This window comes from Muntiacus reevesi, chromosome 1, assembly GCF_963930625.1.
Source record: "Muntiacus reevesi chromosome 1, mMunRee1.1, whole genome shotgun sequence".
Taxonomy (NCBI): domain Eukaryota; kingdom Metazoa; phylum Chordata; class Mammalia; order Artiodactyla; family Cervidae; genus Muntiacus; species Muntiacus reevesi.
The window spans coordinates 115,223,233-115,367,411 of NC_089249.1; the positions used below are offsets into that span (position 1 = coordinate 115,223,233).

Here is a 144,179-nt window from a genome sequence, read left to right on the forward strand (position 1 = left end):
CTAAGGAAACAGTTCAGAAGGAATGGGAGCTACTAAGTCAGAAACTATGAAAGAAGCAGCAACAGATGATGGCTCAAGAGTGAACCTTTGGTAGATGAACCTAGATCCTCTTGTACAGACTGAAGTAAGTCAGAAATTTAAAAAAAGTTCCATATTAACGCGTGTATCTGGAATCTAGAAAAATGGTACTGATGAACCTATTTGCAGAGCAGCAATTGAGACACCAACATGGAGAATAGACTTGTGGACACGGTAAGGGAAGGAGTGCATACTACGTTGCCTCAGTCATGTCCGATTCTGTGAAGCCCTAAGAACTGCAGCCTGCCAGGCTTCTCTGTCCATGGGATTCTCCAGGCAAGAATACTCCAGTCAAGAGTCTTCTCAAGAATACTCCAGTCGAGAGTCTTCTCAAGAATACTCCAGATATCCTCCAGGGGATCTTCCTTTCCCAGGGATCGAACCCGTGTATCTTTCGTCTACCTGCATTGGCAGGTGGGTTCTTTACTACCAGTGCCCCCTGGTAAGGCAGGGTGGGACAAATTCAGACAATAGCACTGAACCATACACAATACCATATGTATGCACAATACCCATAAAATAAATAGGCAGTGGGAATTTGCTCTATGACATAGGGAGCTCACACCCAGTGCTCTGTGACAACCTAAAGGGGCAGGATAGGGTGAGAGGAAGGTTCAGGAGGGAGGGGACATATGTATACCTATGGCTGATTCATGTTGCTGTATGGCAGAAACCAACACAACATTGTAAACAGAATGTAAACATTGTAAACATTGTAAAACAATTATCTTCCATTTAGGAAGAAATACATTCTAAAAATTAAAAAATAAAAATTGAAACGTTAAGGAAAATAGACCCTGACTCAAGGCTGAGAGACTGGGAAAGAATGCCGAAGCTAAGACTACATCAGACCTGGGCAATGCCTGATGAATAATGCCAAGGCATTTCATGAAGTACTGACCCCAAATTATAAGTGAAGTCATGGTCTCAGAGGAAAACACAAATGGCTTATGATTCACCAACTGCCTCAAATCCGTCTGGATTCTGCTGAAGCACTTAAATCTATAATAGTCCACCATTTTCTGTTATGTTAGGCTTTAAAGTGTACATGTAACATCTCCCAGGGAGCTGGGCTTCTATGTATGTTGATTATAGGATGGCCTCATTGTGTCCTAAATGAATAGAGCCTTAGCCTAATGTAGCCTTAGCCTACCCTTCCTAATTTTCTTGGTACAACTATCAGAGAGACCCGAAATAGATAGATCTAGACTTACAAGTATCAGGCTTGGTCAATATGGAATACAGGATGTGGACATTTCTAAAACCTGTTGCATTTACAAACACTGAGGAATATACTTTCTTTAATTTAACCTGGGCTTCCCTGGTGACTCAGATGGTAAAGAATCTGCCTGCAAAGCAGGAGACCCACATGGGTTTGATCCTGAGGTCAGGAAGAGTCTCTGGAGAAGGGAATGTCTACCTACTCTGTATTCTTGCCTAGAGAATTCCATGAACAGAGGAGCCTGGCAGGCTACAGCAGTCCATCATGTCACGAAGAGTGACTAACACACTTCACTTTGTTTTATACAGGGTTTTATACAGGGTTAACAGTTTCCATTATTTGTTAGATGCTACCTCAGTGAAACTGAGAATTAGGACCACTTTCCCTCCACACCAAAACCAATGCATCACCCATGGAGAGGGCACATCAGTTGACTCTTAATACAATCTTTTCTAGATTGGATCTTGGGACGATGGATAAGGGTTTTTTTGGTTTGTTTTTTAACCTCAACCCGTTTACAAATCACTGAATTTTTCTCTAGGGAGGTCAGTGAGTCTGTGAAGGGCCCCCTGACAGGAAGCATGACCAGGAGTCTCAAGCGTTAGCCAGCAGTAACCATCAGTGATGTGAGACAAGGCTCTTCTTACCTCTTGTTGGGGTAGATGTGTGTCAGGGATCACTATGGACAGAACCAGCTTGGAGAAGGGACCAGGGAACTGGCTGGAACCTCTCAGAAAGTGGCATGCAAACCAACCCTGACTTTGTAAACTTGCAAATATGTAACTCTAACATGTCAATACCTGGGTCTTACTTAAGGCTTCTTTTCTCCCTAAGTAGCTATCCTACAAGTTAAAAGCCTTTGTTACCAAGTTTTCCCTTTAAATCTTATGTTCCAGAGACACTGAAACTAAATAAAGGGTGTATGTTTTAGTAATACAACTTTCATCCCAACTGGCAAGCAACATGGCATTTATTATGCTGACTCAACCTGAAAGTTTTATTGCCTTACATTCGTGTAAATCTGAATTCTGACTTTCTTATCCTGGGTGCTTCCATGCCCAGAAATATCTAAGGTTTTTTTTTTTTTTTTTTTTTTTAATTAGTTAAAGGTTAATTACTTCACAACATTTCAGTGGGTTTTGTCATACATTGATATGAATCAGCCATAGAATTACACGTATTCCCCATCCCGATCCCCCCTCCCACCTCCCTCCCAATGTGTTTTTATTTTAGGTGTTTTTTTTCTGAATTGTTTTCATGTAAAATCTTTCTTGATTCATTTGTCATTTTAAGAATCTTTTTTTAACAGTATTACCAAAAGTGAATCTCTAACATCTTAGTAGTTGGTTTTTTTTTTTAACAGTATTGTCTGAGTCATATTTACACAAAGATATTGCTGAAAATGGAATTACCATTTTTAATGTCTTGTCATCCACTCAGAATATTCTGGGCAAAGTGGCTGATGAACCAACGTTCACAAAGATTCCATGACACAGTTCCTATCTGTATCCATCCAGAGGCCAACCGATGTCAGGTAATGGATCATGTAGTTTTAGTTCACTAATTCAGTACAGGGGAGTGCCTTATATTTGTATATTTTTAGCTTCTCCAGAATTATTACACTAATACTCAATGATTATTAGAAGCATTCTATAGAAGAAAAAATGGAAGCTGAGAGAAACTGTTTGATGATTTGACAGATATGAAAAATCTATTGGTTATGGTTGCTTTGCACACTTAAATAAATATGCACTTTTGAATTTTTTTCTTATTTTTAAAATTTTAAAAATTAAAGCATATTTGAGTTACAATGTATTAATTTCTGCTATACAGCAACTGATTGACTTTGAATTTTTATTTATGCATCATTCAAAGTGAATTCCCCAAAGATATAAAATCTGGTTCCCCCAAATCTGCATTCATTCCAGTGAAAAAAATGAACCTCCAAATGATAGTGATTGTTTTGAACTATAAAATCATATGTTTTACAAATATACACATTCAGACCTTTTAGTGGGGCACCTTTGGACAAGAGAGCTCCTCTGACATGGGCTCCAGGAGGGCCTGAATGACTGTCTAAAGTTACCCCAGCTTAGGCAGAGGACTGGAAGCAGTGTGAGAACATGTGAATGCTGCATAGCACTGCCTTTGAATAAAGGGGTAACCATGCTTTTTACTCTCTGTATCTTGAGGTCATGAAATGTCCCACTCATTGAGATGAAAAAATACAAAGGAGAGCCTCCCTCAGAGGTGGGACTCTTGTCAGACCTGGGAGATCCCCAGACACCCTCACTATTTTTTCTCTCTTCCTGTCAACCTATAAACAAGAAATGTCTTCTCCTACCAGTTAATTAAATTAAACCTTGGCATATAACTTTCTCTAGACATGATGCAGGTCTTTCCCTTCTTTGTGGGGCATCAGGAAAAATATGTAGATTTATAGAGGTTGCATTTATTCTGTAATGTTACAGAGTTTAGCTTATAAAGATGTGTAGTGAATAGGGAGCAGAGCATGTTTCCTAAGAAAGTATTTGATATGTATAAAGTTTTGATTGGCTGTCTTTGCTGAAATGGAAGCAACTTCTTTCCCTGTTGGGCCCTTAATTTCTTACTAGTTTAATTCCTTTAGCCCTGGGGCCACCTGGATGACCAGCTGTGACTTAATGTCATGTACTTCTCTTCCTTTACAGGTTTCTATCTGGGATCCACAGTGTGATCTGAATCCAAGGTCATCTAAATGTTATGTACTCCATTCCTACAAATAGTGTTTCTTATGGACACAGAGGATTTGGACAATGAGGATCATGGAAAAAAATCTTATTTTCCCTGGCCTTTTAATTTGCCCTCCTAATTCAACCTTTGTGACGTCTTCCTGCAAATTGTAACCCTAAATGCTGGGCGTGCATGTGCTCAGTCACTCAGTTGTGTCCGACTCTTTGCGACCCCATGGGGGATAGCCCACCAGGTTCCTCTGTCCATGGGACTTCCCAGGCAAGAATACTGGAGTGGGCTGCAGCTCCCTTCTCCAGGGGAACTTCCAACCCAGGGTTGAACCCCCATCTCTTGCATCTCCTGCATTGGTGGGGAGGATTCTTTACCTCTAGCACCAACTGGGAAGCCAACATTATCCATCGAACTTTAATGTTGGAAAATAAAGTAAAATTCTCTTACCTTAAACATGTTTTCTTGATCAGTAGAAACATCTGTATTTTAAGGCAAGATTTTCATCTGATTTTTAACACTGGAAAGAATAACACAATTTAATAAATGCTTTACTGAATGGTGGAATGCTGGGCTCTGTATTAAGTCTTACAGACACTGCAGTGGAGAAAGGACCAGAGTCTAGTTTGGGAGATGACAGTACAGAGTGTGATCAGTATAGGATGCCATTGGTGCAGCCCTGTTATACACGTAGAGAAAGTTTCACTGTGAGACGATCTCTAAACTGTAACATGTGAGGTCAGTAGGAGCCACCAGTTAAAATGTGTGGAGTTATGAGGTTGGGTACAGGAGCCTTGAAAATAGGCTTTCAATATATTTAAACTGTAAAGAAAGATATTTAAACTGTATCTAGTAAGGCTTTAACTGCTATAGAAACATTCATAAAGATTTTGGTGCAAATTTTGGGCTTTGAAGATTGATTCTTTATTGTCTTTTTACTGTCAAAAGCACAAGTTTAAGCAATGAAAAACATAGTAAATGTGATAATGTTCGGTACACTGACTTTATACAGTAGGTGAAATCAGTCATTTTTATGTTAGACTGAGTCTGAATCTACATTGAGTATAGTACCAAGACAATAGGCTTCCTTTATTGAAAAAAATAGAAATAATTAAAAAATTCTGAATTAAAATTATCTTTAATTTTAAAAGTTTTAAAATATTCAAGCTAATGATATTTAAAGTTTTCAAAGTAAAGTATAAAGCTAAGATGGACTCCTAGTGTTGAAATAGAGTGTACTTTAACTTCAGTTCAGTTCAGTCACTTAATCGTGTCCGACTCCTTGCAACCCCATGAACTGCAGCACGCCAGGCCCTCCCTGTCCATTACCAACTCCCGGAGTTTACTCAAACTCATGCCCATTGAGTCAGTGATGCCATCCAGCCATCTCATCCTCTGTCGTCCTCTTCTCCTCCTGCCCCCAATCCCTCCCAGCATCAGGGTCTTTTCCAATGAGTCAACTCTTTGTATGAGGTGGCCAAAGTATTGGAGTTTCAGCTTCAGCACTAGTCATTTCAATGAACGCCCAGGACTGATCTCCTTTAGGATGGACTGGTTGGATCTCCTTGCAGTCCAGGGGACTCTCAAGAGTCTTCTCCAACTCCACAGTTCAAAAGCATCAATTTTTCAGCACTCAGCTTTCTTCACAGTTCAACTCTCACATCCACACATGACCACGGGAAAAACCATAGCCTTGACCAGATGGACCTTTCTTGGCAAAGTAATGCCTCTGCTTTTTAATATGCTATCTAAGTTGGTCATAACTTTCCTTCCAAGGAGTAAGCATCTTTCAATTTCATGGCTGCAGTCAGCATCTGCAGTGATTTTGGAGCCCAAAAAAATAAAGTCTGACACTGTTTCCACTGTTTCCCCATCTATTTCCCTTGAGGTGATGGGACCAGATGCCATGATCTTGGTTTTCTGAATGTTAAGCTTTAAGCCAACTTTATCACTCTCCTCTTTCACTTTCATCAAGAGGCTTTTTAGTTCCTCTTCACCTCTACCATAAGGGTGGTGTCATCTGCATATCTGAGGTTATTGATATTTCTCCCGGCTATCTTGATTCCAGTTTGTGCTTCTTCCAGCCCAGGGTTTCTCTTGATGTACTCTGCATATAAGTTAAATAAGCAGGGTGACAATATACAGGCTTGACATACTCCTTTTCCTATTTGGAACTAGTCTGTTGTTCCACGTCCAGTTCTAACTGTTGCTTCCTGACCTGCATACAGGTTTCTCAAGAGGCAGGTCAGGGGGTCTGGTATGCCCATCTCTTTCAAAATTTTCCACAGTTTATTGTGAGCCACACAGTCGAAGGATTTGGAATAGTCAGTAACGCAGAAATAGAGGTTTTCTGGAACTCTCTTGCTTTTTGATGATCCAGCGGATTTTGGCAATTTGATCTCTGGTTCCTCTGCCTTTTCTAAAACCAGCTTGAACACCTGGAAGTTCACGGGTCATGGATTGCTGAAGCCTGGCTTGCAGAATTTTGAGCACTACTTTCCTAGCATGTGAGATGAGTGCAATTGTGCGGTAGTTTGAGCATTCTTTGGCATTGCCTTTCTTAGGGATTGGAATGAAAACTGACCTTTTCCAGTCCTGTGGCCACTGCTTAGTTTTCCAAATTTGCTGGCATATTGAGTGCAGCACTTTCACAGCATCATCTTTCAGGATTTGAAATAGCTCAATGGGAATTCCATCACATCTACTAGCTTTGTTCATAGGGATGCTTTCTAAGGCCCACTTGACTTCACATTCCCTGATGTCTGGCTCTAGGTGAGTGATCACACCATTGTGATTATTTGAGTCGTGAAGATCTTTTTTATACAGTTCTTCTGTGTATTTTGCCACCTCTTCTTAATATCTTCTGCTTCTGTTAGGTTCATACCATTTAGGTCCTTTATCGAACCCACCTTGGCCTCAAATGTTCCCTTGGTATCTCTAATTTTCTTGAAGAGATCTCTATTCTTTCCCATTCTGTTGTTTTCCTCTATTTCTTTGCATTGATCGCTGAGGAAGGTTTTCATATCTCTCCTTGCTATTCTTTGGAACTCTGCATTCAAATGGGAATATCTTTCCTTTTCTCCTTTGCTTTTTGCTTCTGTTCTTTTCACAGCTATTTGTAATGCCTCCTCAGACAGCCATTTTGCCTTTTTGCATTTCTTTAATTTAAACTTATTTAACTTAACTTAAACTTAGTTATTTTAATCTAGCTACATTTTTCAAGGCACCAAATCACATCAAATTATTCATGACAATGGAAATAAAATTGCTTGTTAACTTCAGGACCCAGAGTGTGATTTGAGTAGTGTCCAGTGCTATTTGTTCAACCTTCAGGGTCTTTCACGTCTTGCCTAAATTTCCCTGACTTCCATTCCCAAAGAGGTATCCAATGCTTCAGTCAAATATAATGACTTTATAATACCTTCATATGATGGTGCTTTTAAGAATTCTGACTTGGCTTGTGTTGGTCCTCTCACTTGCATGATCCTTTTGTCTCCACAAGTCCATATTCTACCACTTCTTTCATGCTCAACGTTTTTCTTTTTTTGCCTACTACTGTCATTTCATAATAAGATATATTCTTGTTACATATTTTTATGTTAACTGGATTTGCTCCTTTTTCTTTTTCATTATAGCTTTGGTTTCCCTCCTGGCAGAGATATTAAACTTGTTTGCAGTTGTACATTTACTTACTGGTCTGCCCATCTACAAAGTCATCTTTTTGGGTGGAGGGACTATCATAAGGAACTTTTTTAAAAACACAACTAAATATGCTGCCTGGCATTTAGTAGATGCCCAATGAATAGTCCTTGAGTTTCGTTGAATAGCTCTGTGTTTCTAATATTGCCATGATGGATTAAATTTGCTAGAGATATCATTCTTTGCTTATTAGTTCACACCTACTATATTCTAGTCTTTAATTAGTGAATTAAACAGTGAGTTAATGAATGAAAGAATGACTTCTTATCCTTTAATATAGTTTCTAAAGTGACTGTAAGAATGACTCTTAGATCCTGGCATGAGCTGTGCTTCTGAGTAATGATTTTGTCTATAGTAGTATGGGCACCATCAATAACCAAGTGAATGAACTAACCCTGTGTTGTTCAGTTAAAATATGGCAACTGAGACTATTCTTTTCTGTGCCTCAGTTGTCATGGTTGAAAAGGGGCCTGAGACAAAAGTTAATGTTTATAATTTTTTTCTGCGATCTGGACAGTGGGATGTAGAATACTTTGGCTCCCTTATCTAATTTCCCAGCTATGTGACTCAACTAACAGAGCTAATTAGAACAAAATGTTCCTTGAAACCTGGTGAAATAAAAGACTCCACAGAGGTTTTAAATGTCTTTCCAAATTTTGTTTGGCCTATCTTGTTTTTGCCTTGGAGATAAAGATAGGAGTACTTGGAAGATGCCTTGAAATTGATTTTAGGTGTCAGAGCATGGCCTGGATGGTGGAGGTTTCAGCAGTGGTTAGGATCAACTAAGTACCATCATTCTGAACTTGACTTCAACTTCTGAGCCTGAAATGAGATTCATACTAATAGCAGTGATTGTTAAGTGGCAATTGGTGATTAATATTCAATTCTTATGCTGGATAAGCTTACTGAAGAAGTAGTCAAGATTCTCCAGAAAAACTGTATATAATTATAGAAATTACAGGAATTGTTTCTTCCAATTATGGAGGCCAAGTAGTACCATGCTCTATAAGCTAAAGAAAAAGAAAGTCAGTGGTAAAATTCAGTTTGAGTCTGAAAGAATGAGACAAGGGAAACTGATGGTATATAACACTCAGTCCAAGGCTGAGGGTCTAAGAAGTAGAGGGAGGCTGATTTAATGCCAGTTCCTACATCCTCCTGATGTTGAAGGATGTAGGAGAATGAAGGAACTTTGTTTTCGCTTTTTCTTTTTGTTTTACTTGAGTTGTTAAGGGATTGAGTGAGGCCCACTGATGTTGCTGAGAGTGGACCTTCTTCACTTAGTCCATTGAATCAAATGTTAATCTCTTCCAGAAACCCCCTCACAGACCTACTCAGAAAAAATGTTTTGCAAGCTCTCTAGGCATCCTTTGGCTTTTTGACTCATAAAATGAACAATCCCAAAATTTGAGAACCAATGTTGGCACAAATAATTGTATACCAATTGATACCATGAAAATAATTTTCCAGCTTATAGTAAGTGCTATAACTTCCCACGGCTCACATATATATATTCCTTATTCTATTTTTTCCTGTTCTTTAATCCCAAAAAGAATTCATCAGAGCATTGGTTAATAAACATAGAGTCTCAAGAAATAAAATTATGTCATTTAAAAACTATTTCATAATGCATATTTTACTAGTCCCTAGACAGTTGCATGTATCAGAGAAAGGATATTTATACCTAAATGTTTCCCCCTAAATGATGTATCCTTCCAGAAGACTATCACATCTTTTATTTTACTTTCCTCAGGACTTAACTACTCATTCTACAACCTCACACACAACAGTACTCATTTTGCTATTATAATTTTAATACATTTGTTGTATTTGGCACAATGGATAACTGATGGGACCAAGAAAGAATATCCATTTTTGTTTACTCATTCATTTACTCATTCCATTCACAAATGTTTGTTAAATACCTAGTAAGGAGCACAAAATGGCTCTGTAAGGCATTGTCAAGTGCAATGTAATCTTGTAATTCTACCAGCAGGACATATTCTCTTAACTCTAGGCTTTTGCAGCACAATGAACAGATTTCTTAAAAAGGCATTCTTGCTTCCCCATCGGATACTCCTTACTTCTTATTTCTGTTCCTCCTCATGGTCCCATACTGCCTAACCTCCTGAGCCTGGCTGGGTGACCACCTCCGCGCTGACACTGTGCCTTGCATGTTGTCACTCCTACAGCAGCACGTTTTATATCATTGTGAAATGGAAACTGTTGTGAAGTTTTGTCTCCCCTGTCTCTTGATCTCAGGTATTTGGTCTCCATCATATTTCTTTATTTCCTGGTATAGAATCCACCACATAAAAAAACTGGTGTAAGTTGAATAAATAAAGAACTGCCATTCAATTTACCATGCCTCCACTCTATTCCCTGCTCTTCAGGGTTCTCAAAATACAGGTCACAATTTAGGAACTAGTGCAGATGGAACTCTCTGAGGCAGAAAGGATACGCTCTCCCATCTGAACCTGCTGTGCTGTTCTCTCCTAGGTGTGGGAACTCCATGTTCCCTGTGTTCTTAAACTTCTTAAACCCACTAGAGTGGGTTGCCATTTCCTTCTCCAGTGCATGAAAGTGAAACGTGAAAGTGAAGTTGCTCAGTCATGTCCAACTCTTAGAGACCCCATGGACTGAAGCCTACCAGGCTTCTCCATCCATGGGATTCTCCAGGCAAGAGTACTGAAGTGGGAAAATAATCTCTAGTGCCATCAATTAGTGAAAAATAAGATTAATTTTGGAGTATACAATATATGCTTCCAGCCTTTTCTATACTGATTACTGATTTATAAATTTTTCATAAGTAATTTTATACCTACCATAAATTAAATTATTCTTAAACAAAATTCCAAATTTATTATGATAAATATCTTTAGCTCATCTGGAAAGGGATTTGGAGTATAATGCAAATTCAATTGTTTCATATTTTTGGTGCATTAAAATTTTAAAATGACAATTTAGAAAAAAAAGAAGACTATCTCATTTTAGGGTAAAAAGAATTAAGTACATGCATATAGATAGACTGAAAGTGACTAGTAAGTAGGATGAGATGTTACACTTTTTATATAGCCAAACAGGTAAGATTCTTTTGCACTGTTTTACCTAACATGTGACACATTTCCCTGGGTCAACAGTATCCTGTTTTCCAGTGAGTACGGGGCAGCACCATTTGCTATGACATCCAGAACTTCCCATGCCTTCCTTTACAGAGTTCACCCTAATCTCACTGGACAATTGAGGTAGCTACCCGTTAATTTCTCTCATCTGAAAGAATAATATAAAACTTTTCTTATCTCCCTACGTAGAAATAGCTTTAGCCAAGACTGAACTTAGGTTAAACTCCCAAAGTGTTAGGGAGCCTGAAGCTTTAGCTTTCTGGGTAGTCAGTTTTCAATATGGGTGAAGCCTAGATACTTGGAGACTTCTCTGAGTGTTAAAGCTGCCAGTAATTTTAATTTGACCCTAGACTTTTATTGACATTTAGATGTTTAGAGAAAAGAAATGATCTATTAGTTTCTGAAGAAAATAGAACCTCTGAAAAGTGGATAGGGAAATGAACTTTTCCTGGTTTATAAGCACACTCTCATTACATATAATTCACAGGAAGACTAAACTGTTTCTGGAATTACTTCTTGTTGCCTGATCTAAGCAACAGATTTCATTGGTCTGGAGAAGCAACAGGTGATTTCTCAGCATTAATCCTATTTCAGATCAGCCCTGTCCTACTTTCACATTCACTTTCACTTATGTTAATAGGAAATGAAAGTTGCAGGAATACTTCTCAACCCTGGGTCATGTTTGCTGACATATCATTGTCAAGTCACACGGCAAAACATAAACTTAATGTGGAGGGGACTACACAGGGCATAAGTACTAGATGTCTTCTGGTGCCACCAATATCACTACCAAACCTACCTGAGTGGTTGTACTAAATTTACTCAGGAACTATGTCTAAGAATTCTAGTAGCTCCATGTCTTCGTCTACATTTCCATTTATCAGTATTGTTAATTCAGGCCACTGTAATAGGTGTGTGCTACAATAGCCTAGTGACGTTAACTTGATTTATCTTATGATTTATGCTGTTAGATCTTTTTCAAATGCTATGATCATTTGGATACCTTCTTTTTGAAGAACTGAATTATCATTTTCAATTTTGTATTGAGTACCTATCTTTCTAGAAGTTATTTATATGTTTGTATATGGTCATTTATCATTTATATATGTCTTCCCATATGCAGTTCACCTTTTTCTATTATTAGAGCATCTTTTATTAACAATATATCTTAATTTTCATATAGTCAAATTTGTTAATCTTTACAACTGCTTCACACATTTTATGCCCTAAAACTACCTTTCCTATCCTCAAATTTTCTGTCACCAGATGGTCAACACCGAAATCAGATTGATTATATTCTTTGCAGCCAAAAATGGAGAAACTCTATACAATCAGCAAAAACAAGACGGGTAGCTGACTGTGGCTCAGATCATGAACTCTTTATTGCCAAATTCAGACTTAAACTGAAGAAAGTAGGGAAAACCACTAGACCATTCAGGTATGAACTAAATCAAAACGCTTATGATTATACAGTGGAAGTGAGAAATAGATTTAAGGGACTAGATCTGATAGACAGAGTGCCTGATGAAGTATGGACGGAGGTTCATGACATTGTACAGGAGACAGGGATCAAGAACATCCCCATGGAAAAGAAATGCAAAAAAGCAAAATGGCTGTTTCAGGAGGCCTTATAAATAGCTGTGAAAAGAAGAGAAGCAAAAAGCAAAGGAAAAAAGGAAAGATATTCCCATTTGAATGCAGAGTTCCAAAGAATAACAGGGAGAGATAAGAAAACCTTCCTCAGCGATTAGTGCAAAGAAATAGAGGAACATAACAGAATGGGAAAGAATAGAGATCTCTTCAAGAAAATTAGAGATACCAAGGGAACATTTCTTGCAAAGATGGGCACAATAAAGGACAGAAATAGTATGGACCTAACAGAAGCAGAGATATTAAGAAGAGGTGGCAAGAATACACAGAAGAACTGTACAAGAAAGATCTTCATGACCCAAATAATCACAATGGTGTGATCACTCACCTAGAGCCAGACATCCTGGAATGTGAAGTCAAGTGGGCCTTAGAAAGCATCACTATGAACAAAGCTAGTGGAGGTGATGGAATTCCAGTGGAGCTATTTCACGTCCTGAAAGATGATGCTGTGAAAGTGCTGCACTCAATATGCCAGCAAATTTGGAAAACTGAGCAGTGGCCACAGGACTGGAAAAGATCAGTTTTCATTCCAATCCCTAAGAAAGGCAATGCCAAAGATTGCTCAAACTACCGCACAATTGCACTCATCTCACATGCTAGTAAAGTAATGCTCAAAATTCTGCAAGCCAGGCTTCAGCAATCCATGACCCGTGAACTTCCAGGTGTTCAAGCTGGTTTTAGAAAAGGCAGAGGAACCAGAGATCAAATTGCCAAAATCTGCTGGATCATTGAAAAAGCAAGAGATTTCCAGAAAACATCTATTTCTGCTTTATTGGCTCTTCCAAAGCCTTTGTGTGGATCACAACAAACTGTGGAAAATTTTGAAAGAGATGGGCATACCAGACCCCCTGACCTGCCTCTTGAGAAAAGTGTATGCAGATCAGGAAGCAACAGTTAGAACTGGACATGGAAAAAGAGACTGGTTCCAAATAGGAAAAAGAGTATGTCAAGCCTGTATATTGTCACCCTGCTTATTTAACTTCTATGCAGAGTACATCATGAGAAACGCTGGGTCGGAAGAAGCACAAGCTGAAATCGAGATTGCTGGGAGAGATATCAATAACCTCAGATATGCAGATGACACCACCTTCATGGCAGAAAGTGAAGAGGAACTAAAAAGTCCCTTGACGAAAGTGAAAGAGGAGATTGAAAAAGTTGACTTAAAGCTCAATCTTCAGAAAACTAAAATCATGACATCTGGTCTCATCAGTTCCTGGGAAATATATGGGGGAAAAGTGTCAGACTTTATTTTGGGGGGCTCCAAAATCACTGCAGATGGTGATTGTAGCCATGAAATTAAAGGATGCTTACTGCTTTGAAGGAAAGTTATGACCAACCTAGATAGAATATTAAAAAGCAGCGATATTACTTTGCCAACAAAAGTCCGTCTAGTGAAGGCTATGGTTTTTCCAATAGTCATGTATGAATGCAACAGTTGGACTGTGGAGAAAACTGAGTGCTGAAAAATTTATGCTTTTGAACTGTGGTGCTGGAGAAGACTCTTGAGAGTACCTTGGACTGCAAGCAAATCCAACCAGTCCATCCTAAAGGAGGCCAGTCCTGGGTATTAATTGGAAGGACTGATGCTGAAGCTGAAACTCCAATACTTTGGCCACCTCATATGAAGAGTTGAAACACTGGAAAAGACCCTGATGCTGGGAGGGATTGGGGGCAGGAGGTGAAGGGGATGAAAGAGGATGAGATGGCTGGATGGCATCACTGACTCGATGGACATGAATTTGTGTGAACTCCAGGAGTTGGTGATGGACAGGGAAGCCTGGCGTGCTATGATTCATGGGGTCACAAAGAGTCAGACACAACTGAGAGACTGAATTGAACTGAACTGAACTGATCCTCAAATATTTGAAATTATTCTTCCATATTATTTTCTAGAGGCTATTTTTTTCTCTTTTAAATTGAATTCTATAATCTTTCTGGAATAACTTTTTGTGTTTGGTATGGCATGGAAGTCATTTTCTCATTTTTCTTTGTGGATATTCATTGGCCTAGGACCATTCATTTAAAAATCATCATTTATGCCAGTTTTAAATGATTACTGGCGGTCCTCAAGCTGTCAGTTGAGGCATAAGCCTGAGATAATATTTTAAATGAGAATCCACCATAGCATTAGCATTACAATATGTTCTGTCCACACTTGCTCTTTTTTATTCCCACTGATTCTAATCTTTGCCATTTAGTAGTTTATTATTTAACTCTCTGTTCAACTTAATAGGAGGTAATTTTTCAGGTGAAGATTAGTTTTATTCATATTTATGTTATATAACTATTTATTTGTAAAAATTGCTAGATGGAAATTTGGAGACATAGAACGGGATGAAGAGCAAAGAAAGGAATTCCACTGAGTTCTATTAAGTTCTATTGAATATCTATTGAATATCCATAGAACACTGTAGCCAACATACAAAGGGTATATTTTAAAGTACACAAGAATATTTAGGCTGACTTAGTTCTTACCTCTGACTCTTTTTCCTCATTAACTATGGGGGTAATAAGTGTCCCATATCTGAAGTATTGTTATGAGCCTTAAACTACACATTGATACAAAGAGCATTGGCTTCAAAGTCAGACAGACCTAGATGGCTTCAAATTCAGGTCCACATTCACGTTTACTAGTCTTGGACTCTGACAATTCACAGTCTCTGAGAGCCTCAGATTTTATCATCTGTAGAATGGGGATAAACCTAGTACTTTGCTTTTATTTCTGCATTTACTCTTTCTAATACTAATACCAAATGCATGGAACAAAGGTTGGTGTATTACCAGGGTCCCGCCTCAGCAGGATCCAGGGGTACCCTCAGGATGAATGGTGTCGGCGAGAGAGAGAGAGAGAAAGAGAGAGAGAGACCAGACTGGGGTCTGCAGCAGGGTCTGGCCTTGCTTTATTTCTCACTGTAGCCTTTATACCCTAAGTTAGTACATTTTTTAAGGGGAGGTGAAAGATAAGCATATAGATTTAGTTTAACATTACGTCAGTTTGCCCTTTACGAGACCAGGATGATTTTTGCACATTTTTTTGTTTATGAGAGTCTTTGTCCATAGTAGATTTCAGTACATTATCTTCTGGCCTTGGGGCCCATTGGCATTTTATGACCTGCTAACTGCTACTGCTAAGTCACTTCAGTCCTGTCCGACTCTGTGTGACCCATCCCTGGGATTCTCCAGGCAAGAACACTGGAGTGGGTTGCCATTTCCTTCTCCAATGCGTAAAAGTGAAACGTGAAAGTGAAGTCGCTCAGCCATGTCCAATCTTCGCAATCCCATGGACTGCAGCCTACCAGGCTCCTCTGTCCATGGGATTTTCCAGGCACGAGTACTGGAGTGGGGTGCCATTGCATTCTCCTTTTTATGACCTAGGTGAATACAAAGCTGTTTTCCGTAGTCTATTTTTTTATTGTTCTCTTTTGCCTTGAGCTTAGCAGAAAACAGAAAAGTTGCAATCTCATGGTACAGCAGGTTGCAACATAGTAGAAATAAAATCCTGTTAACACAAAGGTCAGTCTTTTTGCAGAAGTTCTCAGCTAAATTTACCTAAAAAGTTTACCTCACACAAAGACTCTGTGGCCCTGGTGAGGCAGCCTCTGCTTAGCACTCTTGGTTAAAATTAGCAATTATCTTATTGTTTCCACACTAAGGCTAAACTCTTATTTTTCTATATCTTTAACTATATTAGCAATAGTTTCCACTGCACAACCTCAGCACATTAAGAGCAAAAACACAAGAAGCAAACGTTGATCCAATAACCTTGTTTAGAATAATATTTTTTGTGTTCTCTAATAGGGCTTCCTCATCCCCCAAAGGGCTCTGTGCCTATTAGGCCTTTTGTGTGATCAGGTTCTTTATGCTGTTCATGATTAAGGTGTTGTGAGCAGTCATGTGCATTAGTACGCATTTGCCAAGCAGGCTAGAATGCCAGTAAAGGAGTCTAGATCGAAACACTCCTTCCATCCTGGATAATCTTATAGGATACCACCGTCCAGGGGACATATTGATTAAAGTTCTAAGTTGATTCTGTTTGGAAAGAGATGGGGGAAGGCCTTCTACCCGTGTCACAGAAATCAGGAAGTAGTCTAATATAGCAAGCATCAGAAAGACAGAGATCATCTTTAAGGTGAGCGCCAGGGCAGTTTTTTGAAATCCCTGAAGTCCTGATCTGCCTTGCTTGTCAGGTCTTCTCCTCATGATCTTGTCATGGGTGGGATCTCTTGTGTTGGCTCCCGGCAGTTTATAGTATGGATTTGATTACATTTAGGTGCCAGTGTTTTTCAATCATCGGTTGTTATATCAAAAGTGTTTGTGCATCATCTGTGTGCTGAGAACTTTGCTAGGTACTTCCAAAGACAGAGAAGAGAAATTTCTCTTCCCAGGTGCCACAATCAGATTAATAAGTGGGACCTTGGTAGCATGAAAAGGGTAATGAAACCACTCAAAGAATTGAACTCAAACTCAGAAAATGGGTAGAACATTGAGAGAAGATTATGTGAATCAACACAGAGCAGTATACAGAAGCATCAGTTACTTGAAGGAGAAAAGGGATTATGTGAGAAGTAAGCTATAGAACCCTTCCTCCCTCCCTCCTTTCCTCCCTCTGCTCTTTTCTATTCCTGGTAAAGCTCTACCAGGGGAACAAGAGATTTCTCAAACTTACTTGGCCATGAAATATTTTTATCAAGGAGCATTCCAGAGGCTCACTCTTCAGTAGAATGACCTTTGGGGAATCCTGGCTTAGACGTCCTGATGTAGGGCACAGAGGCCTTGAAACAGCTGGAAGGCCACGAAAAGAATGTGAAAGTCCCAAGGAAGTCCTCAATCAAAAGGGCCCGAGGGAAAGAAAGTGAAAGTCACTCAGTTGTGTCTGACTCTTCATGACCCCATGGACTATACAGTCCACGGACTTCTCCAGGGCAGAATACTGGAGTGGGTAACTTTTTCTTTCTCCAGGGGATCTTCCTAACCCTGGGATCAAACCCAGGTCTCCTGCATTGTAGGCAGATTCTTTACCAGCTGAGCCACCAGGGAAGCCCCAAAGGGCCCAAGGACTACTGCAAACTCAAGCTGCCTAAATATTATATGCAGTAGGTAATAATATGTAAAGAGTTTGGCCTAGGAAGAAATTGATAAATAAGAAATATTATTATTGTTGTTGTTCACTTGGCAACAACAGAGGTATTAAGTGAGTTGGTTGATAGCATGGGTTCTGGAGAAAGACTTTTGGGGTTCAATCATACTTACTACCTTGTGATTTTAACACATTATAAATCTCTCTAATATTGTGGTAAAAGTAAATAATATTGTGGTAAAAATGTTGTGGTATAAAACTAAGAGGGGATAATATATGTAAAGAAGTTGTCACTGGGTAAGATTCAAGTGTGCAAAAAATGGAATCTAACCTCATTTTTTATTACTTATTAAGCACTCAGCACCAGTACTAGGGTTAGGTATGGATAATTAAAAATGTATGACACAGTCATTCCCCCCGGAGAACTTACAGTCCTCACTCATTAAACACGAGTAACCAGCTACAGTGTGACTGAATCTAATTGGCCCTAGAAAATTGTTATATTAGGTTTTTTCATCCTAATACTTTTCAAACTGTCTCCAAACAAGAAATAAACAGCATTATTTTAATTGGCCCAATGGATCTTTCTCTCATTTTTCTTTGCAGCATTCTCTAAGATGTTTTCTAATTATAAAATGTGAAGATTCCAGTTGAGAAATCGTGTCACGCTCTCTCACTAGCACAATTCTTGCAGTCCCTTTGTAGCCTTAGATTCTACTTTCAGTTTCAGGGCTGTCTATTTCTTTGCAGACGTTGCCCAACAGTTTTGCTTTCTTATCATCGGGTGTCTGAGGAAAATCTTGGAAGTGCCAGGAGATTGGAGGGATAAAAATAAAGCCCAAATTGCCAGTGAGAAAGAAAAGTGAAACCAGCACAGCTAAACTCAGAAGAAAAACAAAGAGAACAAGCTCTTCTAACCTTCCAGCTGAGGCAGCTTTCTGCTCACCTCTACAGAATCTCTCCACCAGGTAAGACTGAGGCTGGGTGGGAAGAGATTTACAGGAGCAGCACACTTTCTCTAAAGCAATCATACCAAGACAGGCTGGGCAGAGCCTGATCTGTCATGAGTTCAGATGAAAGTCTGATGTTGGGCGGCAGGGTGTCCTCTAAGTGCCCACTGCTGAGCTCTGTGGTGAATTAGGTTCCAGCAAAGGCAGAGTCTAAACTGAGAGCCGGGGATGCTTCAAGATTCTGTCTTGATACTTTATTAAAGTGTCTTCTCTTTGATAAAATCCACTAACTAAAGCTCAGAGTTCACTTCTGTCTTTATTGGAAACTTTCCATGTGCTAGAACTTGGGGTCTACAAAAAAAGGCTACAGGTTATTGCTATTTAGGAGCTTACAAAATCTTTGTGCAGCCGCTTTCTCTGGTCAGTAACTGATTGATTCTCATTTTATAAAAGTGCATGTCTTATGTTAAAAACCAGACAATCTTCTTGCCAGTGGTCCTGGTGGACCACTGTTGTAAGAGGAAATGAGTACAGTACTATCACAGGAAAAAAAAAAAAAGCTTTTGTTTTAGCCATCCCTAGAGAATTGGGAAGCCAGATAGGTGGCAAGACTGGCATCATATAAGATTCCAGCCTTCAGCCAGAAGTCAGAGGTAATCAACTATAATAGAAGCAATCATGCTTTCTTATAGGATAAAAATAAAAACCAGCATCCCTTTGTTTTTGTTGGTATCTCAAAAAGTTAATAAAATTTTATCATGATCACTTTCAGTTATAGGGATTGAGACATTGAAGTTCACAAGGTAAGTAGGCATTACTAAAAGAAAACTTCAACTTCTCTCAATGCTATAAAATTATCAAAGCATCAAGTCCTGGTTAAAGAGGTCATGACTAAAATCATGCAAATAAATACTTTATATAGAACAGAGTTCAGAGAAGAAACATGATCATTTATAAGATCATGTTTCATAAGAATAGTTTCATTACCTGAGGTAATCAAAAGCAATATGCCAGTTGATATGTGCGGAGATAATAAAGAATCAATCTTCAAACACAGGAGGTCAAAATCTGGTAACGTAATTGAGTGAAATGTAGAGTGTTAACAAAAATTTCAGAAACGATGACCTGATTAAAATGAAGAGGCGTTTTATTGAAGGTTTATTAGGATTGCAGCCTGGGAGACGAGTTCAAGAAGCACTTAAAAACTTGTGTTCCTCTTGACTACAAAATAGAAAAAGTTTATAAAGATCAAAACTAAGGTCAGTTATTTACAATTGTGCATTAAGGATTATAATTAAGGCAAAAAGTAAGAACATGAATTGGTTGCTGAATTGATTTTAAACTGGTTTAAATTCCTGAAATGATTTTAAAGTTCCACAGCGTGGGGGGAGGAGGGAACCCTGAACCATAAAGTTGCAGGTAGCAGATATTGTCCCAAATACAGCTGATGGTGTCCTTAGATGTGATACAGGTCAGAGAAAATTCAAGCTTTCCATGGTACTAAGACGTATCTTAGACTAAATTCTTAATGGCACTCAACTCGAATTTTGTATGTCTGAACTGTGATTTTACATTGTAATTTCAATTTGTCATAAAGAGTGAGATTCAGATTACAGGGATCAGTCTTGGGTGAAGACACATGAATTCAGATGCAGATCAACAGTTAAGAACCAGTGAGTCGCTAAACAGGGTGGGCTGTGGCAGCTCAGGAGTGCCTCTCCCTGAGAGGAGGAAGCCACTGGGGACCCTGAGTCTCAGTCTGATCCAGAGCTTGCCCAGGAATAGACTTGGGAGAAAACAGGTCCAAGACTGGGTTAGGATGGCATGTGTTTCACATTATATAAATGTTTGACATGATATTCCCCAGATGCAGGCTGCCTCTTATATATGCCTGAGGTGAGACAGCTCAGGGTGTCCTGTCCAAAGCTCAAAATTTGAAGGTTAAAAGCTTTGAAAGGAAATTTTGTAATGAAGTCAGAAGATGTGAGACACAAGGAAAAAAATCTCCATGTTATGGAAATCTGATACAAGCTGAGCCAGTGGAAATGCAGTCTGGTATACCCTTCTTCTGGAAAAGAATTTGGCAATAAGCAACAAAAGTATATACTCTTACCTTTTGACAGAGCAACCTCATTCCCAGAAATCTGTTCTGTAGAAACAGCTGCAACAAAATGAAAGCAGGGCAGTTCTATTTCCAGTTTTTTAAGAAATCTCCACACTGTTTTCCATAGTGGCTGTACTAGTTTGCATTCCCACCAACAGTGTAAGAGGGTTCCCTTTTCTCCACACCCTCTCCAGCATTTATTGCTTGTAGACTTTTGGATAGCAGCCATCCTGACTGGCGTGTAATGGTACCTCATTGTGGTTTTGATTTGCATTTCTCTGATGATGAGTGATGTTGAGCATCTTTTCATGTGTTTGTTAGCCATCTGTATGTCTTCTTTGGAGAAATGTCTGTTTAGTTCTTTGGCCCATTTTTTGATTGGGTCGTTTATTTTTCTGGAATTGAGCTTCAGGAGTTGCTTGTATATTTTTGTATGACCCAGCAATACCACTTCTGGGCATACACACTGAGGAATCCAGATCTGAAAGAGACACGTGCACCCCAATGTTCATCGCAGCACTGTTTATAATAGCCAGGACATGGAAGCAACCTAGATGCCCATCAGCAGATGAATGGATAAGGAAGCTGTGGTACATATACACCATGGAATATTACTCAGCCGTTAAAAAGAATTCATTTGAATCAGTTCTAATGAGATGGATGAAACTGGAGCCCATTATACAGAGTGAAGTAAGTCAGAAAGATAAAGAACATTACAGTATACTAACACATATATACGGAATTTAGATAGATGGTGGCGATAACCCTATATGCAAAACAGAAAAAGAGACACAGAAATACAGAACAGACTTTTGAACTCTGGGGGAGAACGTGAGGGTGGGATGTTTTGAAAGAACAGCATGTATATTATCTATGGTGAAACGGACCACCAGCCCAGGTGGGATACATGAGTCAGGTGCTCGGGCCTGGTGCACTGGGAGGACCCTGAGGAGTCGGGTGGGGAGGGAGGTGGGAGGGGGGATCGGGATGGGGAATACATGTAACTATATGGCTGATTCATGTCAATGTATGACAAAACCCACTGAAATGTTGTAAAGTGATTGGCCTCCAACTAATAAAATAATATTAAAAAAAAAAAAAAAAAAAAAAAAAAAAACCCAAAAAAAAAAAAAAAAAAAAAAAAAAAAAAAAAATGAAAGCAGGGTTATTCATTGCAGCACTATAATTGAAAAACACTAGAAGTATTCTAAGTGCTCACACATAGGAGTGGTTAAGTAAACTATGGTATATACATTTAATGGAGTAGGCTTCCCTAGTGGCGCAGAAGGTAAAGCATCTGCCGCAATGCGGGAGCCCTGCGTCCAGTTCCTGGGTCGGGAAGATCCCCTGGAGAAGGAAATGGGAACCCACTCCAGTACCCTTGCCTGGAAAATCCCATGGACGGAGAAGCTGGTAGGCTGCAGTCATGGGGTCGCAAAGAGTCAGACACGACTGAGAGACTTCACTTTCTTTCACTTTCACTTTTTCGGAAAGCTTTGACTCTTAGAACTACATAATATTTCACATACTCAAAAAATAATTACATACTAAAATAAACCAAGATGTGAAATAAGTGAAAACGTTAGTCACTCAGTCATGTCCGACTCTTTGCAACCTTATGAACTGTAGCTTGCCAGACTCCTCTGTCCATGGAATACTCCAAACAAGAATAGTGGAGTGGGTAACCATTTCTTTCTCTGGGCGATCTTCTCAACCCAGGGACTGACCCAGATCTCTCCCACCGCAGGAGGATTCTGAGCTACAACAGAAGCCCAACCAAGATGTGGGGGAGTCCTAAATGAAGCACAAATAGTAACAAATGAAACTGACTGTGTTACAAATGAATAAACTAACAGCTCAAGAGGATGAGGAAGGAAAGAACTAATCTAAGAATTTTAGAATACAGTATTTTAGCTATATATATTAGGCTAGAGACAAAAATAACTGTATCTTAATAATGCACTTTAATTAGTAAATCTATTTGTCACCGAGATATAGATTAGCAATTTTGAAATTATTTTATACATATACTAGGACTGAGCACATAAGCAAATTTATGATAATAATAGTTGTGGCTTTCATAGTCAGGGTATGGAGGTGAAAGGTAAAGCTTGAGTAATTCCTGTTGTGTTGAACTGCAATAAGAAGCATGAGCAGTATATAACACAGGGAGTCCAGCCTGGCACTCAGTGAGAACCTAGAGGGGTGGGATGGTGGGGTGAGAGAGAGGCTCAAGAGGAAGGGGAGATATATATATATACTTATGAATGATTCATGCTGTTATATGGCAGAAACCAACACAACATCTTAAAGCAATTATCCTCCAATTAAAAACATCAGCAGGAAATTAAGGTTGTATACAGAAAGAAGTAAATATAGATGTATCTACATGTGCTAGTATTCACATACGTATTTCTTTATTTGGCCCACTGAGGGGACCTGGAAGTAAGGTGCACACCTAGTGTTATATCCTGGCATCACAGTTCTGTTATCCAAAGAAAAGAATCAGGTTTCTGGGAGAAATGGTCAGATCTAGAGCTGACTCAGGCAAAGAACAAGATGGACCAGGAATACCTTGCGGTGCCACAAAGTAAAAAAGTGCTTAGAATATGACGGAAGCATGGCCAAATCACCCCGGGGCCAGGCTGAAGAAGCTCTCAAAGAACAAATCTGGGGCAAATTAAGCAATAAGTAAATAACAATTTTGTTGTTGTTGTTCAGTCACTAAGTTGTGTCTGACTTTTTGTGATCCCGTGGACTATAGCCCACCAGGTTCCTCTCTCCATGGAATTTTCCAGGCAAGAATATTGGAGGAGGTTACTCTTTCCTTCTCCCGGATCTTTCCAACCCAGGATTCGAAACTGATGTTCCTGCTTGGCAGGCGGATTCTTTACTGCTGAGACACAAGGGAATGGTAGTAAAGTACTAAACCTCACAGAGTAAAATAAAATAAATATCTATGAGTCTACACTGATACAAATAAATAATTAAATGAGGGTAAAAAATAGAGAAGAAGGGACAGCTCTTGTTTGAAGTAGAACCTCAGCTAATGTTGAAGGAATGGTGAAGTACAAAAGGCCTACAGTCAAGCAGCACAGTAATAACTGTTACAAGCAAGAATCATTATTAGTGAGTGTTAAAATCAGCACTGAAAAAAAGATATGAAACTTTGAGGAGAATATATCTGCAGTCTCAAAAATATATGCCCCAGTGTTAACCTTTTAACTTGCAAGGAAGTAATTGTGACTTTACAGTGCAGAAATCTGGCAGACAACACCTAAAGTAAGTGAGCAAAGTTAGCATCACAGCCCCAGAGTATCTTCTATAGACATCACACAACCTTTGATATGATACACTGAGACTGGCAGAACATCACAACCACGGCATACTTGCCAAAAAAAGAAAAAATATAACCTCAATCTAATTACGAGGAACCATAAGAAAAACCCAGAGGGATATTTTGCAAAATGACAGGCCAATACACTTCTAAAACGACAATGCCATGAAAGACAAAATAAAGATGAAGAACGGCCAATGATGAGAGAAGCCTAAGCAAAGGTAATGGGTGAATGCGACAAAGGATCCTGAATCGCATCCTGGGTCAGAAAAGGACACTAGGAACAAAGGGAAAGCTAGGAGGAAAACAACTGGGCAAAAGGAAAACTGATGACGTGGGGGAAAGTGTGTAGCTTAGTTAATAGTGTTGTTTCAATATGAAAGTCCTGTTTCAATCATTGTCTGTGGTTACATAAGATATTAATAATAGGGTAGCTGGGGAAATGGCATATGGAAGTTCTCTGTACCCAATGTATGATTTTGTGTAAGGGTAAGCTCCTTCAAAATAAAGTTATTTTTAAAGAGAACTAGTGGGCTAGTCTACAGGACAAGCTTAAAGAGGCCATGGGGCTTTTTATAGCACGCAAGGAACAAAGTTCAAAAAGAAAATCAAATTTTGGTACTAACTGAGTTCTCACTCAGCTCACTGACTAAATGTTGGTTTCCATGCCGTCTCTTCCCTTGAAGATCAGGAGACACCCTGGACATGGCCTCAGAGATCCACATGCCAGCCCCAGAGTGCCTCATTGAGAACATCAATGGGCGACTGGTGGTTAATCCAGTAACTGCGAAGATCCTGTCTGCCATCAGGCAGCCCGTTGTGGTGGTGGCTATCGTGGGCCTCTACCGCACGGGCAAGTCCTACCTGATGAACAAGCTGGCTGGGAAGAACAAGGGTGAGTGACATGGGCAGAGCCCAGGAAAGTCCCTTCTGTCCAACCACCCTCCCAGCACGCAGCACAGTGATGTGAGGAGAGAAAGTGAGAGGCCTGGGAGGAATGGGTTTCTAACATTCATCCTGTGCTGGAGGACAAGAGTCGACTCTTTCTTCCCACTTTGCCTTAACTTCCTCTTTAGAGAATAAACATGCCTTTCTGAAAGGAGTACGGTAGTTACAGATGAAATTAGCATAGTTAATAATAAGAAATTTACTAAAATGTATGTGGATTAACATCAAGCTTATAATGATCTCTAAGGTAATAGAAATATTTCAGTTTGTACTGAATGTTCTAAATTCTTTTTCTCATAATTAAGATCAATATTGATTATGCTTTCATTTATTTTTTTAAACCTTGATTTTATTAACTAAACTCTCAATTTCCAGATCCAACCCACCTGCTATTAAAAATCCATCCTCTCTTTTCCCCACACCCTCTTGCAGGTTTCTCTCTGGGCTCCACGGTGCAGTCACATACAAAGGGCATCTGGATGTGGTGTATGCCTCATCCCGAGAAGCCAGACCACGCTCTGGTTCTGCTTGATACCGAGGGCCTGGGGGATGTGGAGAAGGTAAAGAAACAAATCTTCTAATCCTGTTTACGTCAAATCAGTAGCCCTTCTTGCACTGTCACTTCCCACCCTTTGAATTGTACTTCACATATATATATACTATTAATGTATTATATTTTTATTTTATTTTATTTACTGGTTTGTGCTCAAGATTTGACCTCAAATACAATTTGAAGCAATCCAAAGTGAGATTTATGTGAGAGCACTAAACGCTAAGTATAAGAATAATGGGCTAATTTAAGAATTGTTGCATATCTTAGCCACACATATAAGCATTGAGAGTGGTCAGTAAGACCCACTGATATTTTTTTGTAACTCATAAAATAATGACTAATGACTTTTAAAGTCATTTTCCTTTCATATTGTAGGAAAACATTCTGATAAAGCTACTGAAGGTGTGTCTAAACCTAACTGGAAAATTTATAAATATGTCTCACTTGTCAGAGTGAGAATCCAGAAAGATGGTGGAAATAGTGTTATCCACAGCTGTACAATTAGTGAGAGAAGCAGAGTATAAGACCTGATAACAACAGCTTTGTTCATAAAGGATCATACATCACTACTCTTAGAAGTCTTAGAAAACTCTTGTTAAAGGGGTACATTTTAACTACTGTCTAAAAAGTGCTTCATCATGACATATCATGGGAACAGAAAATCATAATCACAGTTCAGGAGATAGGTTTGAATTCTATTACCTGATCAAGTGCTTATTTGATTTACACGTTCATATGCAGTTATATAAAGTCTTATTTAAATTTCACTACACCATTGATTTTATGTTTTTAAAATCATGTACATATGGATAAAACTTTGCATAGGGAAATGATTAATGTGTCTCCAAATAGAGACAGCTGGGTTCAGAGTCTGTCCATCTGAACTGGAATCATGTGCTCTTAGTAACTTGGTGTGGCTTCTCCAATGACTTCTAGGGAGACAACCAGAATGACTCCTGGATCTTTGCCCTGGCGGTTCTCCTGAGCAGCACCTTTGTATACAACAGCATAGGAACCATCAATCAGCAGGCCATGGACCAACTACAGTATCCTTTTTGTGAATAGACAACATGAAATCAGGAAAAGAACAGCTTCACTTTGTCACCAGTTACAGTGGTGGTCCACTGCAGAAGAATTCAGGAGTCCCCTTCTTAATGAACCCCATTATGTTTATGCTCACCATCCCTGTTTACCTCAGTCACCACCAGAAGCCCACGCCTTTCTGATCACACATCATCCTCAGACACTTAGCTGCACAAGGTTCTGTATGCCTCCTATCTGAGTTCATATTTTGGGGTCACAATCTCCTCAGGGTCTTCCTGTGTGTAATCTTAAGCTGACCCCAGTCCCTAGACAGCATGTGTGTGTGTGTGTGTGTGTGTGTGTGTGTGTGTGTGTGTGCGCTAAGTCGATTCAGTCACGTCTGATTGTTTGTGACCCTAAGGACTGTAAGCCCACGAGGTTCGTCTGTCGAAGGAATTCTCCAGGCCATAATTCTGCAGTGGATTGCCATGCCGTCCTCCAGAGGATCTTACTAACCCAGGGATTAAACCTATGTCTCTTAAGTCTTCTGCATTGGCAGGAGGGTTCTTTACCACTGGTACCACCTGGGAAGCTCACCCAGACAGTAAGGAGAGACAAAAGAGAATGGCAGATCACTTGAGACTGGCAGCTGGTAAGTTTAATAAGCAAGGGAATTTACTTAGGTATCCTTTCTTACGTGACCGGAAGACTAACATGTTCCCACATCCACCGGTCAAATTTTAAAAGTCTTTTTAGATGCCTAAGCTGGACCCGGTGAGTACACAGTCCAGATGGTCTTAGTACCACATTACTATCTCAAGGAGGCTCTGTCCTTGTGCAGCTTCCAGCATGGGGAAGGCAAGTGCAGTGCACATTCCAAAGATGGAGAAGAGGGTGAGCGTACTTCATTTGTCTGGGTCCATCTCAATGGACAAAACTTCAGTCATATTTGATGACTTTCCCCTACAATATCCATTGCCAAACCCTTGGTATCCTCTAAAACTCATGTTCTCTTTCAGCTTCTTCTTGGCCTTTAAGTATGGTAGTTCTTTGATTCTTGGGCTTCTGTTCTTCTTTTCTTAGTTGCTAGTCCATCTCATCCAGCCTCGGACTTTTACTAGCACCATGTCAGTTACCATAATATTTGTATGAGCAATCATGACCACACTCTCAGGTACAAAATTGTGTATCTAGTTGATTACAAGTCTCCATTTAGATGTGTAAGAAACATCTCAAACTTAACATGCAAAAACATCACAAAAGTCTTAAATATTTAAGTGACTATAATGAATTGAATAATATCATGCTTCTGACACTATTGAAGTAGAAATATATGGGGGATTCTTTTTTAAAAAAATTAATATATTTTAATTGGAGGATAATTACTTTACAATGTTGTGACGGTTTTTGCCATACATTGACATTAATCAGCCACAGTTACACACGTGTCCCTCTATTCTGAACCTCCCCTCCCTCCTCTCACCCCACCCCACCCCACCCCACTGGGTTATCCCAGAGCACCGGCTTTGGTTGTCCTGTCTCATGCATTGAATTGCACTGGCCATCTATTTTACCTATGGTAATATACATGTTTCAATGCTATTCTCTCAAATCATCCCACCCTGGCCTTCTCCCATAGACTCCAAAAGTCGGTTCTTTACATCTGTTTCTATTTTGCTGCCCTCCATATAGGATCATCATTACTGGTTTTCTAAATTCCATACATATGCATTAATATACAGTATTTGTGTTTCTCTTTCTGACTACTTCATTCTGTATAATAGGCTCCAGTTTTATTCACCTCATTAGAACTGACTTGAATATGTTCCTTTTTATAGCTGAGTAATATTCCATTGAGTATATGTACCACAACTTCCTTATCCATTCGTCTGCCAAGAACATCTAGGTTGCTTCCATGTCCTAGTTATTGTAAATAGTGCTATAATGAACATTGGAGTACATGTGTCTCTTTCAATTTGGCTTTCTTTGGGGTGTATGCCCAGCAGTGAGATTACTGGGTCATATTGCACTTCTGCTCCCAGTTTTTTAAGGAAACTCCATACTGTTCTCCATAGTGGCTGTACCAGCTTGCATTCCCACCAACAGTCTAAAAGGGTTCCCTTTTCTCCACACCCTCTCTAGCATTTGTTGTTTGTAGACATTTTGATGACGGCCATTCTGACTGGCATGAGATGATACGTCATTGTGGTTTTGATTTGCATTTGTCTAATAATGAGTGATGTAGAACATCTTTTCATGTGTTTATTAACCATCTGTATCTCTTCTTTGGATAAATCTCTGCTTAATTCTTTTGCCCACTTTTTGATTGGATTGTTTGCTTTTTTGGTATTGAGCTGCATGAGCTTCTTGAATATTTTGGAGATTAATTTTTTGTCAGTTGTTTCATTTGCTGTTATTTTATCCCATTCTGAAGGATGTCTTTTCAGCTTGCCTATAGTTTCCTTCATTGTACAAAAGCTTTTAAGTTTAATGAAATCCCATTTGTTTATTTTTGGTTTTATTTCCATTACTCTGGGAGGTGGGTCATAGAGGATCTTGCTGTGATTTATGTCATCGAGTGTTCTGCCTATGTTTTCCTCTAGAGTTTTATAGTTTCTGGTCTTACAGTTATATCTTTAATCCATTTCAAGTTTATTTTTGTGTATGGTGTTAGAAAGTGTTCTAGTTTCAGTCTTTTACATGTGGTTGACCAGTTTTCCCAGCACTTAAAGAGACTGTCTTTTCTCCATTGAATATTTTCGCCTCCTTTGTCAAAGATAAGGTGTCCATATGTGTGTGGGATTATCTCTGGAAAAGTCTTAAATTTTTGACCAGAAGCACTCTTTCAACATCACAGTAAATTTCCATGGCACTCATAGAGATTGTTGGATCAAAAGCTTAGTATTTATCCTAGGCAATTGCTTTCTTTATTTCCTACAAACTATTACTCACAGTCTGGTCAGCTCTCCTGCCATAGGTATTTGCCCAGGCTGGCTAATTCCCACCACTTCTTCAATGGTAATTTCAGTTTAAGCTTCCATCTTCTTTCCTCTGGGTTATCTTCTAAACTGCCTAACCTTCTCTTTCTCTTCTCTCTTGCCTCTCATAGGCAAAACACCTGCCAGTTTTTGTTTTAAAAACAAACATCAGGTCATATTCCCCTCTCAATTTAAAGCTTCTCAGTGCCTTCCCATTAAATTTAGATTAAAATTCAAACACTTTCTATGGCCTACGGTGCCTACATAGTCTGAACCCTAGCTATTCCAGAACTTCTGCCCTAGCCGCGCTGGCCTCCCCGCTATGTGTTAGACACACTCAACGGTTTCCCCTCTGAGGTTTTGCAGGAGCTATTTCCTCTGCCAGTGAGATTTCTCTGGTGGATTAGTACATGGCAGCTTCTCTCAGTTCACTTAGATTTCTGCACAATGATCACCTCAGAATGAACTTACCTGAGCTACCACATAAACCAGCACCATGCACAGATACACACAGTTATTCTCTAAAGTTTAGCTGAGGTTCATTTTTCTTCAAGGCAACTATTTCAAAATCTCAGGTTTATTATATTTTTGTTTACTTGTTTATCATCTGTCCCCCCTCACCAGAATGTGTGTGTGTGTGTGTGTGTGTGTGTGTGTGTGTGTGTGTGTGTTAGTCACTCAGTTGTGTCTGAGTCTTTGCGACCCCATAGACTGTAACCAGGCAGGCTCCTCTGGCCATGGAATTCTCCAGGCAAGAATACTGGAGTGGGTTGCCATTCCATTCTCCAGGGAATCTTCCTAACCTGGGGATTGTACCTGGGTCTCCTGCAATGCAGGCAGATTCTTTACCTTCTGAGTCACCAGGGAAGCCCTCACTAGAATGTAGATGGTAGCATTTTCTGTCTCATCACAATGTTGTTTGTCCCTAGGACAATTCCTGGTTTAGAGTAACTGCTCAATAAATGTTTGTGGAATGAATGAATGAGCTAATTAAGAAAAATTATTTTAGATAAGCTTTGGGGAATAGTATAGCATAAAAGGTGTTAGTCCTTTTCTGCAGTTTTCCTATGTTAGAATCCCAGCTATGTGACAGAGCTGACACGTCGAATCAGGGCAAAATCCTCACCTGATAAACATGAGGTCCAAGACTCAGCCAACTTTGTGAGCTTTTTTCCAGACTTTGTGTGGACTCTGAGAGATTTCTCCCTGGAACTGGAAGTAGATGGACAGCCCATCACTGCTGATGAGTACCTGGAAAATTCACTGAAGCTAAAGCAAGGTTACTAGGACTTATGGTTGGGAAAAAAAAAAGAGAAAACAGTATCAGAATGACCATTTCAATGTAGATGCTGAAAATTATAATTTTATAACTTTGTTATCTTGGCTGTTCTATTAGAGGAAATGAAACATTTCTTAGACAAATCAGTGTGATCTAATTTTAAGTTACTTCCTTCTTGGAGCAGGAAAGAAATTTCATTCCTCTACCCCTTTAATTATTGGGTCTGATCCATGATTAGGTAATTTTTACCTCTTTATATAGGACTTGTGCAAATTACAAAGTTGAAGGGTATATATCTGAAGTAGACTGAAGTTGTAAAACCTCTGATTTTCTTTCCTCTAGGAAATGATAAAAAAACTAAAACTTTTAATGAACCTCGGTTATGTATCCGAAAGTTCTTCCCAGAGAAGAAGTGCTTCATCTTTGATCGCCCTGCTCATAGGAAGCACCTTATTCACCTGGAGCAGCTACAAGAGGAAGATCTGAACCCTAAATTCAGAGAACAAGTTGCAGACTTCTGCTGCTACATCCTCAGCCATTCCAAGGCCAAGACTCTCTCAGGCGGTATCACAGTCAATGGGCCTCGTGAGTCCCTCTTACTCTCTTTCCTTACCCAGACTCTCCTACTGCCCATTGTAGACAACAGAAGTGGGAGGCATGAGGATTACTTCTGACAAATACAGAGTCTAATGATGCCAAGGAAAGCACACAACAAGGGTCACATTGTGAATTTTACATATGCACTAAAACTATTTCTGGTATTATCTAATATTCACATAAGTCAGATGAACAAACAGAAAGAACAAGAATCTAATCCAAGAATTCTGCACCAACTTCTCAACTCCCTTTTTATGAAATTTCCTTCCAGGAGAGGTATATTATTGACAAAGTCAGGAAAAGGCAAATATTCCATGTATGTGAGGCTTTGCCTCTCAGCTTAACACAATTCTCTTGTTAATAAATGCAAAAATGTGTAGTTAGGCACTGATTAGGAGTGCCTGCCATGTACCAAGCACTGGGCATAATCCTCATTCCAACATGATGGGAACAAAAGGTACTTAAATAATTTATGTAACCCTAATGATTAAACGCTGGTAAGTACAGGGAACCATAACTGAAAGGACGTTTGGGTGACTTCAAAGAGGTTAAAGTCTGAGCCCACGAAAAGATCTTGAGGAATGACAGGCAAAGAGGTAAAGATATGTAATTTATGTTTCATACAGTCCTTCAGAATGTTTTATAGATAATGTGCTGGAGAGATGTACATGAAGCAACAAGAAGATGAATGGTACTTGCAATATTTTTTAATAAATGGTGCCTATGTAGGCTAAGATAGTGGCAATAGTGACTGTCAAAATAAACAGAATCCTCACATATTTTGAATGTCAAATCCATGCGTTTTGCTGATGGGAGGCATGTGGGTGTGTGGAAGAAATGATATGGCAGTGTTAAGCTGACTCCAGGATTCTGAGCGTAAGCAACTACTTGAACAGATGTTATTTACTAAAAGAAATATATGGAGGAGGAATAGTTTTCCAGAATGGATGAAGTTGTTTAGATCTGAATTATTTAGTACTGATTTTCCTTCCTGCCAATGCAGGAGACATAAGAGACTTGAGTTCAACCCCTGGGTTGGGAAGATCCCCTGGTGGAGGAAATGGCAACCCAGACCAGTATTCTTGCCTAGAGAATCCCATGGACAGAGGACCTTGGCAGGCTACAGTCCATAGGGTCACAAAGAGTTGGACATGACTGAAGTGACTTAGCACACATGCCTATAAGTGCTATCATGTGATATTTGTCTTTCACTGTCTGATTATTTCATTTAGTATGATGATCTCTAGGTCCATTTATGTTGGTGCAAATCACATTGTTTCATTTTTATGGCTGAGTAACATTCCATTGTATATATGTACCATATTGTCTTTATCCATTCATTGTTGATGGACATTTGGTTGCTTCTGTGTCCTGATGGGCTTCCCTGGTGGCTCAGTGGTAAAGAATCCACCTGCAATGAGGGAGACCTAGGTTTGATCCCTGGGTCAGGAAGATTCCCCTGGAGGTGGGTACGGCAACCCACTCCAGTATTCATGTCTGGAGAATCCCATGGACAGAGGGGTCTTGTGGGCTACAACCCATAGGGTTGCAGAGTCAGACATGACTAAAGTGACTGGGCAAGTCCTTACTATTTTAGTGCTACTATTAATATTGGTGTGCATGCATCTTTTCATATAATAGTTTTCTCTGTATATATGCCCAAGATTAGGATTGCAGGATCATAAGAGGACTCTATTTTTCATTTTTTAGGGAACCTCCATATTGTTCTCTATAGTGACTGCATCAATTCACATTCCCATCAACAGTGTACAAGGGTCCCCTTTTCTTCACACGCTCTCCAGCATTTGGTATCTGTAGACCTTTGAACAATGGCATTCTGACCAGTATGAGGTGATATCTTATTGTAGTCAAGAACTAGTAGTTATAGGGCCACAAACCACTCCAGTTCCCCAAGGCTGGGATTTCCTGGTATGTAAGACTTCCAGTGTTAAAACCAGAACTCCCTGGCAAACTTGGATGAATTGCTCACACTGCATGGAGCTCTGCTGAAAGAATATCTAGGAAGACCCTCTTATTTAGGCCAGACCCAGAACTAGTGAGATGCATCACATGTACACTTACATTTACACACACACGTGCTTGTGTAAATTAAAATGTCTCCTTGACCTTTATATTACTTCGAATTGAGAAAGGAGGGGGAACTCATTAAAAAAAGAAAGGGAGATTCAGGAAGGCTAAGAAAAAATTAAGACTTACCATATTGTCTGCAAAATACCCTTTCTCCAACCCATTCATTCCAATAGCTTCCATTTGGGCGAAGGAAGGAGGAGGAAAGGGAAGCTTCAAACTCTACTGAACTTAGAGTATAACAAAATATCCCATCACAGTTCTTCTTTAAAATTCTTAAAACTACTGCTTGTAACACTTGAAAAGCACAAAAAGTGCACTATCAGTTGACTCAGAATGATTAAATTTGCATGCTCAGGACCGAACTAACACAGCTTGTTCCTCTGTCTCACTAACTCTTAGTCACTGTTTTTTAAATTTCCTTCATAGGTCTACAGAGCCTGGTGCAGACATATGTCAATGCCATCAGCAGTGGGGATCTGCCCTGCATGGAGAATGCAGTCCTGGCCTTGGCCGAGACCGAGAACTTGGCTGCAGTGCAAAAGGCCATTGCCCACTATGACCAGCAGATGGGCCAGAAGCTGAAGTTGCTCACGGAAACCCTCCAGGAGCTGTTGGACCTGCACAGGGCCAGTGAGAAAGAGGCCATTGAAGTCTTCATGAAGAACTCTTTCAAGGATGTGGACCAAGTGTTTCAGAAAAAATTAGCGGTATGTTTGCTATTCTGGTTAATGAGAGGATGAAAAATCTGGGCATTTCTCTTTTTTGTTTTCAATTGGAAGATAATTGCTTTACAATATTGTATTGGTGTCTTCCACACAACAATGTGAACAAGCCTTTCTTGCTACAAGTAGTCCTCCCAGACCCAGGGATAGCAGCCCTCAGTTATATGTACTCATTTGCACTCTTTACTAAAAGAATAGACTGTTCTTACCCTTAGTCCTGGAGACTATGGTACCATGACCAACTATGGTTATTAAGAATATCCTCATCTGTTAATCTCTACCCTATAGGTGCCATATTTTAATCAAACAAGTAAACTGTAAGACTGTATTTACATAAGATTGTTTTACTTTATTTTTTTATTTAAAGTTAGTCAAAGACACAGTGCTTTCATATTCCCTGCTAATAATATAGAAGGATTCGCTTCTTTGTGAAAACCCTAAAAACATATTGTGCTTAATGTAAAGCGACAATAAATATTCAGAAAGACAAGAAAGAGAAATCAATCATTAGAATGCTATTTGAGGACTCAAGTCTGAGTTCTTTAAAATTAAGGAAGGATTGTTGTATGACAAATTATCACTTGACAGATGACAATCCCTTCCCGGACTTGTAGGGTAGAATTTTACAAATCGTACCTTCCTGCTTTCAAGGGTTCTGATGAAAGTAAATAGTGAAGGTCAGCAGACTATGAATGTTTTTTAGACCAAAGATACTTGCAAGTTCTCTTCTATAATTGAATGCAGGTAAAAATGCTGTTCTGTAGGCTTTCTCCATACAGACATTAACTGCATTACAATCTCCATTACCTTCATTAGCCTTATATTGAGAAAATATGCCAAAATACTATTATTTTAAACAACGTACCACCAATCATTGACCCTTTTGAGCACTTACAGAGAAGTCACTGGGCTTAACACTTTATACCACTGCATATAATCCTGACAGGGAATCTATGAGATGGATACAATTTCCTGTGTTTTAACAAAGAAATCTCATTTCATGAAGGTTGAGTGACACTAAGTCACAAATTGCTGGAACCAGAAACGTTCTGCAGGCCTGCCATACTGGACAATTGTGTGGTGAACTATTAGGGACTTAAAAAGAGAAGTTTCAAATGGAGCAGTGTTTATGCTTTGAGACTCATTCTCTGAAGCTAAAAAAAAATCAGGAAAAAGGCTTCAGATAAGCACAAAGAGAAGTAGATGTATTTTTTAAACCAACACCCTATCTAACAGTTTTCTAGAATCTCCCAACATGATGAGAGGTGTGTTATATTTATGTGCCACCTTCTCTGCAGGAGAAGCATTTCCCAGTAATCCACCTTGGTTCACAACCTCATCATGGCTCATGGTACCATTTGTGCTATTTTTCACCTCACAGGACGAGTTAGAAGCAAAGCGACATGACTTTTGTAGACAGAACATGAAAGCATCTTCAGATTACTGCATGGCTTTAATTGATGATATATTTCATCCTCTATATGAAGATGTGAAGCAGGGAACATTTTCTAAACCAGGAGGTTATTATCTATTTATTAAGAAGATGAATGAGCCGAAGGATAAATACCACCAGGTCCCCAGAAAGGGGGTACAGGTAAATTACCTACTGATCACCATTTCTGGGGCCTCGCTGATATGACTCTTTCAAACTACAGTGGGAACAACAAAAATGCAATGGGTAAATGGTGCCTGTGGCTTTCATTGACTACTATGGGTTTATTCAATAGGACAGACTACCATGAGATGAATAGCAGATTCATCCCATGGTAGTGCTTCTTGGAAGCACAGATGGGAGCCCTCAAAAACGTTTGCAGAATTTATTCAATAATTTAGTCATTCTATCATCCAAAAATTCTCTACTCAGGCCTAACTCTATGTCTATAACTGGGATTAGTGCAGTTTTTTTTTTTTTTTTTTAAAAGCAAGTTCTTTCAAAGTATTCAGCAATCAACAAATTATAGCTTACAGCAAATCTAATAATAATAGCAGTTCACTTATAGACCTATTTTGTGTTAGGAAAGAAATGAGCTTAACTCATTCAGTCCTCATAAGAGCAATATGAAGTACATGACATCAGTGTCCTCATTTTATAAATTAAAAAACTGAGAGAAGTAAAATAACTCACCTAAGATGTACAGGTAATAAGTGGTACAGCTGAAATGGAAACTCTAACAGGAAAGTCTGGGCTCATAACTTTGCTTCTGTGCCAGTATACTCAGGTTATATCAGTTAGAATTAGGTTTGGGCACATATGTTTTCCCCCAATTATTTTAATTAGTTGGAGGCTAATTACTTTACAATATTGTAGTGGGTTTTCTCATACATTGACATGAATCAGGCATGGATTTACATGTGTTCCCCATCCTGAACTCCCCTGCCACCTCCTTCCCCATCCCATCCCTCTGGGTCATGCCAGGGTACCAGCCCCGAACATATGTCTCATGCATCCAACCTAGGCTGGCGATCTGTTTCACACTTGATAATATACATGTTTTAATGCTGTTCTCTTAGATCATCCCACCGTCACCTTCTCCCACAGAGTCCAAAAGTCTGTTCTATATATCTGTGTCTCTTTTTCAGTCTTGCATATAGGGTTATCATTACCATCTTTCTAAATTTCTAAATATATGCATTAGTAAACTGTATTGGTGTTTATCTTTCTGACTTACTTCACTCTGTACAATGGAGCCCATTTTATCCATCTCATTAGAACTGATTCAAATGTATTCTTTTTAATGCCTGAGTAATATTCCATTGTGTATATGTACCACAGCTTTCTTATCCATTCGTCTGCTGATGGGCATCTAGGTTGCTTCCATGTCCTGGCTATTATAAACAGTGCTACATTGAGCATTGGGGTACACATGACTCTACATTGGGGTACACATGTCTCTTTCAGAACTAGTTTCCTCAGTGTATATGCCCAGGAGTGGGATTGCTGGGTCATATGGCAGTTCTATTTCCAGTTTTTTAAGGACTCTCCACACTGTTCTCCATAGCGGCTGTACTACTTTGCATTCCCACCAACAGTATAAGAGAGTTCTCTATTCTCCACACCCTCTCCAGCATTTATAGCTTGTAGACTTTTGGATAGCAGCCATCATGACTGGTGTGTAATGGTACCTCATTGAGGTTTTGATTTGCATTTCTCTGATAATGAGTGATATTGAGCATATTTTCATGTGTTTGTTAGCCATCTGTATGTCTTCGTGGAGAAATGTCTGTTTAGATCTTTGTGGGCACATGTTATTTAAAAACAAAACAAATGTGCCTTAAGAACACAGAAGTTTCTTTCTCTTATATACAAGAAGTAAGGCAGAGGGGTCCAGGCTGCTATGACAATTCCACAATCACGCTGTTCCCAGACTCTCCTGTTCTGCTCCAGCACCTTAGCACCCAGCCTCCATCTTCAAGGTCAATTCATGGTATAAGATGGCTGTTGGAGTTTCACCCATTCTTTCCATATTACAGATGGGAAGAAAAGGGGAAAACAGAAAATGTCTCTGGATCAAGTCTCTTTAAGGTGATCTGTAAAAAGCCCAATATAATACCATTGCATAAGTGGTATTAACCAAATTTTAATCTTATGGCCACCGCCAGCTACCAGGGAGGTTGGCTAAAAAAAATGCAGTATTTTATCATGGCCAATGACGTGCCCTGAGTGGGAAAAAAATGAGGTTCTATTATTATGAACAAAGGGGAGTAAAATATTAGGGTGACTCTAGAAGCTGCTATCAAAGAGACAAAAATTGCACAGAGGAAAAATAAAGTAGGGTACAGGTTTAGGAGAGGAAGGGAACATGGTCCTATTTTATATGCAAGATTTTAGATAGGACCTCTCTGGTGAGGTGCTGTTTCAACAGTCTTCAAGGAAGTCAGGATGTAAGCCAAGCGAGCATCTAGAAGAAGATAACTTCAAACAACAGAAAATCCCAGAAGGATGAATTGGTTTATGTCCAACAAACGTGGCAAGAGGGCAATGAGCAAAGAAAGTGGTGGCAGGAGGTAAGGTCAAGAGATGCTCAAGGCCAGAGGATAACCAGGTAGTATCCTGGAGGGCCCTGAGAGTAGTTTCAGTTTTACTTGAAAAGAGTTGGAAAATCAGCAGAGGGTTTGGTGCATCAGAGTGAAGTGATCTTTTTTAAAGTGATACGACACTAGCTGCTCTCAGGAAATCAGACAGTAGGGGAGCAAGAGGAGAAGGAAGTAGGACACGAATTATGAATCTTTAATACCATGGTCCAGGCAAGAAGAGATACTATCCTGGACCAGTGTGTTTGGGAGGAATATGTTACAACTGATGGGCTCTTGCTGGCTTTATTTTGAAGCCAAAGCAAATTGCATTAGCTGATGTAAAGAACAGCCACAAGGTTTGCAATCCGTACAATTAGAAGATAAGCTTTACTGATTACATTTCTAACATCGGGGTGACTGAGAATGAGGCAAATTTGAGGGTGGATCTAGAGTTGGGTTTTAAGCCAGTTTGAGATAGTATTCATTAATAAATTCTAAAACGGGTAAAATGAAATTGAATTGAAACATGTACTGCTAAGTTTTCCTTTAACCCATAACCTCTATTTCCTAATTCTAACTTGATCTGCATCAATAGACAGAAGAGACACTGAGGAAATATTTGGGTTCCAAAGAGGGTGTGGCTGATGCACTTCGACAGACTGATCAGTCGCTGACAGAAAAGGAAGAAGAGACTGAAGGTGAGAACACCTGAAAACACTCTGCTGCTGCTAAGTCGCTTCAGTCGTGTCTGACTCTTATGTGTGACCCCTTAGTCGGAAGCCCACCAGGCTCCCCTGTCCCTGGGATTCTCCAGGCAAGAACACTGGAGTGGGTTGCCATTTCCTCCTCCAATGAAAGTGAAATGTGAAAGATGAAAGTGCAGTCGCTCAGTCGTGTCCGACTCTTAGCGACCCCATGGACTGCAGCCTACCAGGCTCCTCCGTCCTTGGTATTCTCCAGGCAAGAACAATGGAGTGGGTTGTCATGCCCTCCTCCAGGGAATCTCCACCAAGGGATCCAACTCACATCTCCTGCACTGGCAGTCAGATTCTGATTGCTCAGTGCAAATATAAACACAAGAGTCTTTCTTCATGAGACAAGCAAACAAGGAAAAAGGGAGAAAGTAGAAATAAAGCTATAAAAATAACTTAAGATTCTCATATTTCTCTGCTTATTTTTCTTCTTAAGTGGAACGTATAAAGTCTGAAGCTGTGGAAGCTGCAAAGAAAATGTTAGAGAAAATGCAAAAGAAGTATCAACAGATGATGCAAGAAAAAGAAGCGAGTTATCAGGAACATATGAAGCAACTGACTGAGAAGAGGGAAAAGGAGAGGGCCCAGTTAATAGCAGACCAAGAGAGGGTTCTAGCCCTTAAACTTCAGGTATTCAACTGTAGCATCTCCATTCTACTTCCACTGTGCTGAATCAAAGCTCTTAAAAGTTAGGGCATTATATCAGTTTAAGGACTGTTCTAGCCCAAACACTGGTAGACATTTCATTCCCTTACTGCTTCTACCCCTAACCATCTCTGGTTATTGAAGTCTATCCTGACAGGGAATATATGAGATGGATACAATTTCCTGCATTTTACCAACAAAGAAATCTCATTTCATGAAGGTTGAGTGTCACTAAGTCACAAACCGTGGAATCAGGAACTTCCTGCAGGCCTGCCATACTCAACCATTGTGTGGTGAATTATTAGGGACTTAAAAAGAGAAGTTTCAAATGGAGCAGTGTTTATGCTTTGAGACTCATTCTCTGAAGCTAAAAAAAAAAAAAAAGGAAAAAAAAAACCATGGGGAAAATAGCTTCAGATAAAAACAAAGAGAAGTAGATGTATTTTTTAAACCAACACTCTATCTAACAGTTTTCTAGAATCTCCCAACATGATGAGGGGTGTGTTATATTTATGTGCCACCTTCTCTGCAGGAGAAGCATTTCCCAGTAATCCACCTTGGTTCACAACCTCATCATGGCTCACGGTACCACTTGTGCTATTTTACACCTCACAGGACGAGTTAGAAGCAAAGCGACATGACTTTTGTAGACAGAACGTGAACGAATCCTCAGATTGCTGCATGGCTTTAATTGATGATATATTTCATCCTCTATATGAAGATGTGAAGCAGGGAACATTTTCTAAACCAGGAGGTTATTATCTATTTATTAAGAAGATGAATGAGCCGAAGGAAAAGTACCACCAGGTCCCCAGAAAGAGGGTACAGGTAAATTACCTACTGATCAGCATTTCTGGGGCCTCGCTGATATGACTCTTTCAAACTACAGTGGGAACAACAAAAATGCAATGGGTAAATGGTGCCTGTGGCTTTCATTGACTACTATGGGTTTATTCAATAGGACAGACTACCATGGGATGAATCTGCTATTCATCCCATGGTAGTGCTTCTTGGAAGCACAGTGGGTAGCCCTCAAAAACGTTTGCAGAATTTATTCAATAATTTAGTCATTCTATCATCCAAAAATTCTCTACTCAGGCCTAACTATATGTCTATAACTGGGATTAGTGCAGTTTAAAAAAAAAAGCAAGTTCTTTCAAAGTATTCACCAGCAATCAACAAAGTATAGCTTACAGCAAATCTAATAATAACAGCAGCTCACATATAGACCTATTTTGTGTTAGGAAAGAAATGGGCTTAACTCATTCAGTCCTCATAAGAGCACTATGAAGTACATGATATCAATGTCCTCATTTTATAAATAAGAAAACTGAGGGAAGTAAAATAACTCACCTAAGATGTATAGGTATTAAGTGGTACAGCTGAAATGGAAACTCTAACAGGAAACTCTGGGCTCATAACTAAGCTTCTGTGCCAGTATACTCAGGTTATATCAGTTAGAATTAGGTTTGGGCACATATTATTTAAAAACAAAACAAGAGTGTCTTAAAAACAGAGAAGTTTCTTTCCCTCTTATATACAAGAAGTAAGGCAGAGGGGTCCAGGCTGCTATGACAATTCCACAATCATGCTGTTCCCAGACTCTCCTGTCCTGCTCCAGCACCTTAGCACCCAGCCTCCATCTTCAAGGTCAATTCATGGTATAAGATGGCTGTTGGAGTTTCACCCATTCTTTCCATATTACAGATGGGAAGAAAAGGGGAAAACAGAAAATGTCTCTGGATCAAGTCTCTTTAAGGTGATCTGTAAAAAGCCCAATATAATACCATTGCATAAGTGGTATTTGCCAAATTTTAATCTTATGGCCACCTCCAGCTACCAGGGAGGTTGGCTAAAAAAAATGCAGTGTTTTATCATGGCCTATAATGTGCCCCGACTGGGAAAAAATAAAATAGGTTCTATTACTAAGAATGAAGGGAAGAAAAATATTAGGGTGACTGCTATCACAGGTCTAGGAGAGGAAGGGAACATGGTCCTATTTTATATGTAGGATTTTAGAGAGGACCTCTCTAGTGAGGTGCTGTTTCAACAGTCTTCAAGGAAGTCAGGAAGTAAGCCAAGCGAGCATCTAGAAGAAGATAATTTCAAACAACAGAAAATCCCAGAAGGATGAATTGGTTTATGTCCAACAAACGTGGCAAGAGGGCAATGAGCAAAGAAAGTGGTGGCAGGAGGTAAGGTCAAGAGATGCTCAAGGCCAGAGGATAACCAGGTAGTATCCTGGAGGGCCCTGAGAGTAGTTTCAGTTTTACTTGAAAAGAGTTGGAAAATCAGCAGAGGGTTTGGTGCATCAGAGTGAAGTGATCTTTTTTAAAGTGATACGACACTAGCTGCTCTCAGGAAATCAGACAGTAGGGGAGCAAGAGGAGAAGGAAGTAGGACACGAATGATGAATCTTTAATACCATGGTCCAGGCAAGAAGAGATACTATCCTGGACCAGTGTGTTTGGGAGGAATATGTTACAACTGATGGGCTCTTGCTGGCTTTATTTTGAAGCCAAAGCAAATTCCATTAGCTGATGTAAAGAACAGCCACAAGGTTTGCAATCCATACAATTAGAAGATAAGCTTTACTGATTACATTTCTAACATCGGGGTGACTGAGAATGAGGCAAATTTGAGGGTGGATCTAGAGTTGGGTTTTAAGCCAGTTTGAGATAGTATTCATTAATAAATTCTAAAACGGGTAAAATGAAATTGAATTGAAACATGTACTGCTAAGTTTTCCTTTAACCCATAATCTCTATTTCCTAATTCTAACTTGATCTGCATCAATAGACAGAAGAGACACTGAGGAAATATTTGGGTTCCAAAGAGGGTGTGGCTGATGCACTTCGACAGACTGATCAGTCGCTGACAGAAAAGGAAGAAGAGACTGAAGGTGAGAACAGCTGAAAACACTCTGCTGCTGCTAAGTCACTTCAGTCGTGTCTGACTCTTATGTGTGACCCCTTAGTCGGAAGCCCACCAGGCTCCCCTGTCCCTGGGATTCTCCAGGCAAGAACACTGGAGTGGGTTGCCATTTCCTCCTCCAATGAAAGTGAAATGTGAAAGATGAAAGTGCAGTCGATCAGTCGTGTCCGACTCTTAGCGACCCCATGGACTGCAGCCTACCAGGCTCCTCCGTCCTTGGTATTCTCCAGGCAAGAACACTGGAGTGGGTTGTCATGCCCTCCTCCAGGGAATCTCCACCAAGGGATCCAACTCACATCTCCTGCACTGGCAGTCAGATTCTGATTGCTCAGTGCAAAAATAAACACAAGAGTCTTTCTTCATGAGACAAGCAAACAAGTAAAAGGAGAAAGTAGAAATAAAGCTATAAAAATAACTTAAGATTCTCATATTTCTCTGCTTATTTTTCTTCTTAAGTGGAACGTATGAAGTCTGAAGCTGCGGAAGCTGCAAAGAAAATGTTAGAGGAAATGCAAAAGAAGAATCAACAGATGATGCAAGAAAAAGAAGCGAGTTATCAGGAACATATGAAGCAACTGACTGAGAAGAGGGAAAAGGAGAGGGCCCACTTAATAGCAGACCAAGAGAGGGTTCTAGCCCTTAAACTTCAGGTATTCAACTGTAGCATCTCCATTCTACCTTCCACTGTGCTGAATCAAAGCTCTTAAAAGTTAGGGCATTATATCGTTTAAGGACTGTTCTAGCCCAAACACTGGTAGACATTTCATTCCCTTACTGCTTCTACCCCTAACCATCTCTGGTTGTTCAAGTCTATCCTGACAGGGAATCTATGAGATGGATACAATTTCCTGCATTTTACCAACAAAGAAATCTCATTTCATGAAGGTTGAGTGTCACTAAGTCACAAACCGTGGAATCAGGAACTTCCTGCAGGCCTGCCATACTCGACCATTGTGTGGTGAACTATTAGGGACTTAAAAAGAGAAGTTTCAAATGGAGCAGTGTTTATGCTTTGAGACTCATTCTCTGAAGCTAAAAAAAAAAAAAGGAAAATAAAACCATGCGGAAAACAGTTTCAGATAAACACAAAGAGAAGTAGATGTATTTTTTAAACCAACACTCTATCTAACAGTTTTCTAGAATCTCCCAACATGATGAGGGGTGTGTTATATTTATGTGCCACCTTCTCTGCAGGAGAAGCATTTCCCAGTAATCCACCTTGGTTCACAACCTCATCATGGCTCACGGTACCACTTGTGCTATTTTTCACCTCACAGGACGAGTTAGAAGCAAAGCGACATGACTTTTGTAGACAGAACATGAACGCATCCTCAGATTGCTGCATGGCTTTAATTGATGATATATTTCATCCTCTATATGAAGATGTGAAGCAGGGAACATTTTCTAAACCAGGAGGTTATTATCTATTTATTAAGAAGATGAATGAGCCGAAGGATAAGTACCACCAGGTGCCCAGAAAGAGGGTACTGGTAAATTACCTACTGATCACCATTTCTGGGGCCTCGCTGATATGACTCTTTCAAACTACAGTGGGAACAACAAAAATGCAATGGGTAAATGGTGCCTGTGGCTTTCATTGACTACTATGGGTTTATTCAATAGGACAGACTACCATGGGATGAATCTGCTATTCATCCCATGGTAGTGCTTCTTGGAAGCACAGTGGGTAGCCCTCAAAACGTTTTGCAGAATTTATTCAATAATTTAGTCATTCTATCATCCAAAAATTCTCTTCTCAGGCCTAACAAAATGTCTATAACTGGGATTAGTGCAGTTTAAAAAAAAAAGCAAGTTCTTTCAAAGTATTCACCAGCAATCAACAAAGTATAGCTTACAGCAAATCTAATAATAACAGCAGTTCACATATAGACCTATTTTGTGTTAGGAAAGAAATGGGCTTAACTCATTCAGTCCTCATAAGAGCACTATGAAGTACATGATATCAATGTCCTCATTTTATAAATAAGAAAACTGAGGGAAGTAAAATAACTCACCTAAGATGTACAGGTATTAAGTGGTACAGCTGAAATGGAAACTCTAATAGGAAACTCTGGGCTCATAACTAAGCTTCTGTGCCAGTATACTCAGGTTATATCAGTTAGAATTAGGTTTGGGCACATATTATTTAAAAACAAAACAAGAGTGTCTTAAAAACAGAGAAGTTTCTTTCCCTCTTATATACAAGAAGTAAGGCAGAGGGGTCCAGGCTGCTATGACAATTCCACAATCATGCTGTTCCCAGACTCTCCTGTCCTGCTCCAGCACCTTAGCACCCAGCCTCCATCTTCAAGGTCAATTCATGGTATAAGATGGCTGTTGGAGTTTCACCCATTCTTTCCATATTACAGATGGGAAGAAAAGGGGAAAACAGAAAATGTCTCTGGATCAAGTCTCTTTAAGGTGATCTGTAAAAAGCCCAATATAATACCATTGCATAAGTGGTATTAGCCAAATTTTAATCTTATGGCCACCTCCAGCTACCAGGGAGGTTGGTTAAAAAAAATGCAGTGTTTTATCATGGCCTATAATGTGCCCCGACTGGGAAAAAATAAAATAGGTTCTATTACTAAGAACAAAGGGAAGAAAAATATTAGGGTGACTGCTATCACAGGTCTAGGAGAGGAAGGGAACATGGTCCTATTTTATATGTAGGATTTTAGAGAGGACCTCTCTAGTGAGGTGCTGTTTCAACAGTCTTCAAGGAAGTCAGGAAGTAAGCCAAGCGAGCATCTAGAAGAAGATAATTTCAAACAACAGAAAATCCCAGAAGGATGAATTGGTTTATGTCCAACAAACGTGGCAAGAGGGCAATGAGCAAAGAAAGTGGTGGCAGGAGGTAAGGTCGAGAGTTGCTTAAGGCCAGAGGATAACCAGGTAGTATCCTGGAGGGCCCTGAGAGTAGTTTCAGTTTTACTTGAAAAGAGTTGGAAAATCAGCAGAGGGTTTGGTGCATCAGAGTGAAGTGATCTTTTTTAAAGTGATACGACACTAGCTGCTCTCAGGAAATCAGACAGTAGGGGAGCAAGAGGAGAAGGAAGTAGGTAGACGAATTATGAATCTAATACCATGGTCCAGGCAAGAAGAGATACTATCCTGGACCAGTGTGTTTGGGAGGAATATGTTACAACTGATGGGCTCTTGCTGGCTTTATTTTGAAGCCAAAGCAAATACCATTAGCTGATGCAAAGAACAGGCATAAGTTTTGCAATCCATACAATTAGAAGATAAGCTTTACTGATTACTTTTCTAACATCGGGGTGACTGAGAATGAGGCAAATTTGAGGGTGGATCTAGAGTTGGGTTTTAAGCCAGTTTGAGATAGTATTCATTAATAAATTCTAAAACGGGTAAAATGAAATTGAATTGAAACATATAGTGCTAAGTTTTCCTTTAACCCATAATCTCTATTTCCTAATTCTAACTTGATCTGCATCAATAGACAGAAGAGACACTGAGGAAATATTTGGGTTCCAAAGAGGGTGTGGCTGATGCACTTCGACAGACTGATCAGTCGCTGACAGAAAAGGAAGAAGAGACTGAAGATGAGAACAGCTGAAAACACTCTGCTGCTGCTAAGTCACTTCAGTCGTGTCTGATTCTTATGTGTGACCCCATAGTCGGAAGCCCACCAGGTTCCCCCGTCTCTGGGATTCTCCAGGCAAGAACACTGGAGTGGGTTGCCATTTCCTCCTCCAATGAAAGTGAAATGTGAAAGATGAAAGTGCAGTCGCTCAGTCGTGTCCGACTCTTAGCGACCCCATGGACTGCAGCCTACCAGGCTCCTCCGTCCTTGGTATTCTCCAGGCAAGAACACTGGAGTGGGTTGCCATGCCCTCCTCCAGGGAATCTCCACCAAGGGATCCAACTCACATCTCCTGCACTGGCAGTCAGATTCTGATTGCTCAGTGCAAAAATAAACACAAGAGTCTTTCTTCATGAGACAAGCAAACAAGTAAAAAAGGAGAAAGTAGAAATAAAGCTATAAAAATAACTTAAGATTCTCATATTTCTCTGCTTATTTTTCTTCTTAAGTGGAACGTATAAAGTCTGAAGCTGTGGAAGCTGCAAAGAAAATGTTAGAGGAAATGCAAAAGAAGAATCAACAGATGATGCAAGAAAAAGAAGCGAGTTATCAGGAACATATGAAGCAACTGACTGAGAAGATGGAAAATGAGAGGGCCCAGTTAATAGCAGATCAAGAGAGGGTTCTGGCTCTTAAACTTCCGGTATTCAACTGTAGCATCTCCATTCTACCTTCCACTGTTCTGAATCAAAGCTCTTAAAAGTTAGGGCATTATTTCAGTTTAAGGACTGTTCTAGCCCAAACACTGGTAGACATTTCATTCCCTTACTGCTTCTACCCCTAACCATCTCTGGTTATTGAAGTCTATCTTGTTGTTTAATTGCTAAGTTGTCCCTGACTTCTTTGCGGCCCCATGGACTGTAGCCTACCAGACTCCTCTGTGTATGAGATTTTCCAGACAAAAATACTGGAATGAGTTGCTGTTTCTTTCTCCAGGGGATTTTCCTGACTCCGGGATCAAACACAGGTCTCCTTCATTTCCGGGAGATTCTCTACCATCTGAAACACCAGGAAATTCCATATCGTACAATTAGCTGCATACCCAGGCTGCTACTTTCTTCCTGCTCACCAGGCTACTCTCCAAATCTGTGCCGAGTCGGGATTTCTACCCTGTAATATAGAATGGAGCAGTGTAGGCTTTCCCTCCTCGACTTATTTCTGTTATCTCTGCTACCAAAATTTGGATACTTGTACTAAATTGCCTGATCAAACACCTGCTGTGATTCTGAATTTTGTAGTATCCTTCCTATGGTGTTCCTTCATCTTCCTTGCCTTCTTAGATATACATTTGGCAGTTCATGGAATATAGAGCTGAGATAGAAAAAGACAGTTTTTTTAAAAAAGACTGTCGTTTCAGGTTGAAGGAAGAAAAAATTAATTCTAGGGTTCACTAATATTTTAGAAACTGTAAGAGAAGAATATTTCTGAAGCTAAATAAATCCCAGAAAAATTTTATAGTAGACTTAAGAAAGAGGGATATAATGAATATTAAAGGAGGAAAATGCTTCGAAAAGAAGTTTCACAACCCATGAGGGATTAATATAGGTATAATTTAGCAACTGTGGGAAATGTTTTAAGTTGTGTGTTCAGTCTCCACTTTCCCTTTTAGGAACAGGGACGACTTCTCCAGGAGGAATTCCAAAAGGAGAGCATGAAACTTCATGAAGAGATTATAGCCCTCCAGAAGAATCAGGGAGAATCACAATCATGTAATATTCTCTAAAAACCTAAGGACCATAATTTCCTAACCAGCTTCCATCTGTTAAGAACAAGTTGAATGAGCACCTTCAAGATGTCAAACAATTGCCACTAAACTTGAAGTCATAAGGTGCATTTTCATTGAGGCTTAAAGTTTGCAAAGATGAAATGAAATGTGAAGGCAGTGTTTAACCTATAGAAGAATTCAATTCATGATTAAATATAGTATAATTGACTAGTATGATACCTCAGTAGAACCTATGTTTGAAATCATGCATATTGATTCTAGAGAGACTTTTAATTGTGTAATCGGGATACATTTACATCCAATTTGGGGATATCAGAGGTGGTCTATTCAGTGTAGACGGTTTCCTCACACATAAACCACCCCTCTAGGTATCCTCAGCTCCATGGTCTTACTCAAGGATTTACTTTGGTACACGGATGGAGTTGGAGTGTTGTGTACACCGGAAAAGTCTGATGGGAGCATACAAAGTCATGGAGCACAGTCAAGCATCACTCCTGCCAAGCAGTCACTAGGTCACATGATGGCTTCCAATAAGGGAGACCTGGAACAATTAACTTCAGGGTGCAGAGAATGGACAGTTCTCCATTGGGTGGAGGCTGCATTGCTGGGGTCACTGAAGGGATTCCTAAACACTGGTAGGGGAATTACTTGCACCTGTGTGAAATAGATATATGAGTGGGTGTTCAACCTTCTTTGTCTAGAGAATCCCTCTAGATAATTACTGCCCCATTTCTAGGCCACAGAATGTCTCTCTATTTCACTCTTCTTTTCTCATTTCCCCTCATGCACAGTTCCAAGAATAACTTCTGCAATCACAAAAAGGAAGCTTTAGCGCATAATTCCTTTCTATTCCTCTGAGAATTATAGCTATAATGCTTCAAAACCTTACCTAACTCCATTTTTCAGTGATCAAGACCATACCCATGCAAAAGAAATGCAAAAAGGCAAAATGATTGTCAGAGGAGGCCTTACATGTAGCTGAGAAAAGAAGGGAAGTGAAAGACAAAGGAGAAAAGGAAAGATATACCCATTTGAATGCAGAGTTCCAAAGAATAGCAAGGAGAAATAAGAAAGACTTCCTTGGTGATCAGTGAAAAGAAGTAGTGGAAAAGAAAAGAATGGGAAGGCCTAGCGATCTCTTCAAGAAAATTAGAGCTACCAAGGGAATATTTCATGCAAAGATAGGCAGAATAAAGGACAGAAATTGTATGGACCTAACAGAAGCTGAAGATATTTTAAAAAGGTGATAAGAATACACAGAAGAACAATAAAAAACAAGATCTTCATGATGCTGATAATCATGATATTGTGATCACTCACCTATAGCCAGACATCCTGAAGTCTGCAGTCAAGTGGTCCTTGGAAGCATCACCATGAACCAAGCTAGTGGAGGCGATGGAACTCCAGTTGAGGTATTTCAAATCCTAAAAGATGATGCTGTGAAAGTGCTGCACTCAATATGCCAGCATATTTGGATAACTCAGCAAGGTCAAATTTGGATAAAATGCGACTGGAAAAGTCAGTTTTCACTTCAATCCCAAAGAAAGGCAATGTCAAAGAATGTTCTAGCTACCATACAGTTGAACTCATCTCACACGCTAGCAAAGTAATGCTCAAAATTTTCCAAGCCAGGCTTCAACAATACATGAACCGTGAACTTCCAGATGTTTAAGGTGGTTTTAGAAAAGGCAGAGGAACCAGAGATCAAAATGCCAATGTCCACTGGATCAACAAAAAAGCAACAGTTTTCCAGAAAAATATCCACTTCTGCTTTATTGACTATGCTAAAGCCTTGGACTGTATGGATCACCACAAACTGTGGAATTTTCTTCAAGAGATGGGAATACCAGGCCACCTGACCTGCGTCTTGAGAAATCTGTATGCAGTTCAGGAAGCAACAGTTAGAACTGGACATGGAAGAACACACTGGTTCCAAATCGAGAAAGGATTTTGTCAAGGCTGTATATTGTCACCCTGCTTATTTAGCTTATATGCAGAGCACATCATGTGAAATGCAGACTGGAAGAAGCACAAGCTGGAATCAAGATTGCTGGGAGAAATATCAATAACCTCAGATATGTAGATGACAGCACCCTTATGACAGAAAGCAAAGAGGAATTAAAGAGCCTCTTGATGAAAGTGAAAGAAGACAGTGAAAAAGTTGGCTTAAAACTCAACATTCAGAAAACTAAGATCATAGCATCCAGTGCAATCACTTCTGGCAAATAGATGGGGAAACAATGGACACAGTGACAGACTTTATTTTTGGAGGGGCTCCAAAATTACCGCAGATGGTTACTGCAGCCATGAGTTTAAAAGATACTTGCTCTTTGGAAGAAAAGCTGTGATCAATCTAGACAGCACATTAAAAAGTAGAGATATTACTTTGCCAATAAAAGCATGTCTAGTCAAAGCTATGGCTTTTCCGTTAGTCGTGTATGGATGTGAGAGTTGGACTGTAAAGATAGCTGAATGCCAAAGAATTGATGTTTTTGAACTGTGGTGTTAGAGAAGACTCTTGAGAGTCCCTTGGACTGCAAGAGATCAAACCAGTCAATCCGAAAGGAAATCAGTCCTGAATATTCATTGGAAGGACTGATGTTGAACCTGAAACGCCTATACTTTGGCCACCTGATGTCAAGAACTGACTCATTGGGAAAGACCCTGATGCTGTGAAAGATTGAAGGCAGGAGAAGGATAAGATGGTTGGATGCCATCACCCACTTGATGGACATGAGTTTGAGCAAGCTCCAGCAGTTGGTGATGGACAGGGAAGCCTGGCGTGCTGCAGTCCGTCATGTTGCAGAGTCGGACACGACTGAGAGACTGAACTGAACTGAACTGAATTGATGTTATCTACCATCATCTATATGTACCATATAAGATATATACTATAATCTATATATACCCCATATGATATACCATAGTCTCCATCCCTTTAGTCTACCTTTGTCTTCATAAAGTGGGTTCCTTGTACACAACAGATAATTGAGTCCTGTGTTTTTAATCCACTCTGGCAGTCTCTGTCTTTTAATTCGTGTATTTAGATCATTGATATTGAAATTGATTACTGATAGAGTAGGATTAATATCCACCGTACTTGATACTTTTTGCTATTCATTGCCCACATCTTTGTCAATATTTTATCTTTCAATCCCTTTCTAAATTTTGGTTTTAATTATGCATTTTATATGATTCCATTTTCTATCTTTACTTAGCATAGCAATTATATCTCTTAAAAATTTTTTTAAACTGTTTACCCTAGAAATTGCAATATACATTTCTAAACAATCCATGTTCCGTGTCAGTTAACACTATACCAATCACCGATAGCACAAACACATTAAAATAACAAAATATTCCTGACTCTTCTGTCCAGTCTTTTGTATCATTGCTATAATTCATTTCATTCCTACATACACCACAATCTTCAAATACATTGGTGCTATTATTGTTTTAATAAATTGTATGTTAGATCAACTTAGAATAAGAAAATATATTTTTATTTCCTTGCCATTTATTCCTCCTTTGGTGCTATTCTACTCTTTATGTAGATCCAAATTTCTGATATATTATTTTCCTCCTCTGAAGAACTTTAAACATTTCTTACAAATCAGGGTTCCTGGTGACAGATTCCCTCAATTTTTGCTTGTCTGAGGAAGTGCTTATTTCTTCTTCACTCAGAAGAATAATTTCAGTAGATACAGAATTCTAATTTGGTATTACTATTTCTTTTGAGATTTTAATTATTTCACTCAATTCTCTTCTTGCTTGTATGCTTTCAAAGGAGAAGTCTGATATAATTATTAACCTAGTGCCTCTGTGAGTAAAATAAAATCTCTGGCTTATTTCAAGATTTTCTCTTTGCCTTTGGTTTTCTGTAGTTGAATATGATGTGCTCTTCAATCTGAAAAGTTTCTATTGACACACCTCCAAATTCACTGAGTCCATCCCAATCATGTTCAGTCTACTGATGAACCCACCAGAGACATTCTTCATTCTGTCACCATGTTTTTAGTTTCTTGTATTTCCTTAAAACTGTGGGAGTTTCCATTTCTCTCTATATATTACTCACCTGTTCATTCACATTTTCCTCTTTCTCCATTAGATTTCTTAGCATATTAATCACAGTCATTTTAAATTTAGCTGTCTGATAATTTGTAAATTTCTGCAATTTCTGAGTCTGGTTCTGATGCTTGATTTGACTCATCAGACTGCTTTTAGGTCTTTTAGCATGTCTAGAATTTTTTTGTTGAAAGCTGGCATAGTTTAATATTTTGAAGGACCTGAGGTAAATACGTCTCTAGCGTGAGGTTTTCTGTTAACTGTCTACAGGTTAGATTGTGTTTACCCCTAGTTTTGGCTGCTGTGTCAGGAAATAAAATTTCCTTACTGTTAATGTTTTTGTCTCTGCTATCTTTTGGTTTCCCTAGAAGAGTGGCCCCAAACATTTTGGAAACAGGGACTGGTCTTATGGAAGACAGTGGAAGTGGAGGTAGAGGATAGTTCAAGTGGTATTACTAGTGATGGGACATACCACATGAAGCTTCCCTTTCTTGCCCTGCATCTCATCTCCTGGTGTGCAGCCAAGTTCCTAACAGGCCATGGACTAGTACCAGTCTGCAGCAGGGGGTGGGGGATGTTGGGGATCCCTGCCGGCCCTAGAGAACTTTTCTACTACCATCTAATTCAGTTCAGTTCAGTTCAGTTCAGTCGCTCAGTCGTGTCTGACTCTTTGTGACCCCATGAAGATGAAAGTGAAAGAGTGAAAAAGTTGGCTTAAAGCTCAACATTCAGAAAACTAAGATCATGACATCTGGTCCCATCACTTCATGGCAAATAGATGGGGAGACAGTGGAAACAGTGTCAGACTTTAATTTTTTGGGCTCCCAAATCCCTGCAGATGGTGACTGCAGCCATGAAATTAAAAGACTCTTACTCATTGGAAGGAATGTTATGACCAAACTAGATAGCATATTAAAAAGCAGAGACATTACTTTGCCAGCAAAGGTCTGTCTAGTCAAGGCTGTGGTTTTTCCAGTGGTTGTGTATAGATGTGAGAGTTGGACTGGGAAGAAAGCTGAGCACCAAAAATTTGATACTTTTGAACTGTGGTGTTGGAGAAGACTCTTGAGAGTCTATGGGCTGCAAGGAGATCCAACCAGTCCATCCTAAAGGAGATCAGTCCTGGGTATTCATTGGAATGACTGATGCTGAAGCTGAAACTCCAATACTTTGGCCACCTCATGCGAAGAGTTGACTCATTGGAAAAGACCCTGATGCTGGGAGGGATTGGGGGCAGGAGGAGAAGGGGACGACAGAGGATGAGATGGTTGGATAGCATCACGGGCTCGATGGACTCGAGTTTGAGTAAACTCCAGGAGTTGGTGTTTGACAGGGCGGCCTGGTGTGCATATGTCTCCCCAAATATCATATGTTGAAAAACTTATGCCCAATGTGCTGGGTTTTCGTGGTGGGACCTTTAGGAAGCGATTAGTTCATGAGCACAGAACAATCATGAATAAGTGTAATGCTTACATAAACTCATACTATCTACCGTGCTCATACCGTACCCTTGCTATGGTAGCTATAATTTTAGTCTTTTGAGGAACTTTCATACTGTTTTCCATAGTGGCTCCATCAATTTACATTCCCACCAATAGGGGACATACAAATGCTACATTTTAAAAGTCTTTTGCATTCACTTTAAAGGCATTGTTACTTGTAGATAATTCTGGTTGACATTTTTCATTCAACACTTTAATAGAGATGTTATTCCACTTTCTCCTAGCTTATATAATTTCTAGCAATGTTTCTTTCCAAACCTAGTTTTTGTTCTTCTGTATGTAATGTTTCATTTTTTACTGCTTTTCTTTAAGATTTTCTCTTCATAATTGGCTTTTATTACTAGTCTGTGGGGTGTAAGGCCATATTTATCTTATATTTGTTTAGTTTGGGGTTCTGTGAACCTTTGATTGGCCATTTGTCTCTTTTATTAATTTTGAGAAATTTTCTCTTCAAGTATTTTTCCTGCCTCTTTCTTTACTTCTATTTTTATTTTTCCAATTATGTGCACAAGAAACCTTTTGTCATTGTACTGGGGGTTATCCTAAACTACTGAAGGCTCAGAATACATTTTTCTCTTGATTTCTGTGTTCCCGTGTTGTTAATGACTATCGATCTATCTCAGATTATATGGTTCTTATAGCAATTTGTTCACGTATCATCTGTTAATTTCTTTAAAATAATTCTTAGTCACTGATACTGTGTTTTACTTTTATAGGATTTCCACTTAACTCTATTAACAGCATGCAGTCTTTAAAAATTTTTAATGTGTTCATGTGTGTTATTCACTTTCCCGTTAGATCTTTCAACATAGTAATTGTGATTTCAAAGGCCCTGATTGTTCCACATTAGGTTTATTTCTGATTTTGTTTCTGTTCTTTGTCTTATCTCATTATGATGCATTGTTTTAACTTGGGTTTTTTTGTTTGTTTGTTTTTGTTTGTTTCTTCTTCTTGCTTGACTCCATTTTTATTGTGTGCTTAGCCCTGTTTAAAAAAAAATAAGTGGATATTGAGATAATAAGATTTATATTCTACAAATAGCACAATCTCTATTTTGGTTAGGATGATTGTGGGGGGCATTTATTCAGTGTAGTAATTCATCTGTGCTGAGTTTTGTTGTTGCTACACTACATCAAGTCCACCACAAGCTTCACATTCCTCCAGTGAAATTCTACTATTTGTAGTGGAAGACCTGAAGCACCAGAAGATTCTTTTAGTTTCCCTGTTCCATCCTCAACCTTTAGCAGGCCCTGCATACTTTTCATGTGGGCAGTCTTGGTGCTCTTGACCTATTCCAGTGGTAGACTGCTGTTTTTGGTTTTTGTTTTTGTCTATCTACTCATTGCAAGGCTTTGTTGAATGCCTGCATACACGTAGGTTTTCTAGCTAAATCTGTTGCACCTCAAACCTTGAAAAGTTCAGCCAGTCTACTCAACAAGTGTTATTGCATATCTCCTGCCCTGCACCTACTATTTCTTATGATACCTGATAGAGGCCAAAGGAAGATTTTTTGAGTATGTGTGAATTTCTCTTATGTCAAAGTTTATTGGGGATTCTGGCCATTGTGCAATATGCAGGATGTTTATTAAAAATTTTGTTTTTCTAATATCTGTAATCAGATAAAAGATAACTTGTATATGTGGCTCATCTCCTCAAAAGGGATTGCAGCTCTTTGAGATTTTATCTTCTTGTTTTGCGACCTCATTTGGGATGGTTTCTTAAAAGCATGATTTTATAGATTATTTGGACTTTTTTCTTTTCAAGTTGGAGCAATGTTCTCTTGAGACATTTTGAATTCTTAGTAGTTTGGAACATGGATCTCATTTCTCTTGATTAGTCACTCTAGCTTTACCAATTTCATAAACTACCAATTTTACAAACAGTTTGGTTGCTTTGACTCTCTTATTATATATTGGTTTTCTACTTCATTGTTTTGTTTTTATTTTGGTTTCTTCTACTTTTTCTGCATTTGGTTCACTTGAAGAGATTGGTATTCAGCTTGTTTTCTACTTTAATTCTTTACTATGTATTTACTTTATAGCATTGAGGATATGAATGTTGCTGAAATTAGTGATTTAACTGCATCTTGAAGTCTGATACCTGGTATTATCAGTATTACTCATTTAAAAATATTTTATATTTTTCAAAATAAAAATTTCTGTGACCTATATATTAACTAGAATTATAATATAAAAATACAAGAATCTTCAGTTATCTTTTTGTCACTGTTTTATAACATTGAAAGGTGAAAGTGTTAGTTGCTCAGTCATGTCCAGCTCTTTGCAACCCCGTGAACTGTAGCCTGTCAGGCTCCTCTGTCCATAGGATTCTCCAGGCAAGAATTGTGGAATGGGTAGCCATTCCCTTCTCCAGGGGATCTTCCCATCCCAGGGATTGAACCTGGGTCTCCTGCATTTCAGGCAGATTCTTTATCATCTGAGCCACCAGGGAATATTTTTTTAACATAGCATTATGGTAAATTGGTATACTCTGCTCGACTTTAATTTGTTAACCTGAAGAAATATGTTTTCTGCAGTGTTTGATCACAATTATCAACATATAAAATATCTATTTGTTCAACTTGCTAATTAGCCTCTTCAAATCTTTCTGCTTCCCTGGTGGCTCAGACGTTAAAGAATTTGCACTTTATTTAGTTTGAAATAAAAGATCCAGAATGAAGAGAAGAGACTGATATGTTCAATTATGGTCATCTGCATCCACCAGCACATCACTCTTATCATGTAAACCCCTGAAGTGTGGCATGCTCTAAGTTTGTGGTGGGTAGACTGCTGCTGAGAAATCATACTTCTAATTAAGTAGTGGTAAGAATTTTTGTCATGTTTGGAATTTTAAGCATGACATATTAAAAAAAAATTTACATAATTTGGGGGAGTAAAGTTTAAATATTACCTTCAGGTGTTGAGATGAAGTTTTTTGTTGTTGTTTTTCCCCACTTAGGTGTAGGTCAATTTAAATAATTGGTTTAAAGATTACTAAATGCTTTAAACATATTGTAGCTTATAAACAGAAATGTTAAGGTACATACATGAGAAATTCTTTAAAGTAATTATTGTGCATGCCTGATGCTTAATGGAACACTTAATAGCATCAAATATTGTTTGCAGCAGTCTCCGTAATTATATGCAGACCCTTCCAATGCTGTATCAAAGTAAGTGAAAATATATATATTCAGATTGGCTTTAGGGGAGCTTATTTGATATGCATCAAATGGTGTTTTGCTCCTGTGTTTAATGATGATTCGTGTACAGCTGTGCATATATTTCATGACTTATTCTAGCATCACTGTTAAAAGAATGGCTATAACTATGTTCAATTTTCACAGAAGTCTTAATACAGAACATGATCTGTTTTCCCTGTGTAATTAGTTGAGGGGTGTTTAGGAGTCCTTGCAGATTTCTGTAGAATACTGAACTAGATATTCAAGGACTCTGGACTGTGGACACCGAAGCAAGGTAGAATTGGCTGCAGAATTTATTCCAATTGAAAATAGACTCTGGAAGATTGCCGCTTACAAGGCTATATAACGTTTGTTTTCTGAGGCCTTTCCCCTCCCCCCCTCCTTTTTTCCCTCCTTGGGTCACCTTGGAAATTTTTTCCCAGCTGGTATTTTGGAAGAGGAAGAGCTATTATACTGTATACTTATTTATAAATGTTTTGACAGCGACTTCATATTTTAATGGAATGTATGTAGAATAAATAGCAATTAAAACTCATTTTCAGGCTACTATTTGAATTTCTCTTGAACACCTTTATAAAGAGTTTCATATTATACTTAATAAAGTCTCATCTCTATACAGTACAGTACAAACAAATTTGGTTACTTCTGGTCATGATCAAGATAGTAATTATTATTACACAAGAAACTTTGTTCTTATTATTACACAAGAAACTTGGTCTGCCGTCACAAGCAAGGAAATCGAAACTGTAATTAGAAATCTTCCAGCAAACAAAAACCCAGGACCAGAAGCCTTCACAGCTGAATTCTATCAAAACTTTAGAGAAGAGCTAACACCTATCTTACTCAAACTCTTCCAGAAAATTGCAGAAGAAGGTAAACTTCCAAACTCATTCTATGAGGCCACCATCACTCTAATTCCAAAACCAGACAAAGATGCCACAAAAAAAGAAAACTACAGGCCAATATCACTGATGAACATAGATGCAAAAATTCTGAACAAAATTCTAGCAAACAGAATCCAACAACATACTAAAAAAATCATACACCATGACCAAGTGGGCTTTATCCCAGGAATGCAAGGATTATTTAATATCTGCAAATCAATCAATGTAATACAACACATTAACAAATTGAAAGATAAAAATCATATATTTATCTCAATAAATGCAGAGAAAGACTTTGACAAAATTCAACACCCATTTTTGATTAAAACTCTCCAGAAAGCAAGAATAGAAGGAACACACCTCAACGTAATAAAAGCTATATATGACAAACCCACAGCAAGCATCACCCTCAATGGTGAAAAATTGAAATCATTTCCCCTGAAATCAGGAACAAGGCAAGGGTGCCCACTCTCACCACTACTATTCAACATAGTTTTGGAAGTTTTGAGCACAGCAGTCAGAGCAGAAAAAGAAGTAAAAGGAATCCAGATAGGAAAAGAAGAAGTGAAACTTTCGCTGTTTGCAGATGACATGATCCTCTACATAGAAAACTCTAAAGACTCTACCAGAAAATTACTAGAGCTAATCAACAAATATAGTAAAGTTGCAGGATATAAAATTAACACACAGAAATCCCTTGCATTCCTATACTCTAACAATGAGAAAACAGAAAGAGAAATTAAGGAAACAATACCATTCACGATTGCAACAAAAAGAATAAAATACTTAGGAGTATATCTATCTAAAGAAACAAAAGACCTATACATAGAAAACTATAAAACACTGATGAAAGAAATCAAAGAGGACACAAACAGATGGAGAAACATACCGTGTTCATGGATTGGAAGAATCAATATTATCAAAATGGCTATACTACACAAAGCAAACTATAGATTCAAAGCAACCCCTATCAAGCTACCAAACGTATTTTTCACAGAACCAGGACAAATAATTTTACAAATTGTAAGGAAATACAAAAAACCTCGAATAGCCAAAGTAATCTTGAGAAAGAAGAATGGAACTGGAGGAGTCAATCTACCTGATTCGGGCTCTACTACAAAGCCACAGTCATCAAGACAGTATGGTACTGGCACAAAGACAGAAATATAGATAAATGGAACAGAATGGAAAGCCCAGAGATAAATCCACGAACCTATGGACACCTTATCTTCGACAAAGGAGGCAAGGATATACAATGGAGAAAAGACAACCTCTTTAACAAGTGGTGCTGGGAAAACTGGTAAACCAGTTGTAAAAGAATGAAACTTGAACACTTTCTAACACCATACACAAAAATAAACTCAAAATGGATTAAAGATCTAAATGCAAGACCAGAAACTATAAAACTCCTAGAGGAGAACATAGGCAAAACACTCTGCAACATGAATCACAGCAGGATCCTCTATGACCCACTTCCCAGAATATTGGAAATAAAAGCAAAAATAAACAAATGGGACCTAATGAAACTTAAATGCTTTTGCACAACAAAGGAAACTATAAGAAAGGTGAAAAGACAGCCCTCAGATTGGGAGAAGATAATAGCAAATGAAGCAACAGACAAAGGATTAATCTCAAAAATATACAAGCAACTCCTGAAGCTCAATTCCAGAAAATTAAATGACCCAATCAAAAAATGGGCCAAAGAACTAAACAGACAGTTCTCCAAAGAAGCCATGCAGATGGCTAACAAACACATGAAAAGATGCTCAACATCACTCATTATCAAAGAAATGCAAATCAAAACCACAATGAGGTACCATTACACGCCAATCAGGATGGTTGCTATCCAAAAGTCTACAAGCAATAAATGCTGGAGAGGGTGTGGAGTAAAGGGAACCCTCTTACACTGTTGGTGGGAATGCAAGCTAGTACAGCCACTATGGAGAACAGTGTGGAGATTCCTTAAAAACCTGGAAATAGAACTGCCATATGACCCAGCAATCCCACTCCTGGGCATACACACTGAGGAAACCAGATCTGAAAGAGACACGTGCACCCCAGTGTTCATTGCAGCACTGTTTATAGTAGCCAGGACATGGAAGCAACCTAGATGCCCATCAGCAGACGAATGGATAAGGAAGCTGTGGTACATATACACCATGGAATATTACTCAGCCATTAAAAAGAATTCATTTGAATCAGTTCTAATGAGATGGATGAAACTGGAGCCCATTATACAGAGTGAAGTAAGTCAGAAAGATAAAGAACATTACAGCATACTAACACATATATATGGAATTTAGAAAGATGGTAATGATAACCCTATATGCAAAACAGAAAAAGAGACACAGAAGTACAGAACAGACTTTTGGACTCTGTGGGAGAAGGCGAGGGTGGGATGTTTCAAAGAAAAACATCAAAACATGTATATTATCTATAGTGAAAGAGATCACCAGCCCAGGTTGGATGCATGAGACATGTGCTCGGGCCTGTTGCACTGGGAAGACCCAGAGGAATCAGGTGGAGAGGGAGGTGGGAGGGGGGATCGGGATGGGGAATACATGCAACTCCATGGCTGATTCATGTCAATGTATGACAAAACCCACTTCAATATTATAAAGTAATTAGCCTCCAACTAGTAAAAATACACTAAAAAAAGAAAAAAAAGAAACTTGGTCTTCAGTCTAAAAGCTGGTTGTGTTAAGCCTGTAATATTAACAGTGTGGAAATGAAAATAATTGGATGTTAGGAATTTGAATGTATTATCATCTAGAAGAAGTTTTGATTTTATTGTAGTTGGTTGTCACTGTGATGTGATACCTAGAATTATAGAATACATGTAAACTTTCATTGTATTCAGCCCTTCTTAAGCATCTTTAATTTACACTTTCTCATGTGTCATTTTCTGTATTTAGTCAGTGGCTCATGGTATTTATAATATGTCCTTAGCTAGTTAAATGCAATGGTGTTATGGTACACAGTACTTGGACGGAAAAGAAGTCTTATAAAGATTTATCTGTGTGAAGAAATGTGAAAAGTTTATGTATTATATAGTGAATAGTCAGAAATGCCCACAGTGAATTAAAGCTTCGTATCTGCTTTGTGAATGAAAAAAAAAAAAAAAAAAAAAAAACAAAAACGAATTTGCCTACAGGGGAGGGAGCTAAGATGGCAGAGGAATAGGACGGGGAGACCACTTTGTTCCCCACAAATTCATCAAAAGGTCATTTGAACACTGAGCAAACTCCACAAAACAACTTCTGATTGCTAGCAGAGGACATCAGACACCCAGAAAAGCAGCCCATTGTCTTCGAAAGGAAGTAGGACAAAAGATAAAAGATAAAAAGAGAGACAATAGAGTTAGTGATGGAGATCCGTCCCGGGAAGGGAGTCTTAATAGAGGAAGTTTCCAAACACCAGGAAACCCTCTCACTGGTGGGTCTGAGGGAAGTTTTCAAATCTCGGAGGGCAACCTAACTGGGAGGAAAAATAAATAAAACCCACGTATTAGGTGCCTAAAAGCAACTCCCAGCAGAAAAGTACCCCAGACGCTTGCATCTGCCACCTGCAAGGGGGTGCTGAATGAAAAGGAGCGGCTGGCATTGCTTAGGGTAAGGATGGGGCCTGAAAGCCCTGAGGGCAATCTGAGGGAGCTAAGGAGAGATAGCAACTTAAACTATGGGATAGCAAGGGAGAGAGAATTAACCTGGGAAAAAGCCCTAAACTAAGGCACTACTTGCCCCTCCCCAGAACAAAGGACTGAGTGAATACCAGAGAAGAGCTAGCCGGCTGCGGACTGGCCCATCCACCGCCAGAGGCAGGAGTCAGGGGCGAGGGGAAAGGGGCAAACTCGGCCCCAGAGAAGGCATCCCCTACCAAAGTGCAAACAGGCTTCCAGTCTCTAACCAAAGACTTCTTGAGATTCTGGATGGTTGACATCCGACAGGAGGGTCGCAGCCAGAAATCAGCTTCCCAGAAGGGACGCAAGGCGCTCACGACTGGCGCGCCCGTAAACTGAGTCTGAGACCACGGAGGGGAGAAGGTACACCGCACCCACCCGGGGAGAGTGCGCTCCTCAAGCTCCTGGCTGCCTGAGCTGTTCCGGCGGGGAAGGCACAAAATGCAGGCCTAACCGAGTCTGCGCCTTTGTGGAGTACCCAAAAACCTGAACCTGAGCGGCTTAGGCCTGGGAAGTGCATGTAACTCAGGGCCCACTCCCTGTAGAGCAGCCTGGAGTCTGAGCAGTGTAGACGGGGAAAGCACACACCCGTGAGCGGGGGCAAACCCAGTGTGGCCGGAACACTGCGAGTGCTCCCCACACAGGCCAGTGACACTTGTCTGCAGCGCCCCTCCCTCCCCGCAGCAGGACTGAACTAGCGAACCTAAACAAGAGACCACCTCCGCCGCCTTGTGTAAGGGCGGAAATTAGACACTGAAGAGACCGGCAAACAGAAGCCAAATAAACAAAGGGAACCGCTTCAGAAGTGACGGGTGCAACAGATTAAAATCCCTGTAGTTAACACCGACTACACCAGAAGGAGCCTATAGGTATCGAGAAGTGTAAGCTGGAATGAGGAGCTATCTGAAACTGAACTGAACCCACACTGCCTGCAACAGCTCCAGAGAAATTCCTAGATATACTTTTACTATTATTATTATTGCTTTTAATTAAAAATTTCTTTTGTTTTCCTTTACTTTTTTTTTAAAGTCCTCTATTACTCCTTAATATTCATTTTTATAACCCACTATAACCTGGCAAAATAAAAAATGGACTCCATTTTTAAAGCAAACTTCATATATATTTCTTACATTTTTTGTGTTTCTGTTGTTCTTTAATATTGTATTTTTAAGAGTCTAGATTTCTAATATTTGTTTTTCAGTATTTGATATCAATTTTGTACATTTAGGAATCCAAACCTCTGTACCCATTTTTACTCAGGAGTGTGATTACTGGTTTGATCACTCTCCCCCTTTTTTCTCTCCTTTTGCTTCCCCAGATCACCTGTATTTCCTCCCTTCCCCTTCTCTTTTCAGTCCAATTCTGTGAATCTCTGTGGGTGTTCTGGGCTGTGGAGAACACTTAGGGAACAGAGTACTGCATAGATGTGTCTCTCTTCTCTTGAATCCCCCCTTTTCTCCTCCTGCTCACCTCTTATCTCCTTCCTCCTCTCCTCTTCTTCATATAACTCTGTGAACATCTCTGGGTGTCCCTCACTGTGGAGAATCCTTTCACCATTAGCCTAGAAGTTTTCTTATCAGTGCTGTATGGATGGAGAAGTCTTGAGGCTACTGGAAGAATAAGACTGAAGTCCAGAGGCAAGAGGCTTAAGCCCAAAACCTGAGAACACCAGAGAACTCCTGGCTACAGGGAACATTAATTAATAAGAGATCTCCCAAAAGCCTCCATACCTACACTGAAACCAACCACCATCCAAGAGCCAATAAATTCCAGAGCAAGACATACCATGCAAATTCTCCAGCAATGCAGGAACATAGCCCTGAGTGTCAATATACCGGCTGTCTAAAGTCACACGAAACTCATGGACCCATCTCAAAACTCACTACTGGACACTCCATTGCACTCCAGAGAGAAGAAATCCAGCTCCACCCACCAGAACACTGACGCAAGCTTCCGTAACCAGCAACCCCCAACAAGCCAAACATCTAGCACCACCCACTGGGAGAAACTTCCACAACAAAAAGGAACCACAGACTACCAGAATACAGAAAGGCCACCCTAAACACAGCAATCTAACTAAGATGAAAAGGCAGAGAAATACCCAGCAGGTAAAGGAACATGAAAAATGCCCACCAAGCCAAACAAAAGAGGAGGAGATAGGAAATCTACCTGAAAAAGAATTTAGAATAATGATAATAAAAATGATCCAAAATCTTGAAAACAAAATAGAGTTACAGATACATAACCTGGAGACAAGGATTGAGAAGATGCAAGAAATGTTGAACAAGGACCTAGAAGAAATAAAAAAGAGTCAATTAAAAATGAGTAATGCAATAAATGAGATCAAAAACACTCTGGAGGGAACCAACAGTAGAATAACGGAGGCAGAAGATAGGATAAGTGAGGTAGAAGATAAAATGGTGGAAATAAATGAAGCAGAGAGGAAAAAAGAAAAAAGAATCAAAAGAAATGAGGACAACCTCAGGGACCTCTGGGACAATGTGAAACGCCCAAACATTCAAATCATAGGAGTCCCAGAAGAAGAAGACAAAAAGAAAGGCCATGAGAAAATATTCAAGGAGATAATAGCTGAAAACTTCCCCCAAATGGGGAAGGAAATAGTGACATAAGTCCAAGAAATCCAGAGAGTCCCAAACAGGATAAACCCAAGGCAAAGCACCCCAAGACAGATATCAGTCAAATTAGCAAAGATCAAACACAAAGAACAAATATTAAAAGCAGCAAGGGAGAAACAACAAATAATGCACAAGGGGATTCCCATAAGGATAACAGCTGATCTTTCAATAGAAACCCTTCAGGCCAGAAGGGAATGGCAGGACATACTTAAAGTAATGAAAAAGAATAACCTAAAACTTAGATTACTGTACCCAGCAAGGATCTCATTCAGATATTAAGGAGAATTCAAAAGCTTTACAGACAAGCAAAAGTTGAGAGAATTCAGCACCACCAAACCAGCCCTTCAACAAATGCTAGGGATCTTCTCTAGGCAGAAAACACAGAAATGTTGTATGAACGCAAACCCAAAACAACAAAACAAATGACAACAGGAACATTCTTATCAATAATTACCTTAAATGTAAATGGGTTGAATGCTTCAACCAAAAGACAAAGATCGGCTAAATAGATACAAAAGCAAGACCCCTATATATGCTGTCTACAAGAGGCCCACCACAAAACAAGGGACACATACAGACTGAAAGTGAAGGGCTGGAAAAAAATATTTCACGCAAATGGAGACCAAAAGAAATCAGGAGTTGCAATACATATGTCAGATAAAATAGACTTTAAAATAAAGCCTATGAAAAGAGACAAAGAAGGGCACTACATAATGATCAAAGGATCAATCCAAAAAGAAGATATAACAATTATAAATATATATACACCCAACATAGGAGCACCACAATATGTAAGGCAAACGCTAACAAGAATGAAAGGGAAAATTAACAATAACACAGTAATAGTGGGAGAATTTAATACCCCATCCCCACCTATGGATAGATCAACTAAACAGAAAATTAACAAGGAAACACAAACTTTTTTTGACACAATGGTCCAGCTAGACCTAATTGATATCTATAGGACATTTCACCCCAAAACAATCAATTTCACCTTTTTTCAAGTGCACATGAAACCTTCTCCAGAATAGAACACATGCTGGGCCATAAATCTAGCCTTGGTTAATTCAAAAAAATTGAAATCATTCCAGTCATCTTTTCTGACCACAGTACAGTAAGATTGGATCTCAAATATGGGGGAAAAAAAAACTATTAAAAATTCCAACATATGGAGGCTAAATAACATGCTTCTGAATAACCAACAAATCACAAAAGAAATAAAAAAAAAAGAAATCAAAATATGCATAGAAACGAATGAAAATGAAAACACAACAACCCAAAACCTATGGCACACTATAAAAGCAGTGCTAAGGGGGAGGTTCATAGCATTACAGGCTTACCTCAGGAAACAAGAAAAAAATCAAATAAATAACCTAACTCCACACCTAAAGCAACAAGAGAAGGAAGAAAGGAAGAACCCCAGGGTTAGTTAGAAGGAAAGAAATCTTAAAAATTAGGGCAGAAATAAATGTAAAAGAAACAAAAGAGACCATAGCAAAATTCAACAAAGCTAAAAGTTGATTTTTTGAAAAGGTAAATAATATTGACAAACCATTAGCAAGACTCATCAAGAAAAAAAGGGAGAAGAAGCAAATCAACAAAATTAGAAATGAAAATGGAGAGATCACAACAGACAACACTGAAATACAAAGGATCATAAGAGACTACTACCAGCAGCTCTATGCCAAAAAAATGAACAACTTGGAAGAAATGGACAAATTCTTAGAAAAGTATAACTTTCCAAAACTGAACCAGGAAGAAATAGAAGATCTTAACAGAGCCATCACAAGCAAGGAAATTGAAACTGTAATCAGAAATCTTTCAGCAAACAAAAGCCCAGGACCAGATGACCTCACAGCTGAATTCTACCAAAAATTTAGAGAAGAGCTAACACCTATCTTACTCAAACTCTTCCAGAAAATTGCAGAAGACAAACTTCCAAACTCATTCTATGAGGCCACCATCACTCTAATACCAAAACCAGATAAAGATGCTGCAAAAAAATGAAACTTCAGGCCAATATCACTGATGAACATAGATGCAAAAATCCTTAACAAAATTCTAGCAAACAGAATCCAACAAAATATTAAAAAGATCATACATCATGACCAAGTGGGCTTTATCCCAGGAATGCAAGGATTCTTTAATATCCACAAATCAATCAATGTAATACACCTCATTAACAAATTGAATGATTAAAAACCATATGATTATGTCAATAGATGCAGAAAAATCCTTTGACAATATTCAACATCCATTTAATTAAAAAAAAAAAAAAAAAAAAAAAACTCTCCAGAAAGTAGGCATAGAAGGAACATACCTCAACATGATAAAAGCTATATATGACAAACCCATAGCAAACATTATCCTCAATGGTGAAAAATTGAAAGCATTTCCCTTAAAGTCAGGAACAAGACAAGGGTGCTCACTCTCACCACTACTATTCAACATAGTTTTCAAAGTGTTGACCACAGCAATCGGAGCAGAAAAAGATTTAAGAATCCAGATAGGAAAAGAAGAAGTAAAACCCTCACTGTTTACAGACGACATGATCCTCTACATAGAAAACCCTAAAGACTCTACCAAAAAACTACTAGAGCTAATCAATGAATACAGTAATGTTGCAGGATATAAAATTAATATGCAGAAATCCCTTGCATTCTTATACACTAACAATGAGAAAACAGAAGGAGAAATTAAGGAAACAATGCCATCCACCATTGCAACAAAATGAATAAAATACTTAGGAGTATATCTACCTAAAGAAATGAAAGACCTGTAGATAGAAAACTATAAAACACTGATGAAAGAAACCAAAGAAGACATAAATAGATGGAGAAATATACCGTGTTCATGGAATGAAACAATCAATATTGTCAAAATGGCTATTGTACACAAAGCATTCTATAGATTCAATGCAATCCCTATCAAGCTACCAATGGTATTTTTCACAGAACTAGAACAAATAATTTCACAATTTGCATGGAAATACAGAAAACCTTGAATAGCTAAAGCAATCTTGAGAAAGAAGAATGGAAGTGGACAAATCAACCTGCCTGACTTCAGGCTCTACTACAAAGCCACAGTCATCAAGACAGTATGGTACTGGCACAAAGACAGAAATATAGATCAATGGAACAGAATAGAAAGCCCAGAGATAAATCCACGAACATATGGATACCTTATTTTTGACAAAGGAGGCAAGGATATACAATGGAGAAAAGACAACCTCTTTAACAAGTGGTGCTGGGAAAACTGGTCAACCACTTGTAAAAGAATGAAACTTGAACACTTTCTAACACCATACACAAAAATAAACTCAAAATGGATTAAAGATCTAAATGTAAGACCAGAAACTATAAAACACCTAGAGGAGAACATAGGCAAAACACTCTCCGACATGAATCACAGCAGGATCCTCTATGACCCACCTCCAAGAATATTGGAAATAAAAGCAAAAATAAACAAATGGGACCTAATGAAACTTAAAAGCTTTTGCACAAAAAAAGGAAACTATAAGAAAGGTGAAAAGACAGCCCTCAGATTGGGAGAAAATAATAGCAACTGAAACAACAGACAAGGATTAATCTCAAAAATATACAAGCAACTCCTGAAGCTCAATTCCAGAAAAATTAATGACCCAATCAAAAAATGGGCCAAAGACTAGACAGTTCTCCAAAGAAGACATACAGATGGCTAACAAACACATGAAAAGATGCTCAACATCACTCATTATCAGAGAAATGCAAATCAAAACCACAATGAGGTACCATTACACGCCAGTCAGGATGGCAGCTACTGACATGTCTACAACCAATAAATGCTGGAGAGGGTGTGGAGAAAAGGGAACCCTCTTACGCTGTTCGTGGGAATGCAAACTAGTACAGCCGCTATGAAGAAGAGTGTGGAGATTCCCTAAAAAATGGAAATAGAACTGCAATATGACCCAGCAATCCCACTCCTGGGCATACACACCGAGGAAACTAGATCTGAAAGAGACACGTGCACCCCAATGTTCATCGCAGCACTGTTTATAATAGCCAGGACATGGAAGCAACCTAGATGCCCATCAGCAGATGAATGGATAAGGAAGCTGTGGTGATATACACCATGAAATATTACTCAGCCATTAAAAAGAATTCACTTGAATCAGTTCTAATGAGATGGATGAAACTGGAGCCCATTATACAGAGTGAAGTAAGCCAGAAAGACAAACACCAATACAGTATACTAATGCATGTATATGGAATTTTAAAAGATGGTAACGATAACCCTATGTGCAAAACAGAAAAAGAGACACAGATGTACAGAACAGACTTTTGGACTCTATGGGAGAAAGCGAGGGTGGGATGTTCTGAGAGAATAGCTTTGAAACAAGTATACTATCAAGGGTGAAACAGATCACCAGCCCAGGTTGGATGCATGAGACAGGTGCTCAGGGCTGATGCACTGGGAAGACCCAGAGGGATGGGATGGAGAGGGAGGTGGGAGGGGGGATCGGGATGGGGAACACATGTAAATCTATGGCTGATTCATGTTAATGTATGGCAAAAATCACTACAATATTGTAAAGTAATTAGCCTCCAACTAATAAAAATAAATAAAAAGAGAAATAAAAAGAAAGAAAGAAGTCCATGCTACAAAACTAGAAAGAAGTTACTTTTGTTTAGCTTTAATTTTCTTATTTTTAAATGATTAACAAAGAAACCACTATTAGGTTTTAAATGCAGAGTCATTTTTTTCTACAATGAAGTTTCTTTAACTAGTAAAAATGTATTTGGTTTACTCCTTTGTTGCAGTGCAGTGTGGGAACTACAAGAGTGCATTTACATAAATACTCCACTTAACATGCTTGAGTCTTATGCAGTCCCCTATGAAGCTGCAGTTTGAGTAAAAGGCTACTGTTTATCAGCACTTGCCTAACTGTGGAAGAGGTATTCTCTATGCTGATGGGAAACGAAGGGAAGACTCAATGGGAAAAAAGGTCCCAAGGCAACCAGAACAAGCAGGTCTATAAATGTAGATTCAGTGGCATTAGCTGCTCCTGTGCTTTTCTCTCATCATGTAATATTTTGAAACACTGCACAATCTTTTTCACAATGCTAACATATGTGATGTAATCCCTATATTCCTTACAGATGCAAGGAACATAAGGCAGCTGTAAAAAACTTTGATTAATGTTTCTATTATATAAAGCAAGAGTCTGCAAACTATGGCTTCCTAGTGCCAGCTGTATTTTAAAACAATGTTTTCTTGGAACACAGGCATACCATCCATTTATGTGTCATCTGTGGTTGCTTTATGGCAGAGTTGACATACTAATGAATAGTTACTATCCCAGGTTTTAAAACCTTAGCCAATTATGGCTATATAAACTAAAACATTTTTTGTGTGTGAAAAACAATAAAAAATCAGAAATGTAAATTTCAACATTTTACATTTTTAGTTCCAGGTTGAAATAATTCTTCATTGCTCTGAGAAGTTTTGAGCACTTACCTAGGGCTTTTGACAGTTGTGATAAAGTCCTAAGTATTACCAAGAGCATTATTTTTCTGATCAAAGGAAGTCAAAAACAACCCATATTCTCTTGGGGGAAAGTAAGGAGACTTTCAAGTGTGACTCAAGAATTGGGAAACAATAGCCTAAACTTCAGGGTAATGAACAATTTAATAATTAATTTAGCTCAGTTTTCTAACACATTATCTGTCATCATTTCAAACTCACTTTTGCAAGTAAGAAATGGCTACAAACACAATGTATAATTGCCATCCTGTTACTATGTTTAGTCTAGTGTCACTTAAAGTTCTAAAGTATCCCATTAAAATTATTAATTAGGTAATTAAAATTATAATCTGGGTGAAATGAACAAGAAGGGAAAGTTTCCTTTTTTAGCCCACTTCTTTATGATCCAAGTTATAATCATGCTAATGGTTTCTTCCATCTTCCTGTGGAAATTCTGTAGACCTTCTAGATCACTATGCAAGGTGATTTGCTTTAGCTTGGGATTCACCAGTAAGTACTGCCCATTCCAGGTATCCAGGAGTCACATCGCTACTGACAAACTGTGCAGTCTTGAAGCAATGGGACACCATACCCTGCCTTCACTAGAAGCTAAAATGGTTCTTCCCAACCTTTTGTGCATTTGGTCAAACTCATTACCAACTATGTCCCAAGACTTTGACATAAGACTTTGCTCAGTATCCACTTGTTTAACTAGTGGTCATCTGGAAGAAGTTCCTGGGTGGTACCAGTTTATGATACCTCCTGTGCTGGCACAGAGGTAAAGTGCATTTGCTACACAGTTTGCAATATTGTGAGGAAGATGTACATGATTTCAATTATAGAACTGTGTGTCTTTGCAAATTTTAGTGTAGTAAAAATGCAAAACCTAAATATTATCAAGTATGGTGACATTTTTCTCAGTTTTAAACTTCTTGAGTAATGCCTTGTGTAAGAGTGACAAGGAAAGCTCTATTCTTTAATTCTTTAGCTTAGGAAACATTCCTTTTTTGGTTTATTCATGTTCTTCTGGAGATTCTGTATTTCATTATGAAGTAGTCTTGTCTCTTCTTGAAATCCTTCCTGTAGTAGTCGGGACTGTTCCTAAAAAATACAAATGGAGACTGAGTAGTGTATATAATTAAGTAAATCTCTAACTACTATCTAGTTTCCACATTCAAGGATTTTTTATTTTTTCATTTTTACTTTTAATTAGTTTATTTTTTATCAAAGGATAATTGCTTTACAGAATTTTGCTGTTTTCTGTCAAACCTCAACATGAATCAGCCATAGGTATACGTATATCCGTCCCTTTTGAACCTCCCTCACAACTCCCTCCCCATCCTACCCCTCCAGGTTGATACAGAGCCCCTGTTTGAGTTTCCTGAGCCATATGGCAAATTCCCATTGGCTGTCTATTTTACATATGGTAATGTAAGTTTCCATGTTACTCAAAAATATTTAGTTTCTTCTTGAAATTTTCTCTATCATTAATTATCATTATACCTTCTCTTACATCTTCTATCTCTGTGATTGCTTATCCTGAGTCTCCCTGAGTTAAGAAAGATTTTTGACTTATATCTCCTGATATAAGTTCATCCTGATATGTTGATAAATCTCAATTAGCAGTCTTAATTTTTTCTCCCATTATTTGTATACAACCTTTGTAGACAATCTTAATGAAATGTTTGGCTTTGAGTCTTATCTATGTATTTTTATTTTTTAATACACACACACGTACACACACAGCACAGTAACAGACAGATTTCCAAAATCTGATACATTGTCTGAATCTTAGATCAGGAAATTTGATCTAACCTTCCACAACTTGGTGGCAGGAGGACCAAAATATAGGTGAGGGAATCAGGGCCCCAGACTTGACCATACTGGATTTCTGCACAACTCAACACATACTAGGAGCAGGGCATAGGAAACCAGTAGGAGTGATAGATGGACACATTGGTGTGAGGATTAAGGAGTCCTGCTTATGAAGGATTTCTTATAGCTAAAAGTCATACCAGTTGTGACAGAAAAAAAAAAAATCATGTATTCCTCTAAGTGGTGAAGACAGTTCAGATATCTTCCCAAGCATTGTGACCCTATAAAAGTTATTTAGTCTTGTCTTAACCTCTCTTTCATCTCCTAAGTATTAAGGACATGACAGCTCTTGCTTTGATATGGATAAGACCCCCTTTTTTTAATGCCTAGCAGATAACAGCTTCCATGATTGACAGATATAGTGATAAAAGACTAGTTGTGACATAACTGCAAGTAAAATCTTTTAGTAACAAGACACTGTAGGGGCCAGTTCAGGCAGACAAATGGGGTTTGAAAAGTACAAGTGAGCAAGCAAGGTCCTTCTTCTGGGCTTCAAGTTCTCACTGCTGGGCCACATTTGTGACCAGAGAGTGTAGACAGAAAACAGAATAACAGGAGCCACATGGTGTTGCAATTAAATACCTGCAGTTTGACAGGAAGAGTTCTCTCTTGCTCTTCCCGTAACTGGGTCCTATCCCTCTCCATCTTCTCAGTCAGTTGTTTCACATGTTCCTGATAGCTCTTTTCTTTCTGTTCCATCATCTGCTGGTTCTTTATTTGCATTTCCTCCAGCATTTTTGCTGCAGCCTGTGCAGATTCAGCTTTCACACGTTCCACTGTCAGGAGGAAGAGGAAAAAGAAAAATGTATGTGGAGACCAAGTTGCTTCTTTCTTCCATCTACAGTTACCTATCACTGTTGCTACTAGATGCATACACCCTATTCAGAAAAGATATTAGCAAACAAGAGACATCTTTTCTCATGTTGCTATAGTTTAAGGCTCCTCGGTTCACCTAGCTGAATTAGCTAGAACTTTTAAGAGCTTTCAGGGCTGTCTAGACTCTTGACTTGCTCCTCACCTTCTATCAACTTTTCCTTCTCTGAGAGCATCTGATCTGTCTGTAGAACTGCATCGGTCACAGACTCCTTGGACTTCAAGTATTCCTGAAGAAATCTCAGCCTGGGACCCAGACAAAATAGGGTTAGTATTAGGAAATGGCTGTAAGCACTCATTCCTGTTTGCCCACCACCTTTCCCTCTAGGAACTGCTCCTCTTGGCCCTGGTGTGCCTGATGATCAGATTTCCTGGCACTCAGATAAGCACATGCTCCAGACTGGCCAAGCAAGGTGCCCTCCTGAGCAGAATCCTTTATAAGAGGTTGATATATATGTATATAGTGATTCTCTTCTTGTAAACTGAGGGCTCTGATTTTGGAGCTGTGGGTGCTGTGGTCCCATATGGCGTGAGCTTGTTGGAGAAGGAAGGCATCATGGATAAAGTGGATCTGAATAAAGGGGGTAGAGGGAGACTGGGAAGGAGGGAAGTGTGGGGCTGGGGAGAGCCACAGGCAGAGAGGTAAATGATGACATTATTTGAAATTTTGGATACATCTGGTAATCCAGTTTACAACTCAATTGTTAACTTAATGTATGCTCTTGGATGAATACATTGGTTATATCTGGTGTAACAGGCTCCCTGTACGTGTTTATAGAATGAGAGCCTGAATGCTGTTGGTCCTGTAATTGCGCATCTGTATACAATACACGTGTTCAAACTGTCACCTCAAGGAGGCATCAGTAGCTTCCCAGAATCAAACTTGGTTACCTGTATGCCCTTTCTGGGCACCTGAAAATACTTCTTCTTCAGCTCTTGCTCTTCTCAATGAAGAGGCGATAGCCCCCTGGTTTCAAATAAATCCCCTGTTTCATTTCTTCTTCTAGAGGACTGAAAACATCCTTCAGTAAAGCAGAGCAATGATCTTCTGATGCTTTAAGATTCTGATTACATAAGTCATCTTGCTTTTTATCTAGCTGGGTCTTTAATGTAAAAAATAAGAAGTATTAATTAACAGAAGAATTAAAAGAGGTTATCTTGACCTCCAAATTTCTGGGAAAGCTTCTCAAAAAAATAAAAGTAAAAAAGGTCTGTGACCACTAGAAGAATTCACAGAAATGCAACAAAATCATATCCTTCCTTCTGATCCTGACTTTCTACAGAAGCCCCTTTCTCCATGAGGGTAAACTTTGGAGCAGAGATTACTAGCTACATGCTTCACCTTTGGAGAAAACTCCTAATTTTCCAACTGGACAAATGATTGCATGTGAAATAAAAGTAGCTCAAAATAAACCTGCTCATGATAACTAAGAAAAAAATATTCTTTGCTTTTGGCCAAAATAGCCAATCAGTCTGATAAAAATGAGTATGTTGATTGATTAAAAGCTCTGATTATTACCTGTATGCATGTAATGAAATTATAGGGAAGATTATTAGTTTATTCATGAAAGAAAAAAGTTTCAATGCCTCATAATAAAGTATATCATAATAAAATTGGTTCCTCTTATGATAGCAAATAATATTTGTCTAGAAAAATTGCTTTTCACAAAATAAGCACCTATTTCATTTTCTAGTAATACTTTACTTTCCAAGAGCCTAATGTGTATAAACTTGAGGAAAAAATTACTGCCAATTCTTTTAGAAATAATTGGTCTATGTCTTTGAAGGAACTCTTCATGAGGACTTCAGTGGTCTCTTCCTACTGGCCCTGTGCAGGTCCAGCAGCTCCTGGAGGGTTTCTGTGGGTAGCTGCAGCTCCTGGCCCATCTGCTGGTCATAGTGGACAATGGCCTTTTGTAGTGCGGCTGTGTTCTTGATCTCAGCCAAGGCCAGGACTACATTCTCCATGCAGGGCAGATCTCCACTGTTGATGGTACTGACATAGGTCTGCACCAGGGTCTCTAGACCTACGACAGAAAACAATGATGATGTTTACTGTAGGCAGAGTGAGGAAACTTTCTATTCTGTCTAATTCTAGTGTTGTTTATTACCAACCATTTATTTTACAGAATCACCTGAAAACTTGCTAAAAATGCAGACTCTCAGCCTCTGCCCGAGTTTGACTGACTTAGACCCTCCTCTTTGGCAAGATCCTCAGGTGGTATATATACATCAAAGGTTGAGAAACTTTTGTGTTTATTGAGTACATTTACTTCACCTGCAGGTACTGTTAGGCCAGAAACCATCTCTCTCTCACATATGTCTGTACCATCAGCACTGGTAAGTCCATGGGAAATATTTGATTAATATTTGTGGAGCAAATCAAAATGAGTCCTCCATTTTGCTTATTCTAGCAGAGCATTATAGGAGAAATTTCTGTGATGATGGAAGTGTTCTGTGTGTGCTGTCCGTGGTGGGAGCCACTAGCCTCATGTAGGTGTGAGCCCTTGAGACATAGCTGTGTGATCAGAATGTTAAATTTGTATATTTTTCATTAGCTACATTTAGATAGGCACAACTGTCTAGTGACAGCCATGTTGGACAGGGCAGATCCAGTTTACTAGGACAATTGTAAGCTCTTAGAGCTTTTATTCTTTGCTTTTGTATCTTTTCTCAACTATGAAGTCTGATTAATAAAACCTATTAGAAGTGCTGGTGCCACCTAGAATTTAACATGATAATAGCAGTAGATGTGCAGTTTTCAAAGTTGAAGCTATATGGATGTTATCACACCATCCTTTAGTCTTAACAGTGAGAGTGAAGACTGGGAATAGGACTCACGAGGTCCATCCACCTGGATGCCTCCTGAGAGAGTTTTAGTTTTGGAATTGCTAAAAATGTAGGAACAGAAGACCGCAGCTTGTTGCACAAATTCAGAGTCACACAGTTCCTCAAGCTGGCCCAATTTCTTCCGGTGAGTGGCCGATCAAAGATGAAGCATTTCTTCTTTGGGAAGAACTTTCGGATACAGAGTCGAGGCAGATTAAAAGTTTTATCTTTCGGGCTGGTACCTGGAGGAAGAAAAAAGGAATTTGCCTAATGTAGGATCTTGCAAACATTTCCCATAAAGGGTCAAACAGTAAATATTTTAGACTTTGCAAGCCAGATAGATGGTCTCTTTTTCTGAGTACTCAAGTCTCCTATTGTAGCCTAAAAGCAGTCATAGAGAAACTGTAAATGAATGGGTATGACATTATTCGAATAAAATTATATTTACAAAACCAACTGGCAGGCTAGATTGGACAATATTTGCCTGTGACAATCCTTTACCACCCCTGAACTGTGCATGGTTCACACTTGCATTTCTTTTCTTCAAATAAATGACGATTCTACTCCTATTCTTTGGCTAATTACAGCACCACAAGTCCTAAGCATGGAGATATCAATCTAATCACAGCATAGGGAAGGTGAAAGAAAAAGAAGTTTATTCTTAGAACAGGGAGAAAAATAATCTAAAACCAAATCTATTAATTCATATAGTAAACAAGCATTACTTCTTAGTAATCACCCCTTGAGAAGAAATAGAAACTATAAACAGAAGACAACTGTTTATAGAAAACTAAGGAACAATAGTTTTTAGTGTTTTGTCATCTGTTTACCAATTCACCGTTACCTTTCTTAAGCTTGAGTGAATTCTCCAGGTACTCTTTGCCTGTGATGGACTGTCCATCTGCTTCCAAGTCGAGGGAGAAATCCCTCAGTGTCCATACGAAGTCTGGAAAGAAGCTCACAAAGTCAGCTGAATCCTCAACCCCATCCACATCAGGTGTGGATTTTGCCCTGATTCTGTCTGTCAGCTCTATCACATAGCTGAGTAGCAAAATAAGGAAAACTGGCGTGAATGAACAGTAAACCCTCCGCAGTCCTACATTAGTCCCACATACAAACCTTTATTTCCTTTGTCCTTAACCCAAGTATCCCAAGCATCAATTCTTCAGTAGGTTATAGGATTTTCCCCATGCCATTGAATTCTTTTTTATATTCCTTGTGTTTGTTTCACCAGGATTCATAGTTAGTCAGCTGTTTTTTAAATATTGGTCTCCCCTCTGACTTTGATATGGTTTGGATCCCAAAAGGATACTGCAGTTGGTCCATGGCCTGCTGGTTGATAGTTCTCATACTATTGAACACAAAAGTGCTGCTCGAGAGTATTGCTAGGGCAAAGATCCAGGGGTTATTCTGGTTGTCACCCTGGAAATCAGAACATATATTACCAGGATTGTGTTTCATTCTTTTTTTTTTTTTTTTCCATTTATTTTTATTAGTTGGAGGCTATTACTTCACAACATTGCAGTGGGTTTTGTCATACATTGACATGAATAAGCCATGGAGTTACATGTATTCCCCATCCTGATACCCCCTCCCACCTCCCTCTCCACCTGATTCCTCTGGGTCCCTGATTCCCCAGTGCACCAGGCCTGAGCACTTGTCTCATGCATCCTACCTTGGCTGGTGATCTGTTTCACTATAGATAATATTCATGCTGTTCTCTCAAAACATCCCACCCTTGCCTTCTCCCACAGGGTCCAAAAGTCTGTTCTGTACATCTGTGTCTCTTTTTCTGTTTTGCATATAGGGTTATCATTACCATCATTCTAAATTCCATATATATGTGTCAGTATGCCATAATGTTCTTTATCTTTCTGTCTTACTTCACTCTGTATAATGGGCTCCAGTTTCATCCATCTCATTAGAACTGATTCAAGTGAATTCTTTTTAATGGCTGAGTAATATTTCATGGTGTATATGTATCACAGCTTCCTTACCCATTTGTCTGCTGATGGGCATCTAGGTTGCTTCCATGTCCTGGCTATTATAAACAGTGCTGCGATGAACACTGGGGTGCACGTGTCTCTTTCAGATCTAGTTTCCTCGGTGTGTATGCCTAGGAGTGGGATTGCTGGGTCATATGACAGTTCTATTTCCAGGTTTTTAAGAAATCTCCACACTGTTCTCCATAGCGGCTGTACTAGCTTGCATTCCCACGAACAGCATAAGAGGGTTCCCTTTTCTCCACACCCTCTCCAGCATTTATTGCTTGTAGACTTTTCGATAGCAGCCATCCTGACTGGCGTGTAATGGTACCTCATTGTGGCTTTGATTTGCATTTCTCTGATAATGAGTGATGTTGACCATCTTTTCATGTGTTTGTTAGCCATCTGTATGTCTTCTTTGGAGAACTGTCTGTTTAGTTCTTTGGCCTATTTTTTGATTGGGTCATTAATTTTTCTGGAATTGAGCTTCAGGAGTTGCTTGTATATTTTTGAGATTAATTCTTTGTCTGTTGTTTCAGTTGCTATTATTTTCTCCCAATCTGAGGGCTGTCTTTTCACCTTTCTTATAATTTCCTTTGTTGTGCAAAAGCATTTAAGTTTCATTAGTTCCCATTTGATTATTTCTGTTTTTATATCCAATATTCTGGGAAGTGGGTCATAGAGGATCCTGCTGTGATTCATGTCGGAGAGTGTTTTGCCTATGTTCTCCTCTAGGTGTTTTATAGTTTCTGGTCTTACATTTAGATCTTTAATCCATTTTGAGTTTATTTTTGTGTATGGTGTTAAAAAGTGTTCTAGTTTCATTCTGTTACAAGTAGTTGACCAGTTTTCCCAGCACCACTTGTTAAAGAGGTTGTCTTTTCTCCATTGTATATCCTTGCCTCCTTTGTCGAAGATAAGGTGTCCATAGGTTCGTGGATTTATCTCTGGGCTTTCTATTCTGTTCCATTGATCTATATTTCTGTCTTTGTTCCAGTACCATACTGTCTTGATGACTGTGGCTTTGTAGTAGAGCCAGAAGTCAGGCAGGTTGATTTGTCCAGTCCATTCTTCTTTCTCAAGATTACTTTGACTATTCGAGGTTTTTTGTATTTCCATACAAATTGTGAAATTATTTGTTCTAGTTCTGTGAAAAATACCATTGGTAGCTTGATAGGAATTGCAGTGAATCTATAGATTGCTTTGTGTAGAATAGCCATTTTGACAATATTGATTCTTCTAATCAATGAACACGGTATGTTTCTCCATCTGTTTGTGTCCTCTTTGATTTCTTTCATCAGTGTTTTATAGTTTTCTATGTATAGGTCTTTTGTTTCTTTAGGTAGATATACTCCTAAGTATTTTATTCTTTTTGTTGCAGTGGTGAATGATATTGTTTCCCTAATCTCTTTTTCTGTTTTCTCATTGTTAGTGTATAAGAATGCAGGGGATTTCTGTGTGTTAATTTTATTTTGCAACATTAGTGTATTTGTTGATTAGCTCTAGTAATGTTCTGGTAGATTCTTTAGGGTTTTCTATGTAGAGAATCAGGTCATCTGCAAGCAGTGAGAGTTTCACTTCATGTTTTCCCTTCTGGATTCCTTTACTTCTTTTTCTGCTCTGATTGCTGTGGCCAAAACTTCTAAAACTATGTTGAATAGCAGTGGTGAGAGTGGGCACCCTTGTCTTGTTCCTGATTTCAGGAGAAAGGATTTCAATTTTTCACCATTGAGGGTAATGCTTGTTGTGGGTTTGTCATATATAGCTTTTATTATGTTGAGGTATTTTCTTTCTATTCCTGCTTTCTGAAGAATTTTAATCATAAATGGGTTTTGAATTTTGTCAAAGGCTTTCTCTGCATCTATTGAGAATATCATATGGTTTTTATCTTCCAATTTGTTAATGTGGTGTATTACATTGATTGATTTGCAGATATTAAATAATCCTTGCATTCCTGGGATAAAGCCCACTTGGTCATGCTTATGATTTTTTTAATGTGTTGTTGGATTCTGTTTGCTAGAATTTTGTTAAGGATTTTTGCCTCTATGCTCATCAGTGATATTGGCCTGAAGTTTTCCTTTTGTGTGGCATCTTTGTCTGGTTTTGGAATTAGGGTGATGTTGGCCTCACAGAATGAGTTTGGAAGTTTGCCTTCTTCTGCAATTTTCTGGAAGAGTTTGAGTAATATAGGTGTTAGCTCTTCTGTAAATTTTTGGTAGAATTCAGCTGTGAAGCCATCTGGTCCTGGGCTTTTGTTTGCTGAAAGATTTCTGATTACAGTTTTAATTTCCTTGCTTGTGATGGCTCTGTTAAGATCTTCTATTTCTTCCTGGTTCAGTTTTGGAAAGTTATACTTTTCTAAGAATTTGTCCATTTCTTCCAAGTTGTCCATTTTATTGGCATAGTGCTGCTGGTAGTAGTCTCTTATGATCCTTTGTATTTCCGTGTTGTCTGTTGTGATCTCTCCATTTTCATTTCTAATTTTGTTGATTTGGTTCTTCTCTCTTTGTTTCTTAATGAGTCTTGCTAATGGTTTGTCAATTTTGTTTATTTTTTCAAAAAACCAGCTTTTAGCTTTGTTGATTTTTGCTATGGTCTCTTCAGTTTCTTTTGCATTTATTTCTGCCCTAATTTTTAAGATTTCTTTCCTTCTACTAACCCTGGGGTTCTTCATTTCTTCCTTCTCTAATTGCTTTAGATGTAGAGCTAGGTTATTTATTTGGCTTTTTTCTTGTTTCTTGAGGTAAGCGTGTAATGCTATGAACCTTCCCCTTAGCACTGCTTTTACAGTGTCCCATAGGTTTTGGATTGTTGTGTTTTCATTTTCATTCATTTCTATGCATATTTTGATTTCTTTTTTGATTTCTTCTATGATTTGTTAGTTATTCCGACACGTGTTATTTAGCCTCCATATGTTTGAATTTTTAACAATTTTTTCCCGGTAATTGAGATCTAATCTTACTGCACTGTGGTCAGAAAAATGACTGGAATGATTTCAATTTTTTTGAATTTTCCAAGACCAGATTTATTGCCCAGGGTATGATCTATTCTGGAGAAGTTTCCGTGTGCATTGGAGAAAAAGGTGAAGTTGTTGGTTTAGGGTGAAATGTCCTATAGATATCAATTAGGTCTAGCTGGTCCATTGTGTCATTTAAGGTTTGTGTTTCCTTGTTTATTTTCTGTTTAGTTGATCTATCCATAGTTGTGAGTGGGGTATTAAAGTCTCCCACTATTATTGTGTTACTATTAATTCTTTCATACTCGGTAGCATTTGCTGTACATAGTGCGGTGCTCCTATGTTGGGTGCATATATATTTATAATTGTTATATCTTCTTCTTGGATTGATCCTTTGATCATTATGTAGTGTCCTTCTTTGTCTCCTTTCACATCCTTTATTTGAAAGTCTATTTTATCTGATATGAGTATTGCGACTCCTGCTTTCTTTTGGTCTCCGTTTGCGTGAAGTATTTTTTCCAGTCCTTCACTTTTAATCTGTATGTGTCTCTTGTTTTGAGGTGGGTTTCTTGTAGACAGAAATGGTATGGACCTAACAGAAGCAGAAGATACTAAGAAGAGGTGGCATTAATACACAGAAGAACTGCACAAAAAAGATCTTCATGACCCAGGTAAACACGATGGTGTGATCACTCACCTAGAGTCAGACATCCTGGACTGCAAAGTCAAGTGGGCCTTACGAAGCATCACTATGAACAAAACTAGTGGAGGTGATGGAATTCCAGCTGAGCTATTTCAAATCTTAAAAGATGATCCTGTGAAAGTGCTGCACTCAATATGCCACCAAATCTGGAAAACTCAGCAGTGACCAGGGGACGGGAAGGTCAGTTTTCATTCCAATCCCAAGAAAGACAATCCCAAAGAATGCTCAAACTACCACACAATTGCACTCATCTCACAATTTAGGAAAATAATGCTCAAAATTCTCCAAGCCAGGCTTCAACAGTACATGAACCATGAACTTCCAGATGTTTAATCTGGATTTAGAAAAGGCAGAGGAATCAGAGATCAAATTGCCAACATCCACTGGATCATTGCAAAAGCAAGCGAGTTCCAGAAAAAAATCTACTTTTGCTTTATTGACTATACCAAAGCCTTCGACTGTGTGGATCACAACAAACTGTGGAAACTTCTGAAAGAGATGGGAATACCAGACCACCTGACCTGCCTCCTGAGAAATAAGAATGCAGGTCAAGAAGCAACAGTTAGAACTGGACATGGAACAACAGACTGGTTCCAAATTGGGAAAGGAGTACATCAAGGTTGTATATTGTTACCCTGCTTATTTAACTTATATGAAGAGAACATCATGCGAAATACCGGACTGAATGAAGCACAAGCTGGAATCAAGTTTGCCAGGAGAAATATCAATAACCTCACATACACAAATGACACCACCCTTATGGAAGAACATGAAGAAGAACTAAAGAGCCTCTTGATGAAGGTGAAAGAGGAGAGTGAAAAAGTTGATTTAGTACTCAATATTCAGAAAACTCAGATCATGGCATCCAGTCCCATCACTTCATGCTGGGGAATAGATGGGGAAACAATGGAAGCAGTGAAAGATTTTATTTTGGGGGGCTCCAGAATCACTGCAGGTGGTGATTGCAGCCATGAAATTAAAAGATGTTTGCTCCTTGGAAGAAAAAATATGACCAACCTAGACCGAATATTAAAAAGCAGAGACATTGGTTTACCAGCAAAGTTCCATCTAGTCAAAGCTATGGTTTTTCCAGTAGTCATGTATGGATGTGACAGTTGGACTCTAAAGAAAGCTGAGTGCCAAAGAATTGATGCTTTTGAAGTGTGGTGTTGGAAAAGACTCTTGAGAGTCCCTTGGACTGCAAGAAGATCCAACCTGTCAATCCTAAAGGAAATGAGTCCTGAATATTCATTGGAAGGACTGATGTTGAATCTGAAACTCCAATACTTTGGCCACCTGATGCAGAGAACTGACTCATTGGAAAAGACCCTGATGCTGGGAAAGATTGAGGGCAGGAGGAGAAGGTGACAACAGAGGATGAGATGATTGGATGGCAGCACTGATGCAATGGACATGAATTTGAGTAGGCTCTTGGAGCTGGTGATGGACAGGGAAACCTGGTGTGTTGCAGTCCATGGGATCGCAAAGAGTCAGATCCAGCTGAGCGACTGACTGAACTTAACTTGTTGGCATATGAGATGAGTGCAATTGTGTGGTAGTTTTAATATTCTTTGGCATTGCCTTTCTTTGGGATTGGAATGAAAACTGACCTTTTCCAGTCCTGGGGCCACTGCTGAGTTTTCCAAATTTGCTGACATATTGAGTGCAGCACTTTCACAGCATCATCTTTTAGGATTTGAAATATCTCACCTGGAATTCCATCACCTCCACTAGTTCATAATGATGCTTCCTAAGGCCCACTTGACTTTGCATTCCAGGATGTCTGACTCTAGGTGAGTGATCACACCATCGTGGTTACCTGGGTCATGAAGATCTTTTTTGTATTGTTCTTCTGTGTATTCTTGCCACCTCTTCTTAGTATCTTCTGCTTCTGTTAGGTCCATACCATTTCTGTCCTCTATTGTGTCCATCTCTGCATGAAAATTTCCCTTCATATCTCTAATTTTCTTGAAGAGATCTCTACTCATTCCCATTGTATTGTTTTCCTCTACTTCTTTGAACCCACATTTCTTATGTCTACTGTATTGGCAGGCAGGTTCTTTACCACTTGCACCACCTGGGAAGCCTATAGAAAAATTACAGAAAAAGTGAAACGTAGCAGATCAGTGTGTCTGGACTCTTTGCAACCCCATGGACTGTAGCCCACCAGACTCCTCTGCCCATGGGATTCTCCAGGCAAGAATACCGAATTGGGTTGCCATCCCCTTCTCCAGGTGATCTTTCTGACCCAGGGACTGAACCAGGGTCTCCTGCATTGCAATTTGCAGATTCTTACCACTGAGCCACCAGGGAAGCCCTGGTGGAGTTTTATATGAATTACCCAATTGGGTTGCATTATAGGAGTTTGAAATTTTTTAGTTGCTTAAAATATGACTTATTATTAAAGGAAGAAAAGCAAATATTTTAACATCTGTCTTTCCCCCTGTTCTTTGCAGAGTTTTATTATGCTGAATTTCCCACAATCAGATAGGGTCTTGTTCTTACTGTTCAGCTGTACTTCCAGACTTGAACTGAACTTTCAAAGGTACCAAAGACCACAGCCTATTTTGCTGGAGCACTTACTAATAATACTTTATAACTGCCTTTGCAAGCTGTACAATTCATAAAGGAAAATGATAATGTACAATTTAATATCCAAGGAACTGTCTTGGTTGAAAAGAACACTATCTTCAAAATCAATACTGATTTCATTATTATTTCTCTTATAGAGATTTCTAAAAGCTGAGATTGGGTAAAATTAAGTCACTTATCGAAAGTTCCAAGTTTGGTACTGTTAATGTAGAGCATGTTACAAACTGTCAGATCTCCAGTATACTTACTGCTCTTAAGTAAGACACAGCAATAGACTATGCTGTGTCTATTAACTCTGTTTATCAATACAAATGCTGGTTTTGATAGCACTGGAGCTATAATAATGACTTTTAAGTGAAAGTGAAAGTGAAGTCACTCAGTCCTGACTCTTTGCGACCCCATGGACTGTAGCCTTACAGGCTCCGCAGTCCATGGAATTTCCCAGGCAAGAGTACTGGATTGGGTTGCCATTTCTTTCTCCAGGGGATCTTCCCAACCCAGAGATTGAACCTGGGTCTCCAGCATTGCAGGCAGACACTTTACCGTCTGAGCCACTTGGAAGCGATAGGCAAGATGCAAATCAATTGCTTTTGACAGAGAAGTTTGATTGACATGAGGCCCAAGTCACAAATTTGAAAATTTCTTTTATTTATTTATTTTTTTTTTTTTAATTTTTTTTTTATTAGTTGGAGGCCAATTACTTCACAACATTTCAGTGGGTTTTGTCATTCATTGACACGAATCAGCCTGAAAATTTCTTAACCTAAAATGAAGTAGCCTTGAAATGTTTTAGAAGTGTATAATGGACACTTTCAAACTTATGATAATCTTCTCATAGACATCTTCAGCTTTGGAAGTAGATGTCACAGGAAACAAAGGAAGCCAAATTATATAACTGTTGTTTTAATTTCACAGATTGGATCTTAAGACCAAGAGGTGAAGATACTACTTCCAACTGGCCTCAATTGAGAGACACCAAATCTGTTCCTGTGGAATGGTGTTAGGGCAAATGAGGAACACTCCAGACTCCAGGGCTGTATCTGCAGTAGTGTTTATGGTCACCATCAGTGATGTGGCTTCACAGGAATATACTCAGCCTTAGAAAAGAACAGCTGAACCTGTGTTGAAGGAAAAGGGACAGAAGGGACATCAGTGCCTCTCAAGGAGTGACAGAAGAGAGCCTTTCATCTTCTTCACATTCACAAATATGTGATGCCACATTTAGAGGGATACTTTCTTGTATCTATCCTACAAATAAGAAATCTTCATATAAATTTTAGAGTCACCTTTCTTCCACCAACAATAGCATAAATTTTCATTGGATTTACAGAGTCCATTAAAATATATTTCTATCAGCTTTGCTATGAAATCTCTGTATTTTTATATCCATTTGGAGACTTTTTTTTACTGAGTAAAGAAATCTGAGTTAATATTGTTTTATTTAGTACTTCAGAAATGTCTTTCCACTTTCCCTAACTTGCAGCATTTCCAGAAAGAAGTTGTTCATATTTTTACCCTTGTTTCCCTGCATGTAGCATCTGTTTTCAGAGAAGGCAATGGCACCCCACTCCAGTACTCTTCCCTGGAGAATCCCAGGGATCAGGGAGCCTGGTGGACTGAAATTTATGGGGTCGCACAGAGTCGAACATGACTGAAGTGACGTAGCAGCAGCATCATCTGTTTTTCTCATAGCCTTCAAGATCTTTTTGTTTAGATCTCATTGCTCTGCCTATATTGTGTTTTTCTTTTATTTATCCACTTGGGTTTCTCTGAACTTCTGAACCTGTAGTGTGCTGTCTTTCAGTAATTTTGGAAGGTTCTCTTTCCTTTTGATTTTTTAATATCACATGTATAGCAAATCTTTTGATACTGTTTTATGATAACTGAGCTACTGGATTCTCAACTATTTCTTTCACTCCTTGAATAACTTCACGGTTCAGTTTAAATTCTATTGACCTATCTAAAGTTCTCTGATTCTTTCCTTCACTGGGTATTCATTTGGTCATCTGCTAAACCCATTAAAGTGTGTGTTAGTCGCTCAGTCGCGTCTGACTCTTTGCGACCCCATGGACTATAGCCCAAAAGGCTATAAAGGACACCTTGATTGTCATTTACAGTATTTCTTTCTGACTCTACTAATAGTTTCCAGTTCTCCACTGAAAATTCACATCTGTCTACTGTGTTTATCTTCCCACTAGATCCTTTAACATAATAATTATAGTGATTTTAAAAGGGCTGTCTGATGGTTCCAGCACTTGGTCTATCACTATTTCTGTTGCTTGCTTTATGTCTTCACAATGGATAGCTTTTACTTCACTTTTTTTCTGTGTCTCACAATTTTTTACTGAATGCTGGTGACTGTGTAAAAAACAGTTGGGACTGACATAGTACTTATGCTTAGAAATGGGTACATCTCTTTTCTGTTAAGATGATTCAGTATAGTTGCAGTTGAGGTGGACATGGGTTTTGTTTGTTCTATAGCTAATTTAAGTGAATAAAGCCTCAAATTTCTCCAGTGGAGTTCTGCAATTACATTGTTCTTTATGTAAAACCTGGAGAGTCAAAAGGTTTTTCTCAGTATTGCTGTTCTACTCCCAATTTTAGCAGACTCTGAACACCTGCATCATATGGGTCTTTTATTTCTTTATGATCTTATTCCTATCCCAATGGTGGGCTGCAATTATCTGTAATTCAGCTCAAGTCTCCTGGTGACAATATCAGTCATCTCTCTTCTCTAGGTACAGAGGCATAACCTCAAACCAAGAAATGTCCAGCCTGCCTGCCCCACCAAGGCAGCTCCCTCATGCCTACTGCCCTACACTTAATATTTTCTGTGAGCACCTGATGGAGGGCAGCTTTTTCAACTTTCCCAAACTTTGTGTAGCAGGATGTTGAATAATGAGATTGCTCCTGTCTGAATATTTTCATTACACCCAATGGCTGAGTACCCTAGGTTTCAAAGAACCCCACCATTTCTAAAACAAGATGCTAGACCATTTTTTTCTGGAATTCACTAATAGAATATGAAAAATTTCATATCACTTAAATGCAGCCCCATTAAATTCTACCAGTTTAATAAGCCATTTTAATAAAATTTCCTTTACCAATATTACTCTTATAACTGAACTTTTGAGTGTAATTAAAACAAATATTCTTTGGAACATTTACAAACCATGGAATATGAAAGAAATAATCTGAATTTATTTTTGCCTCCATTATTAAATATTAAAAATATCTTGTTTACATTCAAAAAAGAACTAACTCTCCTTAGACTATTCTTTTCTAGAAATCCATCTTTATAGCCTCAAGAAACCATATTAAAAATAAAGCCAAAAACATAAGAGAGAAAGGAGGACTTCTTGGATCCAGTGAGGAGATAAAGGATTGTTATTATTCAGGTCTGGGTCATGTGCCCACCCTCCTTCTACATCAATCTCTGTGTCTCAGAAGTACAGGGGCACTATACGTAGCCCAGCTTGGGTTTAACTTTCAAAATGGCCAAGACTGTTTCAGGATTCATTAAAAAAATTTGTGATATTTTGTTGCATATATTTTTGGTGTTATAACAAAATTATCTCATGGTTTCCTGAGCACACCAAGCTTGTTTTCACCTCAGCAACCTGCTGATCCCCTGCCTGAAACACTATTCCACTACCTCTTCAAATAGCTTACCCCCTCCCTTTATTGACAACTTTTATATATGTTACCTCTTCAGAGAATTCTTTTTTGACTAACAGAGTTAGAATAGCTACCCGCTATGTCCATCACCCATATACTTGTTACCATTCTTCATTTTCACCTGAAATTTTATATGCATATACTCATTCATGTGTATACATTCATGTTAACACATACATATTCATATACTAATTATTATTTGAATTAGTATCAGATGTGACTTAGCAACTAAACCACCACCAGATTTCCTTTGTATGTTTTTCTTATAAAACTCTCACCTTTCAAGATTGTAAACACTTCAATATCTGGGACCATGTCACAGTCTATATCTATTACAGGGATAAGCATATAATAATTATGCAATTAAATGTCTGTCAAATTGAACTGAATCATTATAGAATCAATCACATTTATTACTCATTTACTTGTACTGATTTTTTTAAACTGACTAAAAGATTAAAGAGTCCATCTTTGTGGGTACACACCAAGTGTTAAAATAGTTTAAAAAAAAAGAAATAACAGCTTTCAGTTTAATGCCAATTATTGCTTGGAAGATTCATTCTAAAAGCTCACATATGTAGCAAACCTTTGAGGTACATATTGAGGAAATAATATTTTTATTGCCAACTTAGAGTTAAGCGAATTGAAAATCTGCATTGATTTTAATATCATAAATTGGAAAAGTACAAACAAATACTAGAGGTTAGCTAAATCCACTTAGAGATAAATAAACTGCAGCTAAGAAAAACTACCAGAATTCCCAAAGTCTTTTCAGACTCTGAGTGGACTAATGTCAAAAGATGAAATACTGGCAATGTTGAAATAGAAAATTATGTTTACTTCATACATTTTGTAGAGTTTTTTTTTTTTTTTAAAGAAAGCACTTATCATCTAATTTCACCATGATACTATATTGGACGAGTACATTTTAGCTTTAACATTAGGAAAGATGGTATATAATCACAACTTAAAGGTAAACTTTCCTAAGAAAATGTGATGAATAGCATTACATCAAATATAAAAGAAAAAAGGATTTTTATACCTCAATATTAAATTAAGGAGACCACACAAGATGATAGAGTAGAAAGACACTCATCTGAGCTCACCTCCTCTGATAGGCATACCAAAGTCATAACCATTTGCAGAACAACCATGGATGAAAAAAACTGGAACCTTCTGGAAAAGATTTACCACTAAAGATCTAAAGAACCATAAGACAGATGAGGGGGGGAGTCATGTGTCCAGACTTGTGGACACAGCAGCAGGAGGAGGGGGTGGGAGAAACTAAGAAAGTAGCATTTCCATATATACACTATCATGTGTGAAATAGATAGTTAGTGGGAAGCTGCTTTATAACACAGGGAGTTCAGCCTCTGTGCTTTGTGACCCTAGAGGGACAGGATGGGGGGAGGCTCAAGAGGAAGTATATATATATATATTTAAAATGACTGATTCACGTTGTTTATGGCAGAAGCCAACACAACATTGTAAAGCAATTATTCGCCAATTAAAAAATAAATTAAAAAAGAAAGCTAGCTAATGAACCAAAGACCACGCTGTTCAAGCAAAACAGCTCCTACCTATACCTATTCAGAAGACAACAAAAATAGTAAAAGGTTAATTTAATTATAACTGTCATTCAGTTGCTCAGTATAACGAAATGAAATTTTAAAATGCACTAAAAATGTTTCTTCTGTAGGGCTCAACATTATTAAGAATGCCAGAAATTATTGTGCACAATGAAATTCAAATATGATAAGAAATAAGAAGAAAGTACTCTAACATGTGCCAAAAACAAAAAACAAAAAAGAAGGTAATATAAAGTTCTGTAGCCCTCTCGGCTTTAAGAAAATGTTACTTAGAATTTATTTGCTAATTTTAATTTTTTTTGAATTTTTATTTTTTATTTTCTCTAAAGCAGAACTCCAAATTATATAAGCTTCAGGGTATCAAAATACAGATATACCTTAATATAAAAAAGGAAAAAAGTCAGGAAGAATGTACATCAAAATCGTAGTAATTATCTTTGGGTAATCTATATATATAATATCAAGGTTTCATATATGCACGAACATACTGCACATATTTTTATTGTTATGAATAGAGTAGGTATGTTAACTACAAAAGTACTCTTTTTAAAAGCTGTGGGAGACAGAAAGCAGACAGGAAATGCGTAAGCAAAAATTACCAAAATTAACCATTCACGCAAACAAAACCCCAAACCTCTTTCCCAGCAAAGCACCCCTGAGAAACGGTCTGTTGAACTATTTCACCCCACAGTTACTTTGTCACATTCACGGCTGCTGCTCTGTATTGCGAGGCCAAAGAAACCCAAGCCAACCGTAAAAACCGGGCCAGGTCTGTTTTTGGGATACCTGGGTTTCCAATGCCAGGTGTAGAGGAGCCAGGCCGACTTGTCACCAGCCTCCTCCCACAATCCGTTCCCCAATTTTTTAAAAAACGAAAAAACAAAACCACCAACGTTAAAAACTCCGACAGTTAAACCACAAAATGAGCTCTTCTTTCGGTTCGCCTCTTCCCCAAGCAGGAGGGCTATAACATCCCTTCTTGATTTTCAGCTACTGAATAGTCGATTTCCGAAGCCAGACGCGGGGAGAGCGCGAGGGGCGAGCAAAAGGCAGCTGAGAACTGAGAACCTGTTCCCCAGCTACAGCTCCCCCGCGCAATACACAAATTCGCTTCTCCGGTGTGGTCATCCAGGCACGTTTCCGTTAGCGAACAACAAAAATTTTCCAGCACAGACCGCACTGGAGTACCCTCGCTTCCCCTGCAAGCTGAAAAGTAGCTGGTGGCCGCGCGGCGATGCTGTGTGTGGTGGTTGCGGTTGCGAGACCAAAGCAAGATGCGCTGCTCCTCCTCCGGCATCCCCCTGGGGGCTGCACAAGAAGCCCTACAAAGGAAGAGAAATGAATCCTACCTCAACTGCGGAAAGGAGGCTGATATCCTTTCTCTGACTGAGGACCAAAACTCAGCCCCTTTGCTGAGGTGCAGGGTGGGGTCGCTTCCTCCCTTCTCCTCCTCCCTCCTTCGAGCATTTTCTAACTGCCCCCTACCAGGCGTTGGAGAAACCTGAGAAAAAAAGACTAGAGGGCCCCTACATTCAGACTGTTTACACCCCAGTAGGTTATTTCTTGCTTATTTTTGTAATAACTATATTTAATTTCATAAATTCTTCAAAGCTCTAATATATGAAATAATTTATTCACATTTACACTCACCAACAGTTAAAAATAGCTATAAAGTTTACTCATTTAGCGTGCACTTTTTAAAAGCATGGCTCATGCACAAGTTACATCAGAATCAGCTGTGGTAACTTGCTGTAAATAGGGATTTGGGACATTTTTAATCATCACGGAGACTTTACGGATAATAACTTTTGGAAACTGTTAATCATCTACACAATCTAATAATCTAATTTACCTGTTTAATTGAAGTTTAAAGTTTATTTGCTTGGATATCTCCTTTACAGTAAAAGCGAAAAACAAAAGCAAGCAAACAAAACACCTGAGATATGCAGTCGTGTAAACTCATCTACTCTTCCCCAAAGCTTTTTGAAATATTAACTCTAAGAATTCTTTAAATTCTCCTGCTTATAAGACACCAAAAAAAAAAAAAAAAACCAACCAAAAAACAAAAAACCCTGCTTTACTCCATACTGCTCACCAACAGATAAAATGAAATAAGATATTTCATACAGAGGAGAAGGGTTAAGCCAATCTATACTTTTTTTCTGACAAAATAATCTATCAATCAGATTTCTAGGCATTTTACAGTTTACAGGACTTACAGACATATGAACTCATGGCTTAACTTGCTCACTGAAGAAATAGTATATTAATCCTGGCTAAATAAAAATTATTTATTAAGCTATTTGTTATCAACCTGTACAGTAACAAATCCAGGAGGAGTTATTGTTTTACCTACCTATTCTTAAGAACATGGAGGCTCACAGAGCTAAGATCTTTTTTCATGCTTTCATAGGCAATAATTATTGAGCAGAGTTCCCTGTGCCATGCAAGGCTTTCCAACTCTTACACAAGAGAGAAATAAAACTTTAGGCTTCCCAAGTCTGGCTAACAATGTTTGTATCGTGCATGGGTGGGCCGAGCAGATCAGGGTAGCTAGGGACCTGGCACAGAGCAAGTGTCAGGAGAAACCTGTTCATAGGAGCAAACTCTTGGGGTTCAAGGTATCTACGTAATTCCAAGACCTAACGTACACAAATTCCCATATTCCACTGAAGACAGAACTGAGAAAATCTGGACTTCCTTACCTGGGAGAATTGGGCGGCTAGCTCAGGTATCCTCCAAAAAGAGACTCTCAGCAGCCTTGATTTCCGGAGAATCCCAAGACCCTTTAGGCAGCCCTTCCAAATGGAGATCGACTATCACCAATTTAAAGCTGCTCAGAATGATTTTTATCGGTTGTATTCCCTCCACTCCTGAGGCTATGCAAGTTGTTGGGGACAGACCTGAGCGCCACAGTTCTGGAGAGCACCAGGAAATATTCTCATGTGATTAGGTAATGCCACCCTGGTCAGCTTCCAATTTCTTAAAAGTTAAGTTGTGCTCTATAATGTAGCCTAAGCACAGGATGAAAACAGCCTATTTCCAGGGACAATACAGTGTATATATATTAGAGGAGAGATATCTTCAGGGACTTTTTAATTCTTCTTACCAGAGACACAATCACTGAAAGCTTTTTTTGGTTTTTTTTTTGTTTGTTTTTTGCCTATAGAACTTCCTTTTCTTTAATTTATTCAGTTTTAATTGGAGGATAATTGCATTACAGTGTTGTCTTGGTTTCTGCTGTATATCAACATGAATCAGACTAAATAACATCTGACCAAAAAAGTCTTAGTTCATATTGATCAAGTGCCAGAAAACAATCTGAATTGTAATTGTCAAGAGCAAGGGAACTAGTCCATTTCCATATCTTCACACCTTCAAGTCATCATTCAAAGTACTCATGAAAGGTTCCACCCTATGTTCAGAGTGCTTGGAGCCATTACTGGGCAAGTTATTTTTCTACATGTAAATTTTCATTCATAGCAATGCAGGTTATTTGAGGAAGCTCTGTTTTCAGCCACAATCCACCTTTTAATTGCTCATTATTGGGTGTTGGGTCACCATTAATCATACTACAGTTGTACTAGGGTATCTCCAGTTCATGGTTGCCAAACTCATCATTTTATGGATAATGAGATTGGCCCCAGGGAATTAAGAGAATTTCCATAGGTAACCTCGAAAATTCGTCAGAAGTAGCTGGCTCGAAAACAAGTTTCTAGATACCTTGCCCATTCCAAATTCCAGCCACTCTAAAGCCATCAGGCTATTTTGTCCAAGAGAATCACAGCTGGAGCATCCTTTCTGTTAATAACAACTTCTTTATATTGTATTTTTCTACATTTCCCTGGCAAGATGCTATAGAAAAAGGAAGGATGTTTTATTGTTGCAGAATGAAAAGGTATCTGTCAGTTATTGCCAGGTTGAGCTGAAACTGCTTTTAGAGCCCACAGTGGAGACTAGTTCAGCAAATTTCTCTGTTCCTAGAGGACACAATCTTTATTCAGAGGCAAAGAAAAGGTTGAACTTGACTATAAATTAGTGCCCAAGAAAGGAGTTAAGATAAGGAATCTTTGCAACTCTGTGGACTTTAGCCCGCCAGGCTCTTCAATTCAAGGGATTTCCCAGGCAAGAGTGGAGTGGGTTGCCATTCCCTTCTCCAGAGGATCTTCCTGACCCAGGGATCAAACCCAGGTCCCCTGCATTGTAGGCAAATTCTTTACGATCTGAGCCCCCAGGGAAGCTCAAGGAGAGATCAGAGATGGGTAAATGAAAGAAGTCAAATGGTCTTTATTCCTCGTTCTGAAGGCCTAAGACCAAACAGTACCAGCTGTAGGGGGGAAGTGGAATATGATGATAGCTTGACTTTTTATCTTTTTATAACCACACTTATATATTCTTGAAGAGACCACAAATATTTGTAAAAATAGTTTAGAATAATGAATCCAAGTAAATGAGATTTCTTTCTTGTACTGACTTTTTCTAAAAATGGGATACAATATTTAAGACGCACTTTTGATTGCACAGTGGTTATTATCTGAAATGTAAACAAAGATAATAGTTCATTGAGTCTAGTTTAAAAAGAGTTATCATACTAGAATGCACAGATGATGATGATGATTGACAAGGAATAGTATAAGAAGAAAGGTTCCTAACAGCTAATACATATTCAGTATGCAATTTTTGTGCCAGGCATTTTCTAAAGTGCTTTTGCTGGATTTACCAAGTTAAGATTCAAGAATAATATTATGAATTCGATTCTACTGCTGCCCACAATATACAATTGAGAAATGTGATGCACAAAGAAGTTAAGTTATTCAAAGTCACACATCCAGCATGGAGTATAGCTAAGGACTGACTCAAAGTACTTGACAGCCATTCCAAATCGGGAAGGGAGCTTAAGAAAAATTGGGGTAAGAAGAGATACAAGATACTAGAAGTAGTATCACTCAGTGTGCTGAGTGGTTGAGAAAGGGTGGATGAGCATCAAGGCACAAGAAAAAGTATGTACAAATATGTGAAAAAATAGAGATTGTGTTCTTGTATGTTATAACTCAATGGGAGGTGGGAGGCATCACTTAAGGAATAAGGATGGAAAGCTAGAGAAAAAACTGTGATGGAGGGTTTGTTCAGTTCAGTTCACTTGCTCAGTCATGTCTGACTCTGTGGCCCCATGAACCGTAGCACACCAGGCCTCCATCCATCACCAACACCCGGAGTTTATCCAAACTCATGTTCATTGAGTTGGTGATGCCATCTAACCATCTCATCCTCTGTCGTCCCCTTCTCCTCCTGCCCTCAATCATTCCCAGGATCAGGGTCTTTTCCAATGAGTCAGCTCTTCGCATCAGGTGGCCAAAGTATTGGAGTTTCAGCTTTAGCACCAGTCCTTCCAATGAACACCTAGGACTGATCTCCTTTAGGATGGACTGGTTGCATCTCCCTGCAGTCCAAGGGACTCTCAAGAGTCTTCTCCAACACCACAGTTCCAAAGCATCAATTCTTCTGTGCTCAGCTTTCTTTATAGTCCAACTGTAACATCCATACATGACTCCTGGAAAAACTATATCCTTGACTAGATGGACCTTTGTTGGCAAAGGAATGTCTCTACTTTTTAATATACTGTCTAGGTGGGTCATTATTTCCCTTCCAAGGAGCAAGCATCTTTTAATTTCATGGGTGCAATCACCATCTGCAGTGATTTTGGAGCCCAGAAAAATAAAGTCAGCTACTGTTTCCCCATCTATTTTCCATGAAGTGATGGGACCAGATGCCATGATCTTAGTTTTCTGAATGTTAAGCTTTAAGCCAACTGTTTCACTCCCTTCTTTCACTTTCATCAAGAGGCTCTTTAGTTCTTCTTCACTTTCTGCCATAAGGTAGTGTCATTTGCATATCTGAGGTTATTGATATTTCTCCTGGAAATGTTGATTCCAGCTTGTGCTTCTTCCAGCCCAGAGTTTCTCATGATGTACTCTGCATATAAGTTAAATAAGCAGGGTGACTATATACAGGCGTGACATACTCCTTTTCCTATTTGGAACCAGTCTGTTTTTCCATATCCAGTTCTAACTGTTGCTTCTTGACCTGCATACAGGTTTCTCAAGAGGCAGGTCAGGTGTTCTGATATTCCCATCTCTTTCAGAATTTTCCACAGTTTGTGGTGATCCACACAGCCAAAAGCTTTGGAACAGTCAATAAAGCAGAAATAGATGTTTTTCTGGAACTCTCTGGCTTTTTTGATGATCCAACGGATGTTGGCAATTTGATCTCTGGTTCCTCTGCCTTCTCAAAAACCAGCTTGAACATTTGGAAGTTCATGGTTCGTGTATTATTGAAGCCTGGCTTGGAGAATTTTGAGCATTACTTTACTAGCGTGTGAGATGAGTGCAATTGTCTGGTAATTTGAGCATTCATTGACATTTCCTTTCATTGGGATTGGATTGAAAACTGACCTTTTCTAGTCCTGTGGCCACTGCTCAGTTTTCCAAATTTGCTGACATATTGAGTGCAGAACTTCCACAGCAGCATCTTTTAGGATTTGAAATAGCTCAGCTGGAATTCCATCACCTCGACTAGCTTTATTTGCAGTGATGCTTCCTAAGGCCCACTTGACTTTGCATTCCAGGATGTCTGTCGCTAGGTGAATGATCACACCATCATGATTATCTGGGTTGTGAAGATCTTTCTTGTACAGTTCTATGTATTCTTGCCACCTCTTCTTAATATCTTCTGCTTCTGTCAGGTCCATACCATTTTGGTCCTTTATCGAGCCCTTCTTTGCATGAAATCTTCCCTTGGTATCTCTAATCTTCTTGAAGAGATACCTAGTCTTTCTCATTCTCTTGTTTCCTCTGTTTCTTTGCTGAAGAAGGCTTTCTCATCTCTCCTTGCTATTCTTTGGAACTCTGCATTCAAATGGGTATATCTTTTCTTTTCTCCTTTGATTTTTGCTTCTCTTCTTTTCACAGGTATCTGTGAGTCCTCCCCAGACAGCCATTTTGCTTTTTTGTGTTTCTTTTTCTGAATATTAGGTACATGAATCAAGGCAAATTGGAAGTGATCAAACAGGAAATGACAAGAGTGAACATTGACATTTTAGGAATCAGCGAACTAAAATGGTCTGGAATGGGTGAATTTAACTCAGATGACCATTATATCTAATGCTGTGGGCAGGAATCCGTTAAAAGAAAAGGAGTAGCCATCATAGTTAGCAAAAGAATCTAAAATGCAGTACTTGGGTGCAATCTCAAAAATGACAGAATGATCTCTGTTCATCTCCAAGACAAACCATTTAATATCACCATAATCCAAGTCAATGCCCTGACCAGTAGTGCTGAAGAAGCTGAAGTTGAATGTTTCTATGAAGACCTATAAGACCTTCTAGAACTAACACCCAAAAAAGATATCCTTTTCATTTTAGGGGACTGGAATGCAAAAGTAGGAAGTCAAAAAACACCTGGAGTAACAGGCAAATTTGGCCTTGGAGTACAGAATGAATCAGGGAAATGGCTAATAGAGTTCTGCAAGGAGAACGCACTGGTCACAGCAAACACCCTCTTCCAACAACACAAGAAAGACACTACACATGGACATCACCAGATGGTCAACACCGAAATCAGATTGATTATATTCTTTGCAGTTATAATGGAGAAGCTCTATACAATCAGCAAAACAAGACTGGGAGTGGACTGTGGCTCAGATCATGAACTCATTTTGGCAAATTCAGATTTAAATTGAAGAGAGTGTGGAAAATCTCTAAACCATTCAGGTATGACCTAAATCAAATCCCTTATGATTATAAAGTGGAAATGAGAAATAGATTTTGAGGACTAGATCTGATAGACAGAAAGCCTGATGAACTATGGACAGAGGTTCGTGACATTGTACAGGAGTCAGGGATCAAGAGCATCCCCAAGAAAAAGAAATGCAAAAAAGCAAAATGGCTGTCTGAGGAGGCCTTAGAAATAGCTGTGAAAAGAAGAGAAGTAAAAAGCAAAGGAGGGTTTGTATGTCCCACCAAAGAGCTTGGAATGTATATTATGGTCAGGGACATAGACACCAATGTGGACCAAGTCCCTGCTGGGCCACCTGCAGAACCACAGGGACCCATCAGTTAAGTGCTTACACACAGGCCCCATGATGTCCTGCCAGGACTGTTCCAGAAAGGATTCTGTTTTCAGGACAAAGCTTTCCTCCAGTGCTTCTCCAGACCTACAACAGTTGGACTGGTGTATCATTATCTGCACCTTCATCTACACACATCTTGTTTTCACAGAAGAGCGCTAGCACCTCAAACCATCTAAAGGAGCTCAGAGAGACAGCATAGCCTGGAAATTCAGCCAAAACAGACTGTATTTCACTCTAGTTCCATGATCTGATTTCTCAGGACACAAGGCTTTCTCATCGATATGAACAGTTGCCGTTTCTCTGAAGATTCTTGTACTGGAGATCAATTCTTCTTCTATTATGAAAATCCAGACACCAATCATTTATTTTACACATCTTTGAGTGTCCTTCTGTGCCAAGAAAGACCCAAAATGTATTTAGTTGTCACATCTCCTTAGTTAGTGTCAATCTGTTAACAGTTCCTTGGTGCTACAGACAGAATATTTTTCTCCCTCCAAAATTCATATGCTAAAATCTAATTCCTAAAGTATTTGGAGGTGAGACTCTTGGGAGTTGATTAAGTCATGAGGACATATGCTTCATGAGTGGGATTAGTGCTCTTATAAAAGAGGACCCAGAGAGCTCCCCCACAACTTCCTCACGTCAGGACATGATGAGAAGGCACTGTTTATGAACCAGGAAGCAACTCTCACTACACACCCATTTTCTGGCAACTTGATCTTGGACTTCCCAGACTCCAGAATTGCAAGGAGCAAATGTTTGTTGTTTGTGAGTGATGGGGAAGAAGAAGAAAGAAAGCAAGATCTTTGGGTGCTGTTTTGCCGAAAATTTTCACTTTCATCTGACATTCAAAGGATTTGTTAAAATAAGCCACTTGTGATGTACTAATAAATAATACCAATATTTATTAGAGAATTATCTGGCTTACTTTCAAAATGTGTGTGTGCTAAGTCCCTTCAGTCGTGTCTGACTCTGGGAACCCATGGATTGTAGCTGCCAGGCTCTTCTGTCCATGGGATTCTTCAGGCAAGGATACTGGAGTTGGTTGCCATGCCCTCCTCCAGGGGATCTTCCCAACCCAGGCATTGAACCTGCGTCTCCTGCAGCTCCTGCATTGCTGATGGATTCTTTACTGCTTGAGCCACTAGGGAAGTTTTCAATATACTAACATTAAAAGAAAAGAGAAATAGAAATAGTAGAGGATATGTCACCAAATTGGGTTTTGACCAACACTCAGACTTAAATAGTGCTGGCAAGTCCCATGACACAGCACATCTGGAGTCCCGACTGGGAAAATGTCCTAGGCAATGTGTCTTCTTCATGGGTGAGACGTCAAAAATTGCAATTTGAGATTCCTGCTTATAATCACAGGAGGCAAACTGATATCATCATCAATCTGTCAGCAAATTGCAGTTCTGATTACTTGTTAATGCTGTTTGCTTTGTGTAAAACTTGTAATGTTGTTAAGTCTTGGGCTTCATTGGCCAGACCCCCTCCGAGGCTCAACAATCTCAAGATTTGTCCTCTATCTTATATGGGGCCTCAAGGCTTGTACTCTCAGCAGGCAGTCAGGGTGCTCACAATCAGGGCAGTGTCCAGGCAGGTTAGAAGCAAGGTCAAGGCCAGCTCTGTTTTCTCTCTGAAGCCTGAACAAGGCTATCTAGTTAATTTTCCTAACAGATGCAAAGTTTACAAGGTCAGATTTGGCATTTCAATTTCCCTAGCAAGAGTTTAGATCTTTCATGTGCATGCATTCTCAGTCACTTCAGCCCTATCCAACTCTTTATTACCCTATGGACTGTAGCCCACCAGGCTCCTCTGTCCATGGGATTCTCCAGGCAAGGATACTGGCATGGGTAGCCATTCCCTTCTTCAAGGGATCTTCCCGACCCAGTCAAATCTACATCTTCTACATCTCCTGCATTGCAGGTGGACCTATTTTTTATTAACTGCTGCGCCACTAGGAAGCCCTCTAGATCTTTCTTATCTGAAATATTTTTGTTCCTTGTTTCTTCAGGTGACAGAGGTCTCCCAGTGTTCCCTGCAGTCACAGAAAACAATAGAGGAATCCATCCTGCAGATAGACAAAGCTCTCACCAATGGAGAGAAGGCCCTAGCAGGTATAGGGGCAGGGCTCAGGTCACAGCAAATGAGTAGGTTTTGGCAGTGCCTTCTGACATATTTGAGTGGGGTATCTTCTTATAATGAGGAACATCATCTCCTTCTGTGGAACACATTCTGCCTTATCTGAAAAAAACAAGTGAAGTTATAGTTGGATGTCCAGCGAGACAGGCCTTGCCTTGCCCATCACATTGTGATATATGCTTTTGATGGTGTGTACACTGAGTGGATTCAGAAATTTTGCAACTATTCTTAACTTTATTTCTCTGGTCTCAGGACAGCAAAACATAGGTCTAACTGTTGCTTTTTTTCATAAAAGCTTCATGGGTAGTAGACTGGGCTAAGGAAACAGTTCAGAAGGAATGGGAGCTACTGAGTCAGAAACTATGAAAGAAGCAGCAACAGATGATGGCTCAAGAGTGAACCTTTGGTAGATGAACCTAGATCCTCTTGTACAGACTGAAGTAAGTCAGAAATTTTAAAAAAGTTCCATATTAACGCGTGTATCTGGAATCTAGAAAAATGGTACTGATGAACCTATTTGCAGAGCAGCAATTGAGACACCAACATGGAGAATAGACTTGTGGACACGGTAAGGGAAGGAGTGCATACTACGTTGCCTCAGTCATGTCCGATTCTGTGAAGTCCTAAGAACTGCAGCCTGCCAGGCTTCTCTGTCCATGGGATTCTCCAGGCAAGAATACTCCAGTCAAGAGTCTTCTCAAGAATACTCCAGTCGAGAGTCTTCTCAAGAATACTCCAGATATCCTCCAGGGGATCTTCCTGTCCCAGGGATCGAACCCGTGTATCTTTCGTCTACCTGCATTGGCAGGTGGGTTCTTTACTACCAGTGCCCCCTGGTAAGGCAGGGTGGGACAAATTCAGACAATAGCACTGAACCATACACAATACCATATGTATGCACAATACCCATAAAATAAATAGGCAGTGGGAATTTGCTCTATGACATAGGGAGCTCACACCCAGTGCTCTGTGACAACCTAAAGGGGCAGGATAGGGTGAGAGGAAGGTTCAGGAGGGAGGGGACATATGTATACCTATGGCTGATTCATGTTGCTGTATGGCAGAAACCAACACAACATTGTAAAACAAATATCTTCCATTTAGGAAGAAATACATTCTAAAAATTAAAAAATAAAAATTGAAACGTTAAGGAAAATAGACCCTGACTCAAGGCTGAGAGACTGGGAAAGAATGCCGAAGCTAAGACTAGATCAGACCTGGGCAATGCCTGATGAATAATGCCAAGGCATTTCATGAAGTACTGACCCCAAATTATAAGTGAAGTCATGGTCTCGGAGGAAAACACAAATGGCTTATGATTCACCAACTGCCTCAAATCCGTCTGGATTCTGCTGAAGCACTTACATCTATAATAGTCCACCATTTTCTGTTATGTTAGGCTTTAAAGTGTACATGTAACATCTCCCAGGGAGCTGGGCTTCTATGTATGTTGATTATAGGATGGCCTCATTGTGTCCTAAATGAATAGAGCCTTAGCCTAATGTAGCCTTAGCCTACCCTTCCTAATTTTCTTGGTACAACTATCAGAGAGACCCGAAATAGATAGATCTAGACTTACAAGTATCAGGCTTGGTCAATATGGAATACAGGATGTGGACATTTCTAAAACCTGTTGCATTTACAAACACTGAGGAATATACTTTCTTTAATTTAACCTGGGCTTCCCTGGTGACTCAGATGGTAAAGAATCTGCCTGCAAAGCAGGAGACCCACATGGGTTTGATCCTGAGGTCAGGAAGAGTCTCTGGAGAAGGGAATGTCTACCTACTCTGTATTCTTGCCTAGAGAATTCCATGAACAGAGGAGCCTGGCAGGCTACAGCAGTCCATCATGTCACGAAGAGTGACTAACACACTTCACTTTGTTTTATACAGGGTTTTATACAGGGTTAACAGTTTCCATTATTTGTTAGATGCTACCTCAGTGAAACTGAGAATTAGGACCACTTTCCCTCCACACCAAAACCAATGCATCACCCATGGAGAGGGCACATCTGTTGACTCTTAATACAATCTTTTCTAGATTGGATCTTGGGACGATGGATAAGGGTTTTTTTGGTTTGTTTTTTAACCTCAACCCGTTTACAAATCACTGAATTTTTCTCTAGGGAGGTCAGTGAGTCTGTGAAGGGCCCCCTGACAGGAAGCATGACCAGGAGTCTCAAGCGTTAGCCAGCAGTAACCATCAGTGATGTGAGACAAGGCTCTTCTTACCTCTTGTTGGGGTAGATGTGTGTCAGGGATCACTATGGACAGAACCAGCTTGGAGAAGGGACCAGGGAACTGGCTGGAACCTCTCAGAAAGTGGCATGCAAACCAACCCTGACTTTGTAAACTTGCAAATATGTAACTCTAACATGTCAATACCTGGGTCTTACTTAAGGCTTCTTTTCTCCCTAAGTAGCTATCCTACAAGTTAAAAGCCTTTGTTACCAAGTTTTCCCTTTAAATCTTATGTTCCAGAGACACTGAAACTAAATAAAGGGTGTATGTTTTAGTAATACAACTTTCATCCCAACTGGCAAGCAACATGGCATTTATTATGCTGACTCAACCTGAAAGTTTTATTGCCTTACATTCGTGTAAATCTGAATTCTGACTTTCTTATCCTGGGTGCTTCCATGCCCAGAAATATCTAAGGTTTTTTTTTTTTTTTTTTTTTTAATTAGTTAAAGGTTAATTACTTCACAACATTTCAGTGGGTTTTGTCATACATTGATATGAATCAGCCATAGAATTACACGTATTCCCCATCCCGATCCCCCCTCCCACCTCCCTCCCAATGTGTTTTTATTTTAGGTGTTTTTTTTCTGAATTGTTTCCATGTAAAATCTTTCTTGATTCATTTGTCATTTTAAGAATCTTTTTTTAACAGTATTACCAAAAGTGAATCTCTAACATCTTAGTAGTTGGTTTTTTTTTTTAACAGTATTGTCTGAGTCATATTTACACAAAGATATTGCTGAAAATGGAATTACCATTTTTAATGTCTTGTCATCCACTCAGAATATTCTGGGCAAAGTGGCTGATGAACCAACGTTCACAAAGATTCCATGACACAGTTCCTATCTGTATCCATCCAGAGGCCAACCGATGTCAGGTAATGGATCATGTAGTTTTAGTTCACTAATTCAGTACAGGGGAGTGCCTTATATTTGTATATTTTTAGCTTCTCCAGAATTATTACACTAATACTCAATGATTATTAGAAGCATCCTATAGAAGAAAAAATGGAAGCTGAGAGAAACTGTTTGATGATTTGACAGATATGAAAAATCTATTGGTTATGGTTGCTTTGCACACTTAAATAAATATGCACTTTTGAATTTTTTTCTTATTTTTAAAATTTTAAAAATTAAAGCATATTTGAGTTACAATGTATTAATTTCTGCTATACAGCAACTGATTGACTTTGAATTTTTATTTATGCATCATTCAAAGTGAATTCCCCAAAGATATAAAATCTGGTTCCCCCAAATCTGCATTCATTCCAGTGAAAAAAATGAGCCTCCAAATGATAGTGATTGTTTTGAACTATAAAATCATATGTTTTACAAATATACACATTCAGACCTTTTAGTGGGGCACCTTTGGACAAGAGAGCTCCTCTGACATGGGCTCCAGGAGGGCCTGAATGACTGTCTAAAGTTACCCCAGCTTAGGCAGAGGACTGGAAGCAGTGTGAGAACATGTGAATGCTGCATAGCACTGCCTTTGAATAAAGGGGTAACCATGCTTTTTACTCTCTGTATCTTGAGGTCATGAAATGTCCCACTCATTGAGATGAAAAAATACAAAGGAGAGCCTCCCTCAGAGGTGGGACTCTTGTCAGACCTGGGAGATCCCCAGACACCCTCACTATTTTTTCTCTCTTCCTGTCAACCTATAAACAAGAAATGTCTTCTCCTACCAGTTAATTAAATTAAACCTTGGCATATAACTTTCTCTAGACATGATGCAGGTCTTTCCCTTCTTTGTGGGGCATCAGGAAAAATATGTAGATTTATAGAGGTTGCATTTATTCTGTAATGTTACAGAGTTTAGCTTATAAAGATGTGTAGTGAATAGGGAGCAGAGCATGTTTCCTAAGAAAGTATTTGATATGTATAAAGTTTTGATTGGCTGTCTTTGCTGAAATGGAAGCAACTTCTTTCCCTGTTGGGCCCTTAATTTCTTACTAGTTTAATTCCTTTAGCCCAGGGGCCACCTGGATGACCAGCTGTGACTTAATGTCATGTACTTCTCTTCCTTTACAGGTTTCTATCTGGGATCCACAGTGTGATCTGAATCCAAGGTCATCTAAATGTTATGTACTCCATTCCTACAAATAGTGTTTCTTATGGACACAGAGGATTTGGACAATGAGGAACATGGAAAAAAATCTTATTTTCCCTGGCCTTTTAATTTGCCCTCCTAATTCAACCTTTGTGACGTCTTCCTGCAAATTGTAACCCTAAATGCTGGGCGTGCATGTGCTCAGTCACTCAGTTGTGTCCGACTCTTTGCGACCCCATGGGGGATAGCCCACCAGGTTCCTCTGTCCATGGGACTTCCCAGGCAAGAATACTGGAGTGGGCTGCAGCTCCCTTCTCCAGGGGAACTTCCAACCCAGGGTTGAACCCCCATCTCTTGCATCTCCTGCATTGGTGGGGAGGATTCTTTACCTCTAGCACCAACTGGGAAGCCAACATTATCCATCGAACTTTAATGTTGGAAAATAAAGTAAAATTCTCTTACCTTAAACATGTTTTCTTGATCAGTAGAAACATCTGTATTTTAAGGCAAGATTTTCATCTGATTTTTAACACTGGAAAGAATAACACAATTTAATAAATGCTTTACTGAATGGTGGAATGCTGGGCTCTGTATTAAGTCTTACAGACACTGCAGTGGAGAAAGGACCAGAGTCTAGTTTGGGAGATGACAGTACAGAGTGTGATCAGTATAGGATGCCATTGGTGCAGCCCTGTTATACACGTAGAGAAAGTTTCACTGTGAGACGATCTCTAAACTGTAACATGTGAGGTCAGTAGGAGCCACCAGTTAAAATGTGTGGAGTTATGAGGTTGGGTACAGGAGCCTTGAAAATAGGCTTTCAATATATTTAAACTGTAAAGAAAGATATTTAAACTGTATCTAGTAAGGCTTTAACTGCTACAGAAACATTCATAAAGATTTTGGTGCAAATTTTGGGCTTTGAAGATTGATTCTTTATTGTCTTTTTACTGTCAAAAGCACAAGTTTAAGCAATGAAAAACATAGTAAATGTGATAATTTTCGGTACACTGACTTTATACAGTAGGTGAAATCAGTCATTTTATGTTAGACTGAGTCTGAATCTACATTGAGTATAGTACCAAGACAATAGGCTTCCTTTATTGAAAAAAATAGAAATAATTTAAAAATTCTGAATTAAAATTATCTTTAATTTTAAAAGTTTTAAAATATTCAAGCTAACGATATTTAAAGTTTTCAAAATAAAGTATAAAGCTAAGATGGACTCCTCGTGTTGAAATAGAGTGTACTTTAACTTCAGTTCAGTTCAGTCACTTAATCGTGTCCGACTCCTTGCAACCCCATGAACTGCAGCACGCCAGGCCCTCCCTGTCCATTACCAACTCCCGGAGTTTACTCAAACTCATGCCCATTGAGTCAGTGATGCCATCCAGCCATCTCATCCTCTGTCGTCCTCTTCTCCTCCTGCCCCCAATCCCTCCCAGCATCAGGGTCTTTTCCAATGAGTCAACTCTTTGTATGAGGTGGCCAAAGTATTGGAGTTTCAGCTTCAGCACTAGTCATTTCAATGAACGCCCAGGACTGATCTCCTTTAGGATGGACTGGTTGGATCTCCTTGCAGTCCAGGGGACTCTCAAGAGTCTTCTCCAACTCCACAGTTCAAAAGCATCAATTTTTCAGCACTCAGCTTTCTTCACAGTTCAACTCTCACATCCACACATGACCACGGGAAAAACCATAGCCTTGACCAGATGGACCTTTCTTGGCAAAGTAATGCCTCTGCTTTTTAATATGCTATCTAAGTTGGTCATAACTTTCCTTCCAAGGAGTAAGCATCTTTCAATTTCATGGCTGCAGTCAGCATCTGCAGTGATTTTGGAGCCCAAAAAAATAAAGTCTGACACTGTTTCCACTGTTTCCCCATCTATTTCCCTTGAGGTGATGGGACCAGATGCCATGATCTTAGTTTTCTGAATGTTAAGCTTTAAGCCAACTTTTTCACTCTCCTCTTTCACTTTCATCAAGAGACTTTTTAGTTCCTCTTCACCTCTACCATAAGGGTGGTGTCATCTGCATATCTGAGGTTATTGATATTTCTCCCGGCTATCTTGATTCCAGTTTGTGCTTCTTCCAGCCCAGGGTTTCTCTTGATGTACTCTGCATATAAGTTAAATAAGCAGGGTGACAATATACAGGCTTGACATACTCCTTTTCCTATTTGGAACTAGTCTGTTGTTCCACGTCCAGTTCTAACTGTTGCTTCCTGACCTGCATACAGGTTTCTCAAGAGGCAGGTCAGGGGGTCTGGTATGCCCATCTCTTTCAAAATTTTCCACAGTTTATTGTGAGCCACACAGTCGAAGGATTTGGAATAGTCAGTAACGCAGAAATAGAGGTTTTCTGGAACTCTCTTGCTTTTTGATGATCCAGCGGATTTTGGCAATTTGATCTCTGGTTCCTCTGCCTTTTCTAAAACCAGCTTGAACACCTGGAAGTTCACGGGTCATGGATTGCTGAAGCCTGGCTTGCAGAATTTTGAGCACTACTTTCCTAGCATGTGAGATGAGTGCAATTGTGCGGTAGTTTGAGCATTCTTTGGCATTGCCTTTCTTAGGGATTGGAATGAAAACTGACCTTTTCCAGTCCTGTGGCCACTGCTGAGTTTTCCAAATTTGCTGGCATATTGAGTGCAGCACTTTCACAGCATCATCTTTCAGGATTTGAAATAGCTCAATGGGAATTCCATCACATCTACTAGCTTTGTTCACAGGGATGCTTTCTAAGGCCCACTTGACTTCACATTCCCTGATGTCTGGCTCTAGGTGAGTGATCACACCATTGTGATTATTTGAGTCGTGAAGATCTTTTTTATACAGTTCTTCTGTGTATTTTGCCACCTCTTCTTAATATCTTCTGCTTCTGTTAGGTTCATACCATTTAGGTCCTTTATCGAACCCACCTTGGCCTCAAATGTTCCCTTGGTATCTCTAATTTTCTTGAAGAGATCTCTATTCTTTCCCATTCTGTTGTTTTCCTCTATTTCTTTGCATTGATCGCTGAGGAAGGTTTTCATATCTCTCCTTGCTATTCTTTGGAACTCTGCATTCAAATGGGAATATCTTTCCTTTTCTCCTTTGCTTTTTGCTTCTGTTCTTTTCACAGCTATTTGTAATGTCTCCTCAGACAGCCATTTTGCCTTTTTGCATTTCTTTAATTTAAACTTATTTAACTTAACTTAAACTTAGTTATTTTAATCTAGCTACATTTTTCAAGGCACCAAATCACATCAAATTATTCATGACAATGGAAATAAAATTGCTTGTTAACTTCAGGACCCAGAGTGTGATTTGAGTAGTGTCCAGTGCTATTTGTTCAACCTTCAGGGTCTTTCACGTCTTGCCTAAATTTCCCTGACTTCCATTCCCAAAGAGGTATCCAATGCTTCAGTCAAATATAATGACTTTATAATACCTTCATATGATGGTGCTTTTAAGAATTCTGACTTGGCTTGTGTTGGTCCTCTCACTTGCATGATCCTTTTGTCTCCACAAGTCCATATTCTACCACTTCTTTCATGCTCAACGTTTTTCTTTTTTTGCCTACTACTGTCATTTCATAATAAGATATATTCTTGTTACATATTTTTATGTTAACTGGATTTACTCCTTTTTCTTTTTCATTATAGCTTTGGTTTCCCTCCTGGCAGAGATATTAAACTTGTTTGCAGTTGTACATTTACTTACTGGTCTACCCATCTACAAAGTCATCTTTTTGGGTGGAGGGACTATCATAAGGAACTTTTTTAAAAACACAACTAAATATGCTGCCTGGCATTTAGTAGATGCCCAATGAATAGTCCTTGAGTTTCGTTGAATAGCTCTGTGTTTCTAATATTGCCATGATGGATTAAATTTGCTAGAGATATCATTCTTTGCTTATTAGTTCACACCTACTATATTCTAGTCTTTAATTAGTGAATTAAACAGTGAGTTAATGAATGAAAGAATGACTTCTTATCCTTTAATATAGTTTCTAAAGTGACTGTAAGAATGACTCTTAGATCCTGGCATGAGCTGTGCTTCTGAGTAATGATTTTGTCTATAGTAGTATGGGCACCATCAATGACCAAGTGAATGAACTAACCCTGTGTTGTTCAGTTAAGATATGGCAACTGAGACTATTCTTTTCTGTGCCTCAGTTGTCATGGTTGAAAAGGGGCCTGAGACAAAAGTTAATGTTTATAATTTTTTTCTGTGATCTGGACAGTGGGATGTAGAAAACTTTGGCTCCCTTATCTAATTTCCCAGCTATGTGACTCAACTAACAGAGCTAATTAGAACAAAATGTTCCTTGAAACCTGGTGAAATAAAAGACTCCACAGAGGTTTTAAATGTCTTTCCAAATTTTGTTTGGCCTATCTTGTTTTTGCCTTGGAGATAAAGATAGGAGTACTTGGAAGATGCCTTGAAATTGATTTTAGGTGTCAGAGCATGGCCTGGATGGTGGAGGTTTCAGCAGTGGTTAGGATCAACTAAGTACCATCATTCTGAACTTGACTTCAACTTCTGAGCCTGAAATGAGATTCATACTAATAGCAGTGATTGTTAAGTGGCAATTGGTGATTAATATTCAATTCTTATGCTGGATAAGCTTACTGAAGAAGTAGTCAAGATTCTCCAGAAAAACTGTATATAATTATAGAAATTACAGGAATTGTTTCTTCCAATTATGGAGGCCAAGTAGTACCATGCTCTGTAAGCTAAAGAAAAAGAAAGTCAGTGGTAAAATTCAGTTTGAGTCTGAAAGAATGAGACAAGGGAAACTGATGGTATATAACACTCAGTCCAAGGCTGAGAGTCTAAGAAGTAGAGGGAGGCTGATTTAATGCCAGTTCCTACATCCTCCTGATGTTGAAGGATGTAGGAGAATGAAGGAACTTTGTTTTCGCTTTTTCTTTTTGTTTTACTTGAGTTGTTAAGGGATTGAGTGAGGCCCACTGATGTTGCTGAGAGTGGACCTTCTTCACTTAGTCCATTGAATCAAATGTTAATCTCTTCCAGAAACCCCCTCACAGACCTACTCAGAAAAAATGTTTTGCAAGCTCTCTAGGCATCCTTTGGCTTTTTGACTCATAAAATGAACAATCCCAAAATTTGAGAACCAATGTTGGCACAAATAATTGTATACCAATTGATACCATGAAAATAATTTTCCAGCTTATAGTAAGTGCTATAACTTCCCACGGCTCACATATATATATTCCTTATTCTATTTTTTCCTGTTCTTTAATCCCAAAAAGAATTCATCAGAGCATTGGTTAATAAACATAGAGTCTCAAGAAATAAAATTATGTCATTTAAAAACTATTTCATAATGCATATTTTACTAGTCCCTAGACAGTTGCATCTATCAGAGAAAGGATATTTATACCTAAATGTTTCCCCCTAAATGATGTATCCTTCCAGAAGACTATCACATCTTTTATTTTACTTTCCTCAGGACTTAACTACTCATTCTACAACCTCACACACAACAGTACTCATTTTGCTATTATAATTTTAATACATTTGTTGTATTTGGCACAATGGATAACTGATGGGACCAAGAAAGAATATCCATTTTTGTTTACTCATTCATTTACTCATTCCATTCACAAATGTTTGTTAAATACCTAGTAAGGAGCACAAAATGGCTCTGTAAGGCATTGTCAAGTGCAATGTAATCTTGTAATTCTACAAGCAGGACATATTCTCTTAACTCTAGGCTTTTGCAGCACAATGAACAGATTTCTTAAAAAGGCATTCTTGCTTCCCCATCGGATACTCCTTACTTCTTATTTCTGTTCCTCCTCATGGTCCCATACTGCCTAACCTCCTGAGCCTGGATGGGTGACCACCTCCGCGCTGACACTGTGCCTTGCATGTTGTCACTCCTACAGCAGCACGTTTTATATCATTGTGAAATGGAAACTGTTGTGAAGTTTTGTCTCCCCTGTCTCTTGATCTCAGGTATTTGGTCTCCATCATATTTCTTTATTTCCTGGTATAGAATCCACCACATAAAAAAACTGGTGTAAGTTGAATAAATAAAGAACTGCCATTCAATTTACCATGCCTCCACTCTATTCCCTGCTCTTCAGGGTTCTCAAAATACAGGTCACAATTTAGGAACTAGTGCAGATGGAACTCTCTGAGGCAGAAAGGATACGCTCTCCCATCTGAACCGGCTGTGCTGTTCTCTCCTAGGTGTGGGAACTCCATGTTCCCTGTGTTCTTAAACTTCCTCCAGGTTAATTGCCAGAACTTGACCCAATGCCTTTGGCTCACAGCGTGATCGTGGTGTTTAAAATAGTAAATAAATTACCAGAATCATGAAAATCCCTCATATTTCCTCCATAGTTTTTTTTTTTTAATCAGTTCAGGGTGTTCTGAAATAAAATCATACTTTTTCTATGAGAACCAATATCTCAGTGCATTTGATAACCACAGGCTGATAACATGATGGAATCTGAACACTGGCTATTGAGCCATGAAACAGAACCTTGGTAATCAGTCTTCATCTTTTCTTTCCTTCTAAGGGCGGAAGGAAGAGCACAGCTGTGCTTTTCTGAGGAAAGTGAGGTAACTCTCAGTCACCTTTTGGTTCCTCTCACCAACTCGGAAATGAGAAGTCAGAGCTGAGCCAGTCCTGAAGCCCATAGTTCTCACCAAAGCAATGTGCTCCATGTGGCATGTCTGGGTGGTCTGGAAATGGAATGAGAAGGCAGGCAAAAGGGTTGTGTCCTCATCAATCTCCCCAGCATAGGAACCAGCAAAGGGAATATGAAATAGCACAATAGTGTTGACATGGAATAGAGCTGTCTATAGATCAGGAAGGGATCAAGAGAGAGTCAAAGGACAATGAAGCTGAGAAAAAGGAATATGTACCCACTTTACAAGTTCAAGCATAACTTGTCATCTGTTGTCAAAGTTTATATAAACCCCAAGAAAAGGCTTCAGGCAGAAGGCCTCTCACTAACTTGAAAGCTAATCAATAATTATTGACTGAATGAAGGAATAAGAGATCTATTTCAAGTACTTTCCCACAATTTTTTGGAAGCTAGGTTCACAACTCTCCTTGCATGTGGTATTTTATACACCAGATTAGCAGCTTGACCACTCCTAGAATTCTCTCTATACTTTCTCCACTTAGTCTATAGCTTGCCTCACTGATGCTGTCTTCTCACCTGTCAATCTGGTCTCAAATTGCACACAGAGTATTTCCTAAGGAAACACTTCACTGATGAAGTAGGGATTAGGGACAGGAAATTGTGGAAAATACAAAGAAAAACAGAGGAGACCAGAACACAGGAAAGAGCTTAAGAAAGCTCAAGAGAGCTGGTAAGAGTGTCGAGCGGACTACTGCAGCCTTCTCAGTATCAGATAAAATTCTGCAACGTATGTGTACCTTGAAGATAACAAGAAGGTTAGAGCATGTAAGCAATCTCCCTGCAGCGTGGGGAGGTCCCTCTGTGGCAGGCAGAGTTTCATCCCCAGGTTGGGGCAGTGAGACTCTGCAGCAGGGACAGGAGCCTCCCTCTGGGGGAGAAACAGGACCACAGGTTCCAGTCCAGGGACACGCACAGTGGGCAGGGTACCTGCGTCTGCTCGTTCTCCCAAGCTGTCACACACTGTGAACACTAGTGACGTCCTTATTTCTGCCAGCTTGCATGCCAAGTAACACATTCATTTTTGTTAGTTCAGAAAAGAATACTTCCTGTGCTAAACCAACAACTCTTAAAGTGATGCTTTCAGACTAGGGCAAGTCACGTGTTCATTAACAACTCCATGGGTTTAAACTGGAGATAGCTTGAAAACATACACAGCACACTGTTTATTCTTAAAATAAATTAGAATAATGAATAATATAACAGTAATATAATAATTTTTCTTCCTGATTTCCAGGAAGATAAAGCTGGATGCTGTATACTGGATGCTGCAAGTATAGCAAACAAAACTGGTTTCTGTCCAAACCAAGGGAATCAATACAATCCTCATTCCAAGTTGCCTTTCCTATATGACCTACCTTAATATTAATGTAATAACTCCCCTTATATTATGGTTATAATTTATTATATGGTTTTATATTATTACTATATCACTAATTATTAATATAATATACATACATTAGTTGAACACTAATGTATGACAGGCTTTGTATACCATCATTGTTTATTAAAAACATGTATAATAAAAGAGTGACCAATGGATTGTGATACTAAAGAAATATTTCTTGAATAAATGATTTTATTTCTCAAAGGGAAAATTACTTTTTGTTGTATATGTTTTTCTACTATTATAAAATAATTTTATATAGTCGTTTAAAGAATCCACAAAGTTCAGAAACACAAAATAATCTCTGCTGCTGCTGCTAAGTCACGTCAGTTTTGTTCAACTCTATGCGACCCCATAGATGGCAGCCCACCAGGCTCCCCCGTCTCTGGGATTCTCTAGGCAAGAATACTAGAGTGGGTTGCCATTTCCTTCTCCAATGCATGAAAGTGAAACGTGAAAGTGAAGTTGCTCAGTCATGTCCAACTCTTAGAGACCCCATGGACTGAAGCCTACCAGGCTCCTCCATCCATGGGATTCTCCAGGCAAGAGTACTGAAGTGGGAAAATAATCTCTAGTGCCATCAATTAGTGAAAAATAAGATTAATTTTGGAGTATACAATATATGCTTCCAGCCTTTTCTATACTGATTACTGATTTATAAATTTTTCATAAATAATTTTATACCTACCATAAATTAAATTATTCTTAAACAAAATTCCAAATTTATTATGATAAATATCTTTAGCTCATCTGGAAAGGGATTTGGAGTATAATGCAAATTCAATTGTTTCATATTTTTGGTGCATTAAAATTTTAAAATGACAATTTAGAAAAAAAAGAAGACTATCTCATTTTAGGGTAAAAAGAATTAAGTACATGCATATAGATAGACTGAAAGTGACTAGTAAGTAGGATGAAATGTTACACTTTTTATATAGCCAAACAGGTAAGATTCTTTTGCACTGTTTTACCTAACATGTGACACATTTCCCTGGGTCAACAGTATCCTGTTTTCCAGTGAGTACGGGGCAGCACCATTTGCTATGACATCCAGAACTTCCCATGCCTTCCTTTACAGAGTTCACCCTAATCTCACTGGACAATTGAGGTAGCTACCCGTTAATTTCTCTCATCTGAAAGAATAATATAAAACTTTTCTTATCTCCCTACGTAGAAATAGCTTTAGCCAAGACTGAACTTAGGTTAAACTCCCAAAGTGTTAGGGAGCCTGAAGCTTTAGCTTTCTGGGTAGTCAGTTTTCAATATGGGTGAAGCCTAGATACTTGGAGACTTCTCTGAGTGTTAAAGCTGCCAGTAATTTTAATTTGACCCTAGACTTTTATTGACATTTAGATGTTTAGAGAAAAGAAACGATCTATTAGTTTCTGAAGAAAATAGAACCTCTGAAAAGTGGATAGGGAAATGAACTTTTTCTGGTTTATAAGCACACTCTCATTACATATAATTCACAGGAAGACTAAACTGTTTCTGGAATTACTTCTTGTTGCCTGATCTAAGCAACAGATTTCATTGGTCTGGAGAAGCAACAGGTGATTTCTCAGCATTAATCCTATTTCAGATCAGCCCTGTCCTACTTTCACATTCACTTTCACTTATGTTAATAGGAAATGAAAGTTGCAGGAATACTTCTCAACCCTGGGTCATGTTTGCTGACATATCATTGTCAAGTCACGCGGCAAAACATAAACTTAATGTGGAGGGGACTACACAGGGCATAAGTACTAGATGTCTTCTGGTGCCACCAATATCACTACCAAACCTACCTGAGTGGTTGTACTAAATTTACTCAGGAACTATGTCTAAGAATTCTAGTAGCTCCATGTCTTCGTCTACATTTCCATTTATCAGTATTGTTAATTCAGGCCACTGTAATAGGTGTGTGCTACAATAGCCTAGTGACGTTAACTTGATTTATCTTATGATTTATGCTGTTAGATCTTTTTCAAATGCTATGATCATTTGGATACCTTCTTTTTGAAGAACTGAATTATCATTTTCAATTTTGTATTGAGTACCTATCTTTCTAGAAGTTATTTATATGTTTGTATATGGTCATTTATCATTTATATATGTCTTCCCATATGCAGTTCACCTTTTTCTATTATTAGAGCATCTTTTATTAACAATATATCTTAATTTTCATATAGTCAAATTTGTTAATCTTTACAACTGCTTCACACATTTTATGCCCTAAAACTACCTTTCCTATCCTCAAATTTTCTGTCACCAGATGGTCAACACCGAAATCAGATTGATTATATTCTTTGCAGCCAAAAATGGAGAAACTCTATACAATCAGCAAAAACAAGACGGGGAGCTGACTGTGGCTCAGATCATGAACTCTTTATTGCCAAATTCAGACTTAAACTGAAGAAAGTAGGGAAAACCACTAGACCATTCAGGTATGAACTAAATCAAAACCCTTATGATTATACAGTGGAAGTGAGAAATAGATTTAAGGGACTAGATCTGATAGACAGAGTGCCTGATGAAGTATGGATGGAGGTTCATGACATTGTACAGGAGACAGGGATCAAGAACATCCCCATGGAAAAGAAATGCAAAAAAGCAAAATGGCTGTTTCAGGAGGCCTTATAAATAGCTGTGAAAAGAAGAGAAGCAAAAAGCAAAGGAAAAAAGGAAAGATATTCCCATTTGAATGCAGAGTTCCAAAGAATAACAGGGAGAGATAAGAAAACCTTCCTCAGCGATTAGTGCAAAGAAATAGAGGAACACAACAGAATGGGAAAGAATAGAGATCTCTTCAAGAAAATTAGAGATACCAAGGGAACATTTCTTGCAAAGATGGGCACAATAAAGGACAGAAATAGTATGGACCTAACAGAAGCAGAGATATTAAGAAGAGGTGGCAAGAATACACAGAAGAACTGTACAAGAAAGATCTTCATGACCCAAATAATCACAATGGTGTGATCACTCACCTAGAGCCAGACATCCTGGAATGTGAAGTCAAGTGGGCCTTAGAAAGCATCACTATGAACAAAGCTAGTGGAGGTGATGGAATTCCAGTGGAGCTATTTCACGTCCTGAAAGATGATGCTGTGAAAGTGCTGCACTCAATATGCCAGCAAATTTGGAAAACTGAGCAGTGGCCACAGGACTGGAAAAGATCAGTTTTCATTTCAATCCCTAAGAAAGGCAATGCCAAAGATTGCTCAAACTACCGCACAATTGCACTCATCTCACATGCTAGTAAAGTAATGCTCAAAATTCTGCAAGCCAGGCTTCAGCAATCCATGAACCGTGAACTTCCAGGTGTTCAAGCTGGTTTTAGAAAAGGCAGAGGAACCAGAGATCAAATTGCCAAAATCTGCTGGATCATTGAAAAAGCAAGAGATTTCCAGAAAACATCTATTTCTGCTTTATTGGCTCTTCCAAAGCCTTTGTGTGGATCACAACAAACTGTGGAAAATTTTGAAAGAGATGGGCATACCAGACCCCTTGACCTGCCTCTTGAGAAACGTGTATGCAGATCAGGAAGCAACAGTTAGAACTGGACATGGAAAAAGAGACTGGTTCCAAATAGGAAAAAGAGTATGTCAAGCCTGTATATTGTCACCCTGCTTATTTAACTTCTATGCAGAGTACATCATGAGAAACGCTGGGTCGGAAGAAGCACAAGCTGAAATCGAGATTGCTGGGAGAGATATCAATAACCTCAGATATGCAGATGACACCACCTTCATGGCAGAAAGTGAAGAGGAACTAAAAAGTCCCTTGACGAAAGTGAAAGAGGAGATTGAAAAAGTTGACTTAAAGCTCAATCTTCAGAAAACTAAAATCATGACATCTGGTCTCATCAGTTCCTGGGAAATATATGGGGGAAAAGTGTCAGACTTTATTTTTGGGGGCTCCAAAATCACTGCAGATGGTGATTGTAGCCATGAAATTAAAGGATGCTTACTGCTTTGAAGGAAAGTTATGACCAACCTAGATAGAATATTAAAAAGCAGCCATATTACTTTGCCAACAAAAGTCCGTCTAGTGAAGGCTATGGTTTTTCCAATAGTCATGTATGAATGCAACAGTTGGACTGTGGAGAAAACTGAGTGCTGAAAAATTTATGCTTTTGAACTGTGGTGCTGGAGAAGACTCTTGAGAGTACCTTGGACTGCAAGCAAATCCAACCAGTCCATCCTAAAGGAGGCCAGTCCTGGGTATTAATTGGAAGGACTGATGCTGAAGCTGAAACTCCAATACTTTGGCCACCTCATATGAAGAGTTGAAACACTGGAAAAGACCCTGATGCTGGGAGGGATTGGGGGCAGGAGGTGAAGGGGATGAAAGAGGATGAGATGGCTGGATGGCATCACTGACTCGATGGACATGAATTTGTGTGAACTCCAGGAGTTGGTGATGGACAGGGAAGCCTGGCGTGCTATGATTCATGGGGTCACAAAGAGTCAGACACAACTGAGAGACTGAATTGAACTGAACTGAACTGATCCTCAAATATTTGAAATTATTCTTCCATATTATTTTCTAGAGGCTATTTTTTTCTCTTTTAAATTGAATTCTATAATCTTTCTGGAATAACTTTTTGTGTTTGGTATGGCATGGAAGTCATTTTCTCATTTTTCTTTGTGGATATTCATTGGCCTAGGACCATTCATTTAAAAATCATCATTTATGCCAGTTTTAAATGATTACTGGTGGTCCTCAAGCTGTCAGTTGAGGCATAAGCCTGAGATAATATTTTAAATGAGAATCCACCATAGCATTAGCATTACAATATGTTCTGTCCACACTTACTCTTTTTTATTCCCACTGATTCTAATCTTTGCCATTTAGTAGTTTATTATTTAACTCTCTGTTCAACTTAATAGGAGGTAATTTTTCAGGTGAAGATTAGTTTTATTCATATTTATGTTATATAACTATTTATTTGTATAAATTGCTAGATGGAAATTTGGAGACATAGAACGGGATGAAGAGCAAAGAAAGGAATTCCACTGAGTTCTATTAAGTTCTATTGAATATCTATTGAATATCCATAGAACACTGTAGCCAACATACAAAGGGTATATTTTAAAGTACACAAGAATATTTAGGCTGACTTAGTTCTTACCTCTGACTCTTTTTCCTCATTAACTATGGGGGTAATAAGTGTCCCATATCTGAAGTATTGTTATGAGCCTTAAACTACACATTGATACAAAGAGCATTGGCTTCAAAGTCAGACAGACCTAGATGGCTTCAAATTCAGGTCCACATTCACGTTTACTAGTCTTGGACTCTGACAATTCACAGTCTCTGAGAGCCTCAGATTTTATCATCTGTAGAATGGGGATAAACCTAGTACTTTGCTTTTATTTCTGCATTTACTCTTTCTAATACTAATACCAAATGCATGGAACAAAGGTTGGTGTATTACCAGGGTCCCGCCTCAGCAGGATCCAGGGGTACCCTCAGGATGAATGGTGTCGGCGAGAGAGAGAGAGAGAGAGAGAGAGAGAGACCAGACTGGGGTCTGCAGCAGGGTCTGGCCTTGCTTTATTTCTCACTGTAGCCTTTATACCCTAAGTTAGTAAATTTTTTAAGGGGAGGTGAAAGATAAGCATATAGATTTAGTTTAACATTACGTCAGTTTGCCCTTTACGAGACCAGGATGATTTTTGCACATTTTTTTGTTTATGAGAGTCTTTTTCCATAGTAGATTTCAGTACATTATCTTCTGGCCTTGGGGCCCATTGGCATTTTATGACCTGCTAACTGCTACTGCTAAGTCACTTCAGTCCTGTCCGACTCTGTGTGACCCATCCCTGGGATTCTCCAGGCAAGAACACTGGAGTGGGTTGCCATTTCCTTCTCCAATGCGTAAAAGTGAAACGTGAAAGTGAAGTCGCTCAGCCATGTCCAATCTTCGCAATCCCATGGACTGCAGCCTACCAGGCTCCTCTGTCCATGGGATTTTCCAGGCACGAGTACTGGAGTGGGGTGCCATTGCCTTCTCCTTTTTATGACCTAGGTGAATACAAAGCTGTTTTCCGGAGTCTATTTTTTTATTGTTCTCTTTTGCCTTGAGCTTAGCAGAAAACAGAAAAGTTGCAGTCTCATGGTACAGCAGGTTGCAACATAGTAGAAATAAAATCCTGTTAACACAAAGGTCAGTCTTTTTGCAGAAGTTCTCAGCTAAATTTACCTAAAAAGTTTACCTCACAAAGACTCTGTGGCCCTGGTGAGGCAGCCTCTGCTTAGCACTCTTGGTTAAAATTAGCAATTATCTTATTGTTTCCACACTAAGGCTAAACTCTTATTTTTCTATATCTTTAACTATATTAGCAATAGTTTCCCCTGCACAACCTCAGCACATTAAGAGCAAAAACACAACAAGCAAACGTTGATCCAATAACCATGTTTAGAATAATACTTTTTGTGTTCTCTAATAGGGCTTCCTCATCCCCCAAAGGGCTCTGTGCCTATTAGGCCTTTTGTGTGATCAGGTTCTTTATGCTGTTCATGATTAAGGTGTTGTGAGCAGTCATGTGCATTAGTACGCATTTGCCAAGCAGGCTAGAATGCCAGTAAAGGAGTCTAGATCGAAACACTCCTTCCATCCTGGATAATCTTATAGGATACCACCGTCCAGGGGACATATTGATTAAAGTTCTAAGTTGATTCTGTTTGGAAAGAGATCGGGGAAGGCCTTCTACCCGTGTCACAGAAATCAGGAAGTAGTCTAATATAGCAAGCATCAGAAAGACAGAGATCATCTTTAAGGTGAGCGCCAGGGCAGTTTTTTGAAATCCCTGAAGTCCTGATCTGCCTTGCTTGTCAGGTCTTCTCCTCATGATCTTGTCATGGGTGGGATCTCTTGTGTTGGCTCCCGGCAGTGTATAGTATGGATTTGATTACATTTAGGTGCCAGTGTTTTTCAATCATCGGTTGTTATATCAAAAGTGTTTGTGCATCATCTGTGTGCTGAGAACTTTGCTAGGTACTTCCAAAGACAGAGAAGAGAAATTTCTCTTCCCAGGTGCCACAATCAGATTAATAAGTGGGACCTTGGTAGCATGAAAAGGGTAATGAAACCACTCAAAGAATTGAACTCAAACTCAGAAAATGGGTAGAACATTGAGAGAAGATTATGTGAATCAACACAGAGCAGTATACAGAAGCATCAGTTACTTGAAGGAGAAAAAGGATTATGTGAGAAGTAAGCTATAGAACCCTTCCTCCCTCCCTCCTTTCCTCCCTCTGCTCTTTTCTATTCCTGGTAAAGCTCTACCAGGGGAACAAGAGATTTCTCAAACTTACTTGGCCATGAAATATTTTTATCAAGGAGCATTCCAGAGGCTCACTCTTCAGTAGAATGACCTTTGGGGAATCCTGGCTTAGACGTCCTGATGTAGGGCACAGAGGCCTTGAAACAGCTGGAAGGCCACGAAAAGAATGTCAAAGTCCCAAGGAAGTCCTCAATCAAAAGGGCCCGAGGGAAAGAAAGTGAAAGTCACTCAGTTGTGTCTGACTCTTCATGACCCCATGGACTATACAGTCCACGGACTTCTCCAGGGCAGAATACTGGAGTGGGTAACTTTTTCTTTCTCCAGGGGATCTTCCTAACCCTGGGATCAAACCCAGGTCTCCTGCATTGTAGGCAGATTCTTTACCAGCTGAGCCACCAGGGAAGCCCCAAAGGGCCCAAGGACTACTGCAAACTCAAGCTGCCTAAATATTATATGCAGTAGGTAATAATATGTAAAGAGTTTGGCCTAGGAAGAAATTGATAAATAAGAAATATTATTATTGTTGTTGTTCACTTGGCAACAACAGAGGTATTAAGTGAGTTGGTTGATAGCATGGGTTCTGGAGAAAGACTTTTGGGGTTCAATCATACTTACTACCTTGTGATTTTAACACATTATAAATCTCTCTAATATTGTGGTAAAAGTAAATAATATTGTGGTAAAAATGTTGTGGTATAAAACTAAGAGGGGATAATATATGTAAAGAAGTTGTCACTGGGTAAGAATCAAGTGTGCAAAAAATGGAATCTAACCTCATTTTTTATTACTTATTAAGCACTAAGCACCAGTACTAGGGTTAGGTATGGATAATTAAAAATGTATGACACAGTCATTCCCCCCGGAGAACTTACAGTCCTCACTCATTAAACACGAGTAACCAGCTACAGTGTGACTGAATCTAATTGGCCCTAGAAAATTGTTATATTAGGTTTTTTCATCCTAATACTTTTCAAACTGTCTCCAAACAAGAAATAAACAGCATTATTTTAATTGGCCCAATGGATCTTTCTCTCATTTTTCTTTGCAGCATTCTCTAAGACGTTTTCTAATTATAAAATGTGAAGATTCCAGTTGAGAAATCGTGTCACGCTCTCTCACTAGCACAATTCTTGCAGTCCCTTTGTAGCCTTAGATTCTACTTTCAGTTTCAGGGCTGTCTATTTCTTTGCAGACGTTGCCCAACAGTTTTGCTTTCTTATCATCGGGTGTCTGAGGAAAATCTTGGAAGTGCCAGGAGATTGGAGGGATAAAAATAAAGCCCAAATTGCCAGTGAGAAAGAAAAGTGAAACCAGCACAGCTAAACTCAGAAGAAAAACAAAGAGAACAAGCTCTTCTAACCTTCCAGCTGAGGCAGCTTTCTGCTCACCTCTACAGAATCTCTCCACCAGGTAAGACTGAGGCTGGGTGGGAAGAGATTTACAGGAGCAGCACACTTTCTCTAAAGCAATCATACCAAGACAGGCTGGGCAGAGCCTGATCTGTCATGAGTTCAGATGAAAGTCTGATGTTGGGCGGCAGGGTGTCCTCTAAGTGCCCACTGCTGAGCTCTGTGGTGAATTAGGTTCCAGCAAAGGCAGAGTCTAAACTGAGAGCCGGGGATGCTTCAAGATTCTGTCTTGATACTTTATTAAAGTGTCTTCTCTTTGATAAAATCCACTAACTAAAGCTCAGAGTTCACTTCTGTCTTTATTGGAAACTTTCCATGTGCTAGAACTTGGGGTCTACAAAAAAAGGCTACAGGTTATTGCTATTTAGGAGCTTACAAAATCTTTGTGCAGCCGCTTTCTCTGGTCAGTAACTGATTGATTCTCATTTTATAAAAGTGCATGTCTTATGTTAAAAACCAGACAATCTTCTTGCCAGTGGTCCTGGTGGACCACTGTTGTAAGAGGAAATGAGTACAGTACTATCACAGGAAAAAAAAAAAAAGCTTTTGTTTTAGCCATCCCTAGAGAATTGGGAAGCCAGATAGGTGGCAAGACTGGCATCATATAAGATTCCACCCTTCAGCCAGAAGTCAGAGGTAATCAACTATAATAGAAGCAATCATGCTTTCTTATAGGATAAAAATAAAAACCAGCATCCCTTTGTTTTTGTTGGTATCTCAAAAAGTTAATAAAATTTTATCATGATCACTTTCAGTTATAGGGATTGAGACATTGAAGTTCACAAGGTAAGTAGGCATTACTAAAAGAAAACTTCAACTTCTCTCAATGCTATAAAATTATCAAAGCATCAAGTCCTGGTTAAAGAGGTCATGACTAAAATCATGCAAATAAATACTTTATATAGAACAGAGTTCAGAGAAGAAACATGATCATTTATAAGATCATGTTTCATAAGAATAGTTTCATTACCTGAGGTAATCAAAAGCAATATGCCAGTTGATATGTGCGGAGATAATAAAGAATCAATCTTCAAACACAGGAGGTCAAAATCTGGTAACGTAATTGAGTGAAATGTAGAGTGTTAACAAAAATTTCAGAAACGATGACCTGATTAAAATGAAGAGGCGTTTTATTGAAGGTTTATTAGGATTGCAGCCTGGGAGACGAGTTCAAGAAGCACTTAAAAACTTGTGTTCCTCTTGACTACAAAATAGAAAAAGTTTATAAAGATCAAAACTAAGGTCAGTTATTTACAATTGTGCATTAAGGATTATAATTAAGGCAAAAAGTAAGAACATGAATTGGTTGCTGAATTGATTTTAAACTGGTTTAAATTCCTGAAATGATTTTAAAGTTCCACAGCGTGGGGGGAGGAGGGAACCCTGAACCATAAAGTTGCAGGTAGCAGATATTGTCCCAAATACAGCTGATGGTGTCCTTAGATGTGATACAGGTCAGAGAAAATTCAAGCTTTCCATGGTACTAAGACGTATCTTAGACTAAATTCTTAATGGCACTCAACTCGAATTTTGTATGTCTGAACTGTGATTTTACATTGTAATTTCAATTTGTCATAAAGAGTGAGATTCAGATTACAGGGATCAGTCTTGGGTGAAGACACATGAATTCAGATGCAGATCAACAGTTAAGAACCAGTGAGTCGCTAAACAGGGTGGGCTGTGGCAGCTCAGGAGTGCCTCTCCCTGAGAGGAGGAAGCCACTGGGGACCCTGAGTCTCAGTCTGATCCAGAGCTTGCCCAGGAATAGACTTGGGAGAAAACAGGTCCAAGACTGGGTTAGGATGGCATGTGTTTCACATTATATAAATGTTTGACATGATATTCCCCAGATGCAGGCTGCCTCTTATATATGCCTGAGGTGAGACAGCTCAGGGTGTCCTGTCCAAAGCTCAAAATTTGAAGGTTAAAAGCTTTGAAAGGAAATTTTGTAATGAAGTCAGAAGATGTGAGACACAAGGAAAAAAATCTCCATGTTATGGAAATCTGATACAAGCTGAGCCAGTGGAAATGCAGTCTGGTATACCCTTCTTCTGGAAAAGAATTTGGCAATAAGCAACAAAAGTATATACTCTTACCTTTTGACAGAGCAACCTCATTCCCAGAAATCTGTTCTGTAGAAACAGCTGCAACAAAATGAAAGCAGGGTTATTCATTGCAGCACTATAATTGAAAAACACTAGAAGCATTCTAAGTGCTCACACATAGGAGTGGTTAAGTAAACTATGGTATATACATTTAATGGAGTAGGCTTCCCTAGTGGCGCAGAAGGTAAAGCATCTGCCGCAATGCGGGAGCCCTGCGTTCAGTTCCTGGGTCGGGAAGATCCCCTGGAGAAGGAAATGGGAACCCACTCCAGTACCCTTGCCTGGAAAATCCCATGGACGGAGAAGCTGGTAGGCTGCAGTCATGGGGTCGCAAAGAGTCAGACACGACTGAGAGACTTCACTTTCTTTCACTTTCACTTTTTCGGAAAGCTTTGACTCTTAGAACTACATAATATTTCACATACTCAAAAAATAATTACATACTAAAATAAACCAAGATGTGAAATAAGTGAAAACGTTAGTCACTCAGTCATGTCCGACTCTTTGCAACCTTATGAACTGTAGCTTGCCAGACTCCTCTGTCCATGGAATACTCCAAACAAGAATAGTGGAGTGGGTAACCATTTCTTTCTCTGGGCGATCTTCTCAACCCAGGGACTGACCCAGATCTCTCCCACCGCAGGAGGATTCTGAGCTACAACAGAAGCCCAACCAAGATGTGGGGGAGTCCTAAATGAAGCACAAATAGTAACAAATGAAACTGACTGTGTTACAAATGAATAAACTAACAGCTCAAGAGGATGAGGAAGGAAAGAACTAATCTAAGAATTTTAGAATACAGTATTTTAGCTATATATATTAGGCTAGAGACAAAAATAACTGTATCTTAATAATGCACTTTAATTAGTAAATCTATTTGTCACCGAGATATAGATTAGCAATTTTGAAATTATTTTATACATATACTAGGACTGAGCACATAAGCAAATTTATGATAATAATAGTTGTGGCTTTCATAGTCAGGGTATGGAGGTGAAAGGTAAAGCTTGAGTAATTCCTGTTGTGTTGAACTGCAATAAGAAGCATGAGCAGTATATAACACAGGGAGTCCAGCCTGGCACTCAGTGAGAACCTAGAGGGGTGGGATGGTGGGGTGAGAGAGAGGCTCAAGAGGAAGGGGAGATATATATATATACTTATGAATGATTCATGCTGTTATATGGCAGAAACCAACACAACATCTTAAAGCAATTATCCTCCAATTAAAAACATCAGCAGGAAATTAAGGTTGTATACAGAAAGAAGTAAATATAGATGTATCTACATGTGCTAGTATTCACATACGTATTTCTTTATTTGGCCCACTGAGGGGACCTGGAAGTAAGGTGCACACCTAGTGTTATATCCTGGCATCACAGTTCTGTTATCCAAAGAAAAGAATCAGGTTTCTGGGAGAAATGGTCAGATCTAGAGCTGACTCAGGCAAAGAACAAGATGGACCAGGAATACCTTGCGGTGCCACAAAGTAAAAAAGTGCTTAGAATATGACGGAAGCATGGCCAAATCACCCCGGGGCCAGGCTGAAGAAGCTCTCAAAGAACAAATCTGGGGCAAATTAAGCAATAAGTAAATAACAATTTTGTTGTTGTTGTTCAGTCACTAAGTTGTGTCTGACTTTTTGTGATCCCGTGGACTATAGCCCACCAGGTTCCTCTCTCCATGGGATTTTCCAGGCAAGAATATTGGCGTAGGTTACTCTTTCCTTCTCCCGGATCTTTCCAACCCAGGATTCGAAACTGATGTTCCTGCTTGGCAGGCGGATTCTTTACTGCTGAGACACAAGGGAATGGTAGTAAAGTACTAAACCTCACAGAGTAAAATAAAATAAATATCTATGAGTCTACACTGATACAAATAAATAATTAAATGAGGGTAAAAAATAGAGAAGAAGGGACAGCTCTTGTTTGAAGTAGAACCTCAGCTAATGTTGAAGGAATGGTGAAGTACAAAAGGCCTACAGTCAAGCAGCACAGTAATAACTGTTACAAGCAAGAATCATTATTAGTGAGTGTTAAAATCAGCACTGAAAAAAAGATATGAAACTTTGAGGAGAATATATCTGCAGTCTCAAAAATATATGCCCCAGTGTTAACCTTTTAACTTGCAAGGAAGTAATTGTGACTTTACAGTGCAGAAATCTGGCAGACAACACCTAAAGTAAGTGAGCAAAGTTAGCATCACAGCCCCAGAGTATCTTCTATAGACATCACACAACCTTTGATATGATACACTGAGACTGGCAGAACATCACAACCACGGCATACTTGCCAAAAAAAGAAAAAATATAACCTCAATCTAATTACGAGGAACCATAAGAAAAACCCAGAGGGATATTTTGCAAAATGACAGGCCAATACACTTCTAAAACGACAATGCCATGAAAGACAAAATAAAGATGAAGAACGGCCAATGATGAGAGAAGCCTAAGCAAAGGTAATGGGTGAATGCGACAAAGGATCCTGAATCGCATCCTGGGTCAGAAAAGGACACTAGGAACAAAGGGAAAGCTAGGAGGAAAACAACTGGGCAAAAGGAAAACTGATGACGTGGGGGAAAGTGTGTAGCTTAGTTAATAGTGTTGTTTCAATATGAAAGTCCTGTTTCAATCATTGTCTGTGGTTACATAAGATATTAATAATAGGGTAGCTGGGGAAATGGCATATGGAAGTTCTCTGTACCCAATGTATGATTTTGTGTAAGGGTAAGCTCCTTCAAAATAAAGTTATTTTTAAAGAGAACTAGTGGGCTAGTCTACAGGACAAGCTTAAAGAGGCCATGGGGCTTTTTATAGCACGCAAGGAACAAAGTTCAAAAAGAAAATCAAATTTTGGTACTAACTGAGTTCTCACTCAGCTCACTGACTAAATGTTGGTTTCCATGCCGTCTCTTCCCTTGAAGATCAGGAGACACCCTGGACATGGCCTCAGAGATCCACATGCCAGCCCCAGAGTGCCTCATTGAGAACATCAATGGGCGACTGGTGGTTAATCCAGTAACTGCGAAGATCCTGTCTGCCATCAGGCAGCCCGTTGTGGTGGTGGCTATCGTGGGCCTCTACCGCACGGGCAAGTCCTACCTGATGAACAAGCTGGCTGGGAAGAACAAGGGTGAGTGACATGGGCAGAGCCCAGGAAAGTCCCTTCTGTCCAACCACCCTCCCAGCACGCAGCACAGTGATGTGAGGAGAGAAAGTGAGAGGCCTGGGAGGAATGGGTTTCTAACATTCATCCTGTGCTGGAGGACAAGAGTCGACTCTTTCTTCCCACTTTGCCTTAACTTCCTCTTTAGAGAATAAACATGCCTTTCTGAAAGGAGTACGGTAGTTACAGATGAAATTAGCATAGTTAATAATAAGAAATTTACTAAAATGTATGTGGATTAACATCAAGCTTATAATGATCTCTAAGGTAATAGAAATATTTCAGTTTGTACTGAATGTTCTAAATTCTTTTTCTCATAATTAAGATCAATATTGATTATGCTTTCATTTATTTTTTTAAACCTTGATTTTATTAACTAAACTCTCAATTTCCAGATCCAACCCACCTGCTATTAAAAATCCATCCTCTCTTTTCCCCACACCCTCTTGCAGGTTTCTCTCTGGGCTCCACGGTGCAGTCACATACAAAGGGCATCTGGATGTGGTGTATGCCTCATCCCGAGAAGCCAGACCACGCTCTGGTTCTGCTTGATACCGAGGGCCTGGGGGATGTGGAGAAGGTAAAGAAACAAATCTTCTAATCCTGTTTACGTCAAATCAGTAGCCCTTCTTGCACTGTCACTTCCCACCCTTTGAATTGTACTTCACATATATATATACTATTAATGTATTATATTTTTATTTTATTTTATTTACTGGTTTGTGCTCAAGATTTGACCTCAAATACAATTTGAAGCAATCCAAAGTGAGATTTATGTGAGAGCACTAAACGCTAAGTATAAGAATAATGGGCTAATTTAAGAATTGTTGCATATCTTAGCCACACATATAAGCATTGAGAGTGGTCAGTAAGACCCACTGATATTTTTTTGTAACTCATAAAATAATGACTAATGACTTTTAAAGTCATTTTCCTTTCATATTGTAGGAAAACATTCTGATAAAGCTACTGAAGGTGTGTCTAAACCTAACTGGAAAATTTATAAATATGTCTCACTTGTCAGAGTGAGAATCCAGAAAGATGGTGGAAATAGTGTTATCCACAGCTGTACAATTAGTGAGAGAAGCAGAGTATAAGACCTGATAACAACAGCTTTGTTCATAAAGGATCATACATCACTACTCTTAGAAGTCTTAGAAAACTCTTGTTAAAGGGGTACATTTTAACTACTGTCTAAAAAGTGCTTCATCATGACATATCATGGGAACAGAAAATCATAATCACAGTTCAGGAGATAGGTTTGAATTCTATTACCTGATCAAGTGCTTATTTGATTTACACGTTCATATGCAGTTATATAAAGTCTTATTTAAATTTCACTACACCATTGATTTTATGTTTTTAAAATCATGTACATATGGATAAAACTTTGCATAGGGAAATGATTAATGTGTCTCCAAATAGAGACAGCTGGGTTCAGAGTCTGTCCATCTGAACTGGAATCATGTGCTCTTAGTAACTTGGTGTGGCTTCTCCAATGACTTCTAGGGAGACAACCAGAATGACTCCTGGATCTTTGCCCTGGCGGTTCTCCTGAGCAGCACCTTTGTATACAACAGCATAGGAACCATCAATCAGCAGGCCATGGACCAACTACAGTATCCTTTTTGTGAATAGACAACATGAAATCAGGAAAAGAACAGCTTCACTTTGTCACCAGTTACAGTGGTGGTCCACTGCAGAAGAATTCAGGAGTCCCCTTCTTAATGAACCCCATTATGTTTATGCTCACCATCCCTGTTTACCTCAGTCACCACCAGAAGCCCACGCCTTTCTGATCACACATCATCCTCAGACACTTAGCTGCACAAGGTTCTGTATGCCTCCTATCTGAGTTCATATTTTGGGGTCACAATCTCCTCAGGGTCTTCCTGTGTGTAATCTTAAGCTGACCCCAGTCCCTAGACAGCATGTGTGTGTGTGTGTGTGTGTGTGTGTGTGTGTGTGTGTGCGCTAAGTCGATTCAGTCACGTCTGATTGTTTGTGACCCTAAGGACTGTAAGCCCACGAGGTTCGTCTGTCGAAGGAATTCTCCAGGCCATAATTCTGCAGTGGATTGCCATGCCCTCCTCCAGAGGATCTTACTAACCCAGGGATTAAACCTATGTCTCTTAAGTCTTCTGCATTGGCAGGAGGGTTCTTTACCACTGGTACCACCTGGGAAGCTCACCCAGACAGTAAGGAGAGACAAAAGAGAATGGCAGATCACTTGAGACTGGCAGCTGGTAAGTTTAATAAGCAAGGGAATTTACTTAGGTATCCTTTCTTACGTGACCGGAAGACTAACATGTTCCCACATCCACCGGTCAAATTTTAAAAGTCTTTTTAGATGCCTAAGCTGGACCCGGTGAGTACACAGTCCAGATGGTCTTAGTACCACATTACTATCTCAAGGAGGCTCTGTCCTTGTGCAGCTTCCAGCATGGGGAAGGCAAGTGCAGTGCACATTCCAAAGATGGAGAAGAGGGTGAGCGTACTTCATTTGTCTGGGTCCATCTCAATGGACAAAACTTCAGTCATATTTGATGACTTTCCCCTACAATATCCATTGCCAAACCCTTGGTATCCTCTAAAACTCATGTTCTCTTTCAGCTTCTTCTTGGCCTTTAAGTATGGTAGTTCTTTGATTCTTGGGCTTCTGTTCTTCTTTTCTTAGTTGCTAGTCCATCTCATCCAGCCTCGGACTTTTACTAGCACCATGTCAGTTACCATAATATTTGTATGAGCAATCATGACCACACTCTCAGGTACAAAATTGTGTATCTAGTTGATTACAAGTCTCCATTTAGATGTGTAAGAAACATCTCAAACTTAACATGCAAAAACATCACAAAAGTCTTAAATATTTAAGTGACTATAATGAATTGAATAATATCATGCTTCTGACACTATTGAAGTAGAAATATATGGGGGATTCTTTTTTAAAAAAATTAATATATTTTAATTGGAGGATAATTACTTTACAATGTTGTGACGGTTTTTGCCATACATTGACATTAATCAGCCACAGTTACACACGTGTCCCTCTATTCTGAACCTCCCCTCCCTCCTCTCACCCCACCCCACCCCACCCCACTGGGTTATCCCAGAGCACCGGCTTTGGTTGTCCTGTCTCATGCATTGAATTGCACTGGCCATCTATTTTACCTATGGTAATATACATGTTTCAATGCTATTCTCTCAAATCATCCCACCCTGGCCTTCTCCCATAGACTCCAAAAGTCGGTTCTTTACATCTGTTTCTATTTTGCTGCCCTCCATATAGGATCATCATTACTGGTTTTCTAAATTCCATACATATGCATTAATATACAGTATTTGTGTTTCTCTTTCTGACTACTTCATTCTGTATAATAGGCTCCAGTTTTATTCACCTCATTAGAACTGACTTGAATATGTTCCTTTTTATAGCTGAGTAATATTCCATTGAGTATATGTACCACAACTTCCTTATCCATTCGTCTGCCAAGAACATCTAGGTTGCTTCCATGTCCTAGTTATTGTAAATAGTGCTATAATGAACATTGGAGTACATGTGTCTCTTTCAATTTGGCTTTCTTTGGGGTGTATGCCCAGCAGTGAGATTACTGGGTCATATTGCACTTCTGCTCCCAGTTTTTTAAGGAAACTCCATACTGTTCTCCATAGTGGCTGTACCAGCTTGCATTCCCACCAACAGTCTAAAAGGGTTCCCTTTTCTCCACACCCTCTCTAGCATTTGTTGTTTGTAGACATTTTGATGATGGCCATTCTGACTGGCATGAGATGATACGTCATTGTGGTTTTGATTTGCATTTGTCTAATAATGAGTGATGTAGAACATCTTTTCATGTGTTTATTAACCATCTGTATCTCTTCTTTGGATAAATCTCTGCTTAATTCTTTTGCCCACTTTTTGATTGGATTGTTTGCTTTTTTGGTATTGAGCTGCATGAGCTTCTTGAATATTTTGGAGATTAATTTTTTGTCAGTTGTTTCATTTGCTGTTATTTTATCCCATTCTGAAGGATGTCTTTTCAGCTTGCCTATAGTTTCCTTCATTGTACAAAAGCTTTTAAGTTTAATGAAATCCCATTTGTTTATTTTTGGTTTTATTTCCATTACTCTGGGAGGTGGGTCATAGAGGATCTTGCTGTGATTTATGTCATCGAGTGTTCTGCCTATGTTTTCCTCTAGAGTTTTATAGTTTCTGGTCTTACAGTTATATCTTTAATCCATTTCAAGTTTATTTTTGTGTATGGTGTTAGAAAGTGTTCTAGTTTCAGTCTTTTACATGTGGTTGACCAGTTTTCCCAGCACTTAAAGAGACTGTCTTTTCTCCATTGAATATTTTCGCCTCCTTTGTCAAAGATAAGGTGTACATATGTGTGTGGGATTATCTCTGGAAAAGTCTTAAATTTTTGACCAGAAGCACTCTTTCAACATCACAGTAAATTTCCATGGCACTCATAGAGATTGTTGGATCAAAAGCTTAGTATTTATCCTAGGCAATTGCTTTCTTTATTTCCTACAAACTATTACTCACAGTCTGGTCAGCTCTCCTGCCATAGGTATTTGCCCAGGCTGGCTAATTCCCACCACTTCTTCAATGGTAATTTCAGTTTAAGCTTCCATCTTCTTTCCTCTGGGTTATCTTCTAAACTGCCTAACCTTCTCTTTCTCTTCTCTCTTGCCTCTCATAGGCAAAACACCTGCCAGTTTTTGTTTTAAAAACAAACATCAGGTCATATTCCCCTCTCAATTTAAAGCTTCTCAGTGCCTTCCCATTAAATTTAGATTAAAATTCAAACACTTTCTATGGCCTACGGTGCCTACATAGTCTGAACCCTAGCTATTCCAGAACTTCTGCCCTAGCCGCGCTGGCCTCCCCGCTATGTGTTAGACACACTCAACGGTTTCCCCTCTGAGGTTTTGCAGGAGCTATTTCCTCTGCCAGTGAGATTTCTCTGGTGGATTAGTACATGGCAGCTTCTCTCAGTTCACTTAGATTTCTGCACAATGATCACCTCAGAATGAACTTACCTGAGCTACCACATAAACCAGCACCATGCACAGATACACACAGTTATTCTCTAAAGTTTAGCTGAGGTTCATTTTTCTTCAAGGCAACTATTTCAAAATCTCAGGTTTATTATATTTTTGTTTACTTGTTTATCATCTGTCCCCCCTCACCAGAATGTGTGTGTGTGTGTGTGTGTGTGTGTGTGTGTGTGTGTGTTAGTCACTCAGTTGTGTCTGAGTCTTTGCGACCCCATAGACTGTAACCAGGCAGGCTCCTCTGGCCATGGAATTCTCCAGTCAAGAATACTGGAGTGGGTTGCCATTCCATTCTCCAGGGAATCTTCCTAACCTGGGGATTGTACCTGGGTCTCCTGCAATGCAGGCAGATTCTTTACCTTCTGAGCCACCAGGGAAGCCCTCACTAGAATGTAGATGGTAGCATTTTCTGTCTCATCACAATGTTGTTTGTCCCTAGGACAATTCCTGGTTTAGAGTAACTGCTCAATAAATGTTTGTGGAATGAATGAATGAGCTAATTAAGAAAAATTATTTTAGATAAGCTTTGGGGAATAGTATAGCATAAAAGGTGTTAGTCCTTTTCTGCAGTTTTCCTATGTTAGAATCCCAGCTATGTGACAGAGCTGACACGTCGAATCAGGGCAAAATCCTCACCTGATAAACATGAGGTCCAAGACTCAGCCAACTTTGTGAGCTTTTTTCCAGACTTTGTGTGGACTCTGAGAGATTTCTCCCTGGAACTGGAAGTAGATGGACAGCCCATCACTGCTGATGAGTACCTGGAAAATTCACTGAAGCTAAAGCAAGGTTACTAGGACTTATGGTTGGGAAAAAAAAAAGAGAAAACAGTATCAGAATGACCATTTCAATGTAGATGCTGAAAATTATAATTTTATAACTTTGTTATCTTGGCTGTTCTATTAGAGGAAATGAAACATTTCTTAGACAAATCAGTGTGATCTAATTTTAAGTTACTTCCTTCTTGGAGCAGGAAAGAAATTTCATTCCTCTACCCCTTTAATTATTGGGTCTGATCCATGATTAGGTAATTTTTACCTCTTTATATAGGACTTGTGCAAATTACAAAGTTGAAGGGTATATATCTGAAGTAGCCTGAAGTTGTAAAACCTCTGATTTTCTTTCCTCTAGGAAATGATAAAAAAACTAAAACTTTTAATGAACCTCGGTTATGTATCCGAAAGTTCTTCCCAGAGAAGAAGTGCTTCATCTTTGATCGCCCTGCTCATAGGAAGCACCTTATTCACCTGGAGCAGCTACAAGAGGAAGATCTGAACCCTAAATTCAGAGAACAAGTTGCAGACTTCTGCTGCTACATCCTCAGCCATTCCAAGGCCAAGACTCTCTCAGGCGGTATCACAGTCAATGGGCCTCGTGAGTCCCTCTTACTCTCTTTCCTTACCCAGACTCTCCTACTGCCCATTGTAGACAACAGAAGTGGGAGGCATGAGGATTACTTCTGACAAATACAGAGTCTAATGATGCCAAGGAAAGCACACAACAAGGGTCACATTGTGAATTTTACATATGCACTAAAACTATTTCTGGTATTATCTAATATTCACATAAGTCAGATGAACAAACAGAAAGAACAAGAATCTAATCCAAGAATTCTGCACCAACTTCTCAACTCCCTTTTTATGAAATTTCCTTCCAGGAGAGGTATATTATTGACAAAGTCAGGAAAAGGCAAATATTCCATGTATGTGAGGCTTTGCCTCTCAGCTTAACACAATTCTCTTGTTAATAAATGCAAAAATGTGTAGTTAGGCACTGATTAGGAGTGCCTGCCATGTACCAAGCACTGGGCATAATCCTCATTCCAACATGATGGGAACAAAAGGTACTTAAATAATTTATGTAACTCTAATGATTAAACGCTGGTAAGTACAGGGAACCATAACTGAAAGGACGTTTGGGTGACTTCAAAGAGGTTAAAGTCTGAGCCCACGAAAAGATCTTGAGGAATGACAGGCAAAGAGGTAAAGATATGTAATTTATGTTTCATACAGTCCTTCAGAATGTTTTATAGATAATGTGCTGGAGAGATGTACATGAAGCAACAAGAAGATGAATGGTACTTGCAATATTTTTTAATAAATGGTGCCTATGTAGGCTAAGATAGTGGCAATAGTGACTGTCAAAATAAACAGAATCCTCACATATTTTGAATGTCAAATCCATGCGTTTTGCTGATGGGAGGCATGTGGGTGTGTGGAAGAAATGATATGGCAGTGTTAAGCTGACTCCAGGATTCTGAGCGTAAGCAACTACTTGAACAGATGTTATTTACTAAAAGAAATATATGGAGGAGGAATAGTTTTCCAGAATGGATGAAGTTGTTTAGATCTGAATTATTTAGTACTGATTTTCCTTCCTGCCAATGCAGGAGACATAAGAGACTTGAGTTCAACCCCTGGGTTGGGAAGATCCCCTGGTGGAGGAAATGGCAACCCAGACCAGTATTCTTGCCTAGAGAATCCCATGGACAGAGGACCTTGGCAGGCTACAGTCCATAGGGTCACAAAGAGTTGGACATGACTGAAGTGACTTAGCACACATGCCTATAAGTGCTATCATGTGATATTTGTCTTTCACTGTCTGATTATTTCATTTAGTATGATGATCTCTAGGTCCATTTATGTTGGTGCAAATCACATTGTTTCATTTTTATGGCTGAGTAACATTCCATTGTATATATGTACCATATTGTCTTTATCCATTCATTGTTGATGGACATTTGGTTGCTTCTGTGTCCTGATGGGCTTCCCTGGTGGCTCAGTGGTAAAGAATCCACCTGCAATGAGGGAGACCTAGGTTTGATCCCTGGGTCAGGAAGATTCCCCTGGAGGTGGGTACGGCAACCCACTCCAGTATTCATGTCTGGAGAATCCCATGGACAGAGGGGTCTTGTGGGCTACAACCCATAGGGTTGCAGAGTCAGACATGACTAAAGTGACTGGGCAAGTCCTTACTATTTTAGTGCTACTATTAATATTGGTGTGCATGCATCTTTTCATATAATAGTTTTCTCTGTATATATGCCCAAGATTAGGATTGCAGGATCATAAGAGGACTCTATTTTTCATTTTTTAGGGAACCTCCATATTGTTCTCTATAGTGACTGCATCAATTCACATTCCCATCAACAGTGTACAAGGGTCCCCTTTTCTTCACACGCTCTCCAGCATTTGGTATCTGTAGACCTTTGAACAATGGCATTCTGACCAGTATGAGGTGATATCTTATTGTAGTCAAGAACTAGTAGTTATAGGGCCACAAACCACTCCAGTTCCCCAAGGCTGGGATTTCCTGGTATGTAAGACTTCCAGTGTTAAAACCAGAACTCCCTGGCAAACTTGGATGAATTGCTCACACTGCATGGAGCTCTGCTGAAAGAATATCTAGGAAGACCCTCTTATTTAGGCCAGACCCAGAACTAGTGAGATGCATCACATGTACACTTACATTTACACACACACGTGCTTGTGTAAATTAAAATGTCTCCTTGACCTTTATATTACTTCGAATTGAGAAAGGAGGGGGAACTCATTAAAAAAAGAAAGGGAGATTCAGGAAGGCTAAGAAAAAATTAAGACTTACCATATTGTCTGCAAAATACCCTTTCTCCAACCCATTCATTCCAATAGCTTCCATTTGGGCGAAGGAAGGAGGAGGAAAGGGAAGCTTCAAACTCTACTGAACTTAGAGTATAACAAAATATCCCATCACAGTTCTTCTTTAAAATTCTTAAAACTACTGCTTGTAACACTTGAAAAGCACAAAAAGTGCACTATCAGTTGACTCAGAATGATTAAATTTGCATGCTCAGGACCGAACTAACACAGCTTGTTCCTCTGTCTCACTAACTCTTAGTCACTGTTTTTTAAATTTCCTTCATAGGTCTACAGAGCCTGGTGCAGACATATGTCAATGCCATCAGCAGTGGGGATCTGCCCTGCATGGAGAATGCAGTCCTGGCCTTGGCCGAGACCGAGAACTTGGCTGCAGTGCAAAAGGCCATTGCCCACTATGACCAGCAGATGGGCCAGAAGCTGAAGTTGCTCACGGAAACCCTCCAGGAGCTGCTGGACCTGCACAGGGCCAGTGAGAAAGAGGCCATTGAAGTCTTCATGAAGAACTCTTTCAAGGATGTGGACCAAGTGTTTCAGAAAAAATTAGCGGTATGTTTGCTATTCTGGTTAATGAGAGGATGAAAAATCTGGGCATTTCTCTTTTTTGTTTTCAATTGGAAGATAATTGCTTTACAATATTGTATTGGTGTCTTCCACACAACAATGTGAACAAGCCTTTCTTGCTACAAGTAGTCCTCCCAGACCCAGGGATAGCAGCCCTCAGTTATATGTACTCATTTGCACTCTTTACTAAAAGAATAGACTGTTCTTACCCTTAGTCCTGGAGACTATGGTACCATGACCAACTATGGTTATTAAGAATATCCTCATCTGTTAATCTCTACCCTATAGGTGCCATATTTTAATCAAACAAGTAAACTGTAAGACTGTATTTACATAAGATTGTTTTACTTTATTTTTTTATTTAAAGTTAGTCAAAGACACAGTGCTTTCATATTCCCTGCTAATAATATAGAAGGATTCGCTTCTTTGTGAAAACCCTAAAAACATATTGTGCTTAATGTAAAGCGACAATAAATATTCAGAAAGACAAGAAAGAGAAATCAATCATTAGAATGCTATTTGAGGACTCAAGTCTGAGTTCTTTAAAATTAAGGAAGGATTGTTGTATGACAAATTATCACTTGACAGATGACAATCCCTTCCCGGACTTGTAGGGTAGAATTTTACAAATCGTACCTTCCTGCTTTCAAGGGTTCTGATGAAAGTAAATAGTGAAGGTCAGCAGACTATGAATGTTTTTTAGACCAAAGATACTTGCAAGTTCTCTTCTATAATTGAATGCAGGTAAAAATGCTGTTCTGTAGGCTTTCTCCATACAGACATTAACTGCATTACAATCTCCATTACCTTCATTAGCCTTATATTGAGAAAATATGCCAAAATACTATTATTTTAAACAACGTACCACCAATCATTGACCCTTTTGAGCACTTACAGAGAAGTCACTGGGCTTAACACTTTATACCACTGCATATAATCCTGACAGGGAATCTATGAGATGGATACAATTTCCTGTGTTTTAACAAAGAAATCTCATTTCATGAAGGTTGAGTGACACTAAGTCACAAATTGCTGGAACCAGAAACGTTCTGCAGGCCTGCCATACTGGACAATTGTGTGGTGAACTATTAGGGACTTAAAAAGAGAAGTTTCAAATGGAGCAGTGTTTATGCTTTGAGACTCATTCTCTGAAGCTAAAAAAAAATCAGGAAAAAGGCTTCAGATAAGCACAAAGAGAAGTAGATGTATTTTTTAAACCAACACCCTATCTAACAGTTTTCTAGAATCTCCCAACATGATGAGAGGTGTGTTATATTTATGTGCCACCTTCTCTGCAGGAGAAGCATTTCCCAGTAATCCACCTTGGTTCACAACCTCATCATGGCTCATGGTACCATTTGTGCTATTTTTCACCTCACAGGACGAGTTAGAAGCAAAGCGACATGACTTTTGTAGACAGAACATGAAAGCATCTTCAGATTACTGCATGGCTTTAATTGATGATATATTTCATCCTCTATATGAAGATGTGAAGCAGGGAACATTTTCTAAACCAGGAGGTTATTATCTATTTATTAAGAAGATGAATGAGCCGAAGGATAAATACCACCAGGTCCCCAGAAAGGGGGTACAGGTAAATTACCTACTGATCACCATTTCTGGGGCCTCGCTGATATGACTCTTTCAAACTACAGTGGGAACAACAAAAATGCAATGGGTAAATGGTGCCTGTGGCTTTCATTGACTACTATGGGTTTATTCAATAGGACAGACTACCATGAGATGAATAGCAGATTCATCCCATGGTAGTGCTTCTTGGAAGCACAGATGGGAGCCCTCAAAAACGTTTGCAGAATTTATTCAATAATTTAGTCATTCTATCATCCAAAAATTCTCTACTCAGGCCTAACTCTATGTCTATAACTGGGATTAGTGCAGTTTTTTTTTTTTTTTTTTAAAAGCAAGTTCTTTCAAAGTATTCAGCAATCAACAAATTATAGCTTACAGCAAATCTAATAATAATAGCAGTTCACTTATAGACCTATTTTGTGTTAGGAAAGAAATGAGCTTAACTCATTCAGTCCTCATAAGAGCAATATGAAGTACATGACATCAGTGTCCTCATTTTATAAATTAAAAAACTGAGAGAAGTAAAATAACTCACCTAAGATGTACAGGTAATAAGTGGTACAGCTGAAATGGAAACTCTAACAGGAAAGTCTGGGCTCATAACTTTGCTTCTGTGCCAGTATACTCAGGTTATATCAGTTAGAATTAGGTTTGGGCACATATGTTTTCCCCCAATTATTTTAATTAGTTGGAGGCTAATTACTTTACAATATTGTAGTGGGTTTTCTCATACATTGACATGAATCAGGCATGGATTTACATGTGTTCCCCATCCTGAACTCCCCTCCCACCTCCTTCCCCATCCCATCCCTCTGGGTCATGCCAGGGTACCAGCCCCGAACATATGTCTCATGCATCCAACCTAGGCTGGCGATCTGTTTCACACTTGATAATATACATGTTTTAATGCTGTTCTCTTAGATCATCCCACCGTCACCTTCTCCCACAGAGTCCAAAAGTCTGTTCTATATATCTGTGTCTCTTTTTCAGTCTTGCATATAGGGTTATCATTACCATCTTTCTAAATTTCTAAATATATGCATTAGTAAACTGTATTGGTGTTTATCTTTCTGACTTACTTCACTCTGTACAATGGAGCCCATTTTATCCATCTCATTAGAACTGATTCAAATGTATTCTTTTTAATGCCTGAGTAATATTCCATTGTGTATATGTACCACAGCTTTCTTATCCATTCGTCTGCTGATGGGCATCTAGGTTGCTTCCATGTCCTGGCTATTATAAACAGTGCTACATTGAGCATTGGGGTACACATGACTCTACATTGGGGTACACATGTCTCTTTCAGAACTAGTTTCCTCAGTGTATATGCCCAGGAGTGGGATTGCTGGGTCATATGGCAGTTCTATTTCCAGTTTTTTAAGGACTCTCCACACTGTTCTCCATAGCGGCTGTACTACTTTGCATTCCCACCAACAGTATAAGAGAGTTCTCTATTCTCCACACCCTCTCCAGCATTTATAGCTTGTAGACTTTTGGATAGCAGCCATCATGACTGGTGTGTAATGGTACCTCATTGAGGTTTTGATTTGCATTTCTCTGATAATGAGTGATATTGAGCATATTTTCATGTGTTTGTTAGCCATCTGTATGTCTTCGTGGAGAAATGTCTGTTTAGATCTTTGTGGGCACATGTTATTTAAAAACAAAACAAATGTGCCTTAAGAACACAGAAGTTTCTTTCTCTTATATACAAGAAGTAAGGCAGAGGGGTCCAGGCTGCTATGACAATTCCACAATCACGCTGTTCCCAGACTCTCCTGTTCTGCTCCAGCACCTTAGCACCCAGCCTCCATCTTCAAGGTCAATTCATGGTATAAGATGGCTGTTGGAGTTTCACCCATTCTTTCCATATTACAGATGGGAAGAAAAGGGGAAAACAGAAAATGTCTCTGGATCAAGTCTCTTTAAGGTGATCTGTAAAAAGCCCAATATAATACCATTGCATAAGTGGTATTAACCAAATTTTAATCTTATGGCCACCGCCAGCTACCAGGGAGGTTGGCTAAAAAAAATGCAGTATTTTATCATGGCCAATGACGTGCCCTGAGTGGGAAAAAAATGAGGTTCTATTATTATGAACAAAGGGGAGTAAAATATTAGGGTGACTCTAGAAGCTGCTATCAAAGAGACAAAAATTGCACAGAGGAAAAATAAAGTAGGGTACAGGTTTAGGAGAGGAAGGGAACATGGTCCTATTTTATATGCAAGATTTTAGATAGGACCTCTCTGGTGAGGTGCTGTTTCAACAGTCTTCAAGGAAGTCAGGATGTAAGCCAAGCGAGCATCTAGAAGAAGATAACTTCAAACAACAGAAAATCCCAGAAGGATGAATTGGTTTATGTCCAACAAACGTGGCAAGAGGGCAATGAGCAAAGAAAGTGGTGGCAGGAGGTAAGGTCAAGAGATGCTCAAGGCCAGAGGATAACCAGGTAGTATCCTGGAGGGCCCTGAGAGTAGTTTCAGTTTTACTTGAAAAGAGTTGGAAAATCAGCAGAGGGTTTGGTGCATCAGAGTGAAGTGATCTTTTTTAAAGTGATACGACACTAGCTGCTCTCAGGAAATCAGACAGTAGGGGAGCAAGAGGAGAAGGAAGTAGGACACGAATTATGAATCTTTAATACCATGGTCCAGGCAAGAAGAGATACTATCCTGGACCAGTGTGTTTGGGAGGAATATGTTACAACTGATGGGCTCTTGCTGGCTTTATTTTGAAGCCAAAGCAAATTGCATTAGCTGATGTAAAGAACAGCCACAAGGTTTGCAATCCGTACAATTAGAAGATAAGCTTTACTGATTACATTTCTAACATCGGGGTGACTGAGAATGAGGCAAATTTGAGGGTGGATCTAGAGTTGGGTTTTAAGCCAGTTTGAGATAGTATTCATTAATAAATTCTAAAACGGGTAAAATGAAATTGAATTGAAACATGTACTGCTAAGTTTTCCTTTAACCCATAACCTCTATTTCCTAATTCTAACTTGATCTGCATCAATAGACAGAAGAGACACTGAGGAAATATTTGGGTTCCAAAGAGGGTGTGGCTGATGCACTTCGACAGACTGATCAGTCGCTGACAGAAAAGGAAGAAGAGACTGAAGGTGAGAACACCTGAAAACACTCTGCTGCTGCTAAGTCGCTTCAGTCGTGTCTGACTCTTATGTGTGACCCCTTAGTCGGAAGCCCACCAGGCTCCCCTGTCCCTGGGATTCTCCAGGCAAGAACACTGGAGTGGGTTGCCATTTCCTCCTCCAATGAAAGTGAAATGTGAAAGATGAAAGTGCAGTCGCTCAGTCGTGTCCGACTCTTAGCGACCCCATGGACTGCAGCCTACCAGGCTCCTCCGTCCTTGGTATTCTCCAGGCAAGAACACTGGAGTGGGTTGTCATGCCCTCCTCCAGGGAATCTCCACCAAGGGATCCAACTCACATCTCCTGCACTGGCAGTCAGATTCTGATTGCTCAGTGCAAAAATAAACACAAGAGTCTTTCTTCATGAGACAAGCAAACAAGGAAAAAGGGTGAAAGTAGAAATAAAGCTATAAAAATAACTTAAGATTCTCATATTTCTCTGCTTATTTTTCTTCTTAAGTGGAACGTATAAAGTCTGAAGCTGTGGAAGCTGCAAAGAAAATGTTAGAGAAAATGCAAAAGAAGTATCAACAGATGATGCAAGAAAAAGAAGCGAGTTATCAGGAACATATGAAGCAACTGACTGAGAAGATGGAAAAGGAGAGGGCCCAGTTAATAGCAGACCAAGAGAGGGTTCTAGCCCTTAAACTTCAGGTATTCAACTGTAGCATCTCCATTCTACTTCCACTGTGCTGAATCAAAGCTCTTAAAAGTTAGGGCATTATATCAGTTTAAGGACTGTTCTAGCCCAAACACTGGTAGACATTTCATTCCCTTACTGCTTCTACCCCTAACCATCTCTGGTTATTGAAGTCTATCCTGACAGGGAATATATGAGATGGATACAATTTCCTGCATTTTACCAACAAAGAAATCTCATTTCATGAAGGTTGAGTGTCACTAAGTCACAAACCGTGGAATCAGGAACTTCCTGCAGGCCTGCCATACTCAACCATTGTGTGGTGAATTATTAGGGACTTAAAAAGAGAAGTTTCAAATGGAGCAGTGTTTATGCTTTGAGACTCATTCTCTGAAGCTAAAAAAAAAAAAAGGAAAAAAAAAACCATGGGGAAAATAGCTTCAGATAAAAACAAAGAGAAGTAGATGTATTTTTTAAACCAACACTCTATCTAACAGTTTTCTAGAATCTCCCAACATGATGAGGGGTGTGTTATATTTATGTGCCACCTTCTCTGCAGGAGAAGCATTTCCCAGTAATCCACCTTGGTTCACAACCTCATCATGGCTCACGGTACCACTTGTGCTATTTTACACCTCACAGGACGAGTTAGAAGCAAAGCGACATGACTTTTGTAGACAGAACGTGAACGCATCCTCAGATTGCTGCATGGCTTTAATTGATGATATATTTCATCCTCTATATGAAGATGTGAAGCAGGGAACATTTTCTAAACCAGGAGGTTATTATCTATTTATTAAGAAGATGAATGAGCCGAAGGAAAAGTACCACCAGGTCCCCAGAAAGAGGGTACAGGTAAATTACCTACTGATCAGCATTTCTGGGGCCTCGCTGATATGACTCTTTCAAACTACAGTGGGAACAACAAAAATGCAATGGGTAAATGGTGCCTGTGGCTTTCATTGACTACTATGGGTTTATTCAATAGGACAGACTACCATGGGATGAATCTGCTATTCATCCCATGGTAGTGCTTCTTGGAAGCACAGTGGGTAGCCCTCAAAAACGTTTGCAGAATTTATTCAATAATTTAGTCATTCTATCATCCAAAAATTCTCTACTCAGGCCTAACTATATGTCTATAACTGGGATTAGTGCAGTTTAAATAAAAAAGCAAGTTCTTTCAAAGTATTCACCAGCAATCAACAAAGTATAGCTTACAGCAAATCTAATAATAACAGCAGCTCACATATAGACCTATTTTGTGTTAGGAAAGAAATGGGCTTAACTCATTCAGTCCTCATAAGAGCACTATGAAGTACATGATATCAATGTCCTCATTTTATAAATAAGAAAACTGAGGGAAGTAAAATAACTCACCTAAGATGTATAGGTATTAAGTGGTACAGCTGAAATGGAAACTCTAACAGGAAACTCTGGGCTCATAACTAAGCTTCTGTGCCAGTATACTCAGGTTATATCAGTTAGAATTAGGTTTGGGCACATATTATTTAAAAACAAAACAAGAGTGTCTTAAAAACAGAGAAGTTTCTTTCCCTCTTATATACAAGAAGTAAGGCAGAGGGGTCCAGGCTGCTATGACAATTCCACAATCACGCTGTTCCCAGACTCTCCTGTCCTGCTCCAGCACCTTAGCACCCAGCCTCCATCCTCAAGGTCAATTCATGGTATAAGATGGCTGTTGGAGTTTCACCCATTTTTCCATATTACAGATGGGAGGAAAAGGGGAAAACAGAAAATGTCTCTGGATCAAGTCTCTTTAAGGTGATCTGTAAAAAGCCCAATATAATACCATTGCATAAGTGGTATTAGCCAAATTTTAATCTTATGGCCACCTCCAGCTACCACGGAGGTTGGCTAAAAAAAATGCAGTGTTTTATCATGGCCTATAATGTGCCCCGACTGGGAAAAAATAAAATAGGTTCTATTACTAAGAATGAAGGGAAGAAAAATATTAGGGTGACTGCTATCACAGGTCTAGGAGAGGAAGGGAACATGGTCCTATTTTATATGTAGGATTTTAGAGAGGACCTCTCTAGTGAGGTGCTGTTTCAACAGTCTTCAAGGAAGTCAGGAAGTAAGCCAAGCGAGCATCTAGAAGAAGATAATTTCAAACAACAGAAAATCCCAGAAGGATGAATTGGTTTATGTCCAACAAACGTGGCAAGAGGGCAATGAGCAAAGAAAGTGGTGGCAGGAGGTAAGGTCAAGAGATGCTCAAGGCCAGAGGATAACCAGGTAGTATCCTGGAGGGCCCTGAGAGTAGTTTCAGTTTTACTTGAAAAGAGTTGGAAAATCAGCAGAGGGTTTGGTGCATCAGAGTGAAGTGATCTTTTTTAAAGTGATACGACACTAGCTGCTCTCAGGAAATCAGACAGTAGGGGAGCAAGAGGAGAAGGAAGTAGGACACGAATGATGAATCTTTAATACCATGGTCCAGGCAAGAAGAGATACTATCCTGGACCAGTGTGTTTGGGAGGAATATGTTACAACTGATGGGCTCTTGCTGGCTTTATTTTGAAGCCAAAGCAAATTGCATTAGCTGATGTAAAGAACAGCCACAAGGTTTGCAATCCATACAATTAGAAGATAAGCTTTACTGATTACATTTCTAACATCGGGGTGACTGAGAATGAGGCAAATTTGAGGGTGGATCTAGAGTTGGGTTTTAAGCCAGTTTGAGATAGTATTCATTAATAAATTCTAAAACGGGTAAAATGAAATTGAATAGAAACATGTACTGCTAAGTTTTCCTTTAACCCATAACCTCTATTTCCTAATTCTAACTTGATCTGCATCAATAGACAGAAGAGACACTGAGGAAATATTTGGGTTCCAAAGAGGGTGTGGCTGATGCACTTCGACAGACTGATCAGTCGCTGACAGAAAAGGAAGAAGAGACTGAAGGTGAGAACAGCTGAAAACACTCTGCTGCTGCTAAGTCACTTCAGTCGTGTCTGACTCTTATGTGTGACCCCTTAGTCGGAAGCCCACCAGGCTCCCCTGTCCCTGGGATTCTCCAGGCAAGAACACTGGAGTGGGTTGCCATTTCCTCCTCCAATGAAAGTGAAATGTGAAAGATGAAAGTGCAGTCGCTCAGTCGTGTCCGACTCTTAGCGACCCCATGGACTGCAGCCTACCAGGCTCCTCCGTCCTTGGTATTCTCCAGGCAAGAACACTGGAGTGGGTTGTCATGCCCTCCTCCAGGGAATCTCCACCAAGGGATCCAACTCACATCTCCTGCACTGGCAGTCAGATTCTGATTGCTCAGTGCAAAAATAAACACAAGAGTCTTTCTTCATGAGACAAGCAAACAAGTAAAAAGGGTGAAAGCAGAAATAAAGCTATAAAAATAACTTAAGATTCTCATATTTCTCTGCTTATTTTTCTTCTTAAGTGGAACGTATAAAGTCTGAAGCTGTGGAAGCTGCAAAGAAAATGTTAGAGGAAATGCAAAAGAAGTATCAACAGATGATGCAAGAAAAAGAAGCGAGTTATCAGGAACATATGAAGCAACTGACTGAGAAGTTGGAAAAGGAGAGGGCCCAGTTAATAGCAGACCAAGAGAGGGTTCTAGCCCTTAAACTTCAGGTATCAACTGTAGCATCTCCATTCTACCTTCCACTGTGCTGAATCAAAGCTCTTAAAAGTTAGGGCATTATATCAGTTTAAGGACTGTTCTAGCCCAAACACTGGTAGACATTTCATTCCCTTACTGCTTCTACCCCTAACCATCTCTGGTTATTGAAGTCTATCCTGACAGGGAATCTATGAGATGGATACAATTTCCTGCATTTTACCAACAAAGAAATCTCATTTCATGAAGGTTGAGTGTCACTAAGTCACAAACCGTGGAATCAGGAACTTCCTGCAGGCCTGCCATACTCGACCATTGTGTGGTGAACTATTAGGGACTTAAAAAGAGAAGTTTCAAATGGAGCAGTGTTTATGCTTTGAGACTCATTCTCTGAAGCTAAAAAAAAAAAAAAGGAAAAAGAAAACCATGGGGAAAATAGCTTCAGATAAAAACAAAGAGAAGTAGATGTATTTTTTAAACCAACACTCTATCTAACAGTTTTCTAGAATCTCCCAACATGATGAGGGGTGTGTTATATTTATGTGCCACCTTCTCTGCAGGAGAAGCATTTCCCAGTAATCCACCTTGGTTCACAACCTCATCATGGCTCACGGTACCACTTGTGCTATTTTTCACCTCACAGGACGAGTTAGAAGCAAAGCGACATGACTTTTGTAGACAGAACGTGAACGCATCCTCAGATTGCTGCATGGCTTTAATTGATGATATATTTCATCCTCTATATGAAGATGTGAAGCAGGGAACATTTTCTAAACCAGGAGGTTATTATCTATTTATTAAGAAGATGAATGAGCCGAAGGAAAAGTACCACCAGGTCCCCAGAAAGAGGGTACAGGTAAATTACCTACTGATCACCATTTCTGGGGCCTCGCTGATATGACTCTTTCAAACTACAGTGGGAACAACAAAAATGCAATGGGTAAATGGTGCCTGTGGCTTTCATTGACTACTATGGGTTTATTCAATAGGACAGACTACCATGGGATG

The 144,179-nt window shown here is 39.2% G+C and overlaps 3 protein-coding genes and 1 pseudogene across 4 annotated transcripts in view; 3 read left to right on the forward strand and 1 right to left on the reverse strand.

Annotated features, from left to right (window-relative positions):
- Positions 1-18,364: 18,364 nt before the first annotated feature.
- On the forward strand, positions 18,365-52,206 carry LOC136149253 (guanylate-binding protein 2-like). Of its 2 annotated transcripts, none has more exons than XM_065909390.1 (14): positions 18,365-18,534; positions 24,644-24,852; positions 25,338-25,465; positions 26,395-26,504; positions 30,542-30,738; positions 31,081-31,323; positions 33,853-34,133; positions 35,530-35,742; positions 38,758-38,860; positions 39,351-39,544; positions 40,175-40,387; positions 42,359-42,461; positions 42,950-43,143; positions 47,707-52,206. In XM_065909390.1, exons 2-14 carry the CDS (start codon positions 24,663-24,665, stop codon positions 47,818-47,820), a joined length of 2,283 nt encoding a protein of 760 aa, XP_065765462.1. In that variant the 5' UTR covers positions 18,365-18,534; positions 24,644-24,662; the 3' UTR covers positions 47,821-52,206. The 2 variants fall into 2 exon arrangements, with proteins under 2 accessions (XP_065765462.1, XP_065765453.1); XM_065909381.1 differs by having other exon boundaries at positions 18,449-18,534; positions 24,649-24,852.
- An 18,068-nt stretch (positions 52,207-70,274) lies between these two features.
- Positions 70,275-80,134, reverse strand: LOC136147123 (guanylate-binding protein 1-like; annotated as a pseudogene).
- A 39,421-nt stretch (positions 80,135-119,555) lies between these two features.
- On the forward strand, positions 119,556-140,539 carry LOC136163525 (guanylate-binding protein 2-like). The gene is made up of 11 exons (XM_065927955.1): positions 119,556-119,669; positions 124,693-124,901; positions 125,387-125,514; positions 126,444-126,553; positions 130,585-130,781; positions 131,124-131,366; positions 133,896-134,176; positions 135,573-135,785; positions 138,801-138,903; positions 139,394-139,587; positions 140,216-140,539. Exons 2-11 carry the CDS (start codon positions 124,712-124,714, stop codon positions 140,471-140,473), a joined length of 1,917 nt encoding a protein of 638 aa, XP_065784027.1. The 5' UTR covers positions 119,556-119,669; positions 124,693-124,711; the 3' UTR covers positions 140,474-140,539.
- Positions 140,540-143,688: 3,149 nt separating this feature from the next.
- The window catches only part of LOC136147192 (guanylate-binding protein 2-like), a 3,153-nt gene continuing 2,662 nt past the window's right edge, over positions 143,689-144,179 (forward strand). The window contains exon 1 of the mRNA XM_065906502.1: positions 143,689-144,027. Coding sequence (XP_065762574.1) covers positions 143,689-144,027 — 339 coding nt within the window. The remainder of the gene's footprint in view (positions 144,028-144,179) is intronic.

What these genes read in the sequence shown, in the direction of transcription:
- LOC136149253 (XM_065909390.1), top strand. Translation starts at nt 24,663, where the DNA reads ATGGCCTCAGAGATCCACATGCCAGCCCCAGAGTGCCTCATTGAGAAC. An exon ending in GCTGGCTGGGAAGAACAAGG is followed by an intron (nt 24,853 to 25,337) that starts GTGAGTGACATG and finishes ACCCTCTTGCAG; the next exon opens with GTTTCTCTCTGGGCTCCACG. An exon ending in CAGGCCATGGACCAACTACA is followed by an intron (nt 26,505 to 30,541) that starts GTATCCTTTTTG and finishes TTAGAATCCCAG; the next exon opens with CTATGTGACAGAGCTGACAC.
- LOC136163525 (XM_065927955.1), top strand. Translation starts at nt 124,712, where the DNA reads ATGGCCTCAGAGATCCACATGCCAGCCCCAGAGTGCCTCATTGAGAAC. An exon ending in GCCTGGGGGATGTGGAGAAG is followed by an intron (nt 125,515 to 126,443) that starts GTAAAGAAACAA and finishes AATGACTTCTAG; the next exon opens with GGAGACAACCAGAATGACTC. An exon ending in TCCCCAGAAAGGGGGTACAG is followed by an intron (nt 135,786 to 138,800) that starts GTAAATTACCTA and finishes CTGCATCAATAG; the next exon opens with ACAGAAGAGACACTGAGGAA.